The sequence below is a fragment of the Spermophilus citellus genome (genome assembly GCF_964194105.1).
Source record: "Spermophilus citellus genome assembly, chromosome: 10".
Lineage (NCBI taxonomy): Eukaryota > Metazoa > Chordata > Mammalia > Rodentia > Sciuridae > Spermophilus > Spermophilus citellus.
Genome location: NC_138197.1, coordinates 95,404,784 through 95,528,085, shown reverse-complemented (window position 1 = coordinate 95,528,085; position 123,302 = coordinate 95,404,784). Strand labels below are relative to the sequence as shown.

At 34.4% G+C, this 123,302-nt stretch overlaps 1 protein-coding gene across 2 annotated transcripts; it reads right to left on the bottom strand.

Annotated features, from left to right (window-relative positions):
• Positions 1-3,251: 3,251 nt before the first annotated feature.
• ZDHHC17 (zDHHC palmitoyltransferase 17) lies at positions 3,252-102,151 on the bottom strand. Of its 2 annotated transcripts, XM_081311518.1 has the most exons (17): positions 101,920-102,151; positions 64,934-65,037; positions 55,528-55,650; positions 50,753-50,830; positions 50,009-50,153; positions 45,134-45,198; positions 44,327-44,489; positions 37,642-37,767; positions 28,315-28,457; positions 26,406-26,506; positions 14,349-14,473; positions 13,479-13,541; positions 10,800-10,893; positions 9,886-9,969; positions 8,504-8,661; positions 7,468-7,562; positions 3,260-6,362 (listed from the first exon to the last, which is right to left on the bottom strand). In XM_081311518.1, the coding sequence occupies exons 1-17, from the start codon at positions 102,010-102,012 to the stop codon at positions 6,224-6,226; spliced, it is 1,899 nt and encodes a 632-aa protein (XP_081167644.1). In that variant the 5' UTR covers positions 102,013-102,151; the 3' UTR covers positions 3,260-6,223. The 2 variants fall into 2 exon arrangements, with proteins under 2 accessions (XP_081167645.1, XP_081167644.1); XM_081311519.1 differs by lacking the exons at positions 45,134-45,198; positions 50,009-50,153; positions 50,753-50,830; ... (1 more) ...; positions 64,934-65,037; positions 101,920-102,151 and adding an exon at positions 38,995-39,104 and having other exon boundaries at positions 3,252-6,362; positions 44,327-44,447.
• Between the last annotated feature and the right edge of the window lie 21,151 nt (positions 102,152-123,302).

Here is a 123,302-nt window from a genome sequence, read left to right as displayed (position 1 = left end):
CTGGAGAACCTGCATTAAAACTTCCTGGGAGAATTGAAAGGCAGATCTGAAAGCCCTGCTTCAGCCCCACCAAAGCAGAATCTCTAGCAGTAGGTGAGGCACAAAAAAGTCCTTCTAACAAGTTCCTCCAAAAGGCACAAACAGACCCAGAGTAGTGGGCACACTATTAAAAAAACAAAACAACAAAAAAAACCTTTTGCTATCTGTACTTAAAAGTCATTATAGCTGGAGCTGGCACTGGGTTCAATCCTTAATACTGCATAAAAATAAAATTTTTTAAAAAGTCATGATAGCTAACTAGAATCTGGGGCTTAGCTCCACTTGAACAGGATGTTAAGTAAATTTAGATGTTAACTAAATTCTAGAAACTGAGGTGCTTTTTTCACATTTCAATTCTGCATAAGTAACAAAGAATATTGCATTGTCTGAACATATTCATCTGCCTTGGGTAGAAAAGGGTATTAGACTAAACAAGGAATTTTCATTACTCACCCCCCCCAGAAGATTTCTGATTCAATTTCAGGTGTGAAGTTGGTCTGTGATGTATGTTATAAAATTGCACCAGCTTGATTTGTGAACGTATCTTTCCCAAGCCCATATTTATATCCAAAACTGCTTATTCAGAAAAGCTAATGGGGAGGATGGATGGATGGATGGATGAATGGATAGAGAGAAAACATTTTAAAAAGAAACTTTGGAGGTTGTTTGAGGGTATACTTGGCAAAACAATTCATGCTTTCTCTATATCATATCCTTGAGCAGCTTCAGGTATTTTATACAGCATACCAATATCAATGTGGGAGGGGAGGGGAGGGCCTTTTAAAGCTGGAAAATAGTTAATTGGCAATATCAGAAGTGGAATTGAATAGTTATGGATCAGACTGATTCTGTGTAAGTCCACAAATTCCTTGACATTCCCACTTGAGAGTGTTGTGGATGTGTTTATCCCTATACATTTACAGTGCCCACTAGCATACTGAAAGAGTACTGAACTGTCCACGGTACCACTATCATCTAGGGAAATATTGGGGTGAACATTCAGTTCTCAAAATGTTTGCTTTCAGAATCCCTTTACATTGGTGAGGTACTGAAGAATCCAAGGAGTTGTTTTTTTTTTTTTTTTTGACACTTGTTATCAATATTTTCCACATTAGAAATTAAATTTTTTAAACTTCAAACTTCATCTATCGCCAAGATTAAATAATGGGCAGATTTATCCTTTCACTAGCAACAAAGGCAAATTACACAAAAAACTTCAGGACACGAGACATAAGGAAACAAAGGATAGTTTCTGGGGTGGAGATTAGCCTGCAAATAACCAAAGCTTACTCCTCAGAGAATTGTTAGGATAGACTGCAAGAAGGAAAAGTGCTGGAAGCCACCTTGAGTTGAAACAGAGCTGAGAGTGCCAAAGAATCAAGATTGCTAGTTTGCAGGACTGGAGAGCTGTGCAGAGAGAACCCGAGACATGTAGACACCACCACCCCAACTTGCAAGTCTTCAGCTTAGTTCTGAAAAATGCATGTTAGATACCTGTGATGCCGGGGGTGGGAGGTGGTGGGGGGACCCACTGCTCTCAGAAAAAAGTCCGCTGCTTACATGGAGCAGCAAAGTGCTTGGTCCCACCAGCAAGATGGGGAAAGAAGATTCCCAGGACTTCAGAGAGTACACAAAAGACCTAAGCCTTAGTAATGGGAAATAATTAGCTCTAAACTGAGCACTGCTCTGGTCTTGCCTAACAAATCTGAAAAGTGAGACCTGAAAGGATCAAATTTGCCAAGAAACTGCATCCCAAAACAAAGCTTAAAAATTGGTCAAGAATATAAAAATAAGCCAGGCACAGTAGTGCACACCTGTAATTCCAGCAGCTTGGGAGGCCGAGATAGGAGAATCGTGAATTCAAAGCCAGCCTTAGCAATTTAGCAAGGCCCTAAGCAACTCCAGTAAGACCTTGCCTCTAAACAAAAGACAAAAAAGGGCTGGAGATATGGCTCAGTGTTTAAGCGTCCCTGGGTTCAAACGCAGGTACCAAAAAAAAAAAAAAAAAAAAAAAAAATGAAAAAGAAGAATATAAAAATATCCAGTACCAAATTGTTTGACATTCAACCAAAAATTACCAGGCATGCAAAGAGGCAAAGAAAAAAACATAATGAAGGTGAAAAATGCCTAAACCAACCAGAACTGGCATAGATGTAAAAATTAGCACATGAGGACATTACATATTTTCAGGAATCTGATGAAAACTAAACCAACAGATGCCAGCAGCATAAGCAACAAGCCCTTCTGATGCCAGAAACGGAAACAATCTGAGTACTAAAAATACTGCCTCCTATTAAAAATACTTGTCATGGGCTGGGATTGTAGCTCAGTGGTAAAGTGCCTGCCTAGCATGAGTAAGGCACTCTACCATGGGTTTGATTCTCAGCACCACATATAAATAAACAAAAGTAAAAGTCCACTGACAACTAAAAAAATATTTTAAAAAAATACTTGTCAATGCTTGTAAATGGTGACAGAAATTTACCTGAGCACAACATTTACATTCAATTTAAAGGCAAAAGAATTTTCAAAGAGCCACATCTGGTTTCCTTGAGCTATGACTTGCTGACCTAGTCAAGGGGCATTATGAATGTTTGACTTGGAATTGTGGATTTTCTATTTTAAATGTCACATAAATACATTAAATTAAAAAAACTCTTACATTAAGCACTTGACAAAACTGAAGATTTACTTTGTAACAAGAAGCGAAGATTTCTTGTCCTGGTTGTGTACAACTTATTCCCAAATACATCTATAAAAGAGAACCACATATCCTCATCCCAGGTTCAGTCCACCAGTCTGGCAAGGACTGCCATGCACATGGATAAGCAGATAATGAAGAGGATTAAAGAACCTGACTGGAAAGAACACTGATGGCTTGCTTTATTTTGTATACTGTTTAAAATACTGTTGCTTAAGCTCTAGAGGCATTTCTTTCAGTATCGCAAAATAATTATGAATTGAATATTATGAATTGAAAACATTTTCATTTAATACCACTGAGTTCTCAAACCATAAACAATTATGTGAACAAAAGAATAAGCTCCCTCCATAATTTTCTCCTTTTTAAATTCTCAAAGACTCCTTGCCATTAGGGTGTGATCAGTGTTTGGTACGTTTCATTCTGCAATATTTTATTTATTTATTTAAACTTGAGATTTTTTCTGAGGATCCTAATCCCATGAAACCCAAAATTCCTAGAAAAAAATGTATTATTTATATTAAAAAATGATATACACAATACACAGAGAATTAGAAATTACTAGAATACCAACTTCACCTTTTATTTAAGCAAATTCCTATAATCTTTTGCCACTTGAATCCTAGTACTAGGATAATAAATATGCAGAACAATGTTTTCATCTTGTAGGTACCACCATAGTTTCTTCAATATAAGTTAACTGAGTAAAATTAAAGACAAGCACACACTTATGAGTCAATATTTATTCTGATTAATATTTTACAAAATTTTAACATTTAATTTATGTAAGGAGAACTAATTTATTAAACACTTTACAGGTTTTTCTTTCCATGGAGTAACACAGTAAGTAACAAAATAATACTTGGCACAGTTATAAATAAAGAAAATATAAAATAAAAATACCCATGGCTTAAGTATAAGGATGTCATTTTACGTCTATTAATATTTCAAATAAATTCCTACAAAGAAAAAAAACTATGAATGAAAAAATGCCAAAGAAGTAATTCATGTTCAGAGCTGAGAATTAAGTTCCTATTTGCTAAAAGTATTCAACGAGGCTGATATGAACTATTCCCAAAAGGTTCACCTTCATACATAACTTTAGAGCTGAGTTAAACTGGTTCTACACACAGGACCTACAAAATAATTAAACAGTAAGTTCACTGCTGCATAGTTGGCTCCTGACCATCTGACCATTTCTGAATTACAGATATCACTGGTACTATGAAATAGTTTAGTACTAAAGCATTTTCATTGCAAATATTTTCTATTTAATTACACATTTAGAGATTTTTGCCTGTTCAACTGAGAAACATCTCTTTTGCATTGAAAAGAATACTGTACCACAAAGAAAGAACATGGTAACAACATTCTTATTCAAACTCAGAAAACCACCAGTCATTAAGTTGATTAAAATGTATTTGATAAAAATTGCAACTGAGTCTTCAGGTGAAGTGGCCCATAACAATAAAATTAAACAAATAATAGCATTTTATAAATAACTTTGAATTTAAAAATTTTCAGAAATTTCCCCCAATTAGTTAAAACTAGCAGACACATTTGTAAAGTTAACCATTTTTCTTTTTAACATTCTATGACAAAATGGCACAATGCTATTGCCACCACACACCCATCTCTTCCCTTTTCAAAAATAAAGGACATAGGCCAATTTTCTAATATTAAAACACCCAGATACATTAAGGATAATCTTTTTTGATGTGTGACTATGGTCAAAGAAACTACTATATAAAAATGGTAGTAGTTGGAAATACTGAACATCAACTATATACATTTTCACTGCTCCTCTTACTAAGGCAAGGGGCGGGTATACCACTAGATTGCTTTAATGCCTGTAATCTGCATTTTACAGGGAATACTAATTTTACCAAGCATCAGACATGCAGTGAACTTGCAGGGTATAATGCCTATTAACAGCAATATTGAACATCACTAGAAGCTCATTAATTATCTCCCTTTTCTTTTTGGTTGGATAAAATGAAATCAGCAGCTTTAAAAACACTAACACATATTGACATAAAGAGAAAACTATTTGATAAATTATTTATATACAGATACACATTCTTTACACTGGTCTAGGATCTGTCGTCAGTCTGACTATTCTTCCTCCCTCCTAGCCCACCCCATTCCCTCTCACAGGTTTCCCACGGGTTGCTTGAACCACAGTTTGCTACAGCATTTAAGAGGACTAAACCAAGTCTCACTCTGTAAACAATATTCATGGAAGCAGTGACTAGTAAGTAGTTCACCATGAAGGTATGGAAATGCTGCAACAAAAATTGATCAGTGCATCACATTTAACAATAAGGAAATATTTCTGAACTTGTTTCAGACAGCATTAACAAACTTTAAAACATATTCAATATTAAGAAAATTAAAATCATCTTGGAGATTAAATCCTGCTTTCTGATAGGTAATTTTTAAAAACCAGAAATAATACCATTAGCTTTTCTTTATTCCCATGTGCTATGTACAGAGATCATGCTCCATCTATAGCTTAAACTCTGTTATTTTGTCTATATTTTGCAGCTCAGAATTTTAAAAAAGTATATCCACTTACCTCTATTACTAAGAATTTTTGCATTAGCTTATTTATTTTGCCTTTTCTTGAAAATCTCACCTCAACTCTTTTAAAAATTGGACTGTTTGCACATCAAATTAAATTCTAATTTATGCTTCACTGGATAATATCTGCTAGTATACATTCTATGCAGTGTATCATGCACATAGTAGGGCTTTGAAATTTGAACAAAATAGTATGACTTACTATACTCATGCAAGTGCTTTATTATCAAACCATAAAACCTCAGAGCAAGGTTACTACAAATTATTTCACTGAACTAGAAACATACCAGCATTGCAATGGCTGATAGAAACAAAATATTAGCACATTTCTTGTGAACATTATTTTCTTGTGCCTTTGGAGACACATTACACAGTAGATCCCTAATAAAAACACATGATTTTCATCACAGTATTTACATGTACATTCTAAAATGTACATAATACTAGTCAATCAATTTTAGACAATTCTCCTGGAATTAGATGCATAATACTAGGTAGAATGCATCATAAAATGTAACCATGTAACATAAATTTAGTTTTAGTTAGAAATGAATATTTCTGATCAGTATACCAGGTCTGTCAAAAGAATAAATTCACCCTTTTTTCATGAAAAATGTAATGAGAACAAAACCAGACGTTGAGTATGTTGTGAATTCCCACATTAACAACCATTAAGATTCTTTTTATGGTCTTTATTCTTCCCAGAAGTGGCAGTGTGTTCTGTCCATGTTGACTTTTGTTAATAAAAATGTTGAAAAAAAAAGACTGTAAAATTCACTGTTAGCCCTACATATAGCATGCTATTGTTCAAGGATGTGGATTCGAGTGAGAGAGAGAGACACGGACAGACACAATTTTCAGGCACCACTCAGCAATATGCTTCATAAGATAAAGATGTTGCTACACAAGCTGGTACCCAGATCCTGATATTTGGTCATATTCTATTGTATATTGTCTGGTCCAGTCCACGATAACAGGACGAAAGAGGCCACAGCATCGAAATTCAAAGAAGTCTATAATATTCCTTACACATCCATGGCTATAAATGCCCACCCAAAAAGAAAAAAAAAATTAATTAATACAAATGATTTAATGTGAGTTCAATATAATTTTGGTGTTAAATCCATTTTTTCCTCAAACATAAAAACTCAGGTTACTTGCAAAAAAAGAACCAATTTATCATTATTTTTTTAAAAAGTGAATTATGTTTTCCACAACTCTGATACAACTGATTTTATTCTTTTGCTAATTTAAAAGGTTGCATTTATTTCATTCCTGTGCCACACACAGTTTTTTGCAGAGGGAGAGGAGTGGTAATGGGGATTGAACCCAGGGGCACTTTAAGACTGAGTTGCGTCTCCAGTCCTATTTTTTTTTTCAATGTTTTATTTGAAGACAGAATATCACTAAGTTGCTCAGGCTTGCCTCAAACTTGCAATCCTCCTGTCTCAGTCTCCAGAATAGGATGTGCCAATGCACCCAGTGGTCCAAATAATTTTTTATTTGGCAAGGAAACAATTCCTCTCCAAATTGAGAAAGGAAGCAAAAGACAAAATAATTGTATATGACATGAATTTGGCAATAGAACTACTAGTAACAATTAAAAAAGAAATGTCAAGAGTAAGTTCAGGGAATTTTAGAACTTCAATAACATCTTTGTTATTGAAAAAACAGTCAGTGGTACATCTTGTATAATTACTGTACCAATAAGAGAATCCTCTTTTTTATATAAAAGCACACTTACTTTCTTCTAGACATATGCAATAATTAATAATATTACAAATACTCAAGGGTAGGTATCAGCTTACACAAAACTCAGTTTTAAATATTTCATGTAATCAAATTAAATATATATGTATATTAAAAGAGATATCACAAACTTATACACAGTTAATGTGATGAATTCTATGTTATGTTATGGTGTGTTGATACACTAACCAATGCTACTTCTACAGAAATCATAAATTCAGTAGTAATTAAAAACTAGTTTTAATATTGCTAAGTAAAATAAATATTTCCTATTTCACATCTTCTTGCCATACCAAAAACACCTCTCTTCAACATATTCACTAGATTATTACTGTTTGCTCACTAAGGAATTTACATAACAAAGGAAAATATGCAATTTATAAAAATGTACATACTTGAATGGGCTTTCAATAGATGTTGTCGTGACTTTAAAGTGCTTATATCTTCTGGCATTCATTCTTTCATTTGTAGTAATACCTAAACATGATATCTAAAAGGAAAGAGAAAGCAACCTATTATTCTCTTGATTATTTAATATACAAAAAGAAAAAGTTAATTCTCAAGAGGACTAAGATGGAGAGGAACACGAACTGTTTTTAGTTTCCCACTAGGAGCTTATTGAGCTAGTTTACATCATATCATTTTAACTCTGAAAAGTAGCCAGTTAAATAGGAAAGATATTTAATAACAGGTCAGTTGACATTGTGCACTGGAGACACGCAGATACTACATATGCCACCCCTCCATCAGCCTCTTTCAGAATGAGCTTTCAAAAAATCTTTAATTTTAATGCTAAGCATTGTGGCGCACACCTGTAATCCCAGCATCAGCCTCAGCAACAGCAAGGCACTAAGCAACCCAGAAAAAAGGGCTGGGGATGAGGCTCAGTGTTTAAATTCCCCTGAGTTCAATCCCTGTTACCTGCTGCCACCCCCCCCCCCCGCCAAAATAAAAACCCTTGACTTTGGAAAAACTGATATTTGCATGTAATAAGAGTACTACTAAATGAACACAAAACTAATGGCATAATCAATCTAAGCTCACACATACCCAACTTATTCAGGAATAAGAGAAATAAAATTTTCTGTTGAGAATTTTCTGTTTTTTCATAGTATGAAAAAAGAAAGGAGAAAAGAAGGAGATGAAGAGGAAAAGTAAATAAACAATAAAACTTATCCTTGAAAAGTCACAGTGGTTAGGAAGAGAATACTATCTTTTAAGAAAGGAAAGAGGGGCTGGAGTTGTGGCTCAGTGGTAGCGCTCTTGCCTAGTATGTGTGAGGCACTGGATTCGATCCTCAGCACCGCATATAAATAAATAAGTAAATAAAATAAAGATCCATCAACAACTAATAAAAATATTTTTTAAAAAAAGAAAGGAGAGAATTTTTAAAACAGCACACTCAGGAACAAATAATGCACTTGTACCTACCTGGTACATCTGACACATGAGTAATACAGCCACCCACATGAAATGAAAAACACTGTTCAGAAACATCCAAAACATCCAAGGTGAACATGTGGCGATCTGAGTAATATATGTCCAAAATCCATCCTTGGTGTAAGTGGTCTCACAGTGAAGTCCCCAGTCTAAAATCAGAACATGAGGGCCTCACATTCATTCATTTATCATCCAAGCATCTTATGCAGCCATTAATGCTAAAGAGTTATGCTTTTTTACAACTTACAAAAGGTCTGATGGTCCAGATTTAATTGATGACACACAATGGCAAATGTTTTTACATTTTTAAATAAACCCATTATATTTTAGTGAAAAAAGCACACCCAAGACAGAAAGGGGAAAGCAGCAGCCAATCTTCAAATAATTACTCTATATCTTGTGGCAGACTTATTTGACTGGTACTGCATATACACAAAACTTTAAAAGAACCTTTTCTTTAAACAAAGATGAGAAGTGAAATATTGGGGAAGGGGAGGTGAATTTAATAGAATCACATCGTTAAGGTAAGCTTTTCTAACACAAATCTCTGGCTGGAGAGCTGCTGCAATCAAAAACTACTTTTGTCAGCAGGAAACTGTTCTCTCTCAGGTATGCTGGGCCAGAAAGTAGGTCAAGCTCTTTGACCAAATAGTTCCCTTAATCTCTATTTGAGGAAGTAGCTTCTTTTTGTTCATCAAGGGAACAGCACTGATCATTTTTATTATCTCCAAGGGTAGGAAGACTAATAAACCATCCTTATAGGACTTATTTTTAAACCAGAATCTAATGGTTTATGCCAAGCCTCCTTAAGCCCTGAACTTACGTTTTCATTTAAACTTTTACAGATTGGGTTCTCAATGTAATAAAAACTACCACTTCCTCTAAAGTACTAAAACCATGTAGTCAAATACATGACAACATATCTTAAAAAGGTAATTTCTGATACCCAATATTCCTTAATAGACAATAATAAGATTCCAAGTTTTGTGCAACCTTAATTCTACATATATTTTCCCAACTGTTTGGTAAGAAAGAGGAACTGGCACAAAGGCTGCATCTACAAACCACCAGAATAAAGCAAGCGTGTGATGTGAAATGTTGGTGTATTTTACCCAGAAGCTTTTCAAAGCTTGTTAAACCATGTTTTCCAGGGGACACACATATTAAAAGGTGGCTAACTGATAACTGCTTATACTATATGTTGAAGATATCTGATAGAACTGTTTTAATTTTTTCTTTATCCTTCATAAGGTGTTCCCCAAACCATATATTTTTTATGTTAAAAGACTTTTGTCATTACACAAGTAATGTTAATTATAATCTGATTATGCAACATTTATGTTTTAATAAGGCAAAAAACTAATTGTACTCACAAGAAATACAACCATAAATCATCCAGCAGATCATAAAAAGCAAGAAGAATAGGTAGCCCATAAAGTATCTATGGTTGCCTGCACCTGAAGAACAACACAGAAGCAATGTTTTTCAGCTAAGAAAAAACGACTGGTAATACACCTTTGAGGGGTGTGCTATGAAAGGTGTGATTAACTTGGACAATAATAACATACGTTATTTATAAAACAGCTTTCAAGAAAGCAAATGTTTTAATAAAAATCTTAAAATAAGAATGCTTATAGTTACACAAAGATGTGATGACTGCAATGATATTCACTCTGAAGGCAAGGGAGTCCCAATGAATGAAATAAATCACAATTCTGACCTTTGCTCTTTTCTTTGTTTTGTGAGGTTGAAAATAAACCTATTTTATAAATCTTATAATCCAGCTTTTCAAAGGTTTCTCTGTGACAGTCACAGAATCTTTGTAATGTTTCTCTTCTGTCTCTTCATAAAATCTCCAAGATCATCTCTTAGATCACTTACTTCATCTCCTCAGATAATACCATTCTTCAACACTGAGGTGTGTTCAGCTATGCATTATTCCTATCTTTGTACATAACATCATTTCAAGCATGGTTATTGTTTTATTTTTTCTAGCTTAATTTAAAAACCAGTATTATTTATCTCCTTTGCAATTTCACTGTTACCCAACAGAGAGCAGGAACAAGCAGACACACAGAAAATGGACAGAGATATGAAATCAATCTTTTCTAGACAGTGATTCTATAAGTTTTTCCCACTATCTCTTGGTTGATTTGTTAACCAAAAGATAATTAGAAGGATCAAGGATACAGGAATAAACTTTCTGCTACCTATTTTAAGACTGTACTTCATTAGTTACCTAAGTAACCTATGAACAATACATTTAGAAACTACTAATGTAACTTACCTACACAGTTACCCACCCAAGGACAATGATGATCAAATTTCGCTATACAACGGTTGCACACGCCACAATGTTTGGACCTCACTGGTTTCCGTATCTGTTAATAAGCATGTTAAAAGATTATGAAAGACAACGTACTTTATAGAGAAGAGCTGAACATTTATTTTCTCAAAATACAAATATGTAAAATCAAAACTATGTTTTTTGAACAAGATTATATCAAGGTTTCCAAATCAATAAAACCAAACAAAAAGTACTATTCTTTATTATTTAATGAATCTGCAACTACAAAGACTAAAAAGATAAATAAATAAATACATGCATGCATACACACATACTCCTACATCTATGTATGTGTGTATATGTGTGTATATATACACACACGTACATATGTATGTGTATATGTACGTATGTACGTGTGTGCATGCATGTGTGTGTATCACTCTCCAGGCTTCTAAGATTCATTTGATTAATGGTCTTAATACTAGTTACTCTAATAAATCAAATTAAATTTTTCTTTAATAATAAAAGAAAGATCAGGTTAGAAGTGAATAAAAGAAGCTTTTATAATTTGAAATCAGTAATAAAAGTGCCTTTCTGATACTAACAATTTCAGCCAAAAATATTAAGTGCACACTTCTATTTAAGTGCCTCCTGAGACTTCAAATTAAAGTTCAACATTTTCCTTGCAGGAATTTATGAACACATCTGAGAAAGCAGAACATGAATATCAAGTTTAGAGAGTCAAAAAGCAAACTCCATTATTCAACCCTTCACAGGCAATAAAAAAATTTATGTTTGTGATATCTGTTTTAAGTGTTTTAAAAATGCTTTTCACTTTATATTATACTAAATTAGCCAAAGGAATAATCTTCAAAGGGCTAGCAGTTCCAATATTAGATATATAACAAAAGCTAGAGTTATTAACTCATGACAGAAATAAAATTTACAATAGCCTACATTGATTATATTGGTGTTTCAATAAAAGCTCTGCCATTTCCCTATTACTTTGTATAAGGTTAGACACTAGTTTGATTTGAGATACCCAGGAAAAGGTATAGGTGGATGTGCAGTTCTTGTATCTACTAAAAATTATCTGTGGACCAAAGAAAAGGATAAACTGTTCTTCATCACTGATGTGAGACTAAATCTATTCAAGAGAAAAGCAGGATATATCAAAGTGCTACTACACTCAAAACCCCCAGCTATAATTCCCCTTGGCTCAACAATAGTCAAAAATTTGAACAACAGGATGAGGAGTTAAGGGGTAACTTGGTCTCAAGCTCCCTAACCATAACATATCCTTAGCTCATTACCAAGTAAATCCTTCTTTTAAAAAAACTCTTTTGTACATGTGCCTTCTTAGGGAACTATTAATCAAAGTGAAGCATACCTAGAGTGAACATTACCCCTTAGATTTGAATGATTTTATACAGAAAATGCTCTTTACAACAAGGAATTATCTATTCCAAAGTACATGGCTCTTAACATAATTAAATGTCTATGATATAATGACAAAAATAATATTGTTCTTGTCAGATTACTTAACAACAAAACTGCTGTCTGTACTGAGTCACTAAACAGTCATACAGCAAGGAGAACTACATTGCATCCCTGACTTTGTGGAACAGAATAGTATTTCCACAGAATAGCAGTACATGGAAAGATTCTAAACATTAAGAAAAGAATACCAATTTTATAAAAAGACTGTTAATGAAACACAGAAACCTTTTCAAAGAATGCCTTACTGAAAAGAATCTATGTAATACCTTAAAGTTGCTCCCCAAAGTAAAAAAGCATATAAATATTCAAAATTATAACTAGTCAAAAAATTAAGTGAAACAAAGAACTCTGTAGAATGAAAGCTGTTTCAAAAACATTCTATAATCCTAAATTAAGCCAACAATTCCATTATTAATCAAATGATAAGGCATTAGTTTACCTGCAGCATTTAATTTAAAGGTATAAAAGAGCACCTTATCTCATTGTATAATTTGCAAATATTCAAATGTAGAAAAATATGGTTTAACCACTGTAGCAAAATTTTCCAAAATACTTCTAAAGAACAAATTAAGACATTAAGATTTAATGCCTACAATAAACTAAAAACTGTATTACTATATTTGACTTCATAAGCAAATACTATTTAATTTTGCACATATCTGATTATATGACAAATCAGACAACTTTAAAAATCAATAATAATGTTCAAAGCTGTGTGAAACAACTTTGCTACAGACAAGTAATACTCCAACTGAAGATGCTACATGGCCATGTTGTCTGAAAATTTATGAATTTCCCACTGTGACTTTTAAGTTCAAAAACAAATTTTCTTAAAGCTCAGTGAAGAAATCTATTAGGTATTTACAGTAAAGTTTTAAAATATTTTACAATTATACTTTTATTGAATTACATTTTAAGATGTAAAAAGAGAAGGAGAATAAATAGCACTTCTGAGTCAGAAGTATAGTCTAGATCTACTATAGGGAAATAAGCACCAGGGAAGGTGAAATACTTTATAATCATCTTTCCTTTTGTACCATGGACTAAATGGTACTTTGTGGGGTGAGGGTTAAAAATGTGCCCAGCAAAACAAATTCTCCTTAATCCCCACCCCCAAGCCTATAATGCTATGCTGCTTTCAGAAGGAAGGAAGAAGAGGAAAGAACAAACAAATACTACCAAACAGGTACTGCAGAATATACTGAGGTCCAGGCTTCCCGTTTCTGCAAGTTCAACTATTGTCTATGAATCAAACAAACAAAAAATTACTTTTTCAGAAATGAATAATGGTCCCCAATTCTTTTGTCATTACTATGAGTCAATGAATGTGAAGCTCATCTTTAATGTCCCAAAGTTTTAAGTTCAAAATAAGAAATGAAATGTTTTGCTCACTTACTTCTATTTAACTACAATATGAATTCTGAAGAACATCATGGGAGCAATTTCTATACAGCCCAGACAAAAGGGTATTGGACCATAAGAATTTGCCACTGTCTTAATCTACTGTGGGCAGGAATAAATCATCAAGATTTGTTTTGTGAATAGAGAATGGATGAAACAGCCCGTAAAATAATATAAAATGCCTCTAGTCCAATTCTCTACATAACAACTTTTGTGAACTTACTTTCAAGTACCCAGGTTACATTATAGGAGAGATATACCCTGGATCATATATACAAATATTTTAACTGAACTATCATCAGTTTACTGGTCTTCTATTTATAGTCATTCAACAAATATTTACTGAATGCATGTTATTTGCTATGGATTTACAGAGGTATGCGAGATAATGTCTTTGCCTCTCAAAGCAATCACGTTTTATTTATTTATTGTCTTGTTAGGAAAAGAAATGTGAAATTATATAATGTCATAGAAATGTTAATGACAGACATCACAAAACTGCCATCAGTGAGCACCAAATAAAATATACATAATCCCAATTTAGTATAATATTCCTTTATATGCCAAAAGTTTTTTTCTTTGTACTCTAAATATCAGCTATAAATACTGACACACTGGACAGTTAAACATGTAAGCTGTATTTCCTACCTTTTTCTTTTGCTCTTCTGTAGCTTTAATAATCCCTGGATCTGATTTCCAAGATTTTCCAAAATTGTAGAAAAGTGCAACACTATTGGCAAGGAATGGAAGATGAATAAATAAAAAGTTGAGATGTTCCTCAAGTTAAGGAATCTAAAGCAATGTTATTATATGTAAATTTATAATCCATAAACTTTTACAATATTACCAATGAAAATATTATAAATTTTAAACAAAATAGGTATTTTCCCACTATGTTCATAATTAAATTTAAAAAATTAAAATGTGACTTCCTTATAAATTTTAAACGATGTAGAATATCTGACACTTTATTTATTTTTTGGTACTGGGGCTTGAATCCAGGGACAGAATACCACTGAGCTACATACCCAGCCTTATTTTATGTATGTGTGTAGGTAGGTATTTATTGGAGACAGAATCTTGTTAAATTGCTGAGGCTAGACTTGTGATCCTCCTGCCTCAGGTTGATGGGATTAAGTCAGTGAATATGAATATGAATAAAAATTAGGTAAACAGATTAAGCAATCAACATTTTGTCTGACAAAAATTCAGGGATTTTTTTCATGTTCAAAGTTATTACATATATACTTTATCTACATGCATTAAAATATATTTGTATTTTTACCAAACACTTCAGATATAGAACTATGTATTTTAAAGATTGCCTTTAACTAAAGGTAAGCCAAAAGAGAAAAATTCTCTCCTATGCCTTTTTTGAACACATTCAGTTGATCTTAGAAAATGTTTTTATAAAGTTGCTTAGAACACAATAATTTCTCAGTTCATATTTTTCTACCTAATGAAAACAGAAGAAATGTGCTAGATATTTAAAAATATATAAAAAATAAACTAATGTGGCTAGAGCAATGCATTTCTAGAAAACAAAACATCTGGTACACTGAAATAAACCATTTTAAGATATCATTTGGATATAAGAATTATGAAAGAATTTTATAAGACTTTTTTTTTACATTATCATGCATATACACACTGTTTATATTTCTCACATACACAGAAAACAACTTCTGGAATGAAATCATCCTACATTTGTTTGGCAAATACCAATAACCACTCAAAATGCAGGAAAAGTGAAAAATAAAGACCAATTATTATTACCTGCTATATTCAAGAGTGATTTGCCTTTCCTTTTTTCCTCCAGTCTTGTCTTTCCCCCAACTTTTATGCCCTTATTCCACAAAATATACTGGCAGAGCCAACAAAAAACAAGTAAGAAGTCAAACATTCAGCTATTCCTACATTCAGAATCTTCTTGAGAATAGCTGAGTGAATATTATGTAAAAAGAATGCTAAATACTGGCATTACTCTATACAGCACCTTTTCTGATTACAACAGTTTCAAAAAATGTTAACATCTCAATAAACAGATCAGGCTCTTACAGTCTGAATTAAATTTGCAGAGGGTCACTAGCAGCCCTATATATGACCACATATTTGACAGGATCATTCAGGAATCAAATATCAGATGAACTTAAAAAATTTCTTCACTTGCTTTCAAAGGCAAGCAAATTATCTTTATATGATCTGAACTCAGTTTTAATAATAGATTAAACAGGTTAATTTTTAAATTTTAATTTTCATTAAATTTTTAAAATTGTACATTCTGTACAAATAGAATGGTTGTTTTTAGTATTAATGTGATTCTTAAACAAAATAAGAGCACTTTTAAAAACCATAAAGCCAAAAAAAACCCACAAAACCAAAAACCACCAGTAATTCTACAATCCAAAAATAACTGCTTTATTTTTGGTAATCTCCATGTTTAGTTACAATTAATATCATAGTATATTTAAGATTAACCTAATAAATAACACTGATTAGTCACCATCAATGTGCCACTGAAGTCAAACCAAGAACCCTATGATAAATCCTGCTGCTATGCCCATTTTATAGATGAGAAATGTGGGCAGAGGCTAAATCCAAGACTGCAGAATGAGTTAGAAGGAGAGCAAGTATTAAAAGCCTGGCATTTATTACCTATGCTATTCTAGCTCTATATAGTGCTCAGAATTTCCTGGGTCAACAAATATTACAAAAAAAAATCTATGAACATTTTTGAGCCTTGTTATATATTTTCATAATGTCAAATTATTTTCCAGAAAGATATCATCAATTTATAACCCCACTAGTAATGGCTGTTTGATGACTACCTTTGCATTAGCACTAAGGGACAAATGCTGCTAATTTTAGAGGCAAAATAGTGTTATTTTATCCTTTTAACTTATGATTTTATGCAGAAATAGTCCGTCACTTAGAGATAGACGTTATCAATTTCATTTCAATGTTTATGAAATCATTACATGTAATTAATCAATTTGGATATTATTTTGATGGCTACAGCTCTCACTTGATTATTTTAAAAGAAACATATCTAACTAGATTTTCTAAGTTAATAAATTGAAATCCACGCACTAAATTTCTTTATCACTGTACCCAACAAAACAAACCCAAACAGTAAATCAAAACAACTACTCCCCAAAATACTAGTAACAACTTTGGCAAAGCGACAAACTCTACTATACCATAAATCTTAAAACTGAAGGCCAAGGAAACAGACCATTCTGGTGAGGCAAGCTGCCTAGTGGAGGCCTCGGGCCTGCCTCCACCTATACAAGTAGATTGAAAAACTAGATAAGAAGGCCAAGTCTAAGAAATGTGATCAATTTCACACTAATTCTGCAGTTTACTTGTATCTGCCTCACCTAGAACCATATGTTGAAGCCCTACCCCTCAATGTGACCACATCTACAGAGAAGGTATTTAGGAGACAATTAATGTTAAATGAAATCATAAGGGTAGGGCCCTAATCCAATAGCAGTATAATAACTAAGAAGAATGAGAGATTTCTGAAGACACCAAGAAAATTCCTAAAAACTAGGAAGAGAGCCCTAACCAGAATCCACAAAAAGGGTCATTCTAGATATAACAAAACAGACTGAGACCAAACAGAACCTATTATATAAGTGAACTAAAAAAAAAAATCTGTAAAGATAAATACATGGAGCACAAAGAAACTAAGACAAAATAATTAGAAATAAGAGCATGAACACAAATGGCAGCCAAAGATAATTCAATGTAAGGATGATTTTATGCAAAAAGAAGGAAATACAATAAAAAGAAAAGAATTCAGAGATATTACAGAAATTTTTCAGAAAAAGGAAAAACGTTCATTTTTGTATATTATATATGTGATGTACATTATGACCTCCATTTTAATATATCATACTGAAAAGCCATACTGTACTATATATTAAGGAAATGTGAAGGACAAAGATTAACATCCTCTAAAACCTACTGGTTGTTCTTCAATCATAATGATAATGTCATAGGATTCTTTTTAAAGATCTTTTTAAAACATGTTGCTGAGCAGTTATAAGAGGATCCCCTGAAGAGTAGACATGATAAACAAGTACAAATCTAGAGGCACATCGTTCTAAAATTGAAGTGTCTACTTTTTGGGTGTTTTCTTATACCTATATGCTACTGGAGACACTGTAAAAGTTTGCTAGAGACATTTACAAAATTCAAGATCATTGGTTAAGAGCAAATATTAATAAGTCATTCACTGTTAATGCTTTTTACTTTGAGTTACTACATACAGATAAAAGGTTCAACAGTTTTGAATGAAATAATTCTAAACCTGTAGGCATTTAATGATTTAACAATAAAATGTCAAGCTAAAACCAAACTCAAAGAGAAAACCTCCACATTCATAAATACAATGGAAAGATTTAACACAATATGCTCTATAAGTGATACTGAGGAAGATAAAAATTTAGTAAGGATATATATTCCCTTGAGCAACTCAATTAATAAGCTTGATTTTTAAATGCAGAATGAAACATTTTGAAATAGTACATAAAGAAGAACATTTTAACTCTAAATGCTTCTATGAAAAAATAAGGAAAAGGAAAGGATTAAGAAGTTAAAGAAAAAAATGAAAAATTTTAAAAGATGAATAAAACCCAAAGCTGTTTCTTTGCAAATAAAGAACAACAACAACAAAAAATCATGAGTACAACATCCAGTGATAATCACTTTGAAAATTCTATATATTCACTCACTTCCAGTTCTTTCCCTTGGTACCTTTTAAAATCAGAATTACTTTGTATATAAAACTTAGTATTTTTATTATATTCTTTTTTTTTTACCTTAAACATACACAAGTTTTATTTTGTCAACTATATTTCAATAAAGCTGGTAAAAATAAACTCTTACTCTCTAAGCTTGTGAGATAGAACTCCTTTTTTCTTCTTTCCTTCTCAAATCTTGATTGCATCTTATTCATTAACCCCTAACTATGGATGTTTTGCAGGAATTTTTAAGTCTTCTTTTCTCACTTTACATCCCCCGCTAAAATTTAATATTCTTATTGTTTAAAATACTAAATATATGCTTTGGACCCTCTAATTTCTTGCTTGCAATCCAGACATTTCTCCTTAGCTCAAGAATAGGTCCAAAGGTTCCTGAGTGTGGCTGGAAAAGAGGGTTTCCCCTCACAGTAAACAGGTGGAGCAAAGTTTAGGAGCTGTGAAAGTTTCACTTGTGCCTTCATTCATTATTTACAAGCACTAACACATTGGCTGCTTAAGGAGATTCATAACTAGAGTGGCGGCAGACAGGCATAATTCCATGCAATATGGTCGGTAGGAGAGCATTCATGTGAACATAAAGCGTAAAGGGCGAGTATCCCATTTAGCCCTTTAAAGAGACTTAATAAAATTTTTGGAGTATTTCTGTTTAGTTCAACCTTAAAAAGTAAATGGGAAGCGAATACCATTAAGGAAAGAAAAAAGTTGGGGGGAGAGGTTATTTGGGCAGAATACTGCAACCAGTCCTGAAGTACTGACTGGGGACTATGAAGATAATGAATAAGCTTTTTATTATATTCTAATGAGCCCATATCATTAAATCTTAGAAAAGCATTTTAATGGTATTTAATCCCACTCAATATGTAGTATAACTGATAAAATTATCCCTTTATTCAGGTTGGATATTCAGTTGTTTCCAATTCTTCCCCATTACAAAATATGCTTGAGAAACACTCTTATAAATAATTTTTGATCTTATACCTTGTATTACTTGCATGTGATTAGAGATCAGAGGGTATATTTAAATCTCTTTCTACATTGTCAAATTTTCCAGAAAAGTTTACAAATTATGTTCACAATGTAACATGAGGACATTTGAAGATACACTGAATCAAGTAAAAAAACCTGGATTCTACACCTTTCTTTATAATTAGCTGTCTATATAACTTTGAGCAAAACATACATCTTCTCTGAGTCCCAATATTTCCATCAATTAGAAAACAGCATTAAGATCTATGTGTTTTCTCTCAAAGAACTGTTATTCTGAAAACCAAGTAAAATAATATATCTGAAAGAACTATAAACCAAAAAGCACTGAATAAACATAAAGTTCATATACAGGGAGATAATTATTTAATGAAAAGAACAGTTACTTACTTTTTCCATATTTTTACTGGTGCATTATAATTAGACATAATATTGAGATTGTTATATATCTATACATGCACATAATATAACAATATAATTTGGCCAATATCACTCCCCAGTATTTTCCCTTTCCCTCCAACTGATCCCCTTCCTCCACTGTATTGGTCTCCTTTCACTTTTCATGAGATTCCCCTTCGCCTTTCTCTTCTTTCACTCTCTCTAGCTTACACACTAGAGAAAATCTCTGATCCTCGACTTTCTAAGTTTGGCTTATTTCACTTAACATAATGTTTTCAAGTTTCATCCATTACCTTGCAAATGATATGTAAATCTTCTTTATGGTTGAAAAAAACTCTATTGCGTAAATATAACAAATTTTGTCCATTCATCCACTGACAAGACAGCTAGGCTACTGTGAATCATGCTGCTATCAAAATGGGTATGCCTGTATCACTATAGTAGGATGACTAATTCTTGAGGATAAATACCAAGGAGTGGTATATCTGGGTTATATCGTGGTCCCATTCCTAGCCTTTTGAGGAATCTCTATTGATCTCTATAGTAGTTATACTATCTTACAACCCTACAAGCAATGTAAAACTATTCCTTTCCCCCCATATTTAATCCAGCATTTATTACTGTTCATATTCCTGATGGCTGTCATTCTAACAAGAGTAAGATGAAATCTGTGTAGTTTTAATTTTCATTTTCCTAATTACTGAAAATGTTGAACTTTTTTTCATAATTTATTGGCCACTTGTATTTCTTTCTTTGAGAAGTATCTGTTTAGTTCATTTGCCCATATACTTAACTAGGTTGTTTGGTGATAAGTTTTTTGAATTATTTATATATTCTGGATATTAATCTTCTCACAAGAGTAGCTAGCAAAGATTTTTCTTACATTCTGTAGGATCTCTGTTTTCTTTGCTGTGCAGAAGCTTTTGATGTCATCCTATTAATTAATTCTTGATTTTATTTTCTGAGCTTTTGGAGTCCTAATAAGAAAGTCATCGCCTGTACCTATATATATTGGAGTGTTGACCCTATATTTTATTGTAGGAGATACAAGATTTCTGGTCTAATTCCTAGGTCTTTGACCCATTTTGAGTTGACTTTTATTCAGGGTAAGAGATAGGATCTAATCTCATTCTTCTACTTGTGGATAACCAGTTTTCCCAGCACAATTATAAAGACTATCTGTTCTGCAGTGCATGCTTTTGTCAAGGATCAGATGACTATATTGGTGAGGGTTTGTCTCTGTTATCTTTTGTTTTGTTCCACTGACATGCAAATTTTTATTACCATAGCTCTGAAATATAATTTGTGATGCCTCCAATATTGCTTTTTTGGCTTAGAAGTACTTTAGCTATTCCTTTTTTCCCCCCTTCCCAATGAAATTTAGGACTGTTTTTTCTAGTTCTGTGCAGAACGTCATTAGTATTTTGGTAGGGATTGCGCTAAACTGTATGTTGCTTTTGGTAATGTGGCTATTTTAACACTATTAATTCTGCCTGTCCATGAAAATGGCAGGTCTTTCCATTTTCCTGTGTCTTCTTCAATTTTTTTCTTGTGTTCTAGTTTTCACCTAGAGGTCTTTCACCTCCTTGGTCAGATTTATTCCTAGGTTTTGTTTGCCTGTTGTTGTTGTTTTCTCTCCCTTTCAGACTATTGTAAATGGGATTGTTTTCCTATTTTCTTTCTCAGCAGATTCATTATTGGCATATAGAAAAACTACTGATTTTCGCATATTGATTTTGTAACCTGCTACTTTGCTGAATTTATTAGCTCTAGCAGTCTTCTAGTGGCAGTTTCTAGATCTTCTAAGTATAAGATCATATCATCTGCAAACAGTGATAGTCTTAACTTCTTCCTTTTCAATTTTTTTCCCTTTTATTTCCTTCTTTTGCCTAACTGCTCTAGCTAGAATTTCTAGTACTATATTAAATAGGAATGGTGACAGGACATCCTTATCTTGTTCTGAATTTTAAAGAAAATGCTTCCATCTTTCCCCCCTTTGCAATAATGCTGGCCTTTGTCATAAATACAGCCTTTATGATGTTGAGGTAAGTTTCTTCTATCCCTAGTTTCTTCAGTGCTTTTATCACAAATGGGTGTTGAATTCTGTCTAAAGCTCTCTCTACAATGATGGAGATAACGTAATTTTTGTCCTTAATTCTATTTATGTGATGAATTACATTTATTGGTTTGTCTATGTTAAACCATCCTTGCCACTCTGGAATGAAACCAACTTGGTCATGCTGGATAATCTTAAAATGTTGAATACAATTTGATAATATTAAGATTTTTTGCATTTAAGTTCATCAGGGACGTAGATTTATACTTGTCTTTCCTTGATGTGTCCTTATCTGGTTTTGGCATCAGAGAGATACCAGCTTCACAGTGTGTATTTGGAATTACAACCCCTGTTCTATTTCATGAAATAAAATTTGAGGAACATTGGCATTAGTTCCTCTAAAGGTCTGGAAGAATTCATTTGAGAATGCATCTGGTCCTAGGCTTTTCTTTGTTGCAAGGCTTTTTAATGCTGCTTTTATCTCATTGATTGTTACTGGACTGTTTAGGTTTTCTTTTATCTTACCGATTTAATTTTGGCTGGTCACATGTCTAGAAATGTATCCATTTCTTCTAGGTTTTCCAATTTACTGTCCCTAAGAAATCTTCTGGATTTCTTTGAAGTCTGTGGTGATTTTTCTCCATCTAATTTTATTAATTTGGGTCTTCTCCCCCACTTTTTTTTTTGTTGTTGTTAGTTTGGGTAAGGGTTTATCTGTTTTATTTCAAAGATCCATCTCTTCATTTCACTGATCCTTTGTATTATTTTTTTAATTCTCTATTGCACTGATTTTGACTGATTTTAATTATTTCCTTCCTTCTACTGATTTTGGAATTGGTTTGTTCTTGTTTTTAAGGGCTTTAAAATGCATCAATATTTAATTACTAAAATGGTTTATATTGATATAAATATATTTATTATCACTATAAAAGTAAAATCTATTAAGGTAGGTATTATGAGAAACCAAAATAAAGTTTATACAGTTGATCCTCATGCATACTCTAAAATTTATACGTAACCCCCAAATCAATCTTTATAGTACTTTCTCAGTCACTCAATGAATATGCACAAAATGGTAAAAAACTGGTTATTAGCCAATGTGCACATTCCTAGAAATACAAAAATGTGCATCCTTGTTCTGGCTCCTGTGTCACAAACAAGTATGCTTTCAGGGTCTATTTTTGTGCCATTTGTTTACTTTTAAGAGTGCCCAAGCAAAGTGCTAAAGTGTTACCTAAGGTTCCTAAGCACAAAGAGGCTGCCATGTGTCTTAAACACAGAAAATATATTAGGTATGGTTCATTCAGTCATGAGTTACAAAGCTCTTAGCTGTTGAGTTCAATGTTAATGAGTCACTATTACATATTGTTAGGTTTTATAAAATAGAAAAATATGTAAAATAATGTACTCATCAGTTATTGAAAAATTATGACCAGTCTCTCAGGAACCTAATCCTCATACTACAATTTTTATTTTCCTTATGCACAATGGTTCAGCATTTTCAACTTGCAATGCTTCAGTTACTATAAAACATACTGTGGATGGTGAAAATACGTTATAATTCTATTTTTCAATAATAGTCTTAACCAGTTTAAATTACACAATCATGAGCTGTAGGAATAAAATGGTAGAAGCAACAGAAAAGAGGCTGAAGTCATAGAGAAAGGTAGTTCCTGACAGCTGCTACCACATTTGTCTCTACCTTAATCAGTACCTGTATCATAAGCCTCAGGCTCTTTCTTTTCTATTTTTGAGCTTCCATTATAACTTATTCTGTGCCTTTTTCTATCCTCTTCCTACATGGTTCTTAGTCTGCCCCTCCCAGCCTCAGAAGTTAATACTGGAAATAAAGGTGCTCCAATATCATATAGGATCTAGAAATACAGTTATTTTATAATAAGAAAAACACAAGGTTTTCAGGCAAGATTATCAGAACTTAAAAAGTTTTTTTATGACTTCATTCCATATTTCATGAGTACCATACACACATATAAACTTTCAAATAAAAATCTTAAATGTACATTTAAAGCATACTTGGATATAAACTTCAGATTTTCAGTCATGCATACAACATGTACTTATTTAATACTATTTACATGTCAGGTGTGTCTCAAGGTATTCAGCTTCTCAAGAACTCTCTCAGACAATACAAATAAGCAACTATAAAACAGTGTTCTCATACTACAATTTTTATTTGAAAAATTAAGTGAACAAGTAAATTTTACTTAATGTATCTTTAAAGACAGAATTATTCAAATTGGATAATTCAAACAGACTTGATTCTTCTGGATTTCCCTTCAAACTCTACCTCTTATATTCTCAATTCCCAAGCTATGCAAACGTCTATAGTTATTTTATGATATCTCCAAATGAAAAAAGGGGGGTATTCAAACATTAAGTTCTCATTATTTAATAATTTACTATTTTTACTGCTTTTCTCCACTTTTGCTTAACAGATTAAAAGTAGACAAAGTTTAAAATTATTTTGAGATATGAATTTGAGGCATTTCCCCTGGAACATAAATTTTAATGTCCAGTTTAGGAAACACAAAGTTAGAAAATATGTCTGGAATACTAAAGATATTATAGAGGTCAGTGCATTTCTTAAATTTAAACTAGATGAGGTAACAAAAACAAGCAGATCTGTTTTACTCATATTAAATGTTCCAATGAGATAGTCCAATGTTTAATAAATCCTTAAAGAGTACTTTTTATGTTAACTTATAATACAAGGCCAGAATTAGCACAAATTGCTACATGGAAGAATTTAAACAGATACACTATGAATGTATTTTAAAAGTACAAAGTACTGTATACTCTGAAAATAATCACAAAATGCGGTAAGAATATAAGAATTATAAGTGTGGCTACAAATCTGGGACTTAGGTCTCAATAAACCTAAATAAACACTTTTTTTAAATTTAAAAATAAACACTTTTTATTTTTCAACTAAAATACAAGCCCTCTTAGTAAAAAGAATACAATATTATAACATGCAAAACTATGAGTGAAAATAGTATTTACTAAAATTATTTGGAACAAGTCACCAAAATCGCATGTCATTTAAAACATATTTTTCATAGTAAAGTTTTAAAAAAAGACTTAGTAGACATTTATGAAACATTAACTTTTTCTATGTAAAAATATAAAAAATTGACTGCGGTTTTATTTCTTTGATAAGGCACACATGTGTGTGCATACAAACACACACAAACACAATTTCAAATTATATTGCTTTTAAAAAGTGTATTACACTGATGATTTGCTGAAGTTTGAGCAAATGTTCAGGAATACAGCACTACATGCTTTTAACAAAGCAAAAGTGATGAAGGATTTTAATATAAAATTATCTACTACTCGGCTGGGGATGTGGTTCAAATGATAGTGCGCTTGCCTAGCGTCCATGAGACACGGGGTTCAATTCTCAGCACCACATAAATGTGAAATAAAGATACTGTGTCCACCTAAAACTAAAGAAATAAATATTAAAAAAGAAAATTATCTACTACCTATCACAGCAAAATAATGATATTAAGAAAATACTTAAGAGATTAATGGAGTAGAGAAGGAGTTGAGGAGAGAGAGGAGGGACTGGACAAGGGAGGAACTACAGAGTGAAATTGACTAGATTATGTTATAAACATATATGATTATACCATAGTGAATTCCACCTTTATATCAATAAAGCACCAATTAAAATTTTTTTTAAAAAACACAACAAAAACTGATAGAAAGTTAGAATTTCTCTTTGATCGTAGAACATTCTGTAATCAGTGAGTGGCTAATGAAGTAACAAAGAAATTCTGCAGAACTTATTAAAAAAGAAAATTAGAGAAAATTTGACACTAAGATATGAAAATCAGTCTTATGAAAGGTCTAGAATATATTTACAGTTAGACAAACACTTGTTTCAATGTCAAATTTATCAGAGACCTGCTATGTGGCCTTGGACTCCACTAGTCTAAATTTTATCATCTATAAAATGGAAAAACAATACTAACTTATGGGACATGAGTTAAATGTACACTTAAGAAAATGCTTTTTTAAAACTCACAAAACAAAAGCTATTGTTATTAATTATAGTTGTTAAAAGCAGTTTTCAAAAGCAACCTATTAAATATGAAACATTTAAAAACATTACATTAGTTCACACTTTCTAGGAATACTGGTTTACTGTAGTAAATCATGAGTAGTTCACTCCTCAGATCAAACTATTATTAAACATATGTTAAGCTGGGTGTGGTGGCACAGTGTGTCTGTAATTCCCACAACTCAAGAGGTTGAGGGTGGAGGATCACAAGCTTAAGGCCAGTCTCAGCAACTTACTGAGACCCTGTCTCAAAATAAAAAGTAAAAAAAGCTGGGATGTAACAAAGTTTTAAAGAGGCCCTGTGTTCAATACTAAGTACCATAAAAACAACAACAACAAAAAAACAAAGACCATGTTAACAAACAAAATTTGTGTTAGATATGCTCTTTTAAATCAAAGGATATCATTCCAAAACCAGAAGAACCACGTCACATACATCCAAAATTTGGTTGCCAAATATATTCCAAGGGGCAATGCACTATGCATTGAATGATCAAAAAAGGACCTGTAAGACATAAGTTATAGATAAGATGAATTCTATAATTCATTAAAAACAAAGAGCATTCAGATGAAAATCGCAAATTCTATGTAGAAAGAACTGATTTAAACAAAATCTAGAAGTCCAAGATGCTTAAATACTGAGACTATTTTCACAGTAAAAATAAATGAGTTCACAGAAGAGTCAGCAAGATTATGAAGTTTCTTTTAATTTATGAAGAATTAAAATTATATTCCATGTACTTTTTCTTTTGTAATTTTTTGTTTTTTAAAGTTATACATAACATTAGGATTCATTTTGCCATAATCATAAAAGTATGTAATATAATTTCCTCTAATTAGTCGCCAGTAGGATACAGAGCAACTCTATAATCCAGTACATTGTTCACTGAAGAGGTGTTGTAATTTCAACAAAGGAGTACAAAACAGTGCTCAAGTTTTTCTTTGTTTCACCAACTTTTTTCCTTACCTACACATTTCAGTTAAGGTTAGGACACATCTTTTCAAATAAAGCTAATTTTGTCAAATTGAAGGTGTGTGTTTCTAATATTAAGAATTAGGGGGGAAATAAGTATTAATAAATTTCATTTAACAAAAACAGTATTAACTATCCATGCATGTTAAGTAGGAAGCCTTGGTAACTTCCTATTTGTAATCTCTGTTGGATCGCCTAGAAATACTAAAATTAATTAACTAGAATTCAGCCTTTTCTTGACAGTTGACATCTTGGCTTATTACTAGTTATTTTTATTCCTGTGTTAATTATTTTCACAACTCCTTTCTAAAATTAAGGCAAAAATAAGATATGAGGGCTAGGGTTTGTAGCTCAGTGATAGAGCGCTTGCCTCACACACATGAGGCCCTGGGTTCGATCCTCAGTACCACATAAAAATAAAGAAATAAATAAAAATATGGTGTCCATCTACAACTAAAACAAAAATTAAAAAAAAAAAACCAAGATATAAAAAGAATGGAAATTAAACGGTAACTTTTAGATCATAGACAGCTTCCAAGGTTTGCTGAATGGGGCAACGTTTAGAACAGTGGGACCTATGGATAATAGAAAAAGAAAATGGTCATAATGTTTAAAAAAAAAAAAAAATGAAAGAATGTTTAAAAACTCAGGCTAATTCAAAATTACGCTTAAACTCTACCCTGCTTAAAAAAAAAATCAAACCTCTTGCCTATTTAATGCCTATGAACAAAGAAAATATAATACCAATGAAAAGGTGAGTTCAAGTATTATAATTACTTAGAAATAAACAGTATGTATGTTACATTTACAGTTCTTCACACTCAAATTCACTACTAAAATAATTTAAATATTGCCAAAAATGTTTAGTCTTTAAAATTGCATGTTACATTTTTTGTATTTAAAGCACCTTTTAAATCATTTTAGTAACAATTTTTTGACAATCTAAAAGATTTTTACACTATCAAAATTCTTTAAAATGAATTAAGATCAAACATACCACATACAGGTAGTATTCTAAACATAGAAAACATTAATTTTATGTAACAGGGTACAAATTTAATCAATGAGCCAGACATGGTGGCACATGCTTGTAATTCCAGCAGCTTGGGAGGCTGAGGCAGGAGGACTGTGAGTTCAAAGGCAGCCTCAGCAAATAAGCAAGGCCCTAAGTAACTCAGTGAGACTCTGTCTCTAAATACAAAATTACAAAAAAGGGCTGGGAATGTGGCTCAGTGGTTGAGCACCCTAGTTCAATCCCCAGTACCAAACAAACAAACAAACAAACAAATAAATGAAATTCATGTACAGTTAAAAACATAGTTTAAAAACAACATACTTACTTTGAAAGAAACTGTACTGTAGCCCAAACGCCACCATACATTAGTCCTTTAATGAGCCAAGAATCAATATTTAGGTCTGCTATAAACCCAACCAGCCAAATAACTAGGAAGGGAGTTCCTAACATTACTTTCTGCCGAAATTCCTGTACAGAAACAAATAATTAGAAAGTTTTTGCAAGTTTGAAGTAACCTCAATCTGAATCATTGTAATTGTTGTGAAAGTATGCAAGACAGAGTGAAATTCATTCAAAATAGCCTGCTATGTGCAGGTATTATTCAAGGTAGTGGTCTTCTGGAGACAAATACTAAACAATTCAAAAGGACTTTTTTAAGATTGTGGAAAAGGAAAATAGAAGTTATAGAAGTAGTCTCTACATGGTCAGATACAGAAGGCTGCAGAACCACAGGCTATCATGGAGACTAGAAAATAGTTCACGACAAAAACCATCCCATTTTAACAAAGACATTGATAACTAGATAGAGGACAATCAAAATGACTATGGTCTAAGTACTCCATCAGAACAAGGAAACCTAACCCAGAGAAGACATTCTAAATGACATAAAGTAACAGTATATCAAAACCTTAAAATGAGATGAGAATAAAATCAAATAATCTTCAGGCTCCCAGAACCCACAGAATGGAGACAAGTGCCTCTGAACACAAATCAAGACAGAGTGTGCCAAACTCCACAAGGAGTTCCATTTCATTTCTGTTTGGGGCTGGTTGTTAGAAGGTCCACACTTGCCAAGTATAAACCCTATATACTTCCTTATAACATCTATAACAATTTTGTCTTCAGAGAAACACAAACTGTTACCTCTTCAACGTAACAGCCCTCACAACCTTACGGGCAGCTAATCAAGTCTTTCTTGAGTTACCTTACGTGACAAAACTATATGAGATACTCAGCTGTGACCCAACAAAGCTGAAAATATAAATACTATTTTCCTCTTTGATTTATCTTTCTGAAGGCTAAGATTATGTTATTTATACCTTTTAGCACTTTTTTCATACTATGGTTTCTAGTGAAATAAAATATTTCTTTATATAAATGACCATATTTTCCCTAATTAAACCATTGTAACTCACTTTCTAATATGAATGTAATTGTAGCAGATTAATAAATATCAACATCAGTTAATATTGTAGTCCAATAATTAACCTAATTTTTAATCTAAATTTTTTCTACATTTATGTGAACTTTTATGAAGATATCAGAGTTTTTCAACTCGGAGGATTATGTGGGTACTAGCAGGAGAGAAGATAGACTAAAATTATCTTCAATTTCATTTGTTTTTAGTTAAAACACTTGTTCTCCCTCAATTACTAGTCACATTAAAATAGAGATACTTTTTTATATATAGTAAAAATTAACTTTTGAGTACAATTCTTTAAGTTTTTATTTTAATACTTTTATTTCATTTATTTATATGTGGTGCTGAGGATCAAACCCAGGGCCTCACATGTACTAGGCGAGTGCTCTACTGCTGAGCCACAACCCCATCCCTAATTTTTTGACTAACACTTAGAATGGTATAACTTGCACCAAAGCCAAGGTAACATTAACAGTTCTATCAATCCCCAAATCTACCCCCCGATCTCCAGTATCAGCTCAGTTTAACTACAAATCTGATTTCTATCCCTGCAAATTGTTCTTTGCAGGAATCATAACGAATGTAACCTTTTAAGTCAGGTTTCTTCATTTAGAGAATGTATCTAACATTTTTCCATATTGCTGTGTGGTATATCTGCAGTTTGTTCATTTTTCAATGGTTAGTAGTATTCTATTCTGTACCTCTGCTAGGTTTATCCATTCCCCATTTAACAAATCAGAATTGTTTCCAGTTTTGTCATTACAATCATTTTCATAAAGGTTTTTGTTGAACATGTTTTATTTCATTGGATATATATCTGTGTAGGATCTCTAAGACATATTTTCTTTCAAAAAAAATTTCAAACTATCGTTTAATATGTGTGAGATGACATTATAAAGATGTATTGATGATGTGCTGCTATATTGATATGACAAATCTATTTTTTCCTACCTTTATGGAAACTTTAAATTACATAAGAAATCTGAAAGAATTTTACAATGAATACCTTCATAACCACTACCTAGATTCTACTATTGGACAAACTGTTTCTAAATAAACTTTGTATCTTGAAATAATTACAGATTCAAACACAGTTGTAGTCAATAATATAGACAGATACTGGGTACCCTATGAGTAAGTTCTCCTAGTGGTAAGACATTATCACAACCAGAATTTAACCTCAACTCAGTCAAGTCACAGAATATTCCATCACTTTGCCAAGTTCCCTTCTACCTCCAACAACTCCTTACCCCTGACAACCAATAATTTATCTGTTCTTCATTTGTATAATTCCAAGAGTTTTATATAAATGGAGTCACATAGTATATAACCCATAATATTTTTTTACATAATAATTCTCTGGAGATTCATCCAAGTTATTGCATTATTATTAATTCATTCTTTTTTCTTGCTTCGATTTAATGGTATAGATGCACCACAGTTTATTTAGCCATTCACCCAATAAAGGGCAGCACAATTTTTATAGTTTGGAGCTATTATAAACAAAAGTTACTATAAACATTAGTGTATAGGTTTTGGTGTAAAAGTAGTTTTCATATACAAGGATGATATGTCTGCAAGAGAGATGACTAAGTTATATGGTAATTGCATGTCTGTTTTTTTTTTTTCCCCAAAGAAACTTCCAAGCTGTTATCCAGGTATTATTTTATTTTACATCTCCACTATTTTAGTCATTCCAATAGGTAAATCACTATGGTTTTAATTTGCATTTCCCTGCTGGCTGATAATGTTGAACATCTCTTCATGTGCTTATCTGACAACTGTATATCTTCTTTAAGGAAATATGTCTCCAGGTCTTTAAACTATTTTTAAATTGGATTCTTTGATTTTTTACTTCTGAGTTTTGAGAGTTCCTCTACATATTTTGGATACTAGTCTTTTGTTGGATATCTGTCTTGCCAATATTATCTGTCTACAGCTTATAGCTTGTCTTCCCATTCTCTTAATAGGGTCTTTATTTTTCTATCAAAAACATTTATTATTCTTGTAAAGACTGGATCAAGAAAATTCAGCAATATACTGTTTACAAATGACATACCTAAAAGGACTCAGAAAGGTGAAAATAAGAAAGATAGAAAAAGATGCATTAATTTTCATGCTGTTCAAAATAAATCTGTTGGTAAACTTTACTAGAAATTGAGAAGTTTACCTTATAGTATTAGAGTTATAATTCAGCAGGAAAATAAAGTATTTTAAATTTGGTGCATCTTAAATGAGACTTCAAAACATATTAAGTAAAAACTGACAACAATAGGAAGCAACTAACAAATCCCCTTATCACAGTAAGGCATTTTAAATATACTTAATATTTGGTAGATCAAGCAGATACATTAGTGAGGACATAGAAGACTTGAATATCACATTCATCTTGATCTAACAGATTTAAATAGAATTCTGCACTCATTAATTGGATGATATATTTTTACCTTAATGTTAACAACTTAAAGAACCATAGTACAATCATGAAAGCCTGGAAGCTAAAAAACTGGTACAATATTATTAAGTAAACTACAGACTTTCTTGGAATTTTAGTAGGGTCTTGAATAGAACAAATGTTTTAAATTTGCATGATGTCATTTTTTTCTTTCTTTTTCCCTTTTATAGATAATGCTTTTTGTATCAAATCTAGTAACATTTTACCTAGCACTATAATTGATTTTTTTTCATTTTTTTCTAACATATAATTAAAAGTGCTTTACATCATACAGTAAAATCTCAATCATTTTGAGTTAATTTTTGTATAAGGTGTAAGGTCTGAGTCAAGAAAGATTGACTGACTTACTCATCTATTTGCCTGTGAGTATCCAAATGCTTTAAAACTATTAGGTGAAAAGGTTGTTTTTGCTGAATTGATTTTGCACTTCTTTCAAAAGTCAGTGAGCATTTCTGTGTGGTTCTATTTCTAAGCTAGAGCCTGTTCCATTTATTTATGAGTTTATCCCCTCCAGCAATATCAGAGAGTAATTAAATATTGTGGGTACATAATAGATCAAAATGTAACAGGAAAATTTGTAGTGATTCCTCATTTTCAAAAGTGTTTCAGCTCTTCTAGATCCACTACCTTTTCATACTAATCTTAGAATAATCTTTGTTATATACAACAAAATCTCTTGCTGGAATCTTGATGAATTCATTAATTTGAATATCGACTTAGAGCAACTGAAATATTAACTGTTGAGTCTTTCAGTTCATAAACACAATACATCTTTCCATTTACTCAGATCATCTTTGATTTCTTTCATCAGCATCTTTGATTTTCAGCATACAGTTACATTTTCGGTTGGTTAGATTTATGTTTAAATGTTTCAATAATTTTTTGAGACATTCTAACTCTTCATTTCTTAATCGTAGTTTCTACATTCTTATGGCAAATATGAAGAAAGTAGGTTTTTTTTAAAATAACTTACATCTTGTGACCTTGCTTAGTTATAAATAGGGATATTTTTATTTGTTCCTGTTTGTTCTAATTTCCTTTTCCTGACTTAATGCACTAGCTAGACTTTCCATCACTGTGTAGAATAAGAGCAATAAGAGGGATATCCTCGCCTTGTTCTTAATCTTGAAGGGAAAGCATTCAGTTTTTCAACATTAAGTATGATGACAGACTTGAGTTGTATAAATAACAGTTCTTTATAAAACTGAAGAACTTCTCTTGAGTTTTTATCATAAATGGACATTCAACTATGAAATGTTTTTTTCTGCATTAATTAAGATGGTCATGAACTTATTCTTTGTTAATAGAGTAGACTATTGACTAATTTTTTGAATACTGCATCAGTCTTGCATCTCTGGAGGGAAAAACTCTCACTTGGTCATGGTAACTCCTTTTATATATTGCTTAATTCTATTTGCTAATATTTTGTTAAGAATTGTTAAGTCCACATTCATAAGGGATAATGATCTACATAGTTTTCTTTTCTGGACTGTCTTTATCTGACTTTGGGATCATGGTAACATTATTTTCCATTGTTACTTTCAATTGGCCTGTATCGTTATATGTCAAATGAGTTTCTGTAAAAAGCATACAGTTGGAAAACAATTTATAATCCACATTGTCAACAGTGGTCTTCTACTTGTAAACTTAGATCATTTTACACTCAGCATAATTATTGATATGTCAAAGTATGCAATTTTGCCGGGTACAGTGGCGCAAGCCTGTTATCCCAGCAGCTCAGGATGGTGAGGCAGGAGGATCCTGAGTTCAGCCTCAGCAATGGTGAAGTGCTAAGCAACTCAGTGAGACACTGTCTCTAAATTTAAAAAAATACAAAAGAGGGCTGGGGATGTGGTCAAGTGCCCCTGAGTTCAATCCCGGGTTGAATAAGTATGCAATTTTATTTTTTGTTTTGTTGTTTTCCCCATTGTTTTTTTTTTTTTCCTTTCCTGCCTACCTGGGGGTTACTATAACATATTTTAGAATTCTGTTTTAATTTATGTATAGTATTGTTGAACCACATCAAACTATTATAATTTTTGCTTCAATTCTTAAGCATAATTTAGAAGACACAAGAAGATTCTATGTACCCATAATTTTGCTTACCAGATTCTAACATTTTAAAGATTCCTTCTTTTTATTATTTCCTTCCTATTTAAAAAACTTTGTTTGCCAATCTTTTAGGGTACTTGCTGGTGTTAAGTTCTCTTTAGTTTTGAAAATGTTTTGATTTCCCCTTTATTTCTAAATGATACTTTCACCAGACACAGGATTTTGAATTAAATTTTCTTTCAACATTTGAAAACTGTACAAGCTGCTTGTGGCATTTATGGTTTCTGACTTTTAAAAAATCTGTCATTTGAATTATTTTTCCCTTATTGGTAAGAGGATTTTAAGGTTTTCTTTTTGTTTCTCTAGTTTCCAGAAGTTAGACTATGATGTATTTAGTGAGGATTTCTTGAAAGTTTGGTCAACATCTAAATCTGTAAATTTGTATGTTGACAAATTTGGGGATTTTTCGTCATTTTATCTTTATTTTTTCAGCCTCATCCTCTTTCTCCTTTTTACTAGGACTCTAATCATAACAATGTGGGATCATATTCAGGCCCCTGAGGTTTTGTTCCTCTCCGCTCCCCCTCCAATTTCCTTTCACTATTCAAAATGGGTAAATTTTATTGTTCTATTTTCAAGATCATTGAATTTCTCCTTTGTCCTCTCTATTCTATTGTTGAACCTATCCATTGAGGGTTTTTTTTTTGTTGTTGTTGTTGTTGTTATTTTGGTTCCTGTAATTTTCAATTTTCCAATGGATTCTTCTTTATATTCTACATTCTATTTCTTTGCTATTTATTTGTTTCACAATCATGTTCATAATTATTTGTTTATGTTCAAAACAATCATTATCATAATTACTTGTTGAAATCTTTATGATGGCTGCTTTAGAATCTTTTGTCAAACAATTTCAACCTCCATCATCATAGTGTTGGCAATTATTTCATGTGGTTTCAAATCTTCCTAGTTCTTGGTATGACAAGAAAATTTCAACTGAAACCTGGATATTTGGGGTACTTTGCGATTAGGGATCTTACTGAACTTTCTCTTTTTGATGGATTCTTCTGAAACAGTTTCAAAGAGATAGTAGGGAGGAATCTCTTCTCTTCAGGTGGGACAGAAGTCCAGGACCCCTACTTTAGCTTACACTGCCACCTGAGGAGAAGGTTCCTCATTAATGCTGGGCAAGGGCTAGAAGTTCCACCCTTCAGTATACCTCTACTGATATCTCTCTGGCTGGAAGAGGTAGGATTGCTGGGGGTAGAGATAGGACTTCATTAACAGCCAATGACAATAAAAGTCCCACCTTACGAGAAAAGGTGGGGCATTTCATTACAACCTGGTAAGCGTAGAAATCTAGGCTAAGCAGTGGGACTTTGATACTCTGAGGCAAGGTAGAGCCACATGTTTTTCTGTAGTGTTTGGCTATGGGACAGCAGTTATTTTTTAGAAGATTTCTGTCTCGCTGGGGTGCCTCTTTTTTGGCTCTCTGACTAGAGTGTGCTTTTGTTCTGGCTATTTTTGTCTGCATACATTTGGATAGTATTGAGTGGCCAGCTTTGCCAGCCCCTAGTCTAGGGTATATGGGTCAAAATAGAAAACCCATAGAATTCACCACCATGTCCTTCTTCAGGTCCTGAATCCCAAGACACTCAGCCTTTGTTCTCTCCATCTTCAAGAATCTTATTACACTTGTTTTGTATATAATGTTCAGGGATTTTAGTAGTATTTAACAGGAGTATGTATTCAATCTTCCAAGATTTATTTTTACATAATCAATAAACATTTCTAAAAGGATATGTGAAATTTAACTAACAATGGGATCATATATTTTTAAATGTTGAGAGTACTAATTTAAAGATTTTCCTCTAACTTGTTAAGCAGTTCACGATTACCTATAAATCTGTTTAAAATCCTAAGAGCTTTTAAAATCATTTTCTAAAATCAAGATTCTTTCCATGTCTATTTATTAGCACTGTCCTAAAATATCCACCCCTTTCACTTCTTGCTTCAAAGGATGATTTTTCTAATAATATTGAGTCCTAAGTGTCACTATTTTCTTATTTAGTTTTTCACCCCCATGGTTAGTTCTAAATATAGAACATACTTTCACAGGCTAGCAAAAAAAAATCATGTTCATGATTTAAATTTTTCTAATATGAAATGTAAAGAAAATGAAGAGTCTACTTAACTACTGATGTTTAATCTCACATATCAGAGATTTCAATATCATATATTTTTAACTAGTAACTTGGGGGTTGGGGGTAGTGCTGGGGAATCTAACCCTGGCTCCACACATGCCAGGCAAGCATTCTATCACAGAGCTATGCTCCAGCCTCAGTAATCTTTTAAACAAAACTTAGCATATTTAAAGTCCTTAATGGAAAGAAAAACAGGAAAGAAATTCAACTTCTGAACTGTTCACAATAACATACAAATGTTAAAAATTCTGCTAAATTTTTAAGAAGTTCTCTTTTTAAAAAGAAATAATTGCCAAACTCATAAACCTCATAGTTTCTTAATGCTATAATAAGTAACTTTGCAAATTGTTAAACATCTAGTATTTAAATGTTATTTTCATCTGACTGTATGTTAAAATAAGACTTCAAAATATTTAAAATCAACAACAAAAAAATGTTAAGATTACAATATTTACAGAGTAATTTAAGATATTTTTATTACTAGCAAAATTATCTGAGACATTAGCTATTTTTCCCTGTTGAGCAAAATGGCTCCAAGTTTAGAAGACAAAGCAACATCAAAATAAATAAATAAATCACTTTCTGTACCATATTTAATAATTAACTGGAAACAATAACATGATGTGGAAAATGTTCATTATTTTTAGCTATGATGTTTGAAAAGAGTTCAAAAACTATAAATCTAATTCTTCTGATGTTTATGTAATAAACTAGTGAACTTTTCAGCTCATCAAGGAGTCTGAATTCCTGTTAAGTAATTGAGACACTGCTTTCCCTTTATTCAAAACTTATCTTTCCATCTTGATAACATATCAATGTTAAATTTAAACAATTACTATCACTACTAGAATAGCCTGAGTAAGACATACATAAAGACGGTAGTCAAAACTTAATATCACTCAAGTTGTGATTATTGCTAAGTTAGAAGATACACTGTAAATTATTTAAGTATACTAAAAAAAAATTGTCAGTCAACCAATTTCCTCTTTTTGGAGGAACACACAAAAAAATTTAAATCTAGACCCCCCCTTTTGGGGGAAATTAAAGGTATATGGAAGATCTAAAAATGGACTTTCCATGGAGTAGTCAAGAACATAAGTTTTCTCTCTACAGAAGTTACAACATATCACAAAAGAATGAAAATTTCAAATTAATTAGAGCTACAGTTGTTTTTAAAAATATATATTTACGACTATGATGTTTCATTATTTATTACTATACTAACAAATGAACATAAGGCTAGTTGAATTAATAAGCTAAAAATTATGTTAGTAGCCTATGGAAATTTAAGCAATTTCATATCCTATCCTTCTTAATTATCAGGAAACCAACACTGACATAAACCAAGTAAGCAGAGCTCTAAGAAACTTTGCTATTTATCTTCACTTTATCCTAGTTAAAGCAATATTGTAAAAATTGCTCTGGGAAAGCCAAAATTAAAGTCTGAATATTCATGCTAAGTAAGTGTGGCCACGAATCTTACTTAAAAGATTATAGAATAAAACTCTTTAGTCATGAGTTTACCTTGTCAGCTTTTAGCTTTCTAAGGAAAGATGGATTGTCATATCCTTTTGCTTGCCTTGCCTCTTGCAAATGGTTGATCATCCACACGTTTTTCCTCTGTTTTGCCAGATCAAGTGCTGATTCACCCTGATAATATAAGAATTTTATATTTAAAATAAAAGAAAAAGCAGAATACTTTAGTTAATAACTAAATTTCCACAAAAATAAATCAACCATATTATTAATTCATTTACATCATTTTGCTATCAGTTAAAGTCAAAATTATGTATGTAAACCATTACATATTTGTTAACAATTTTCCAAAGTACAATAAAAAAATGTGTTATCTCATCTTATTCTATAGATTCTATTTTTGCTTGCATTTTGACATATTAGAGAGCAAATCAAAAAGTAGGTATTTTAGTACCTGCTGGATCAGAGGCTATCACTTAATTTATCAGTTATTTCATATTCTGTATGGATTAGTAATACTTATTGATATAAAACGTTCTGCTACATACAGTACCAAGTTGCCAGAAATCTCAGTAAAATGGTAAGAGTCAAAGGAAGAGAATAGGGAAGAAAAAGAAATGTCAAGTTCTATTCTGCTACTACTGTACTGGCATTCTTGACCTATCTTAAATTCATTCACCCAACCAGAAATTTCCAAAGAAAATAGAAGTGATAAAAATAGTGTAGTACAAGGTATAAACTAGCAGGTTTAATGCTAAGAAAAAGAATGCCAGGGAGTATAAGCAAGTATAACTAAAATGCACTAAACAAACTAAGAAATAAACATTCTCAATTCTATAGGTTTCTTTTGGCTTTTACTAATTTAAAATTGAATTTCTACTTTGGCAAAATCGATACCTACATTTCCACTTTATTTAATGTCCTCCTTTATTTTTCTACTATGTCAAATAGAAAACTGAAATGAAAATTGTTTGTCAAAATTTGATGAATGTATAGACAGATATTCAAATTACTTCAGAAAAACATAAAAAAAATTTTCAAAATACCATGTGAAAAAAATAAAGGAATAAGAAGCCTTAGGGTACCTTACTCATGAAAGATGATTACTTATCAAGTTTGAAATGTGATTAAAAAAAACCAAAACACTAAAATTAAAAATAAACAAAAAAATAAAATATACCACTACCACCAACAGCAACAACTATTACAAAACAACAATAACAACAAAAAGCCCAACCAATCTTTTAATATCAAAATCAATGGTATTTAATAAGGAATGGGCTAATCTAGGTGTCTCTTCCATAAATAGGGATATTTATTTTAAATATCTCCTTGCTTATTCCAGAATTCCATCACCTAAGTTGTCAGAACCAGCTAATTAATCCAAACTATAAATATTACCTGAATAATAGCAATCCCTTGGGTAACAACTCCCAGAGAATATCCTGCAGTTGCCTCGGTCCAGCTGAGCATCCCTTCCACTAGAGGGCCATGTGACACCTAAGGATTGCCTAGACAAAAAGATTGAGGGAGCTTTAAAAAAATCTTTCAACTCCTCTAGTCATCTGACTATTTTTGTATAGTTATTTTATTCAGCTGGCAAAATAAACAAGCAATTAATTTAAAGGATCATACTAAAACCAGGCAGGGTTCTGAATCAAGTCTAACTTTTGATCACTCCATGTCTCAGCCAAAATAATAAAATAATACTAACAATAGTGACCTCAGCAAGAATTCACATGGAGTATTTATAGACTATGTAACTGCTAAGAAATTCTTTAAGGGTTTTGGTCAGATAAACGTTATGTCTAAGGTGGAAGATCACTCAGTTTTGCCTTAAATGAGAATGAATTTTACTGTAAAAACTAAGGAAAAATTCATTAGAGACCATCTAGGTCAGGCGTTCAAGAGGTAATGAACAACTATTTTCTGAAAAGTTTCTTACCTCTTTTCAAGAACCAAGAAATCTTTCAAATATATTAATTAATTATGAGAGTTCAGTAATTTTACATTCCATAAAGCTAAAATTATTCTTTGATAATTTTAGAAGAGATAGTAAATGCTTGCGCAGCACTCAGTGATTAATTTTTCTCCCCAAACTCAATTCATCTAAATTAACCTACTTAACCAAAAACATACACTAGGGGATAAAATATTATCTTTAAAAATTTCACAAATGAGATACTACCATAAAAAAAGAGTTATGGCATAGGCCATAATTTTTTGTTTTGTTTTTTTATTCTTCTTACACCAAATCACGCCCACATACACATACACACACTGTTGCTACTTAAATGGAAAGGTTCAACCTTATTCTATGTAACTATTATCTATAGCTGGAGTTCTTAAATTCAAGGAGTCACATCTGATGAAAGCCAATGATTCTTTCCCCATAAAATACTGATTCACATTAACTTTTTTCTAACAATTTTAGGAAGTCCATTGGTGGACCCCAAAATGAGACCCTCTAATAGAGTATACAGCTATTCCTGATCCTTCCAAGGATCAAAAAACTGCCTGTCATTTAATATCAATTGCTTTCAAAGTTAAGTTCTATCTTATACTGATAGAAGAATCATTTTTATGTTAAAAGAAGTAAATTCCTTACTCAACTTATTTACAAGAGCAAATCTTTAGGCAGATTTCTAAGAAACTTAAACTTAATCTTACTAGGAAAATGATGATTTTAGAAGAAATAGGATCAACTAACAGTTATTACACAAAGTATACTTTTTCACTTTCTTTGAAGAATAACTTTTAGAGTTAAATCCAGATTTGTAGGCTACATCCTACTGTTGCAATTCATTTTTATCAATAAGATTCTCTTTCCTAAGACTTTTAAAATGAAAAAAAAGTACTGGTATAAACTTTGTCAAATTTCTAGACAAAGGAAAAAAACCAATTTTTAAATTTTTTCCTTTTCAAAATTTGCAGCAATCTATATTCAATTAGTTAAATACAGTCCACATCACTGCAAACTGCATATAATCCAAACAGAACTAATTCCTATTGACTTCACTGCCAAAAAAGTATTTCCTCTTCAATCTACACAACCTCAACATGTATCACAAGACAATAAAAAGAAAACCTAAGTGACTGATAATATTTTCTTTCATTCCCTTATATAATATACCTTTTCATTTCTGCTCTAAAATATTATCTCCAACTCCATTCATTTCTTTCCATCCCTACTCCTCAGATGGTATGCTAAGCTAACATCAGTTACTTTCCTGATTCACTACAATGGCTAACTGATCTCTATCCTTTCCATTCTTTTAATTCTTCAATGCATTCTTCCCCAATCAAAGTAAAATTTTAAAGATATTTAAAACAAAAAGCACATCCCACAGGCAGTCTACATAAATCATTCTAACTGCCTCCCATGACTTGAAGATTCTCATCATGGCACTGCACAATCTGACACCTGCCTCCCAAGAAACTTCAGTTCCTTGTTCACAGGCCAAACTGCCTTTATTTCTACACCTCAAACACAGCAACCTTATCCTGCATGCTTGCAGGGTCCTCTACAAGGAAGTTTTTTCTCCACATCTCTGCACAACTCTTTCTTATCATGCGATTCTCAAAGTACAGGTCATCTTCTCAGAAGTATTTTCAATTCACAACTGATGTGGCCCTCTCAGTATTATCACTCAATTACATTTGTCTTTTTAAAAATTTACTTATTGTCTATTTCCGCATTAAAACATAAGTTCTGGACTGGGGTTGTGGCTCAGAAATAGAGCACTCGCCTAGCATCTGTGGGACACTGGGTTTGATCCTCAGCACCACATAAAAATAAAATAAAGGTATTGTGTCTACCTGTAACTAAAAAATAAATATTAAAAAAAAGAAAAAAAAAACCTATAAGTTCTAAGAAAACAGGATCGGACTGGGGTTGTGGCTCAGCGGTAGTGCTTGCCTAGCACGCGTGAGGCACTAGGTTTGCTCCCCAGTATCACATCAAAAATATTAAATAGAGGTATTGTGTCCATCTACAACTAAAAGAAAAAAAAAGAAAAAGGAAAAGAGGGATCATATCTATCTTAAAAACTGTGCCTACCTATAACTGAACAAACAAATATTTGTAAATGAATGAAAAATGGTTTTATTAAAAGGTGGTAACTACACTTATGCATAACAGGAATGTCAGATCCCAGAAGAAAAGGCATTTGATACTTATTTCATCCTTTTAATTACATAAAAAGTGGAGTTTAAAACAAAAATCTACTTTTTTATCCCACATTCTTTCTTTTTTTTTTTTTTGGTACCTTATGATTGTACATAATGGAGGGTTTTGTTGATACATATTTATACATGCACACAATCTAATTAAAAGTCTACTTTTTAAGCAAAGTGGATAAAAAGACAATTTTTTTTTTTTTGCTAAAAGTATATATGTTGCTTTGAGCAAATGGAATTCCTCCCTAAACTTTATTTTTTATTCTTTTTAGAAATAATGTCACCTAGAAGCCACTAGACAATTACATTTAAAATAACCTTGTAAAATGGCCAACTTTGAACGTATGTCAAATAAAACTAAAACACTAATAAAAAAGAATTTGTGCAGGAAAAAATTACATGAATAAAATGCCCACAGGCATAATAATTAGCTCCATTATTTGTCACTAGACTCTATGAAGTATTCACATGAATTGCACTACCAGCCAAGGAAACTACATTTCATTTTATCTGATCCTGGTATCAAATAGCTAATGTGCCTGAACTTAAAGGACAATAAAAAGAAAAGGTACAAAAGTACTTAAATAATTTCTCTACTGTTACCATTACTTCTCTGTTGAAATTCATTATATAATATTTCTTTTATTAAGATTAAAGATTTATGCAATGGTTAATGGGAATCACAACTTTCCATTATTTACTTGAAGATATGTTAAATTATAAACAATTCCTCAAACACTTAAAAGATCACGACTGAAGAGGTTTCCTAAAATTTTATATAAATAGAAAAAAAATAAAGCTCAAAAATAAACTACTGGTTTCAAATTCTACAACTGTGTCATTTTACAATTATAATTCTTTAGTATCACCATAATTTCAATATACTGTTATGTATTCAACATACTATGGTTATTGGAAGAAGGTATGCAGTCTCTTACTATCTGCCATTCTGAAACAGTTCAGTTTCTTCAAGAAGATAATACTAAATACATTGAAATGTTTTTTCTAGTGCACGATCATTTTAGTAATGTCTGTCTAGTAGCAAAGACAAGTAATATTAGAAAGCAATTCAGATAGTAAAATATGAGGAAACCTCACTAAATTTTTCTTATAGGAATATTAATGAGACTTAGTTAAACTTCTTCCTTATCCTTTTGGCCTAGGGTCAGCCTAATTTACTAGTTCCAGTGCCATGAACTTTTTAAAGGATACTATTTAAAACTTTTTGGAAAAGCAAAAACCTCTCTATAATTTCTGAAGTGACAGAAAGGATCCTGGAAGAATCATTTTGAATGCCAGCTTAGGTAAAATTCAAGACTACGCATATCTTCATTTGTTCAGCCAATACTAAAAGTGCACATCATGTCTCAGGCACTATGGTATGCTAATTTTCCTCTTGCCCTGTTTAGTGGCAGATAATGAACTTTTCTGATAACTTTGGGTAGGGACAAGAAAATTTGAAAGTTTTAAAAAATAAAGAAAGAAAATATGTGATTCTATCATTTCTTATTTTTCATTATTTACTTTTAACTAAAATTAATATTTGTAACTAGACTCATTTCTGAAAATTGGTTATAATCTTAAATAAATCATAAAGAAAAACCAGTCTAAGCTATTTTATCATAGTAGTTTAACCTTCTCTTCTTAAAGTAACCAAATCTAGAAAAAAATTACACATTGGAACATAAAGAAATGCCCTGATCCAGCAAGAGATACCTACTTTTTGATTGGCCATTTCAGGTTAGTATGTGGCCTGAACTACCTTCATACTTAATTAGCACATATCCTTTAGACATTTATGAAACATGACTCAGAAAATACTATGACTTATAGCCAAAATTAAAGAACATTTGTCAAAGGGCACAGTTATTTCTGACAGTCATTTCACAAGAAGACCCTGTTCCTTAAAGACATAGTGGATCCTGAAGCTTTAGAAATGAGAAGCATCAACCAAAATTTGAGACTACCAATAGAATTCTCTTGAATATATTAATAAAATGTATACAAATCTCTAAATGTAAATGTTAACAGTGCTTGGCGCTTAACTAATTTTATTATACTTTTCCTGGGTTAGTTCACCATTTAGGGTGGGGAGGAGGTTCTCCTATAAATATCATAAAGGTATTTATCAAGTTTAGCAGTCTTGACCTTTAAAAAAAATAAGACAATTAAATGAACAATTCAAAGAATTACTAGAATTTATTATGAATAATATGGTCTAACTACATACAAACTTATCTTCTCTGTAATGATCTAAAGAATCTAGAAAACTATTCCCTTTCATCTACAAAAATACAAACAATGTAATTTCCAAAAACCAGCATAAATTCACTCACTAATGAAAAGACCACCAAACTATAAAAATTATTTCAATATCAAAAGATGATAGTAAATGATCCAAGTTTTCAAAACAAATTATTGCATGGAAGCAATGGGTTCAACTAAATAAGAAGTTTCTTCCAATTTTCACAGTCTATGAAAATTTTTTTTATTGAGGAATTCATATATTAAGAGCCACATTTTATACAGCATAATAAACAAAAGATAATTTTACCTTGATGTTCTGGGCATCAACATTAGCTCCAGCTTCCAGAAGAAGACTAATGACTGTGGTATTCCCTGCTAGTACTGCCCAGTGCAGGGCAGTGTTTTTGTGATACTTGTCACCAAGGTTAACTGAAACATTGAATGTTAAAAGCAATCTAGTTGGATCCACACTGAAAAGGAAAAAAAAAAAAAAACAACAACAACAACCCTAATTTCAATTATCGAAATCATTACAGATACTAAACTGACTGTGGTTGCATTGGCATTCCATCTTGGAACACTTCTAATCTACTCAACAACTTTATATCAATAATGAGACAATAGTCTAGTATGATGTATTACGCATGTGCAACCCATATAAAGTAATATAGTTCCAAGAGATAGCACAACATACTTGGTCCTAACATCTTCTATTTTAATGTAGGAACTGATATCATTAACTCCTATGTAATTAAAAAATTTAATTTTTTAAAAGTTCAATCTGGACTTTTCCAAAAATGATTTAAAACATCTTACAAATTAATACATAAACTTGCCAATGTAAATCATATGAAAAATTAATTACTTTTCAAAGAAGATAATCTCTCTGTCAATTCTTAGAAATTGTTAAAAGGAGGAATAGATTAAGAAAATACAATTACTGAGGTAGAGGTAAACATAGACATCAAAATATCCAAAGAGGTAATTTATGTTATATACTATGTCACATAAAACTTGTAAACATTAGTAATATAACATTTATTGCTTTTTCTCATTACTTGCTTCACAATGTATTATCCTAAAAATGATCTGAATATGTATAATGGTTACATACCTATGTGTTCTATAAGCTGCCCACATTAAAGGTGTCATTCCATTCTGATCCATCATATCTACATCCTGAAAGAGTAAAGTAAAACAGTAAAAATTTTATAAGTTTCTAACCAAAATTACCTGGAAAAAGCTAACTGACACATTGTGGAAGCCAATACATTACTACTCAATCAAGGATGGCTTATAAAACTTTCAAAATCTTTATTATCTTTAAAATAAAAATAAATATTGCTACTAATACTTTAATTGATCAGCATGTTATCCTTTCACAGTTTTCCCTTTTAAGATGCCATGTGTTGTATTTAAGAATCTTTACCTATTCTGCCTTTCAGCCACAAAGGACAGATAAAGTGATTCAAATCTCTGAAAAACTTGTTTATGCTAATGTATAATAGGAAGGAAAAACAACCCTATTTAGCCCTAAGTATTTCAAAACAGAATAAAAGATGTAACTTTTTTAATAAACTCAAATGTTTATTTTTTATTATGTTATAGATGTACATTTTTAGAGTTAAATAAATCTGCAAAGCTTGTGAGGAAAAAGTGATAAAGTAATCCTCTACCTTACTTTCCACCACTTTCAGCTTTTTTTAATTTCATATCTTCAAAATAGACTCTCTAATTACTACATCTTGATTTTTCAGCTTCAGGCATTATCTTCTGGGACTCTTCAGTATGAAAAACAAGAACTTTCCTCCTTCTGCTTCATCACAAAAACACATCTTTTCTATTGTTTTTTATCAAGATATCTACTGTGACTTATGTTATTTACGTTTTCACTACTTTTATAATAAATATGTATTATCTCCCTAGCCAAACAATGTAGTAAACTATAATTATTTTCCCTCTTCTACTTAACTTTTACTTTTTTCTGGAACTGTCTTCTTCTCCCTTTTGCTTAGTTTTTGGCAAATCTGAAATAAAACTACCACCTCCTAAATAAAAATTCTACCCTAACTCTAAATCTCCTTTGAAGACATTCTGATGTATCAGGGAGTATATCAGTTTCACTGCTCTGAAATAACCCTCTCTGATCCACCCCAATCTGGTCTGATTATCCTCTCTATACCTGAGGCATCTGTCTCTCAATCAGAATAGGAATCTCTAAGAATCAATATTTAATCTATCTTTGTGTTCTCAGTACCTAACAGAGTAAATGATCAAAATGTTAAGTGAAAAGACATATTCATTGACTCTTCTGGGCTTGAGAAAGGGATAGGCTTTAGAATAAGATAAACATGGTTTAGAATTCCTAGCTGTACCATTATTTAATCACTTTTATACTAAAGGGTGGGATGGGGAATCAAGCCTCTAAACTTCAGCTTCTTCATTTAAAAAAAAAAAAAGTGACCTCAAAAAACGATTTCATAAGACCCTTAAGTAGAATTTACTGATTAAATAGAGTAATGTGAATACTAAGTCCCATAGTCTGGAATGTAACATATTCAGTAAATATTAAGTTTTTCTGCTTCCTTTCCTCATCTCCCATTTCCAGGTTATATCAAATAAGCACTTCTAATCCAAGTTGTCTTCCTTAATTTACCAATCAGTGAGAAGAGGACAGTTAGAAAAGTATCCTATAAAACACTGCATATCTCCATGTAGCAATTCTCTGTGAGCCACTGTTACTGATGGGACCATGTCTCAAATGTTAATATTATCCAAGTGAACTGAGGAAGAAAAAATAGCTAAGAATTACTACATTAGAAGAACTAGAATACATCCTTATTGGCAATAGTTAGTCCCTCACCACATATACTATAATACAATGTTTTGCCTTATCCATCATAAGCCAAGAATCAAACCCAGGGCCTCATATATGCCAGACAATCTATCTAAACACTGAACTATATTCCCAGCCCTTAAACATGTGACATCTTATGCTTAAATTTCTTAGTAGTAACAAGTCTTTTCATATCCTTTTTAAAAAGTGATAGTATCAAAAATACAGAAAAAAAATTTTTAGAGAATATAACTATGTCACAGCTCCAAAAAAAAAAAAAAAAGAAGAAGAAGAAAAAATGAAATTCAATCTTTTCTCTCTTTGGGTTGGAATTTTTAATTTGGTACTTCTTTTTCAAGTTTAGTCTGGACACATGTGTATTCTCCATTAGGAAGAAGGAAGAAATAACAATCTCTGAACAAAAGCTTATAGAAATCCCATGATCAAAAAGGCTCCAAAAACTAGTATTTTTCCCCTCTTTCTCTTAAAAATCATCCAAAAGAACTGACAGTAAGCACTGAATATATTTAACAGATTACCAAAACAATTATGAAGAACAGAATGGCAAACTGAATGGAAATGTTATTTATCCTAACAATGTAAAGTTGGTTACAAAAAAATGGAGAAAAAATGAAAAAAAAAAAAAAAACTGAAGAGAGAGTATGCTGAAAGCCTCGTCTGTAATAGCTAAGACTTAAAAGAGTATTATCTAAATCAAAGTAATAGAAATACAGTTTTATATTTTTCACAACAAAGTTAACACTACGAAAAATAATATTATTGACCTAGAGCAGTGAAAGAGAAGGGAAAGAAGAAATAAAAATACATTAATTTTGTTGCTCATAAATGGGAACTGATAATATCTGGGCAACTACCTGACTGAACAGAGGTGGTGGGGGGAGTGACTGAGTAAGGAAAGGCCACCACACAGCAGCAGTAGGAACAGCAAGCACAAAGATCCTGAGACAACAGCAAGTCTGAGTTGCTCAAGGAATACCAAGAATGGTATAGCTGAAGCAGAACAAGAAATAAGAGATGACAGAAGAAAACTCAAAAGATGGCTCTGTAAGGCAGAGAACTTTGGACTAAATTCAAAGTATAATGCAAACATACATTGAAGGGTGTTTTCTGTAATTATTTAGCGCACATACATGGAAAAAAAATCTTTTACATATTAAACTGTTGAAGTAACCTCAGTCTAGGGTAGGCAAGGGAAGAAATGGGATTTAATTTTCTAAGCCAGACTCTTGTATTTTATTTAACTATTTTATAATAAGCATGTGTAATTTTTGTACACAGAAAATACTGCTCATAGGAAAAAACTAATCATTTGTCAGACACTTATCACAACCATCATGCATTTTTCATACAAAAAATACTATGAGGACTGGGGCTGTGTTTCAGCGGTAGAGCACTTGTCTCACATGTGTAAGGCCCTGGGTTCAATCCTCAGCACTACATAAAGATGAATAAAATAAAGGAATGTGTCCATCTACAACTAAATGAAAAAAAAAGATACTATGATAGGTAGAAAATCTACCCTTTGAGAATTTTATAGCCTACATAATTTTGATGGATTTAAAAATACAAAATCATCCAAACTCCACAATCAATTAACAACAACAACAAAAAAAGATGACTCAAAAATTTACACCTCTTTTTTTTCCTAGTTAAAAACTGCAAGGAAAAAAAGGTGAATTTGTATTGTTAATTCTTCAATCTAGGAGAAACTGGGAGAAAAAGAATTATCCCCTTCAGTGGCTGGTCTTCAAAGAAGATCCTAATAGACCTTGCCCCCTGGAATTCACATCCACATTGACCCTTCCCTGCACCGAAAAGGGGCTAGACCTAACCTCACCTTAACTGATAGAAAGGAGCAGAAATGCTGCTGTGCCATGAGACCTAAGACTTAAAACAAAAGACAGAATAGCTTTTGTCTTTCTTTTGGGAGCTCTAAGCCATCATGTAGTAACTCCAGTTGCCTGCTAGAGAAACCACATAAAGTAGTGGTGTGGAGAAGTTCTGACATGGACAAAGACAGAGACCTTGCTATCCCAGCTAAGAACAGTTTTCTAGCCATTTCTATCCAACAAGACACAAGATGTGTATAAGTGAGCTAACTCTCCAGCCCACTCAAGTCCCCAGATGACTACAGCGCCCAGCCATTTTCACAAGGAAAACAAAACTGTCACCTCAGAGAACTGTGAGATACAATAAATAGTTGTTGATCTTAGCTATCAAATTTGAGGGTGGTTTGTTAACAATAGTAGAATAAACTCCCTCTTCTAACAATTAACTTAATCAGCCCATGCCTCTTTTCGTAAGCTTCAATGTACAATATCCAACTGCTACTGCTTAATACTGTCAACAACAACAACAACAACAAAAAATCAAAGAATTTATTTAAAAATATAGTATTTAAATTCTAAATCAGTGTGAAATTTTAAATTAAATGACAATAAATATGTGTTGAAAGAAATGGATTAAATTAATTTTTCTTACTCTTATGTGATGAGATCCTTATTTTAAAACTAATGTTTTAATACAACCAGAAAAAAATGCATGGACAAAAACCAGGTTACATTACTTTTAACAAAATACATTTACTATAAAAACATAGTAGCATGAACCAGTGATATTTAATATGATTATGGTCACTGTTACATATTCAGGAAAAATCAGGAGCCACTTAAATCATGAGGAACTTTCTGACAAGCAGCAGCATTTTATAGAGCAGAAAATGAGAAACCAATCTTGAAGAAATTATCGCCCTGAGGAGGAATTAAAATAGAAGATAACCAATAAATAACTTCAAAATGTTTGGATTAATTCAGAGGATATATTAAAACACCATAATTGGGGGGGGGGGAGAATTAATATCCAAATTTTCTCCTTTATTTTCCAGTACTTATATCCATCTATCTCAGAAATAAAAGACCCAACTTAGTAAACATTATTTGGCTCATGATTATATTTCTTATTTTTATGTTAAGAGCATTAAAAATTCAATACCAAATTAACTATATATTTATTTATTTTCTTTATTCTTTAGGAACTACTACTTAAATATCACCAGGTTGTTATACATGTTAGGCATTTAAGCCATGAAGAACATCAGATTAAAATCTACACCACTGCAATTTTTTTTTTTACCTGTCCTTTTGCTATGAGATAAGCAACAATTGAGGTATGTCCAAACTGAGCAGCCAGATGAATACAGCTACATCCTTCCCCATCAATTAATGAAGGATCTGCACCATATTTCATTAGTTGCACAACCATGGATAAATGGCCTTGTCTAAAACACAAAAGAATAAACACTTAACATATACAAAGTTATTTCAAACAGTATCTTCTTGAAAGAATGTTTTAAAATAAGGCAATGGTAGAAAGATTACACATTTTATGAAGTTATTTTAAAATAGATATATGTCAAAATACATTTAGGATTTTTTGGTTCTTTAAAATCTTAACTAGAGTAATAGTACTTGATAATTTATGGAAATAGTCATAACTTCTTTAAATATAATATATAATTACTATAAGTGTATTGTTTTTATTCCAATATCTCATTCATTCCATGAACTCAGCTAGTTCATTAACTGAATATATATACAGGATGCGAAATGATAAACTTACAAATCCAAACTTTAATGTAATCTTATAACTAACTACATTATCATCAGCATGGCTAACTCCCTTAAGACACCTTGAACAACAAACTCAGCTTCTAATGCAGGTAATACTGGACAAGAATACACTGGCATATTAGTGATATTAACTATTAGCATAATAAACTCTCCCACTGATTTTGGCATATCATTAAAAAAAAGAAGTTGTATTGTTTTATATTAATGAAGGATCCAAAGGAAAAATAATATAGAAGCAAATTTAAACCTTGTGGCCCAGTGCAATGGAGTTGAATTCAGGTCTCCTCCAAGTTGATCCACAATAGCACCTTTCGAAATATAGTATCTATAAGACAAAATTTGTAGTAATTTAGAAACGTACATCTTCAATGTTAAGAAATTATGCGAAAAATAAGGAAAGAAAAGTTCTCATTTTGGATCTTATGCTGCTTGTGCCTCTGAAAATAAGCAATCTTTTTTGATAGTTTAAGAAACATAATTAGAAGTTTATTATACAAACACATCACTTTTTTGTTATAGGAAAAAAAATTAATTACAAAAAAGAATAGAAATGCCAAATTAATCATATGAAAAAAGAAGGTAGTTAGAGAATCACAAAGATTTGAGTAGCAGCATGTAAAATATTAAAATCAGAATAGTGGTACCACAGGCAAGATGTGTTCTACCTTGGATAGCTCAAATTTTTAACTTTACTTTCCTTATATTAAATCAAACAATAAACATGCAAGAATTTTATGAACTATAAACTGTAACAGAAGGTCTTTTATTATGCCTTGTTGTTTGTTATGCCTAATTTAAAGCCATGTTGTTTTTAAAAGAAAAAGCAACCTCAATGTTTAATGTATTAATGTCATACCATCTTGATATCCTGTGAAATCCATATATTTCACTGAGGCTCTCAAAGTGTTCTAAGTGATTACTGTTTTAGATCACTAATGCATTTACTTTTAATGTACACAGTTCTAAACATCGTTTAATATAATCATTCTTACATATATAATTCACACATTTTCTGCTTCATTTAAATTTCTGTTAAATTTATGATTTTAAAACATTATGTAATTAAGGGACCAACTTCACTGGCATGTAAAATATATTTCAAAGTAACTTAACAAAGTATTTCCAGAATTAATCAATTAAGAACGAACATTTAGGTATCTTTGAATTGGTTCTTAAGGTACCTATTAGACATTATACAATGTTGAAGATGTTTCTTTTTTTTTTTTTTTTTTTCAAAATAGATGTTTCTTGAGAGTGGTTAGACTAGAACTCAAAGAATTATAGCTCAAGAAATTATTTTCATAGGAAATATTTTCTTTAAAATCCCAACTGGAATTTTTTTAAAGCAATTCCATTCCCTTCTTTAGAGGGGGCGAAAAACTACCTCCGAAAAACCCCCTAATATCTAGAAAACAGATACAAACATTGGAGCAAAGGGATTTACCGAAATTATGGCAAACAAAAATCTCAAGGCAATGGCTGTATGGTAGTCCTACACAGCAAAAAGTCTGGGCTGACACAGCAAAGTGGAGAAATCTAAGAATTATATCATCTTCCCTCCTCCACCAAAACAAAACTGATAAATTAACTAAACTGTTGGCATAGGGGGATTTTTCCAGTTCTAAGTGTATGGGAAGAATTAGTGACAGTTTAAAAAAAATGAAAAACACATGAAGCAACTTGACAACTCAGACAAAATCAAAAGTTCTACAAGAACAGTTAATCACAGAATAGCTTTGGTGCTTAGCAGTGCATAGTTACATACACCTAACAATTTAAACATTGCATAATGATGTAACTAAACCATGAAAGAGTAACAGAAAAAGCATTAGTGGTAAGGCAGTCTAGAACATCTATTTAAAAAGACAAAATATAGGCTGAGGCTATGGCTCAGTGATAGAGCGCTTGCCTAGCATGTGTGAAGTACTGGGTTCGATTCTCAGCACCACATATAAGTAAATGAATAAAATAAAGGTCTACACATCTAAAAAATTTTTTTAAAATATTAAAAAAGACAAAATATAATGTTAAAAATTAATAAATCAAGAAATAATATAAAGTTATCAATATTTATTCAAATTAAAAACTGGCATTTTTCTTACTCCAATGAATTCCAGATATAAATAAATATATTCAAAACGATATGTGTATAAGATATCAATTGAAGTGTTGTTTGTGACAGCAAAGACACTAGAATCAATCCATTTATCTGTCCATCAATAAGGAAATCAGTAAATAAATACTTCATATCACCAGTTATACAGATTTTAAGAATAATGCAGCTTTATTTGTAGTGATAATAAAAAACCTGGAAGACATGGATTAAATGAAAAAACAAAATTGTTTGCTATCATTTGCATTAAAAAAATACATATATATAAAAGTAGCAACATAAACATATCAAGTTTAAGAGTAAATACTGGCCAGGTGCTGTGGCACACACCTGTAACACCAGAGGCTCTGGAGGCTGAGGCAGGAGGATCTTGAGTTCAAAGCCAGGGCTCAGCAAAAGGGAGGTGCCAAGTAATTCAGTGAGACCCTGCCTCTAAATAAAATACAAAAAAGGACTGGGGATGTGGCTCAGTTGTTGAACGCCCCTGAGTTCAATACCCATTACCCACCGCTACTGCGGGGGGGGGGGGGGTAAATATTGGATGGAACAACTTAAGTATTGAAAATGTTACTTCTTAAATATGGAACTAAAGGGTAGAGAAAGGCTGATGTTTCTCATTGTAAGTCTTTAAACAATACCTGATTTTTAAAATTGTTTATGTATTATTTTGATTAAAATAATTTTTTAATAAGAAAATAGAGATCAGGAAAGCCTATGTAACTTGAACCAACCCTAACCCTCTCATTTAAAAAGAACAAAGAAAGCTCAATGAAATATAAGAAACATTTCCAAAAAAGCAAAGCCTAATAAAATTAACAGCATTTACTTAGTCAAGATTCAGGAAAGAGTTAAAACCTGAAGAAGTTACAAGAATGCCCAGCATTTTGACTTAAAGACAATTTGCTGATGCAGAAGAGTTGGCCAGGAGGGAAGCAAAGGAGATAAAAAGCAAACTAAAGGTTGGGATCCCCCATAAAGCTGCTCTATAAAGTAAGGAAGAAACAGAAGTAAACCTAATACAGCATAATCTTCATCTACCAAAATCTGGGAAATCTAAAGTTTTGAAATTAGGTTGGGCCAGGCAAAAACAAATCTTTGCAACGTAAGTCTCAAATTAATCAACATATAATTTTTCCAACACAATGTCTAGTATGTATATATATATGTGTGTGTGTGTGTGTGTGTATCTCCAAGGACAATCAGGCATGTCAAAGAAAAACAGAATAGAAACAGACCCACAGAGAGCTACAGAAGCTATAATTTTACAGATAGATTATAAAATAATGGTATTTGCTATGTTTGAGTATATGAGACAAGATTGAAAATTTCAACAACTAATGATTTGAGTAATACAGATTTAAAACAGCAACAACAAAAATTCTAAAACAGAATGATAAGATTTTTAAAATTAGGAACCCCAAAATTAGGAACACTGGAGATAACACAGAGAGTAATGAACTACAGGTTGGAAGAAGTTTCCCAAGTGAAGCAGAGACAAAAGAAGAGAACATACAGAATGAAAAGAAAGAGGGTACAGTAAAAAAAAAAAAAAAAACCAACCACAACTAACATATTCAACTGGAGTTCCAGCAGGGAAGTTAAAGGAGAATGGAGCAGGAGCACTATTTGAAGCAACAATGGCTGAACTCTTCAAAACTGAGGAAAACATCAATTCACAGAATCAACATTCCTTATAATCTCATTCAAAATAAAAAGAAATTGACACCTAGATATATCATTGTAAAACTGAGGAAAACCAAAAAACAGAGAAAATTTTAAATGCTTAGTATAATTTCTTAACAGTAACAAAAGCCAAGAAACTGAAATGATCTTCTCAGTGTATAAAAGGCAAAATTTTTCATCCAATGTGAAAATTTCTTTCACAAAGATGAAACAAATACATTTTTTGACAAAAACAACTAGATATAAGGCGATCCATACTGAAGACACAGGGAAAATTAAAGAGATGTAACAAGAGAAAAAAGGAACAAAGAAAATGGAAATACACTCTCTAGAAGAAAGTGACTCATGGTGTTCAATGAGTTATTGTTTGTTTAATCTTTGCTTAAGACTTTTAAGGACAAATTCTTTTATCTGGCATTAATATTCTATTTGCCTCTAGACTCTGTATGCTACACTTAACTATATATCTCCAACCAGCTCATTTTACATTGTCTTTTCTAAAATGTTCAAAGTATCAAAGACTACCAAATAAGATTACTAAGAAAGACTTCCTATCAGTTCAATTCTTGCTGCACTAACTTTTTTCTTTTTCTTTTTCCAGTGCTCAGGAGCAAATACAGGGCCTTACTCATGCTAGGGTAGGGCTCTTTCTCTGAGTTGTATCCTCTGCCTCTGTGACTATTTCTTTCTAATATTAAAACAACAGATTAATGGTGAAGAATAAAAATCATTTTATACTTCATACATGAAACATCAGTTAAGCTGATATGAACAGTTAAATAAGACTATTGCCTATTACTGTTTCAAACCCTCTTTCTTTTTGCTGCTTTTCCCCATAGAATCCATACTAAGAATGTGAATGCTATGTGAGACTGCTTAAATTCAGATCCCGATTCCAACTTATTATTTGCATGCCATTAATAGCTGTGTGTAGTATATTTAAAAGCTGTGCTTCTGTTTCTCATCACTGAGATGGTAGTAACTGTTACATTTCATTTAGGGTTATTTCAAGAATTAAAATGAAAGGAAACACACATGGAAAAGCACTCGGAAAAGTGCTTCGCTCATATTGTCAATGTATGTTAAAAGTAATTTTTTTCAAGAAAAAAGATATACAGATACACACTTAAGTCATGAATTTTGGAAATTATTCATTTTATGATCATTACCCCCAATAATTTAAAAATAAAGCCAACTAATAATTAATCAAAGCAGAAAATACATACTTGACTAAATCTATTCTGTTATTGATGGCAGCCCAGTGGAGGAGGGTAACGTTTTCCTTGTCTGGTTGCCGTACATCATAACCTGCTTCCACCAATTCTCGGCAGCGTTCATATATTCCATATCTTGAAAAAAAAAAGAAAATATGGATTGTTACTACTATTTAACAACAAATTCAAAGATGAAAATAACATTTTCAAAAGACAATATTGCTCCATTTTCAGACTCAGAAATTAAAATATGGGCTGGGGTTATAGCTCAATGGTAGAATGCTTGTACAGCCTGTGAGAGGCACTGGGTTTGGTTCTCAGCACTGCATATAAATAAATAAAAGTCCAGCAACAACTAAAATGTGTGTGTATATTTTTAAAAGACATTAAAATGTATTTAAACATAAAATATCACATTTCTTTTCCTTCTCCCCATCTGACTTTTCTAAACTCATTGTGTGTGTGTGTGTGTGTGTGTGTGTGTGTGTGTGCGCGCGCGCGCGCGCGCGCGCACCTGCACACATGTTGCCAGGGATTGAACCCTGGGCCTCATTCATATAGGCAAGTGTTCAACTGCAGAGTCACATCCTGAGCCCCCCAGATTTTAAAATACCAATATTTCAACAACTTTAATCTATTTCATAGTTCTAAAATATCTCATTTATGAAACCACAGAATCTCATTAGCTGGAAGAGAAAATCAGTTTCTCATTTTTCTTTACAGCACTACTTATTCATGAAACACTGAGGCAGACTGTAAAAAAAAAATACAATCAAGCTAAAAAATATAAAATACATAAAAATAAATAGCAATGAACATGTAATAATTAGCAGAACATCAAAAGGAAAGAATGTTTAAAAGCCCCAGCATTCTTTATTTATAAATCTTTGATATTCCTGAAAGCAAATAAAAAAGGGTGTGCAAGGGTGGGAAGTAGGTGAAGAAGAGTCCTGTAATTCAATTCGATCCAAATGAGACTTAAGAGAAAGTCCACTGGAAGAGGTCTATGAAAGACATTCATATCTAATAAAAGAGAGGCACACACAGACAATATAATTTGCACTTGCATTTCCCATCACTCTGTGGCAAACAAAGAGCTTAATTATGGAAATTTTTAAATATACACAAAAGTAAAAAGAATAATACAATAAACCAGTAAGATTCCATCATCAAGCCACAACAATTATCTTCACTGGATCCCTGGAAATAAGTAACACAAAAACAAATATTTGTAATATTTGTAATATCTACAATATTTGTAATTTCTTAAAATTTCTTATCCAAAAAGGTGTACCTCAAGGTTAGGGTAGGAGAGAGGAAGCACAATAAGGAGCTGCTAGAAACAAACAATGGAACTTCTACCTATATTCATCTCTTATTTAATAAATTAGATCTACCAATATTTAGCACAGCCCTCAAACTGCTGCTGTCCCTGGTTCTGATTTGCATGTGTGCAACATAGAGAAACAGACAGACAGACCCAGAGGCATCAACCTAAGGTTAAGAAATAGCAGGAGAGGATGACAATGATACCTTCAGTTGTTTGTTTTCTTTCAGAAACACCTAACTGATAAGTAAACTAGGCATATTAAAGAGTGAAATCTATGAATGAGATGGTAAGTGAGCAAGGAAATCTTTTGAACCTTACACAGAAACACTGATTATTTTCTCACATTTAAAAGTTCCTGAGGAGGATTCTTGGAGTTTGGCAGAATAGGAAGCATTACAAATCTGTTTCTCTACCTAGATAAAAAGTGCACTGGCAGAGTATGTGTGATGTATCTATTTTGGAACTCTGGAGTCTTTTGAAAAGGCTTGCCTGGATGGTAAATTGCAGTTAATTTCAGTGCTTGGCCCACTCACAACTACCAATCCCTACCCTCCATTCCCTGGCAGGCAGGAATGCACCTGTTTCACTTGTTCCTAGAGTAATCAGCATACAGCTAATCAGGGTGGACTCTGTCATCCAAATATTAGAGACCCATGCTCTAATTGCTTGTTCAGATCACATAGGAACAGACAAAAAGAGGTGGCCATTATTGTAGCACATACCCTCAACTGTTGCAAACCTCTCCCCTTCTGGGTGAAATTACTTATTTATCCCTTTTCTTCCTCTCTTTCGTTTTTCTTTTTCCTCCTTTGAGAATAAACAATAAAAAGTAGGTTATTCAAAGGTAACTCATACATAGGGAAAATCAGAAACTATGCCCAGAGAAGGGCGCAGATTCAGAAAGTCCTTCGAGAGCCTGAAGTTTATACCCTCAAGCTGTCTTGGCACAGAGACTATGTTTAATAATCAAAAAGGAAAATAAATAAATAAATTAACCCTGGGGAAGTAGTAGTACCTGATTTACTAGTCACCACATCATTACATTCAAATGTCCAGTTTTCAACAGAACAACTAGATGGCATATTAAAAAAAAAAAAAAGTATAAACCTTTCAAGGGGAAAAAAATCCATACAAACTGTCCCTGAAAAAGACATGATGGCTTATGTATTAGAGAACTACTTTAAAACAACTGAATTAAAGATACTCTAAGAACTAGAGAAAGATGTGGACAAAGATAATGATGTGTGAACAAAATGAAAATATAAATAAAAGCAATACCTAAAAAGAAAGTCTGGAGCTCAAAACACAATGAAGAATTCACCAGATGGATTTAAAGGCAGATTTGAGAGGCAAAGAAAGAGTAGGCAAATGAACCTAGAACAGGAGAAGTTATCAAATGTAAGAAGTAGAAAGAGAAAAAAAAAAAAAGACTGAATTAAAGTGAAGGGAGGGGCTGGGGTGGTAGTTCAGTGATAGAGAACTTGTCTAGTGTGTATGAGGCACTGGGTTCAATCCTCAGCAGCACATAAAACAATAAATAAAGGTATTGTGTACAAAAAAAATTTAAAAATAAAGTGAAGGAAATCTTTTAACATATTTCTCATCAGAAATTTTGGTAGTCAGAGATCAGCAGGCCAATGTATTTAAAGTATTAAAAAGAAATCAATGTCAACCACAAATCCTGTATCCAGCAAAACTGCCTTTCAAAAGAGAAATTAAGACATTCCTCTCCCTTTAAAAAGAGTGAAATCGCTGAATGAGAGGCAGTTCATTACCACTAAACCTGCCATGCAAGAAACACTCAAGGACATCCTGTAGGGTAAAATGGAAGGACACTAGATTGTAGCTTAAAGCCATATAAAGAAATAAAGATCTCAATAAAAGTCAATACATAACTGATTACAAAAGTTAGTATTTAACAATGATTTGTAACTCTACTTTCTACATGATTTAAGAGATTAATATATCTTTAAAGAAACTACTAGTTTAAAAGCTAATGTTAATGCAATTTTGACTTTTATGTCCACATATTGTTTTTATCATTTAAGGGACTAATGCATTTAAAATAATTATTTGTTTAGGTTTTAGAGAACACAATGTATAAATAGGTAAATCTGTGAAATTAACAATTGAAAGGGATATGAAAAAATATAAATGAACACAGTTTGTGTATTATTAAAAGTAGTATTTAGGGCTGGGTTGTAGCTTCTCATGAGGAAGACACTGGGTTCAAACCTCAGCACTACATAAAAATAAAATAAAGGCATTGTAACCATCTACAACTAAAAAAAAAAAAAAAAAAATGTAAAGTAGTATATAAGCCGGGCACGGTGGCACAAGCCTGTGACCCCAGGGGCTCCAGAGGCTCAGGCAGGAGGATTGCGAGCTCAAAGCCAGGCTCAGCAAAAGCAAGTCACTAAGCAATTCAGTGAGACCCTGCCTCTAAACAAAATACAAATAAATAAATAAAGCTGGGGATGTGGCTCAGGGGTCAAGTGCCCTGAGCTCAATCCCCAGTACCAAAACAACAACAACAACAAAAAAGTGGTATATATACATTCAAAACCAAATTCTAATTTAGAGCTATAATTTTAGGATGTTAAAAGTAACACCTATAGCAATCAAAGAAAAATAGCTACAGGAATACGAATTTAAACATTTCCCTATTTTAAAAAATTGATAGAACACAAAAAAGACATAACGCACTAAATAAGGGACTAAAAAGCTATAAAGCGCACAGAAAACAAATGGTAAAATGGCAGCTGTTCCTCTTTATTAGTAATTGCTTTCAATATAGATGGATTAAATTCTCCAATACAAAGATTCATATGGATGAAACAAACAACAACAACAAAACACACGTGATGCAACTGTGTGCTGTCTACAAGACAGACTTCAGATCCAAAGAAAAGGAAAGTGAAAGGCAGAAAAGTGAAGAGTATGAAAAAAAAACATTCCATGTAAATAAATAGTAACCAGAAGACAGCAGTCCTGACTATACTAATCAGACCAAAAAAACATTTTGTTCTTCCTGGTACTGGGGACTAAACCCAGGGGCACTCTTCCACTGAGCTACATCCCTAACCCTTTTTATTTTGAGGAGAGGTCTTACTAAGTTGCTAAGGCTGGCCTCAAATTCATGATCCTCCTGCCTCAGCCTCCTCAGTAGCTGTGATTACAGGTGTGTACCACTAAGCTCCCAGCTCAATAAACTTTACATCAAGAAAGATGACAAGAGACAAAGAAAGACATTATATACTAATAAAAGGTTCAACAGAACAAGAAGATAAAACTATGTTACTAATGCACCTAATAACAGGCCACCACAATATCTCAAGCAAAAACAAAATTGAGACAGCCCTACCATAATAGCTGAAGACTTCATCATTGAACTCTCAAAAATAGCTACAACCACCAGACATTAGGAAGGAAATACAGGGCTCAACCCAATAAATCACTAGATCAAACAAATTCACAACACTCAACAACAGACAGCCACTGTGAAAAACAATATGATGGTCCCTCAAAACACTGAAAATGGAATTATATGATTCTGTGATTCTTTGGTATATACTGAAAAGAACTGAAATCATAGCCTCAAAGAGATATTTGGACACCTCTGCTTATGACACCATTTTTCACAATAAAGAATGGAAGCAATCCACGTCCATCAACAGATATATGGAAAAACTACTGCTATAAAAATTTGTTACAGACATGTAATGGAATGTTATTCAGCCTTAAAAAGGAAACTTAATGTGTGCTAAATGAATAAATCTTGACAATATTATGCTAAGTGAAATAAACCAAAAAAAAAAGAGAAATACTTGTATGATTTCATTAATATGTGGTATTTAAAGAAGTCAAAATCGTAGAAACAGGGAGGCTGAGCGAGAAATGCTATTGTTTAATGAGTATATAGTTTCAGTTTTATCAGATGAAGAAGTTACGGAGGTGCACAATATTATGAAAGAATATCACTGAACTGTACATTTCAGAATGGTTTATATGGTAAATTTAATATTTGTATCTTACCACAATAAGAAATGGAAAAAATAAATTTTAAAAATTTTTAAAAAGGATATGTATTTTTTAAAATAATTTTTTAGTTGTAGATGGACACAATATTTATTTATTTATTTTGATGTGGTGCTGAGGATCAAACCCAGTGCCTCACATGTGCAAGGCACACACTCTACCACCGAGCTACAGCCCCAGCTCTGAATATATGTATTTTTCCTTTAACAAAACAGACAAACGAAGCTGGCATGGTGGCGCTTGCCTGTAATCACAGTGGCTGGGGAGGCTGAGGCAGAAAGACAGTGAGTTCAAAGCCAGCCTCAGCAACTTAATGAAGCCCTAAGCAACTTAGCCAGACCCTATCTCAAAATAAAATATTAAAAGGGCTAGGGATGTCACTCAGTGGTAAGCACCCATGGGTTCAATCCCTATTACAAAAACAAAAACAAAAAAAGCCATAAAAGTGTTTCAAAATTTACCGACTTTTCTTTTTGGTAAGAAGGGCAGTGATGAGCCTATGTAGTATGCTACCGGTCATATTTTCTTAAAAAGGGTAATGATTTTAACCTGTTCCCCTTGGAGGTAAAGACAAGTGAGAAAGTAACTATTTTTATTTAAGAAAAACTACTGCTATAAAATTATACTTCTCAAATTCATGTTTGGAAATATTTCTATCATTATTCACATTTTCGAAAGATCTAAAAATGTCACCAATAAAAACGTTATGTGCACACACTAAAAAACCTGAAACAATTTTCTAACATTTGAAACCACTTGTTCTTGTTATGAAAATACCAAAACCTGATCAGTTCTCAAGAGTGATTATCATCAGAAAATGTATATTTACTAGTAAAGTTCAGTAAATTCTTGCTTGACTAGTGAATAATACTGAAAGTAATTACTGTGACTTAGAAAATATAACCCACATTCTAATTCTTCCATCTGGGTATTACATATCTTTGTGAGGTATCTTTTTTCAAGCAAGATAATCACTAAAATGAAAAATCCAAATAAAACACGATCAGATATCCTTATTACTGTAGCAAAACATCAAATGATTCAGCATATTTAATTATGCTACTTACTGTAAATGAGATTGATGAAAAACATTAAGAATAAGACCTACAGAAACATTTTTCCCAAACTGATCTACAAATTAAATGCATTTCTAATTAAAATCTCAAATGCGTATTTCATAAATTTCCAAGTAAAACGCTAACATTTACTTTGGAAAAGTGAAAGGTCAATAATACCCAAACTCATTTTGAAGACTAAGAAGAAAGCTTTAGTAAAACCATGTGGTGCTAACAAAAATCTCAACAAATGGAACAAAAAAAAAGTATCTAGAAATGAATGATATAAGAGGTGGCATAAAAGAGATGTATTAAAAAAATCGGTGGAGAAAGAATTAACTGTTCAATAAAAAAATGTCTAAGAGGGCTGGGGATGTGGCTCAAGCGGCAGCGCGCTCGCCTGGCATGCATGCGGCCTGGGTTCGATCCTCAGCACCACAGTTTGTCCGCCGAAAACTAAAAAAAATAAATAAATATTAAAATTCTCTCTCTCTCTCTCTCTTTCTCTCTCTCTCTCTCTCTTTAAAAAAATGTCTGAGATATAATTGGTTATCTATATTGAAAAAGATGAAGCTATAATCATGTTATCATACTAAAATATACCTAATTAAAATTCCATGTAAGCATGTAAATGTAAAGACAAAAATCATAAAATTATTTGAAGAAATAGAGATGTTTCCATTTTAAAACATGAAGTACTTTAAACATATAGAATTTTAAACAACTAAAATAAATATCTACATAATCGCTAGTCAAACCAAGTAATAAAACAATTGAAGCACTCTAAAACTGTCACTGTCACTTGCCCTTCCATATGATTATCTTTATGATCCTGAGTAGAGAAGAATTTAAGATATTTCCAAAAAGACTAAATTTTAAAAGAACTCACATTAAATAAAAACTACTCAGTGACAGAAAACAACAAACAAGTAAAGAGAATAAATCAGGTTAAAGTAGTTAAACAGAACAAAGGAGGTCCTTATCTTTCAGCAAAGGAAAAAAAAATCACAATAGCCTTACAGTTCTTAAAAAATTTAAAAAGTAACCTGCAAGGGTATTATATAATATGATTTATTTAAATTTTAAACATATATTACAGTAGCATATTTTGTTTACATAATGGATGTGAATGAGAATGATTCCTAGCAATTTCAAGGAAGGTTTCTGTCCAGGAGATTAGAGAAAGGATACACCAGTGAGGAACCTGTAGCAATGACAGCAAAATGTTAGCGTCTGCTTAATCTGACAGTTATACTTCTAATATTTTTCTATAGGACTGAAATGCTTCATAATTTACATAAATGTTTTTAAAAAAATTGCTAACAGACCCATAGATACTTTTTAAGAAACAAGATAGTTAGAATGGTATATGTGGGATAAAGAGAGGTATTTTATTTCCTAAAGTTGTATACTCATTTGTTGAAGAGGAATGATACATTAGGGTGGGACATATCAATGTCAAAGAAGAGAAAGATACCAAAAGGAGCAAAGTTCCAAAAAGAGAAATTAGACTGAGAAAAATAAAAAACACATGGTAGGTATGTGTGCAGAATTGGGGATGAAAAGGTAAGGTCTTTAGAATCTGTGATATGAAGCACTAAATGTCCACGTAAGCAAATATGTAATAAAACTGAAGGAAAAAAATGGGCTAAGCTTTCAAAAAGCAAAAACAAAACACAGACAATTAAACAGGATGAACTACATGTGAAGTCCCATAAAACTACTCGATGACAGAAAACAACAAACAACAAAATAAATTAGGTTAAAGCAGTTAAACAGAACAAAGCCAGTCCTTATCTACCAACAAAGAAAAAACATATTTATAACTAGCATGAGAAGTTAGTGAAAATATAAAGTTACTTAATGTCTAAATATCTGCTAACTAACATAAAACTGGTGTCCTGCTACCTATTAAATTACAAACAATATGAATGAAAGAAAAAGGTTTTAAATTTTTAATGTTACATATATAATTAATAAAGAATAACCACAAACTTTCATTTCTAATATTCACTGAAAAGAATGTAATTTGTTTCATAAATTAAACACAGCTGGCACAAAGGTGCTTTGATCTTTGACTATAAATAACATTCAAGAATGAAAGGCAACATCAGCAGACTAAAGCCCTAGAAAAGTTGTTCATAAAAGCAATAAAAACTTGGCAAATATGGTCAAAATCAACTCTTTCAGTACTCTGGAAATTAACCAAAGGCTTTCAGCAACCCGGAAATGAAGAAAAATATTTAAAAGTAAAATAAACCATGTCTAAAGAAATTTTCAAATATTTAAGCTTTACTTGGTCTACTTACTGATCACAGACATCACTAAATCCTTTGTAACTGAAGAAGATATGCAAATGATCAGAAAGACTAGAAAAATCATATATACCCGACGTAATTATCCAGTAAATATTAACTCTTATAGATGCAACAAACTTCAGACAACGCTAAAATGCTGAAGCACCTATGAAAAAATACATATGCTCTCTTCTATCATCAGGTGAAAATACCTGCTATATTTCAACCTCCACATGATTTGCATTATAATAATCTTAGATTTGTCATTTTCCTTGTCCTATTCTCAAAGTTTGATCTAATTTGGTATTTTGAAAATATTTTAGGTAACTATAGTATCTCTCTCAATATAAGTTAAATAAATAAATAAATAAACATGATTTTTACTACGTTTTATTTCTAATTTGTGTACCTGGCTAAGGAGGAGGGCAATATGGGATATGCACTAATGTTCTTCATTTATAATGCTTTTAACCAACTTTTTCCAATTCTCCATAATCAATCTTAATATTCTTTATGGCATAATAATAAACTTCTCTGAAGATTATCAAATCCGAAAGCAAATAGACAAATTCAATAAATTGATGGGAAATAAACTAATACAATTAAGATACTGGAATTTTTCCAGCATAAGAGTTAGTCAGATTCATATTTCACTCAAAATATGTCAAAGAAGAAAAAAACTACAACAACAAACTTACTGAGTAGCCTTGACTATGTCCCATGTGCTATAATCATCAATATGAGTTTTCCGTCCAAGAGGTTCACCATATCCATGGTTATAATGGCTTTGGGGTTTGATTTCCTGTTAAAGAGAAAATCATAGAAGCAAAAGATGAGGAAAAAAAAGGGTGTAAAAAATAATCGAAAATTTTTGCTTTGTGATGTTTGAGGAATCTTCATTGTTGAAATGATTAAGTTTTACTTTGTTCATTGTTCACATCCTCAAAATTTAAAAATTTTAAGACTAGGAATCAGTGATCAATCAGTAACTGAAATCCATTTTTAGTTCCATGGAACACTCTGACCTCTTCATGAAGTCAACCCTCATTCTTGGGAGCTTTTCTATTACTCTAACATAATCCCTAGCTCCAACATACAAATACTTGTGATTATATTACAACTACCTACTATATTTTTCTATACAAATACTTGTGATTATATTACAACTACCTACTATATTCAACTCAGTAACATGCTATTCAGATTTGTAGACTAGGAGCAATAGGCTACCTCTTGCAGCCCAGGTATGTAGTAACCTATCCATTCAGGACTGTTTAAGTACACTCTTTGAAGTCCACAGGATGATGAAATTACCTAACAACACATTTCTCAGAATGTGTCCTATTCGTTAAGAAAAGCATGATAGTATTTCTAAGCATATCCATATCCTTTAAATAACTTTTTGTATAAAAATTTAATTAAATAACAACACCAGGGTGTGACAGTATTCAAATCTTATATGTTTCATGCAATTTTTATTTAAAATACGAAATTTGCTCTAATCAGCTTCCTCAAGATAATACAGCACTAAGACACAATTGTTTTTCTATGAAAACAGAAAAATTGAGAATCTCCAGCTCTAATATAGTTTGTTCAAACTGCAACATTTGACATGTTTAAAAATAAGTAATAGGATAAATCCTAACAAAACATCTGGAAAGAACTTTTTTTTTTTGAGAGAGAGAAAATTTTTTTAATTTTTTTTTTTTTTAGTTTTTGGTGGACAAAACACCTTTTATGTGGTGCTGAGGATCGAACCCAGCGCCCACTGCATGCCAGGCGAGCGCACTACCGCTTGAGCCACATCCTCAGCCCCTGGAAATAACTTCTTGTAACAAATTATATTCTCTTGCCTCTGATCATATACCACGTACCACTGATATGTAATAATACAAAATTAAGAGAATTTTACTGGATAAAGTCTAAGTAAGCCACAAATTAGACTACTAATCTGAAATTTCTAAAAATTGATATAGAATTATAAATATAAGTATTTTCAATAAGAATAGGGATTCTAAAAGTTTCACAAAAGCAAATTTAGCTTATATACAATCTTCCAACAAGTTAATGCTTACCTAGTTCTTTATGAAAATGTTTTAGCCAATATTAAAATACCACTAATAATTATATATCCATATAGCATAAGAATGGAAACAGATCTCATAATTAAACCAAATTTCACAATATATGCACGTTTATTAAATGATTTTTAAAGAAACTATTTTCAAATTCCATTAAAATTAGAACATGAACAGGTCAAGTATTATGGGTATATTCAACATTCTTAATAAGTGATAAAATATTTAAGATTTATCCATCATCTTTTTAAAAATTTCTGCATTCACTTTCTCCACTGAATTCCACTTTTCAACTTCTCTGTGTTCTATATAATCAGGGAAAAGATACTTCTCAGGCAAGTAACACTTCCTTATTTCTGGGTTCTCTTTTCTGATTCTATTCTCCTCTACAGGAAAAAATAATTTTTAAATCTCCAATTCTGACTTTTATAGGACTGTAAACCCCTGAGACAGTAATAAACTGGTGATAGCTTTCAAGCAGAACAGAATAATATATTCAACAAAATATAAGAAACTGCTATACATAAAGCTCAACAAAATACTTGAACCCAGAACTATGACAGGGTGAGGCAAATGCAAAGTTTCAGGGTACATAAAAAGTAGGTAATCAAGATAAAAAACTGAATGTTTTAAAAATGAAAACCAATGCCAAGAAAAAAAAATCCACGATGAACTCAAACATCAACCTTTTAAATATAGACCTTCAAATCACAGATTTTTTCTTTCACATTAGACTCTATTATCTCTCAAATCAGTACTACAAATATACAAAACATTGTGTCTAGCCCTCAAGAACTTTGCAATGCAGAATGCAAGTATTATGAGCAAGAGTCTCCCAATAAGTTAAAACACAGAAATAGACAACACAATGTCAAAAAAATATATAACTTCTGAAAGCATTCCAACTTGAAAATCCGATAAGACCAGCTGCTATTCTTTGTTACTAGGAACAAATATATTGCTTGTACATGTAAATAATGAACAACCATAAAATAAATTTATTTTTGAGGATTACTATTTAAAAGCTTTCATTTTCATTCCTAGAGACCTCACTTACTCAAGGATGATTAAACTGTATTCTCAGTTTCTCTACCAGCCATTTTGTCATAATCAATATTACCAAATACGATCTTGCAAATGTTACTGGAAATCAGTCTTTTTCCTCAGTAATACTTTAAAATTAGCCAATACCAAAATCTGTTTTGCCCTATCTACTAGATTGTTTTTACTTTCCAGTAAAAGAGAACTGATTTTTTTTTTAAGGATGTCTTTCAACCTAACCCTTAAGCAGTACAAGAAAGGTGTCTAAGTAAATCTCAACCTTCTTTTTTACCAAATTTTGCAATATGGAACTTATTTTTCTCATTTCCTACAGACTCAATATTGGTTTATCTCTAATACCTCTAATGTGACAAAGGACAACACACTCCATGAAGATAACTGTAATTATTACTAGACTTAACTGTAATTTTAAAACTTTAAAATTAAATTTTTTCAGAAGAGAGGATTCTGCTATATTGCCTAGGATGGCCTTGAACTCCTAGGCTCAAGTGATCCTCCTGCCTTAGCCATCACTGCACTGCCCCACCAAGCAGCTGGAATTATAGGTTTTCACCAAAATCCCTAGCTCATAAAATTGTTTTTTAATGTGCTCACATTGTTGGCTGACCAACAAGTATAGGAGATAGAAAGTTGCACTCATTCCCTTCCTAAACAAAGTACTTTGTTATTTATGTACTCTTAGAGTCTGTTTTAAAAAAAAAAAATTAAATTAAACTTAGAAGTTTATTTGCACAAAGAACAATTCAAAAATTGGGCAGTACTAACAATCATAAGAGGTTCTGAGAGCTAAGCTTTACATCATGAGCTGAGGGCTTTTAAAAGTTTAACTCTGAAGCAAAATATATTACTTGGTTGGCTACAATTAATCATTAGTCCTATTTGGGTATAAATGTGGTGAAAAAGTTCCAAGTTAGAAGTTAGTTGGTGGTTTCTGATTGGTAAAGTCTGTTAGATGTTGACAAGCAATTTTACATTAGAGTTGAAATTTTCTTTTCTTTTCTTTTCTTTTTTGTTTTGTTAAATTAGGTTTTGGTTTGCTCATGTAGGAACCTAAGATGCTGCAGGAGCTATCTGCAGGAGCCTAATGACCTCACAATTAAATCTTTTTTAGTTTTAGGCTTTAGAAAATATTTTTTTCAATTAAAAAAAAGGTTCAGTTGTTTTTCAAAACTATTCAGACATTTCTGGATTGGAAGTCCTCCAAGTCCTTTCTAAGACTAACATATATCAACTTAATATATTGACATAAATAATAACTAATTGGAAAATTCTAAATGTATCTAGTTGTCAAAGGTTTTCGCAGCCCTGGCATTGGCAGCTATTTGAGACAATTCAGAAGAGAGATTACCTTCAGATCTGCCACTAAACAAGCAGAGAGGAACGAGAAGATTTGAGATAGGTGTAACTGCTATATATACTACTACAAGAGAAATCAACATAATATAACCTAACTCAAACTTATACAGCAAGTACAGGTAAATGCTGGCTCATGTATAAAGACAATAGATACCAGAATTCGTAATTATTCATATTCCCTCTTGGGATATAATCTCCCTTATTCCATAGGGATACAATCCAAGAAGTGGATACGTAAAATCAGAACAGTACTGAACCCTATACACACTAAGTCTTTTCCTATACATATAAATTATATATATATATATATATATATATATATATATATATATGTATAGTGATATATATTTAATATAATATTTCCTATACATACAAATTTAATGTCTTTTCCATCATAACTAAGCACTTATCACACTGTGGCTATTGCAGACTGAGGTGCAACAGCAAAACTAGCACCAATTTCTTTTTCCTTCTTCACAACTTCACACAGGAGATTTGTTTTTATTGTAGGTCTTAGCAACCTCAGCATCTTTTTTCTGTCCATATTAAGTCAAAAAATTTTATCTTTTCACTTAAAGGAAGCACATTTTTACTTCTCTTTGGCATATCCAAATTGCCAACAGTACTACTCCGTTTGTTTTGAGGCCATTATTAAGTAAAGTAGGGTTGATTTGAACACAAACACTTTGATACCTGAGACAAACAGTTGATCTGGTATAGGAGATAGCAACTAAGTAACCAAAGGTCAGGTAGGTAGTATATACAGTGTTAGTACAGTAGACAAAAAAGATGATTCAGTCCCAGGCAGGATGACAATGAATGTTGTGATTTCATCATGCTACTCAGAATGGAACACAATTTAAATATATGAATTGTTTACTTCTGGAAGACAAAAGGTAATTCAAACAGGGCAAAATATGATGGCACATAGATTCATGAATAGATGCTGAAATTATCAAATAATTAAATAAATGCATTCTCAAACCAAAAAAAAAGGGGGGGGGAACCAATCCAACACAACTCTAGGCACATAGTTAACCACAAGACATATGTAATCTGCCTTCTTTGGTGCACAGTTCACAAATGTATTAGCATATCAAAAGGGCTTAACCACAGGTTTGTGAAGTACTTTCACTGTACAAATGACTGCTGCCAGGTGTCATCAAGAAACTAAATGAGTTTAATTATTATGAAACATGTCTGACAAGTTTATACTGTCTTCTCATTTCACTTCTAAGTCCTATGTAATATCGATGAACCAAATGATGTGTCCTTAGGACAGAATGAAACAAATAGCACACAGATGGAGTTCACTGGGGGGGAGGGGACCAGAACTTTGATTCTTTATTCTTTTATTGTGAAATAAAGGCATACTGTCACAAAGAAACACACACACACACAAAATTTTGGCAAAGAAGGAAAACTTGAGGTAGTATACTGAATTCTCAATATGCCATATGAATTTTTAAAGGGAAATATTGTTTTCAATGAGAAGACAGCATAAACAAAACATAAAAACAAGAGAAAGGTGAATGGCAAAGAAACCAGTTGCCGCTACATTATAAAGAAACTTTCTTTTAAAATGTAATTAATTAACAGTGCCAGCAGATGGCACTACTCTCAAGGCAGAACCCTTTATTAAAGAACTTAATGCACCATCTTAAGGGAAGACTGAACAAAAATAATTTGGTTGAGAATATTTTAATGGAAAGATTTCAAACCAATTTATTAGTCAATAACAAGTTCTTTATATAATATGTATTTGACTGTGTTCCCACTGTTGGTTCTAATAAGTAAAATGACTCCAACTTGCAGTAACCATCTTCTTCATGTACCACCACTGTCTCAATCCAAAATATCAAATTAACCTTCTTGCTTCCAACAAGAAAGTTTGACATGATATGACCATAAAGGAATTTTTTAACTAGAAAAATGTTCATCAACCTCTAACTTCTTTAAAAACTGGTTTCAGCCTACCATGTGCAAGTCACTGAGTTCAACGCCTGTCACAAAACAAAAAACTGGTTTTCCGCTTCATTTCCTTCTAGTATTAGTCCATATGTATGCATGTTCTTGTAACAATACATGTAAATTTGGCAAGCTTGAATGTTCATCAAATGTCTGCGGGAAAAAAATTTTCACTTGCAAATTTCTTTCAACATTGCTATATAATCTTTATTTGCCCAAATGGTTCATGTAGTCTGTAATCATAGTACTCACATTTTATGTTTTTCTGCTTTACATGTCCTCATACTATTATATATAGTTTTTTAAGTACAGTATTTAGCCATTGCTTATATTGATAAACTGAAATGCAGTGATATTATTAACTACTTATAATCACTGAACATTTAGGTCATTCTTACATGTCCTAAATAAACTCAAATGTTAAAATTCTTAAGCATTCCTCTTCTACTTCTTCTAACATTCTATTCACCTTAATCTAAAGCTGTGACAGGACAGAAACTATCATAATCTCTTGTATACCCAGGGCAGAGGCTGGCATAGTATTGGTATCCTTATGAAATAAATACTTCCTTTAACTCATTAACATTTCTTCTTTCCAACTAGTGTAAACTTCCTGGAGAAGGTATGAATACTTTCAGGGCTTAGACAAACCATAAATTGTTTTGAAAAGAATATTTGTAATCCCAACAGTAATATTTAACAATATTTAGCTCACTTGCACTGAGTGTTATTCTTATATTCTCTCCCATTTAGAGTAATATTTGAAATTTCAAACTTAAATACTTTCCTATTCTATTTCATCTATTAAGAATTTTCTGTTATCCTTAGGCCATTTTATTCTACTTGAGTTCTAAAATTTGTTTAACAATTTGAATTATACCCTTATTTATAAACAAGATTAGATATTAACCATTTCCATACTGATATAGACTTCTATCCCATTTTCAGAGTAGCTGATTTATGACTTCAATGTATTTCAGAGATTATGAGTGAGTGTATGTATATGTGTGTGTGTCCCAACCAGGGAATAATCCCAGGGATGCTTAACTACTGAGCCACATCCCTGGCCCTTTTATTTTACTGAGATAGGGTCTCACTAAGTTACTGAGGCTGGCTTTGATCTTGGTATCCTCCTGCCTCAGCCTCCCTGAGCCTCTGGGATTACAGGCGTGCACCACTGCTCCCAGCAGATTATATTCCTTTATAGTCACATAAATAAATTTTTCTTCAGTTTTTTTTTTTTGGTCTTGATTTTTATACTGAAAACTACTATAATCATCAGTGTTTTTCATCAAATATTTCCAGTTTCCTCCTAAGCACATAGGACTGTAAATCTTTTGCCCCTTGAAAAATGGAGTATATGTGAGATTAGCTTTATTTTTAACCAATGACATATAAGTAAAAGCACCATGTTTCTCCCTCTCTCTTTCTGTCATGGAGACTGACAATCTTTGACAGTATGATCATTCCAGGTCCCAGAGTAGCCACTATATAACCCACAATGTATATGTAGCATGAACCACCAACATTTAAGCCATTAAAATTTTAGGGTTGCTACTGAAGCAAAAACTAGCTAGCTTATCCTAACATAATTTTTAAAATTTTTTTTTAGTTGTAGATGGACACAATACCTTTATTTTATTTACCCATTTTTATGTGGTGCTGAGAATTGAACCCATATGTGCTAGGCAAGCACTCTACCACCAAGCCACATCTCCAGCCCCTAACATAATTTTAAGAGTTACTTATTTTGTTAAGTAGAATGCAAACATATCTCTATATATCATTTTCATTGAATTTTGGAGCTGGTTATAACTTGTATAAGGTTTGACTACTACTGTTAACAGATTTCTTATATCTGGTCACAATATTAAAATACAACCTCTGATTTTAGATTATCTCTTTGAATAGTCAAAGTGTCCATAAGTGTTGTTGTTTTCCATTTCCATGGTCTATGGCACTGGCAAAAAAAGATCAAATTAAATGTTGGGGGGAAAATGAGAATATATTTCCTCCCAATTTTAATAGGTAATGTCTTTAGCATTTCTCTGTTATATACTGAAGGATACAGACAATAAGCCAAAAGAAACTTGCACTCCTATTCCCCTACCTGTCCTCCCACCCCTACCCGCCACCAAAACTCCTCCCAGGACCTAGCCCTACCCCATACCTTCAAAAGGGCCTGCCAAACTGACTAACTCCTCCAATGACCTGACTAGGCTATAAAACCCAGATCCTAGTGGTGGCACGCCACACCCCCCAGATGTGTCCCTCCTGTGCTAAATAAAATATCACTGATCCAGGAGGTTGGCCTCCATTTTCATTTTTCTCTTTGTTTTCCCTTCCATGTGCTTTCATTTGGTTCCCTGAACAGCAAACTAAATGCTTTGGGGTTCTTTTTACCCCTCCGCTTTGAAAGGAACCTCAAGTTTTCTCTCTCTCCATGAGACCTCAGGATCAGATGCCACTTTCTGCCATTTTGTTCCCGCATACCACAGGGGCCTTCTCATTCCAGGGAAAGGTCACCAGTACACCTGGTGAGGTGAGGTTTGTGTTGGGTAGAGCGCTTGTCTGCATTCAGGTCACTGTCTCTAACAGAGGTCTGCACAGGATGGTCCCACTTCCCTAGTCCCTCACCCCACCTTCCAGGAAGCCCCAGTTGTTGCTATAGCATGGGAGGGGGTGCTCCCATAGTCACCACTGGCGCCAAGCACACGGGAGGGGCCGCACCCTAGGGATGTGTGCCCAGAGGCTACCTATGGGGAGCCACAAATTCTCCACCATCTTGCATCAAAAAAGGTGGATTAGATTCCCCTTAATCCAAGTGTTGGGAATGTCTGCCCTGACTTGATTCAGTTTCTTTTCTGTGGGAGAAATTTGGTGGGTAGGACAGAGGAAGGCTTGAAATAACTGAAGCCATCTGGCCGGAGCCACCCCCCAATACTGCTTGAAGCTCTCATGTCCTGAATCTGATCCACATTCCTGATAACTCTGGCAATTGATTTTGTATTAATCTCATTCCAATACTCTTGTCATTTTGTTTCTCTCAGAGTACCCACCCCCCAGATGACTTCACAATTTTACAGTGTCCCCCCCAGGCTTTTGCCACGGACTCCTGACTGACCTGGGGTTCTTAAAGGGAAAACTGCTTCCCCATCGGCAGGTAATAAATGATTAGGGGCTAATTCAGGAGAACATGTTAATATCTTCGGACACTTCCCCCTCCTCCACCCGTTATTAAGAGAACCTGCCTCCCTAGAAGGAGCCCTTAATGAATGTATGGCCCTTGGGCAGAATGGTTCCTGCCCTTGGATCACTCCACCTTTAGCCCATTTTTTATCACTAGTTATATAAGGATGGGGGACAACAGAACATGCTGAATGCTGAACTCACATGTTTTCTCTTCCAAGAAGCAATTTACCTGCAGCCCTGCCTGGCTTCTAAGGACAACATATGTCCCTTTCTTAGCAAATTACCTGTTCACTGAAGGAAAAATACAGGCCCAAAAACATTATAATGTTGATAAGAAGAACTCAGTTTCCCTAAAGGAGGAATCTTTTTTTTTTTAGATTTTTTTTTGTAGTTGTAGATGGACAGAATGCTTTTATTTTATTTGTTTATTTTTATGTGGTTCTGAGGATCGAATCCAGTGCCTTATGCATGCTAGGCAAGCACTCTGCTGCTGAGCTACAGCCCCAGCCCACGAAGGAGGAATCTTTTATGACAAGATCCTCATCTGGCAGGAAAAAGACCAAAACTACCCCTCATCTGTCCTAGTTCAGGAATCCATATTATTTATTTTCTCTAGTGAGATATCATCCAGAGTACTAGGAATCTTGCCTCCTACTTCAAATTGAGGAGCATAATACAAAATCATGGTTTGTGAATAATATGAAAAAAAAATTTAAGGGTACAACTAGCTGGCATATATCCTCCTTTAAATTAAAACAGTTATCAAGAAGTTAGTTAGTAACCTCTATTTTGAGTGAAGTCCCCCACCCTTAGCCAGAGGTCATGGAAGGAAAGACAGAAACTGCTGACCCCTAGAGGATCCAGGATCGGGGAGCTGTCCCCTAGCCAAAGAAACAGTTTTCTCAGCACAGGCCCCCATATTTCTGCTCTTTTTGTTGTTGTTCAGAGGAAAACCTCATCCTCAAAAGTAATAAATAGAAGGTTATTTCAATTACGGCCATGTTATTTTTTCTTTCTTCTAGGACTCGTTTTTTATTTTTTTTAATTCTATATTTTTTACCTCACTTTATAGTGAATTCACATTTGATCCTGCATGCCTAAATTAATATATTTTTCTGATCAGTCCTTTATTATAGAGGTTTTCACACTTTTTGTTCAGAGGCCAAATTTTTCAAGGGTTAGCTCTCAATCCAATAGAGGCTTTAATGAATGAACATCTGTAGCATTACAGTGGAGATGTGCCTACAAACAACTGCAGGATCTCCATTTCCTGTCTTATATATGCACCCCTGTGTACTGTTTTGTTTACATATGTGCTTGTGTTCATACATAATGTACATGGTATCAAAATTGACATAGATAAATGAGTGCTCATAAATGGATCCAAATACCTTTAATTTCTGTGATTTAAAAAGTTCCATTTAAATTAGGTAAACAAATGAGAGTAAAGATGTCTTTAAAATTACTCACAAGTTTTTCAAGGTGGTCAAACTACTAATAAAATATTGATGTCTATAAAATATCTAAGTATATACCCATTGTTTCTGGGATTTTTCTTCAACAAGGAAGAGATGGTTAATGCTGTTCAATACACTCATCTGAGAAAAGGATTAATCATAAATGTATTTGTTAGAGATATCTGATTAATTTACAAAGTTACCCTACCCCAACAATCACAATAAATCGCTGATGAGACCTGGGAAGTGACCATTGAGTGTCCACCACCGCCATGGTTATCTCTGGGTGGGGGCACATCCAGAGATCACCCATGCAGCTACGGCTGAATCCCCAAATTGACAGTGTTCAACCTCCCTACAGTGAGAGACCCTTCACACCCTCTAAGTCCACTTTGGCTCCCAGCTGCCAGTACACGACCCATAACTGACCCCAACTTTGGGCTAGGTTTTCACAGCTTTATGCTATGTAGACAGTACAAGGGTTTATACCTAACCCTTTATTGGTGCTGAAGGCATCCTCTTTCAAACCCCCCTCCCCTCACTCTTGCCACCCTCTTCCCAATCCCTCCCTCCATAACACCCTGCAGACCTCTGGTTCAGAGACCTCTTTGTCATTTTGTTCCTACATCCAACACAGCCCTTCCTATTATCCAGAAAGGTAAGACTTCTATTCAGTCTCCAGTAGATAGGTACCCTGCCCTGAAATCTCACCCTTTGACACACTGGGACCCCGGGGGTCCCCCCACCATTGAGAATGGAGTGAAGACATTCTCTCATTCTCTGGTAGAACCAATCAGTCTAGTGTTGGGAAGATTTTGAAGGACGCTCTAATTTCAAACTATTTGACATTCTAGTCAAACCTCTCCAATATGAGAATTTCTCAGTCCATTCCAAGGGACTTCCCTTTGGAATTAGCAATTTTAAGGCCCTTTACTCCCAAACTGACCTCAAAGTCAAATGCCTCTTAGGCTCAGCACTCAGATTTGGCCACAATATAAATTAAACTATTTGCACCAATGACCCAGGTACAGGACCTCTGATCAAGAAATTCTCCAAATTTTTAAAAATTATCTATTACAGAATGGCAAGTGATTTGAGATGACTTATCACCAGACCTTCTTTATCCTCAGCTCAAGCCCTCCTTATGTTAGCCCTGCCCTTTTTTACAATTAATCCTCATAGATTCACAGCTCTTTTCCTCATTCACAGCTATAGAAATAGCGAATAAACCCCCTCCTTACAGATCCAGGGGGTCCTACAGCTTCCTTGTTGGGCCCCATCCCCAAAGTCCCACAGCCTCCCCATCAAAGCCCCACTAATCCTCCTTCTCAAACCCCAAACTCCCATTTCCCATCTCCTTTGCTATCCCCTCCCCAAACATGACTTTAAAACTCTCCCAGCAAAACACCCATCCCCCTTTAGGAGGTAGCAGGGACTGAAGGGACAGTGTGGGTACATGTCCCTTTCTCCATGGGAGATATGTCCCAAATAGAGGACAGATCAGGCTCATTTTCTGAAAAACGTAAGTAAAGGAAGGAGTTCACCCTCTGACTCAGGCTTACCACCTTTCTCGGGCAGATGTGTACTACAATATTAACTTCCATCCGTGACTCCTGATGAACATTTCTGTATTCAGCAAGTACCTAGAGAACATGCTGACCTCCTAACGGTCAAAAACCTCTTATCTATCCTGCAGCAGAGGCTCCTGCCATTCCTACAGCTGAACCTGATTGGACATATAAGCCTCAAGATGCTGGAGTTACTAGACTCCAGCACAGGATTACTTGTCTCCTTGAAGGCATGGCAAAAAATTCTCATACCCAGGTTAACTGGGATAAGGTAAAAGGAAATTACCCAGGGACCTGATGAAAACCCTACCTTCTTATTGGCCTGACTTACTGAGGCTGTTACCAAATATACCAACCTAGGCCTTAATAGTACTGGTGACATTCTCTCTCCATTTTAACTTTATCAATGGGTCAGCACCTGATACCTGTAAAAAACTAGACAGTTAGAAAAGGGCCCCAAGACTCCCTAGTAGCAGCTTCTAGACACTGCTTTCAAAGTTTTTAATAATAGGGAAGATGAGGCCAAAAAGGAGAGATACAAACAGCTTAAACTAAATACCACCTGGCCTCAGCAAGAGCCCTAAAAAATTCCCTACTCTTAGCCCCAATGGACCCTCTAATACACCTCCCAAACCCTGCTTCTGATGTGTGCAGACTGGACATTGGGCAAAAGTCTGCCCTAACCTGTGGCACCCTGAGGCTATTTCGTTTGTGGTTGACACTGGGGAGAGCCTTCTCAGTGGCATGGACCCACTCTTATGGCAGATACCCCAATTATGGGAGTCTCAGGGACCCCTACATATACACTAGAGACATGTCCCCTTTTTTGCACATTTGGATCCCTCTCATTATCCCATTCTTTATTAGTTGTGTCAAGCTGCCACATCACCCTACTGGGTCAGACTCTCCTCCACAAATTAAAGGCCTCCACTATCATTACCCCCTTCAAAGTCCACTACCATATTTTTAATACTTTCTGGCCCAGACCTGGTCCCTGCTTCCCCTAAGCCTCCTGATTGTCCTTTGGTGGGGTTAATCCACAATCTGGGATACTTCTCAATCTAAAATAGTTAAACACCATTTCCTTGTTCATACCAACTAAAAGATCCCACTCACTATGTTATCCTTCCCCAATATCCTTTAACTCCCTTAATCCTCAAAGGTTTAAAGCCTATCATCTCCCATGTGTTACAAGTCCATCTCCTCATATCAACCCACTCTTCTTACAAGTCCCCCATCCTCAGTGTAAAGAAATCCCTAATTCTGGCTAGTACAAGACCTCAGGAAAATCAATGAGGCAGTTGTTCCCACATATCCTATAGTAGGGGCTATCTTGGAAGTCTTGTGGGAAATCCCTACACTCTTATATTCCAGCCTCCACCACACATTTCTCAGTGTTAGACCTGGAAGATAGTTTTTTTACTATTCCCCTTCATCCTGCCTCACACCCACTTTTTTGCCTTTACTGGACTGACCCAGATACTAATTACTCACCTGGACGGTTTTCCCACAAGATTTCCAAGATAGCCCCCACTATTTTGGTCAGGCTCTCCAGCATGACCTGGTCACATCAAATCTATCCCCTACCCATCTCATACAGTTAATAGATGATCTCCTAGAACATTCCACACATCACACTACCACCCTCAACTCCTTGGCCTCCTGCGGGTATCAGGTTTCTCAATTTAAGGCCCAGCTCTGCTCACCTCAGGTACAATAATTAGGCATCCTACTAATCCCCACATCCCACACCACACCAAGAGAGACTCCAAGCCTTAAATGATATTCCCCTGCCCTCCACAAAGTGACATACTTTCCCTCCTAGGTCTTTTTAAACTATTTTCACATCTGAATACCAAAATTTTCCCTCATAGCCAAACCTTTCTACAAGGTCTCCAAGGGGAATTTTCCATCTCCTCGTTTTCCTCTACCATTTCTACTCTACAGAATTCTCTCCTCATATCCTCAACTCTTTATTTACTAAAGCCTAATAAACCTTTTTTTTCCTGTCATTTCACTCAGAACTCAGATAAGCCTTGGGAGTTCTTTACCAGAAGTCAGGGGGAAACAATTAGACTTAGGTTATCAAGGCTGGCCCCAATGCCTCAAGGTTTCAACAGCAGCAGCCCTTCTGATCCCTGAGGCCAGAAAATTTACATTATATCAACCCATCACTGTTCTTACCATACATACATTCTCTCCCAGATCTTCTCAGTCCTCATTCATTTATCTCCTTTCCCCCAACCAGAGTCCAATTACTGCTTGCACTACTCATGGATCCCGTAACTATCTTCCAGCAAGACACTCCCCCTCCCATTAAACCCTGCCACTCTTCTCCCAACAAAAAACCCCTCTGCCCCTGTGATTTCTCATTCTTGTCCTGACACCCTTGATCTCTTAATGAACCCCTTTTCACATATAATTGAAGCTGCTGACTCTCTTGCCAAAATTCCTAATGTCACTTTCTCAGATGATCATCTATCTTTTCTTAACAATACTCAGAGACAAATTAATTATCATATTTACTCTCCCTTCACCTTTCTCCTCCTCAAACACTAGATTTCATTTGGGATCTCTGGCTTCAAGAGACATTCACTGACCTGACCCCCACCCAAATTTCTTTCTTCTCCATGTTTTCTACATATCATATATAACAGCCACACCAGACCTGAAACAACAGAAGCAAGAACTGGCTGATGGGCTGGGGATGTGGCTCAAGGGTAGCGCGCTGGCCTGGCATGCATGCGGCCCAGGTTCGATCCTCAGCACCACATACAAACAAAGATGTTGTGTCCGCCGATAACTAAAAAATAAATATTAAAGTTCTCTCTCTCTATCGATCTCTCTCTCTCGCTCTCTCTTTAAAAAAAAGAAAAAAGAACTGGCTGATTCCTGGTGATCCTCCTGGTTATTCTCCCTTTTATTCCCCTTAATATTTAGCCTTTTCATAATAGCTTTTCTTCCTTGTATTCTTAACTTTATGCAGAAACAGCTTCTTAGTAAGGTGACCCAGTTAGCCCAAACCGGCTCCCAGGAACATCTCAAAGCCATTCTCCTCCTCCATTCACAATCTGAGTTCCTGAAACCACAATTAAGCATTACAATTTTTTTTTTTTTAATTTATGAGTCACCTACACATGTAACACACCACACACACATGCACACCACAACAACTGCCTATGGTTACCCTGAAGCTCCTTCCACATACACCTCTCTTCTTCTCCAACCACCAGAATCCCTTTGTCCTCTCCCAGAATTCTGAAAGGGGGTTCCCCTACTTTGCCCCTTTACAGCAGGAAGCATCCAGAAAAGATATTGATGCCCCAATTCAATATTCCCCTTTCACAGTCTGGAATGAAGGATATGAACAATAAACCCAAAAGGAATTTATATTCCTGTTTCCCTTCCTGCCTTCCCACCCTGCCCTAAATGATCCCACCACCAAAACTTTTCCCATGTCCTGGCCCTGCCCGCTGCCAATGCCATTTTGCCCCTGAAGATGTGCCCCTCTGGACTGAATAAAACATTGCTGGTCCATAGGTCTGCCTCCATTTTTATTTTTATTTTTGTATTACCTTCCATGTGCTTTCATGTACAAAGCTATTAAACAATCCTTATCCAAACATATTTCAGAGAATGAATAACATTGTATTTGGACAGAAATGTCCTTTGGAGCACCACACCCTTGCATTTTGGAATATATTCAATTTTTTACTTCAGTTGACAGTTATTCTCAATTTTATCCTCCAATTCTAGGATTCTGAATAGAATCTTTCTAGTGCATAATCTAGTTAGACTGATAATCTTGTGGAAATCACCTTCTCTCCCTCTTGTTCGCTTCTTCTACCACAGGCCAACTGCTCTTACCAGCAGCCCAAACTTAAGTCATGAACTCATTTCCAATTAGACTCTAAAAATCTGGCAAGACACAGATTCTCAAAAATTTGGAGGAAATATCTTTTAAGCACTATAAAATATTTTTGTTTAAGTTTATGAGTCACCTACACATGTAAATTATTTAATTACCAAAATGTAATTTGAATGGTAAGGAAACTGAAAATCCTGAAGTCTGTTTTGAACAATTTCTTAGATGAAATGCAAAACTTTCATCTTCAATGAGAATAAACAAAGGCATTTAGGTATCCAGTTGAGTAAGCAACAGAGATCAATAAAGGAGTTTTGAAGTCAGAAAATCCTCAGGAAATCACAGAAGGGAAGAGTAAACAGAGCAGGATTTACTTAAGCAAGAAGAGACACAACTCCCACCATGTGGGAGGGGGCCTGATAGCAGAAAAACCCATTTAGGGGTGCCAGCTTAGGAGTTTAAGTGTGGTTCTAGGTAGAGCAAGGAGCAAAATATATGTTTAAAAAGCATTAAAAAGTATCAAGGCTATTGTCTTCCTTTACCTCTGGGTTCACCTTTCTTCCTAAAACTTCCATCTGGGTTCAACCACCCCCTTCCTTTTTCTACCTCTGGGTCAAAGGAGTTGACTGGAGGTGTTCCCACAGGTAAGCCTCAAGGCCTTTTACACTTGAAATAGGCCTTGATGGTGCTCATTAATATGTCTACAGGTTAGCCTCCAGGTGTGGTTTCTGTGTCTGAATAAAACTGATCATTGACATTCAAAACCAGGACCTCCAGCAAGCTACATAAGAACTCTACCACTAAGCTAAATCCAGAAACCATTGTCCGTTTTATTTGTTTCTTTTTTGGTACCTGGGATTGAACCCAGGGAGCTCAACAATTTAGCCACACACATCACCAGAACTTTAAAAAAAAAAAAAAATGTTATTTAGAGACAAACTCTAAATTGCTTGCAGCCCCACTACCTTGCTATGGCTGGCTTTGAACTCATGTATCTTCTGCCTCAATCCAGACTGATGAGGCATGCACCACTGGGCCTGGTCCTTGTAACCATTTATTAAAAGGCATGTCTATGTGAGATGGGGTAAAGGAGAGATAGTCAGCATGTGATGGAGGAACCAGACCTGATTTTAAAATGAAATTATAAGAACACTATGATGAAGAATCAATGCCTAGGGAAGGGGTTAAACCACCACCCTCAGGCTTCTCTTCAGGGAACCTAATTAACCATGGGTACCTATCTACTGGATTGTAAATGGCTTTCTCTAGGAGTCTCCCTCTCTTAAAATGTAAACATGCAAGGCCAGAAATTCAACAGGTATGGCTGAAGAAATTTTACTTATACTTTGAAATTTTCTGAATTCTGTAGGAAAGTAGCTACATCACTTAATTGCTATGCTAATTAAATGCTATCTAAATTATAACCTCCTAGGCTTAGTTCTTAAAAATATAGTTCTTAGGGAAATAAACTCAAGTCATCTAGAGTCTCTGCTGCCTGTGGTGAAGGCCACTTAGTGATAACACTAGCAAGTGTTTTACTGACTTTGTTCTACACCTGTGAATTACTTATGGTAAATTCTCTGTACAGGGCCAAGAATTCAAACCCACCAATGTTGTAATGGTTAAGAAATGATGTCAAATTTACTTAAAAGCTCATGCAACCTCAGCTTGGAGCCCAGAACTTTTAGAGCACTAGGTCATCTGGGTCCAAAGGCCTAAACAAACCTGAGCACACCCAACTGGAGGAGTGGTTTTCCATAACAAGCCTAGATAATAAATGATTGTGTGGAAGGAGCCATTCTAGTTCAAAGAAAGGAAATAAAATGCTAACACCTCCAGAGCACTTCCCCTATCTCAAGGTTATTGACACCTTCAGGGAATAGCTCCTCCCAACATGAGGTGCAGTAAATAAGTGTCCCATGCAGCTCTTTTCCTGCCTATTGGTCACACAGGCAAGAAGGAGGGGGGAGACAGTGAGAGGAAAGGAAACCTAAGATCTATCAAGGGGCAAGAAACCCCCACTCCCATGGATCCCAGTTCTAGGTCCCCTTCTCTCCAGGAGTCTACTATTTCTGTTCTATCCCTTAAAGAAAACTTACTTTCCACGTTTGCCTTAGCACTTCTTGGGTGTTTAACCTTCAACACAGTGTGTGTGTGTGGGGGGGGGGGGGGCTGTACACAAGGATGGGGAGGAGGACCCAATCCTGATTTTCAAGCCTGGTATTAGATAGGAACTCCGTGGGGATGGGGGTCATCACCAAGGTTAAGCTTCTCTGTACCTCACATCTTTCTGACTCTTTCATTCTGGAGAACAACAACCGGCACCTGTGTCAGCTAATTAAATGCAGTTAGTGCAAGCTGCCATTCTACAAGACTTGGATGTGGGTTTTCACTGATTCACTGGTTAGTGATTGCTCTTTAATTCCATTCTTGTACTTTCCTTGTAAACTTTATAACTCTTCTGTTAGTGCCTTACAGAAGTACAACATCCACTATAACAACCTGAATTAATTTGAGATAATAGGCCATCACCCATAGTACAGAAGATAACACTAACTTCTAGTAGTAATACTGACCCCAATTAAATGGAAGAGATAAATAAATGTTATAGACATTAAGTTAAAACCCAATACTCCAACTTTTAAGACTGGTAAAACTGACTTGCTAAATGTTTAAAATTAAAACTTGGAGACTAAAGTAAGTAAAAGGTACAAGAAGAAAATAGCCAATATTTGGTTATTGTCCTCTGAGATCAGCTCAAATCAGGAAATGAGGAGACTTTTCTAACAGCTTTGCAACTCTAGGCCACATGACCTCCAGATAAGGGGGAATCAATGAGATACTGGAGAGCAAAATATCAACCAGTGCACATGCTACAGAGGAGGGTTACTAGAGAGGAAACATCCCTGATGCTTTCAAAGAAAGCCCCAAGCGGTCAGTAAGACCCTGACCTATACTGGAAGATGGCACTAGAGAAGCTAAGTTCCTAAAAGTGATCCCCTAAGGAAACTCAGCTGTCTCCTAATAATAGAAACAAGGTCAATTTGACTACCATGGTCTTAAATACCTGGCAAGAAAGTTATAACCAAAGCAGAGCCATACCTGGGCATTTAAAAGGAAAAACAATAATTCTTTTAATGTAACTTAAGATGTACACTGTGTCAGCCCCACCAAAAGTAAGACTGGAGGCTATGAAAGGATTCTTAGACAGCAGTGCCTAATAACTATCAAAAGAGACTGTCAAGAGTTAAAAGCTTTTTTTTTTTTTTTTGAGAGAGAGAGAGAGAATTTTTTTAATATTTCTTTTTTAGTTTCCGGTTGACACAACATCTTTATTTTATTTTTATGTAGTGCTGAGGATCGAACCCAGCGCTCCGCGCATGCCAGGCGAGCACACTACCGCTTGAGCCACATCCCCAGCCCCAAAAAGTTTTTAAAATCAATTTAATACTTACAAATCTTCCTAACCTCCTACATAGGCAGACTTGATCTGTATTTGCTAGTATAATTATCTAGCCCTAAGAGACTGAAATAAAGGGATGACTGTGATATTATAAAAACTAAGTGTTGTGTTTACATTCCTGATAACTCTGGCAATGTAACTAATATCCTTAAAAATTTACATTCCCAAATAGAGGCCATGTCATGGGAACAACTTCTTAGCTCTTGCACCTTATGATGAGGTCTGGTCTCTACCATCATCATGATATTCACTGACAATTTCCAGATGCTACAGCATTTATTTTGTATTAATATCATTCTAGTACTCATGACTTGTTTCTCTCAGAGAAGCACTCATCTCCCAGATAATTTTACAAGCTGTTTTTTCCAAACCAAACTTTTACCACAGACCCCTCAACCAACCAAAAACATCCCTAAAAGGGAGACCCAAACTGCTTGCCCTACATCGCCCCCTCTCAGCCTGAAGCAGCCAGAGTTAAGGCCCATTTCCCCTTACAGCAGTAAGGGTTCCCTTAATTAGAGAGGGGGAATGAGACAGGAGCAAAGGACAGATAGTCAGCATAGATAATAAATTATTGGGTTGGAAAGATGGGGCTAATTAAATGGAGTTAGTTACAACAATACCTTTGTATGTATGTATGTATGTATTTTAATGTGGTGCTAAGGATCAAACCCAGGGCCTCAAACATGCCAGGTCCTCAAACATGTTAGGTGATTGCTCTACAGCTGAGCCACAAACCCAGCCCCTTGGGCAAACTTTTATAAACCCTTCAACTTACAATTCAAACGTCACCATATTTTCCTTGTTTACCTCAAGCAGTTAACTGCCCTATTATCTATTCTCCCTCTGCTATGCAAGCAAATCATTATAATTAATTTATCACTGCCATGAAATAAACTGTCACAAACTTAGTGACTTAAAGCAACACAATTTATTATCTTATTGTTCTGAAGGTCAGAAATCCAAAATCATTATCACTGAGCTAAAGTCAGGATAATCTTCCCATCTTGAGATCTTTAACCATCTATTTCTTGAGATTCCTTAACTTCTCTGTATTCTTTTTCCTTACAAGGTAACATTTATATGTTCCAGGTACAAGAACCTACCATGGGGGGGGGGGAGGGTACGGTGGATGGATGGAATTATTCTGCCTACCAAAGGATAAGAATATGTGTAGGGAAGTAACAAGAAACAAAGTCCAAGTTACAACCTTCAGAATATCATGGGACAAGTACAACTACTGGCTGTTTAGTGGGACATTTTGAGAGTTCTGAAATTCACCCTGTGGGTACTAACAAAAGACCCTCTTCTTAACCAAGTTCCTGTGTGCCCTCATCTTAACTAGAACTCCATCTCAACGTTTGTTAGGTCTTCACAGCTCAATTTTAGCAAGAATCATGCTAAGCATCCTGTTTAGGAAGAATCCCCTACCCTGGTTAACTCTTCAAAGAATTGCCCTCACATTAAATTCTCTTTCTCTTTAACAGGCCGGAGGTGATGGAGTTCTAGGCCAGTCATGACCACTTTCCAGCAAGTTTGACACCTCTGTTTACAATGCAAGGAACCTTTGTCAACTAGTGTTCCTAGCTTTGGGCTCCAGGAAAAAAGTTGAAACGACAGGGTATTCATTTAATAACCTCATATACACAAATGTGGTGGCTAATGCTTTCTCATCTAGTATTTTTCTTTTAACATTGTTTTTGAGATTTATCTATGCTGATACACATTGCTCTAATTTATTAAATGCATTGACTAAATAGTATTTCACTACATGAATAAACCACATACATTCTCTTACCGAGACAATTAGATAGCTATACTTTATACTACTGTTAAGTCATAATACAATGAACAATCTTACACAAATTTCATCTATTAACAGTTTCTCTAAGCTGGGTGCGCTGGCACACACCTGTAATCCTGGCAACTTGGGAAGCGGAGACAGAAGGACTCCAAGTTTGAGGCCAGCCTCAGCAACTTAGGGAGGCCCTAAGCAACTTAGCAAGGTCTTTAAATAAAAAGGGCTGAAGATGTAGCTACCTGGAAAGCACCCCTGGATTAAATTCCCAGTATAAAAAAGAAAAAAAAAGGTTTCTCTAAGAGGGCACCTATTAGAATTTATGAATAAATTTTATGACTAAAAAGACTGAGTATCTCCAGCTTTACTATCATTAAACTGCTTTCCAATGTAGTAGAATTAATTTAGACTCTTTACCAGCAATACAAGTTTTCCTTGGGCTGGGGCTGGGGCTCGGGCTCAGTGGTACAGCGCTTGCTCACATGGGTGAGGCACTGGGTTTCATCCTCAGCACCACATAAAAACAAATAAATAAATAAATATATTGTGTCCATCTACAACTAAAAAAATATTTTTTTTAAATATGAGTTTTTCTTTCACTATATTTAGATTTATCTGACTTCTTAACTTGGGGAGATATCATATTTATCTTGTTTTGATCTGTATTCCTCTGCAGCAAAGTGAAGAAAGTTGACCAAGGAGAGACCAACTATATCAATGCTGCTGAAAGTCAGAAAAGAATGAGGACTGCAAGATGACCACTAGATTAAGCAATAAAGAAGTCACGATACTTTGAGAAGGCAGGGGTATATGTCAGATTGGAGATCATTTAGGAAGGGTGGGTGGAAAGAAGTAAAGATAATTCTGACAACTCTTTGGGGGAATTCTGTTACAAATAAGAGCAGAGATATGAGGCAGCAGCTAGAAGGGAAATGGGATCAAAGAGAAAATATGGTATTAGTTTTGTTTGAAGGACAAGAGAAATGCTGAACAAAAACAGATATAAGAGAAGAGAAATGCCAGAGGGAACATGAAGGGACAGAAATTAGTGCAACCAAACATCTACAGTGCCTTTGTGCTTAAAAACTATAAAAATACTGAGGAAAGAATTTCAAGATCTAAGTAAACAGATATATCATATTTATGAACTGGAAGACTAAACATGGCAAAGATGTCAATTCTCACCCAAACAAGGATAATGTAATTTCTTTCAAAATTCTAACAAGACTTTTTTTTTTTTTTTTTGTAGATACAGACAAGGACATTCTAAAATTTATATAGGAAAACAAAAAGATAAACAGCTAAAATAATCTTGAAAAAGATGAATAAAGGAGGAAGAAATAGTCTACTCAATTTTAACACCTACTATGTAGCTACAGTAATCAATACTGTGTAGTACTGACTGAAGGACAGACATATATCAATGAAACAGAACACAAAACCCAGAAATAAAAACACACAAATATGCTCAACTGAGTTTTTACCACAATGTAAAAGCAATTCAATGGAGGAAATGGTGCTGAAGCACTGGACATTCATTGGCCAAAAACAAAAATCAAAAAAGAAAGAAATTTAACCCCACTCTAATTTTTACACTTCATACAAGTTAACTCAAAATTAATTATAAACTTAAATGTTAAAAACAAAATCCTCCCAGGAGCTGGAGTGCTTGCCTCGCATGCACAAGGCCCTGGGTTCAATCCCCAGCACCACCACCAAAAACAAAAATAATAATAAAATAAAGATAAAATTATACCAGGAGTGGTGGCTCATGCCTGTAATCCCAGTGGCTTGGGAGGCTGAGGCAGGAGAATCAGGAGTTCAAAGCCAGCCTCAGCAATAGTGATGTGCTAAGCAACTCAGTGAGACCCTGTCTCTAAATAAAATACAAAATAGGGCTGTGGATGTGGCTCAGTGGTCAAGTGCCCCTGAGTTCAATCCCCAGCCCCCCAAAACTAAATAAATAAAATTATAAGGCTGAATATGGTGATGCATGTCTGTAACCCCAGCACCTCAGGAGGCTGAGGAAGGAGTATCAGGAGTTCACAGCCTCAGCGATTTAGCAAGGCCTTAAGCAACTTAGTGAGACCTGGTCTCAAAATAAAATATAAAAAGGGGGATGTGGCTCAGTGATTAAGTGTCCCTGGGTTCAATCCCTAATACCGAAAAATAAAATTATAAACTTAAAGAAAAAAAAGAAAAAAAAAAACACAGAAGAAAACCTCTCTAATCTAAGGCCAGCCCAGGAGATCTCAGATTTGACAAAAAAAAAAAAAAAAAAAAAAAAAAAGCACAGTCCATAAACAGAAAAAAATGTATAAGCTACATCAACAATTTTGCTCTGATTCCAGGCATGGTAGCACACACCTATAATTCCAGTGGCGCAGGAGGCTGAGGCAGGAGGATCACAAGTTCAAAGCCAGCCTCAGCAACTTAGCGAGACCCTAAGCAACTCAGCGAGCCCCTGCTTCTCAATTTTAAAAAAAGGCTGGGAATAGGGCTCAGTGGTTAAGAGTCCCTCAATTCAATCTTTAGTACCAAAAAACAATTTTTCTTTTGCTCTAAGACACTGTTAGTTATAAAGACCAAAAAAATTAAAATAATGCAAATTACACAGAAATAATTGCAAACCACAACAAAATAATAGTACCTAAAGGTAAAGCCTTAAAAGAGGCAAATAAATTAAAATGAGGTCATTAGAGTAGCCCTAATCCAACCTATTGTCCTTTTAAGAAGAAACATGTATATACAAAAGTGACTATGTGAGGATATTTTGAGAAGGTAGCCACCTGCAAGCCAAGCAGCAAGACTTAAGAAAACCTGACAACACCTTGGGTGTCTAGTTTCCAAAAGTGTAGGGAAAAAACTATTCCCTATTCCTATAGTTTTGGCTATTCAGTCTATGGTATTTTGTAATAGTGGCCCTAGTAAACCAATAATACAAGAATAGACTTCACCAAAGAGGATACATAAATGCAAATAAGTACACTAAAAGAAAATTAACTTCATTAGCCACTACAGAAATTCAAATATGGCAATGGCTTATCATCACATACCTATTGAAATGGGCTAAAATTAAAAAGTACAAATTTGCTTAATATAGTTGTTACTTTGCCATCCATTTTTAGGCCCAACTTTATCTGAAATACGGTAGAACCCTGTCACCACTGGCCTAGTTAAAACTCTCCTTCTTGTATGACTGTTTGCAACAAAGTCCATTTGTTCTTTACCTCAATGACCCAAAACCAATCACACCACACAGCATCTGACCATGATAAAAAAACCTAACGGGCAACACCATTATACTGTAAGTAAGCTCCCTGATTTTCTCCGTTTAATTAGCCAATATGGTTTACACTAGCTAATCCAAAACCCCCCACAGGAAAGTCAACAAACAGTATACTGCCATTGACCCAAAGATATCCCCTCTCCATCTTTCACCCTCTTCCCACTTTCTATTGGCACCCTTTACCTCTGGGATATGTAATAAATTTGTTGCATAAATTCTGGTTTCACTATCTCATGTCTAACCTGACACACATACCTGACCTTAATCCCCCTCCCTATCACCGCCCCCTACCAGGACTCTCCCAGAGATTAGTTACAAGGAAAACCAAATTAGAAAGAAGCCATAATGACAGAAATAATAAAGCGACAACACCAAATGCCAGTGAGGATGCAGAGAAATAGGATCAATCACTACACACTACTGGTTGCAATATAAATGTATAGCCACTCTGGAAAACAGCTTTTCAATTTCTTAAAAACATTAATATACAACTATCATGGGAGAGATGGGGATATAGCTCTGCCACAGAGTACTTGTTTAGAACGTTCTAGGCCCTGAGTTCCATCCTCAGCACCAAAAAAGAAAGAGAGGGAGGGAGAAATAAAGTAAACAACTACCGTATGATTTGTACTCCTGGGTGTTTATCCCACAGAAATAAAAACTTATGTCTACATCAACATCTGTACATAAATGTTTAATAACCAACCTGTAAACAACTCAGATAACTTACCTTGGATAAGTAGTTAAAACTGTTATACATCCATATCATGATATCATTCAGTAATGAAAAGGAATGATCTACTGATACACATACAACCTGATAAATCGTGAGAGAACTAGGTTGAATGGCGTTGGGGGGGGGGGAGCCAATCCCATATGGTTACATATAATTCCAATTATGTAACATTCATAAAATTACAAAACTATAGAAATGAGAGTAGATTAGTGGTTGCCAAGGGTTAATGAGAGGTTGAGAGCTGGAGGGAAAGACCATATGATCATAAAAGGACAATAGAAAGCATCCTTATAGTTACAGAAATGTTCTGGACCTTAACTATATCAGTATCAGCCTCCTGGTTGTAATATACTATAATTTTGCATACAGTTACAACTCAGGGAACCTGAGTAACAGGTCCAGGGGTCCTGGTTTGTTGTTGTTTTTTACACAAATGCACATGAATCTGTAATTATCTTAAAATGTTTAAAGTTATCAACCTAAACATTTAAAACTTGTTCCATTTATAACTTAAATACACTTCAATAAAAATAATTGTGCAGTAAAAAACATTTTTTAAAAGATACACAATTTTTTAAAACACTGTGCAGACATATGTTATCAAACAGAACTTTCTGCAATTATGGAGACATGTTTTATAACCCTGTGTGGTCAATAACATTAGCTAGTAGCCACACACAGCCAAATGTACCATGACCGAAAACTAAATTTTTATGTTACTCATTTTAATTTGAATTTAAACAGCCATGTGTCCTTTGTTATCATATTGGATAATGAAAGTCTTAACAGTAAAAAAGAATAGAAAAGATTATTATGTGCTAACATCGAATGTGTCCAAACATATTTAGAAAAACTTTATAATGTACTATTTATATAATAGAAACAAAACAAATTATATAAAATATTTACACTTGCACCAAAAATTAGTTGTTACCTCTAAGGAATAAGAGAAGTATGTATTTACTGGAGGCAAGGACCTCTGGGACTATTTAAATGTATGAAAATAATCATGTGTCATTGATTCTTAAGACAAAAAAAATAGTGTGAGGGCTTAAACTTTTGGTACCTTGAAAATTCAAAACATTATTCAATGATATGAAATAAATTAAGTATTTAGTAGTAAAGAAAGTAAGTTTACATGGATATGTATGTAATAATGCTAGATTCTAGTGTATCAAAATTTTTTTCTAAGAATGTCCATTTTTTGGATGTGATTACATTCAATTACAAGAAAATGGACACAAATAAAAAAAATAAGTTTAAATAATAGGAGCTTTTGGAATCAAGTTAATTAACTTCTTACATAAATAACTGGAAAATCCTTAATATTATGAGTGCTCAAAAAGAAAACAAAATTTCCTTTGAAATCAATGTCTACAATTTATTAATGATTAGACTTATCAAATATGAACAAAGACTAATGAATAAATTACAATTTCAGTGAAGGTACAGTACAAATAAAATCTTCAAGATACAAATAAGATTAACAATAGTGTTCATCTTCTCTCAGAATCTTGAACTACAGGAAAAAGTAGTGATTTTAAGATCAATAATACATAATTCTATTTCCCAGGTACTGTTCTAAACTTCAAATATTTAGACCAAGAATTTCATAGAACTAAAGATGCTGTTGACTAAGATGTACCATTACTGTAGGTATTACAAAGAGAAAAAAAAAAAAAAAAAACACTGCCAACTGGACTACAATACTATGCTGTATCACTTAGAATTTTTATTTACTAACTGGAAGATTTTTTACACTAATTAACAGATCTTTTATAAACTTGTTTAGAACGATTTTAAGCATTTATCACTGTTTGGGACCTATCAAAAGGAGAAAAATAAAATTACTATATTGGTAAAACTTCAAGATTGGCCTTTTTTGAATCACTGTTCATGCTAGAGTTACCAATCCCCAAGTTATTCATTACAATACTGATTATGAGCTACCAGGAACACTAGAATACAGTATTTCCTAAAATAATATTGCTATTATCTCTGGGATTTTTTTTCTAAGCTAATATACATTCTACAAGCTTTGATGATAGCATTTCCTTGATTTACCAGCATATCATCAGGAAATCATATTTTGTCAAATGTTTCTCAAACAGACTGCTGACTGAAATGGAAGCTGCAGGTATGCAATTATGCCATCAGGAATAACCACAATTCCCTTCACAGGCAATGATAACTAATCACTAGTGCTACTTAACCAAAGTAAGAAGAGTATTAACTGTAAAACACAAATATTTTTCAGAGATTGAGAAATATATACATGTTAAAATCTATAACATACAGTGCATTAACTCAATCTCACAAGAACTCTAAGGTAGATGCTGCTATCTCTATTTTTCAGGCAGGAAGACTAAGGTACCAAAGGTGAATTAATTTACCCAAGATGATGCAGTTACTAACTGTCGGATGTTATACATCATTCTCCCAGGAATATACCCAAAACACCAGAATGCAGACCACCAACAAATCTTTAGACTGATTTACAAATAATACAAATGATGGCAGGACTCTTCAAAAAGGATTAAACCTGAGACACCTATAAATAAATCAGCACCACCTGTTCTCTCTTCAACTTTTGTCACAGAATTAACACTGAGAATATCTATTTCCAATCCCATTAACATTTAGGGTTATTCCAAAGAAAATCACCTTCTTTCAAAGTTAATGAAATATATTTTACCTTATTATTAATTTCCACTAAGCAGGAGAAATAATAGGCTGAAAAAAGAAAATTTTGATGTTAGTGATGTTGAGAAATTTTCATGTTGAGAAAGGAATACTTATACACTGTTGGTGGGATTCTAAATTAGTATAACCACTACGAAAATCAGTATAAAAGTTCCTCAAAAGACTATGAATGGAGCCATAACACTACTCTTAGTATTTATCCGAAAGAATTAAAGTCAGCATACTATAGTGATACATGCACACCCATGTTTATAGCAGTGCAATTCACATAGCCACAAAATGGAACCAGACTACATGTCTGTCAACAGATGAATGAATGAAGAAAATATAGTAACATAGTATATTTACACAAGAGTTTTATTCAGCCATAAAGAAGGATGAAATTATGTCATTTGCAGGAAAATGGGCAGAATTGAAGAACAACATGTTAAGTGAAATAAGCCATACTCAGAAAGTCAAGGGTTCTATCTTTTCTCTCGAATATGGAAGCTAGAGAAAAATGGGGGGCGGGGAGAGAATCACACAAAAATGGAAGGAAACCAGTAGAGTAGAAGGAGATCAGGGGAGGAAAAGGAGAGGTAATGGGAAAGGAAATTGATTTAATTATGTTATATGCATGTACAAACATATTGCAATGAATCCCATTATTAGAGATATAACTATAATGCCCCAATTTAAAGAAGGGAATTTTAGCGGGGAATGATGTTTAAAGAAATGTAATTTTATTATTTCAAGTCAAAGGGTTGCTGAATGTGCCTTAGAACAAGTGCCAAAAAAATGAATCTTCCCTAACCTTCAACATCAAGGAAGAACTGGCTGGGGATATAGCTTAGTTGGTAGAATGCTTGCCTTGCAAACACAAGGCCCTTGGGTTCGATCCCCAGCACCACAAAAAAAACAAAAAACTGCTTTTATACTATATTATTATCAATAACAATAATAGGGTTTTGAACAGTTCATCATGTACTTTGCAGAACTACAGCAAAAATATTTGAGCAAAGCTTGGAAGAACCCAAGATATCCTTGTATAGACCCAAACAATGAAATATTACTCAGTGCTAAAAAAGAAATAAGCTCTCAAGTCTGATAAGGACATGGAAAAACCTGAAATAAATATTATTAAGTCAAAGAAGCAAATCTGAAAAGCAACATACTCTATGATTCCAATTATATGACATTTTGGAAAAGAGAAAACTATGAAGACATTAAAAATATCAATGGTTACCTCAAAGAAGAGGGACAAGTGAATAAGCAGAGCACAGGATTTTTAGGCCAATTAAATTATTTTGTACGACAATGTACACTTGTTCCTCAATTTACAAAGGGATTAGGCCCCAATGAATTCACCATAAGCTAAAAAAGCTTTAAATAAACCTAACCTACAGTATCATGAGAGTATTCCTATACTGTTGTCCAAGAAAAAGATCAAAACTCAGTATCTGAAGTATGGTTTCTATTGAATGCATATGGCTCTGACGCCATGTTAAAAATTTTAAGTAGAGGACCTTCTGTAATGATACACACACATATATTTGTTAGAACCCATAAAATGTAAAACACCAGGAGTGAGCCCTAATGTAAAGGATGGACCTTGAATGATGATGTGTCAATGTAGACTGACCTATTACAATAAATGCACCACTCTATTGGTATATGTCGGTAGTGGGTAAGATTATGTAGTTTTACAGGCAGGAAACTTATGGGAACTTCCTGTACTTTCTACTAATTTTTGCTATGAATTTAACATGGCTCTAAAAATTAAGTCTATAAAATTAAGTATAAAATATTCTAAAACAAAACATAAATGAATACTTTTGCTATCATAGATAACTAATCCTATCAAACAATAATCAATTCTACAACTGTATCATCTCTATCACATTGTACTGTGCTATAAAAACAAAAGCAACCTGAATTTAAATGCAATTCTGCCACTGATCAGCAAGATACTTGACTTTCCTCTGCCCGAATTTCCTCAGTGGTGAAATAGATACACAAACCTGGGAGAATTAAATGAATATATATACAAATATGTTTAGGATAATGCCTAGTTCATAGCTATAATTTGGTGTTACCAATTATTACCATTATTTTTGTCTAGAACAGTAAGGAGATAACATTAGAAGTTCTCAATACAAAGTCTCATATATTAAATGTCGAAAGATCTTCCTTCCCCCTCCTATAATAAATGTTTCCCACATATCAAAGTGATATTGGAGATAAAAATAAAATGTTTATCAAAATCATCTGGGAACTTTTTTCAAAATACACATCACAAACCCACATAATGAATTAGAAATTTTGAGGGGTTATATATGGAAACGTATATTCTGACAAAGCTCCCCATGAGATTCTAATGTACACACACATACTCTTACTTCATCCAACCATCTCCCCCACATATATCCATTTATAATGAAGTTATTACATATCAGAGATCAATAGAATTCTGTGTTAAAATATATTTTAACATAAATATCTTAAGAGTGTCTATGCATTGTGTACACCAAAGTTAGTAAACAGTGGCCCATGGCCCAAATCTGGCCGATCACCTAATTTTTATATGGTTTTATAGGAACACAGCATGCTTATTCATTTCCACATTGCTCACTGCTGCTTTCATACATCCACACTGTTGAGTGATTGCTACAGAACTCATGTGGCCCACAAACTTGAAAATATTTACTATATGGCCTTGTACAAAAAACATTTAGCAATTCCTAGTCTAGATTTAATTCATAAAGAATGCTATTCAGTAGCTCAACTAGAACATTTACTGTGATGAATAAGTTCAATGTAATTACAACATCTCTTAAAGTATTTTAAAAACTAGAAGGCTGGAAACAAACCAAATATAGAGTTCTCATAAGAGTATAAAAGACAGAAATAGTTTTAGACTACCCAGCTGTTTTTCCCCCAACTCCAACCAAGTGATCTTGGCCAATTACAGTGCCACAGTCATAGAGTATACATATAAACTACATCAGAACCAAAAATGTCACTTTTCAGTGTGGAAAAAGGGAGAATATGCAGCTAGATTTGAGATATATGGTCAAAAAAAAAATAAAAATAAATAAAGCTGGCATCCATATCCACACTACATATAGGAAAGAAGCTGCTTTCCATTTGAAGAAAATAAAGCTGAAAGGAAGACAGAGATAAGATACAGAGTTTTAGGGAATTCTCATCTCAGGTTCCAAAGTTCTTTGAGTCCAACTGCACTCTTGCCACCTGAGTTTTGGAGTTGAGACAGTAAATTCTTTTTTTTTTTTTTTTTTTAACCCATGTTAAGTTTCAACAGGGTTGCTGACATTTGCAACCAGAGGATTCTCATTAACAAAATGAGGAACTTCTGTATTCAGCTCAAAGGACATTTTTTTTTTCCCTCATGAAAATAGGGGTAGTCACTAGTTTTATTCATCATTCATTAAATTCTTAATAAAGTAAGCGTTCATAATAGAAAATTATTCTTCAAAGCTAAACAAGGGTATAGAATAGTAACATCTCAATAAGAATTTCTTTCTTCTTTTTTTTTTTTTTTTTTTTTGGTATTAGGGATTAAACCTAGTGCTTAACCACTGAGCCACATCCCCAGCCCTTTTTATATTTTATATAGAGACAGGGTCTGGCTCAGTTGCTTAGGCCTCACTAAGTTACTAAGGGCTGGCTTTGAACTCGCAATCCTCCTGCCTCAGCCTTCCTAGCTGCTGGGATTACAGGCAAGCACTACCATACCTGGCTGAAAAAAACACATGATAAAAATTACAAGCCATCTGACATATACAAAAATTGTTTCAGGTACATTTGGCCCTATCATCTCCATATCCTCAACAACAGCACTGAAAATCAAAAAAGATAACCCTTAGACAGTGTCATATTTTGATTTATCAAAGAAAGATTCTATTATATTTAGTATATATTAATTCTCAAAAATAGTGAATTGAGCCGAGCGCAGTGGTTACACACCTATACTCCCAGCAGCTAGGAAGGCTGAGACATGAGGATCCAGACTTCAAAGCCAGCCTGAGTAACAGCAAGGCACTAAGCAACTTAGTGAGACCCTGTTTCTAAATAAAATACAAAATAGGGCTGGGGATGTGGCTCAGTGGTGGCCCAGTGCCCCTGAGTTCAATCACTACTACCAAAAAAAAAAAAAACCAACAGTGATTTGTCTGATACATTTTCAACATGAAAAAAAAATATTGTTTAAGCCTTTACAACAGAATATTACGTTCTTCAGAGTATCTACTACACAGAAGGTTGAAGTTTTATACAATTCTTGAATTAGTGGCTTATAATTCTTTAAAAAAATTTAAATAAAGTTATTATTCTAGGATTGAATAAATATTCCATGGGATTAATTTTTATTTGTGTATTTTATAAATAAAATATTGTCCTGAATCATTATTTTTCAAACTCTAAAGTTAAAATATTTGACATTTTGCTTTTATTCAAGAATTGTCTGTCTGTAATAAAATTGAACAGTAAAATACTACAATGAGATGATGCTTTAAGAGGATTTGCCACAATCCTTGAGGTCACCAGTTAGTACATTTTAATTTTACATGTATTGACTCAGTAGTTACTGAGTATTTTAAAATCTAAATTACAACTATATGACTTACAGCATTTTTTGCTGGGAAAAAAGAAGCATTAGATCCTAAAGATTGCAGGAAGATTTGTTTGAACAAGAACAGATGCCATAACCACCAGAAGAAAATCAACTTCCAAATACATTTTCTGCTTTCTGAAAGTAAATGAGTTAACTTACATACGTATGCAAATATATTTCTCTAAATACATAGTAAGGCTAGAAATAGAAACAAAAATCAGTATCACTGAAGATAAGCCTCAAAAAGTAAATTTTATTAAATCAATGAAGAGTAGATGTTGTGATACTTCAGTTTAATACTCAAACAATAAAAATGATGAGACAAGAAAAGGGATAAATGAATGTAAAATAAAAAGTGTTACCACTTAAAACAGGAGAACTAGGAAAAATGATAGTAGCAAGTTTTGAAATTGAGAGAAAAAAAGAAAGAAAGCAAGAATGGAAGTCACAGGTGATCTAAGCAATCCAGTTGTATACAAAATATATACTCAACCCTCTCCCCCAATGCCCATCTCCTCCAGCCATTCCCTACCTGCCTTCAGTTACCACTCAAGTCGATCACTATTAGGGGATAATTCACTGATTGGGTTAAGGCTCTCATAACCCAATTATTTCTCCTCTAAACCTTCTTCCACTGTTTCACATACGAGTCAGAGCTTTCTGAAATAGAGAGCTCTTAAGACACTCTGGCAGGAGAGGATATTTTGGTGTATGAAAGAGATGAGGTAATTTACAAAAGATGTATTAGTAGGTAAAACAGAAGACTAGTGATAGCAAGTCTGCTAGTCTGCAGGCCAGCATATGGTTATCTGTCCCTCTACCAAAGTCTTTCTTCTAACCATTCTAGAGACAGAAACCTGACACTACTTAGGCTACAATACTCAATTCCAGACTTACTTGGATTCTGTCAAGTGTTTTAAGTGCATATATGTTCCTAACTAGAGCAACACCCTCCGGAAAAATATACACTATTCTTTTTATTATAACTATCTTAATCAGCCTTTTCACTGTTATAACTAAAAGATCTGACCAGAACAACTGCAGAGGAGGAAAAGTTTTTTGGGGGGCTTATAGTTTCAGAAGGCTCAGTCTACTAACAGCCAGTTCCATTCCTCAAGGCTCAAGGTGAAGCTGAACATTAGGGTGGAAAAATATGGCAGAGGGAAGTGATTCACATGATGATCAGGAAACAGAAAGAGACTTCACTCACCAGATACAAAATATATACTCAAACCCTTACCCCCAATGCCCACCTCCTCCAGCCATTCCCTACCTGCCATCAGTTACCACTCAGTTGATCACTATTAGGGGATAATTCACTGATTGGGTTAAGGCTTTCATAACCCAATTATTTCTCCTCTAACCCTTCTTCCACCATTTCACACATAAGCTTCTGGGGTATATATCACATCCAAACCATAACGGTAACCTATAAAACCAAATACAGTGCTATGTACCTAATAGTTAGATGTTCCAAGTTGATTCTCTTAGAAAATCACAATTTACAATCAGAACATCAGAGTTCAAACAAATCTTAGGGATCATCTAGTCTGGCCCCTTTACCTTAAAAGCAAAGAAACTATTTGCAGTTAAATGCTTACTAGCTCAATAGCTCAAGGTCACAGAGCTAGGACTTTCACCCTAATCCCCTGATAAATCAGTTCATCTTTTGCAAAAAGCCTTTAATTCTTCCATTATGATAAACTAATAATCATCTATTTCAACAGAAAACAAAGTAATAGCAACTTCCCTTTCAGGATTCACAATATGCCATGGCTTTTAGAAGGTTCCATTGCCTTGGCAGCCTAGGTCTTTGAAGGCTGTTTTACAAACATTACCCTACCTAATATGATAACTCTAAAAGAAAGGTAATATTAAGTCAATTTTATAAATGAGGAAAATGCAACTTACCATCATGGTAATAAGTGGCAAAACCCAGATTTTCGATTTGACAACAGAAAAACTTAGCTCTTTACCAATATTCTATACTGCCTCTCACTGAATTTACCACAAAAATGCTGAAGTCTCACACAGTCCAGAACAATGCCTGACTCAAACAGGATAAACTAAATTGATTATTTAATTCATTAAAAAAGTAAGGTTCTCATACCCCCAAATGCCTCAAAAAAGAGACTTTCATTGCTCATCTAATTGCATAATCCTCTACGGAAGGTTTCAACAGTGGACAGTTTGCATATTAACTGGAGATTTAAGAAATGGCTGATTTCTTTATTCCACAAAAATTCACTTGTTCAAGATATTTAGTGAAAAACTTTTTGTGATAACGCTAAATCTGAAGATAAAAAGTAAAATAAAAACATTACTGCAAGATCCTATTCCACTAAATTAAAACCCACATAAGCTTCAAAATCACTCACCAAAACCAAAATAAATGTGGTAACACTTCCCTCCTTCTGAGAGAGGAAAAAGAAGTAACGTTAACTGAGTACCTACAATGTGACAGTTCTTAAATCTCAACAGTCTCACTTAATCCCTTAACAGCAAGCAAATTAGGAAACATCTCTATTTTCTAATAAACAAAGTGATGTTTAAAGAAATTATGTGCTTGATTCAGACCACTTAGCTACTTAGGGAAGATTCATAATTAGAATCCAAGTCTGTCTGACCCAATGCTGTGTTCTCTAAAACGTAGTTAAAAGAACTACCACTGATCACCAAGACAAAGAATGGCTTTCTTTCCAAGGGAGACGGAAAGCATTTTTTAACAAAAATACATTATCTCATTTAATCTTCTCAGTGGCCCATTAGTTAAATATTACTATCACCCCATTATTATAAATGATAAAATTATAAATGTAATAGTATGACCAAGAACACACTACTAGGAAGCAGTAGAATACCAGGTCTGTACCAGATATAAGACACTAACCACAGAAAAAAAATACAGAAAGACCCCAGTGCACCATTATGAGCTTAAGGTCCAAATGAATTAAACAAATTATATCTTGTGCTTGTTAGGTAAGAGGGAACAATATATGTGTACACACACACACACACACACACACATCATTTACACCAATTCTCACTTCCAATGATTATCCTATTAAATGGCAACCTGAACACTTTCTCTAAACTTTAAGCCTCCCAATTCAGAGCAATCTCTGAATTTGTTACCAGTTAACATTATTCTTAAAGTGACAAACAACATACTGTTTTACAACACAAAGGTTTATGAAGAATGTATATGAAAATAAACATTTAAGTATATGAAATACATCCACAGAAACAGACAAGTGTTTAGCAACATTTTCAAGGTATCATCTGAAAACTACTATTTTTAGGGCCTAAGTATATAAACCAAAAGAAATATCTCCAATGCCAGTTCTGAAATATTTCCACTATAGTTAAAAAAAAATGTTTAGTTCTGTCAGAAATCCAAAGTAGCCTTTTCTATTGCGTTAGTACCACATTAAAAAATATAACCCAGGGATATATTCCTAAGGAATTGACCCAACTATTTCTGGTAAGCCAAAAGGATGAATGTGCGGGTGGCTGAATATTAATATAAGAGAAGGTGATTGTTATTTACATTTTATTTTAAAAAGAGGAGCTGGCTACAAACCCAGAAATAGAATCATTCTAATGCAAAGTAACCAGATTAGAAGATTTCCATGTTTGTTCACCCCATAACACTGATTTGTTTTCATTCCTGAACCTCAAAAAAACTACCTGACTTCTTCAGGAAGCCACGGCCCTCCATCAGCCCCAGGTCAATGTAGATCATTAAAACCCAGAATGCATCAAGAATTGCTTCCAGGCCTTAACTAGCCCTAGCTCAGCTACAAACTAAGAAGTAAACAAGTACAGAATGTGACTGATCCTAGAGCAGAGAACTGTTTACTTACACGGGAAGATACTCAGATTGTGATGGGAAACGTGTTGCACTCTTCTCCCCTAGCTCCTAAAAAAAAAAGCGGTACTTTGACAAGCTAATGTGAGCGTGGGTCTATTCCCCAAAGTTCTGACCTCTCTTTTTCATCGCTTAAGGACAAATGCTCAAATAAGGGCACCTGGCACAAGGTGCCCGAGATACTATTACGGCATAACGTGGAAGGACATCATTATGGACAAGAAACAGTGAGCTAAACGGAAGGAACAGAGCCACTCGGCCGGCCCGCGAAGGACAAGAACATATCCAAAACAGACGCGCTTCCTCCTCGCCCCCTCGCCCTCCTAGGCTTGGAGGAACACCCGGGGCTCAAGCCGCGGTTCCGGGCCCGGGTCACCTGTGCACCCGCAAGGAGTGCGATGGCAGAGCAGAACCATGCACAGCCCCACCTCGGTCCTCTAGACACAGCCAGGGACTGCGTCCCAGAGCCCGCCCCGGTCGGGCCCGCCCCGCTATCTCCTCCCCCGTTATCCGCTCGCAGCCGCGCTCGGGCCTGGATTTGCCTCCCCACCCTCTCCAAGTTCGGCACGTCCCACTACCCAACACACGTCGGCCACCGCCCTCGGCGAGTCTCGGCAAGAAAGGTCGGGGAGGCAGGGGAGGAATATTCTCGGCGTGGTCCCTCACCTCTGGATGGAGAAGGGGCACGCAGCCCGCTTCGGTATCGTACTCATCGGGGCCGTCCGCCATCTTGGTGTTAAATCCCTCCTCCCGCTGCATGCCGGGAGAAAGCGTTTCACCCTCGCGGGGCTCGGGCAAAGCGGAGGGCGAGCGCCAAGGCAAGCGCGAGCCCCGCCGGAGGCGACGCGGCCGCCTCCTCCTCCCTCCCCAGCCCCCGTGACGCCCCCTCTGCCCCCTCCCCGCTCGGAGGGTGCGGGTCCCTGCGCGCGTGCGCGCAAGCACGGCCGGCCCGGGCGGGAACGCGCTCTGCTGCACTGCGCTGGGGCCAGAGGACCGCTCAGGGCGTGGGCGCCGCGGCCGGGAGGCGGGTCCCCGGCCGCAGGCAGAAGTGTGCCTCCGGCCACCCCGCGGAGGCGGCGCGGCCACGGATAGGTTCGCTTGGGGGAACTAGCGGCGACACGGGAGCCAAAACGGAGCTCCCGAGCTCCAGGCGGCCCACGCCTTGCTCCCCGCTCTCCCATCCCGGGCCCCCTCCTCAGACCCGGGCGGAGCCAGCACCCGGACCCAGGGAGAGGCTCTGGGGCGCTGAGGCTCGAGTCCAGGCGCGCATCGTTCCTGAAGACGAAAGAAGCATCCCTTTCCTCCACAGTCAAAAAGGTCACCTCCCAACCTATCCTGCGGGAGTGGGGCGGGGGGTGTGGAAGAACTCGTGGGACTTCCTTCTGGATAAACCTTTTTTAAATGATCCCAGCTTGCCCTCCTTGGCCTTGCGTTAGTACCACATTAAAAAATACTTAGGAGCTTAAAGCCTGCATTTTAGTAAAACCCAGGAATTCCGAATCGAAGTCTTTTAAACTGAATTCACTGAAGCGCGACCCGGATAAAATGACTAAAGCCATTTTTAAAAGGATATTAGGACTATAAAGGATATTGGAACGTGAAGGGGAGATTGCTTCCTAGAAATGGGCTGGTGGCAGTTTTAGAAAGCATTTGTCTTTGTTTTTAGCTATTAAAGATTGTACATCAAAATAGCTCAGAGGAAGATTTAGCTGAGATCGGGAAATGTTCGTGCTACCAGCCTAATATTAAAGTCAAATCAGCCAAAGACCACCAGAAAGAAGCCTGCGGTCCTACAAAATTAGGTTTATTTGTAAATCAGGAGAAAAGGCACACCAGAGGAACCGAAGAATATGACAGGATTTAGGTTCCCGCCAAAGGATCCTGAGGAGGGTCTGGGGAGACTGGGGATCAGTTCAGGATTGGACATTGTTTCTAAGGCGGGGTGTAGAAAAGCAGGAAATAACAAGGGATTGGATGTTGTCTTGAGCTAGGGCAACTTAGTAACTGGGTATCTGCAGTAGTAAATGAAAATAGCTCCTTGGTAAAGAGGATGTGGCATTCTATAGCTGCTTGTTGGCTATGAGAAAAAGAAGGTTCTCTTAACTTTGCAGCTGGCTTTATACATGTATGCCCTCCCAGCACAGGTGATTTTTATTCTTTTAGTCCTGCCCTAAACCAAGAATCTTCATGCAAAGCTAGATGGAATGAGGGGTCTGTCTTTCCAGCATCAAATTGCTTTAAGAACCTATTAATGTATTCAGAAATCATTTTTACTTCAATATTTCAGTCTTCTTGCTCTTCCATACCCTTCCTTATGCCATGCATTTACTTGGAATAGAAGATGGGAGTAAGGAAAAGAAATTGAAGAGATTGAGAGGTGTCATTAATAAAGTATTGAATGAATTGAAGGAGTGAAGAAACTAGGCATGGAGAACAGAAGAGAATATTTCACTAATGCTACTGTAGACGTTTTTATTTGTGACTTCTGAGAATTATATAACTTTAACAGAGAAAATACGAAAGACTGAAAAGTTGAAACAATTTAGCTTAGGTCTGTGACTGCCTTGCTCACTGTAAGACAAATAGTTTTTAAATAAACAACTGAACTAAAAAAAAAAAGCAGATATTCTTCAGAAACATGTTGAATTGGGCTGTGTTCAGTATGGATCAAATGAATTCATTAGATATAATCAGAGTCCATTTGGTAATTATAGAGCTCTTAACAGCATACCCAAAATTTGAGACAATATATTCACTGGAGTGTAAGCACAGCCAAAAAGTATACTGATTGGATAGGCTGACAAAAGAATGGCATAAAATTATGGAGGAATACAGAATAGTAGCTAAAAATATATAAAAATTCCAAGAAAAGACTAGACCTTGTTAGAGAAGAATTGTGAAATGGATTTAAAGACAGGAAATGGGGTATTATAGAAATAAGGTTTCATATGTAACATAAGAGACTACTGGAGTTGAAGATGGCATTAGCAATCATTCAGGTCTAGTACAATTCTATCATTTCACAAATGAGTAAATGATGGTTGAGAAATGTAGAAACCCTCTTAACGTCACAGAATCCCTGGTTCTAGTAGCAGGATCACATCTAGAAGCCTTTTGAATCCCCCCCCCCAATCTACTACTCTTGCCACTACCACATATTTCTTCTCAATTATCTTCAATTATTTACTTGCTTTATTTAATACTTTTTTAAAATTGTGGTAAGAACTACCCTCTCAAATCTTTAAGTGTGTGGTAAGCATTGTTAACCATAGGCACAATGTTGTACACATATTTTGAACATGCCCATCTTATATAACTAAAACTTCATATCCATTGAACAGAAACTCCCTGTTTTTCCCCCACTTCAACCCCTGCAAACCACCATTCTAGTCTTTGTTTCTATCAGTTTGACTATTTTAGATACCTTACATAAATGGAATCATGCAGAATTCATCCTTCTCTGACTGGCTTATTTCACTTATCATAATGCCCCCAGGTTTATCCATGTTGTTGCATATAACAGGATTTCCTTCTTTTTAAAGGTTAAATAATATTCCATTGCATTTATACAACACATTTGCTTTATCCATTCACCCACCAATGGGCATTCAGGTTGGCTCCATATCTTAGCTGTTGTGAGTAATGCTGCAAGGAACACGGGAGTTCATATGAATCCCTTTTGAAATCCTGATTTCAATTTTATATACTCAGAAGTGGGATTGCTGAAAGCTATGGTAGTTTAACATTTTTATTTATTTTTTTTTTGAGACACTATCATGCTATTTTCTATTGTGACTGCACCACATTGCATTCCTATCAACATTGTACAATGATTCCAGTTTCACCATATCCTTGCCAAAATTTGTTATCTTTTGGTTTTTTGTTTGTTTTTCTAGTAGCCATACTAACAGGTGTGATATCTCATTGTGGTATAGATTAGAATTTCCCTAATAATTAGTAATGTTGAGCATCTTTTCACATACCTTTTGTCCATTTGTCCTTAAATCCTTTACCCACTTTTAATTGGGTTATCTGGATTTTTTTTTTTTTACTATTAAGTTGTAAGAGTTTGTTGCATATTTTGGATATTAATCCCTTATTGGATATGTGATGTGCAAATATTTTCTCCCATTCTATAGGTTGAATTTACTTTGTTGGTTGGTTCCTTTGTGCTACAAAAACATTTTAGCTCAATGTAATCCTGCTTCTCTAATTTTGCCTTTATAGCTTGTGCTTTTTATGTCATATTCAAGAAATCTTTGCCAAGCCCAATGTCATAAAGCTTTTTGCATATGTTTTCTTTCTAGGAATTTTTACAGTTCCAGGTCTTACATTTCATTCTTTAACCCATTTAATTTGATTTTTATGTGTGCTACAAGATAAGGGTCCAATTTCCCTTTTTGCATATGGATATCCACTTCCTCCAGCACCATATGTTGAAGAGAATGTCCTTTCCACATTGCGTATTCTAAGTACCATTGTCAAAGATCAGTTGACCACGTATGTGTAGTTTATTACTGAGCTCTCTCTTTATCTATTTTTATGCTAGTCCCGTACTTTTTAAATTACTGTAGCACTCTAATATATTTAAAAATCAGGATATGTCATGCCTCTTTGTTCTTTCTCCAGATCATTTTTGGCTATTCAATCTTCTGTGGTTCTGTATGAATTTTAGGATTTTTTTCAACTATTATAAAAAAAATGCCATGGGGATTTTGAAAGGGATTGCATAGAATCTATAGATCATTTTCAGTACTATGAACATTATAAACAATATTAATTGAATTTATAAATATTAATCAAATCTATTAACATGAGAAGTTTTCCCATTTATTTGTATTATTTTCACTTCTCTCATCAATAAATTTTGGTTTCCAGTGTACAAGTATCTTAATTCTTTGATTAAGTTTATTTTTATTTTGTTCTTTTTGATGCTGTTGTAATGGTACTGTTTTCTTTTTAAGTAGTGTATAGAAAAACAATTGATTTTTATATGTTGATTTTGCTGACTGCAACTTTACTATGTTCGTTCATTCTAACATTTGGCAATTACTTATTAAACATTTATTCTGCATGAATATTGGAAACAATAACCACAATGTAGTCAGAGATATTTTTAAGATGCCAGATTATTTAGCCCAGCTAAATACTATTATGTAATCATATGAATTCATTAAGTATATTAATGATAAAATGTTCTTATAAGCCATTTCACAGATTTCTATGTCTCATTGGAATTGTGGACTCTAGAACTAAATAGAATACTGACTACTTAGAACTGGGATAAAACAGGAGTTGCTTTTTTAACCAAAGAAAGCAAGTACATATATCAGTACTCCTATTTTAAGCAAAGTGGAGACAGTTTTTTTTTTTACAGTCCTATTCAGTGTGAATCATTGATGTAGAAGAAATCAAACTGGAACATTAAAGGAAATGTGTGAAATTTGGCATGGGTAATGGCCAGCTCCCAAGGAGGCTACCATTGATTCTTGCTTCCTGGCATTCTCACCTTTGCCCTCACTGACACTGAGTAGGGTTGACCTGTATAACCAATAAGATATTGTACGAAAAAGAAGTATGACTTTGGAGGCCAGGTAATACAATGCATCATGGCTTCTGCCTTGTTCATTCTTATATCCCTAACTTGGGGGAGCCAGTTGCCATGTCATGAAGATACCCAAGGAGTCCTGTGGTGCTGTCCATCTGGCACAGAGCTATTGCCTGCTGCTAACAACCCCTGCTGACTTACCAGGCCTGTGAGTAAGTAATCTTAAAAGTGGATCCGCCAGTTCCAGTCAAGCCTTCAGATGGTTACTAGCCCTACTGATAACCTCAACCACAAGCTCTTCAGAGATCCTGAGCCAGAACCCCATACTTAAGCTTCCCCTGGATTTCTGATCCACAAATTTGTGTAAAATGCAATTATTAATTTTCTTAAACTGCTAAATTTGGGCATATTTGTTATGCAACAGTAGATAATACAGTGTGAAAAGCCGAAACTCCCAAAATGGTCTACAAATTGTGTAGTTATAAGAATCCAGCAGGATGAAAACATTCAATCACTTAACAGAACTGGTTATTTTTCCCCTAAACTTGCTTCCTTAGAAGGAATATATACATGTTTTATTATTACTCATTGCTTTTATTAGGGGAAGGGTAGGTGTGTGTCTTAATTTGTTTTGTGTTGCTATAACAAAATACCTGAGGCTGGGTACTTTATAGATGATGAATATTTTTTATATGTGGGCTAGGTACTTTATATAAAAAGATTTATTTAGGTCACAGTTTTGGAGTTGCAAGAGCATAACACTAGCATCAGCATCTGGTGAAGGCCTCATTCTCAAAGGAACTAACCCATTCCTGCAAGACCTAACACACCCCTTGAGATCAATGTTAATCCCTTCATGAGTGCAGTTCTGACCCAATCACGTCCCTTAGGCCCCACTTCTTAAAGGCCCACCACTTTTAATACCTGTATATTGGGGACCAAGCTTCTAGCACATGAAACTTTGGGAAACAAAGCATAACAGTGTGATATGCACATCTCTCCTTTCCAGAAAATGTTTAAAGACAAAGCTGTTCACATCCCGTAAGAGAGTGGAATTAGTGGGAGTCAGCCTTCAAGGGTTATCAATATCTTGCAAAAAAGAGGATAGAAACTTTGTGTTGAGAAAAAGAGGATTTGAAGCAATGTATGTATTGAAGGGATAGACAGAGAAGATGAATTGTTAAATCTGAACTTGTCTACAAATATCCTGCTTCCAGACCTGTATGTTGATTTCACTCAGGAAAGAAGGAATCCCAAGAAAGGGCAAGATTCCTTACAGACTTTTCAAACCTCTCAACACTTTCTTCATTCTATATGTCAGGGCAGATTTCTCTTGTTATACACCAATGATCCATCATTTTACTACTCTTTAGGAATAACTCAAGTTGTGGCCATGGTAGGAAGTGCCACTAAGTTTTATTCTTTGCCTTTTGACCATTTCTGTGCAATGTTCCAGGGCACCAGTAAGTCTAAACAAAACCCCTGAGGACCCGCACATGAAGAGAGAGGAGGAGTATCTAAGAAAGGCTTCACTGAGTAAGCTTAAGACCCTGCCCTGCTCCCTCCAGAGATAGTACCAATGAAAGCCCTTCTGCACATTTTTTTTCTAGAGATCAATAGCTTTCATCAGATTTTAAAATGGGCATACGATCCCAAAAAGATTGCTCAAATGTAGGAATATTTAAAATGTGAAATACACATTTTAACAAGTACTGTTTCCTTTTATAAATGAAAATTTCATACTGAGAGTTTTTATAATATGATATTTTAATGCATATTAGTTGATATGAGTGGTTCATAAATGATAGTCTTCATTAGGACAAGAATAACAATACTATACTTGATACCAACATATTTCTCAAAGTAGCTATTCTAAAAGGGAAGCAGGAAAAAGTAGCTATTCCATAATCATTTATTAAATGAATGAATTACAAATGAAAAAGTTAAGAAAAAAAGGAAGGCATGTATGAGTCTATATATGAACAAAATTCCATATAATTTATTTCCATGGCAGGAGGAAAAACAATATTCTATCCACTTTGTTAAGATTGAGATAGTATATTTTGGTTTAAAATGAGCCGCAGGCTGAGTGTGGTGGTACATACCTATAATCCCAGCCTGTAATCCTAGACACTCGGGAGGCTGAGGCAGGAGGATCAAAAGTTCAAACCCAGCCTGAGCAACTTAGCGAGGCCCTGAGCAACTCAGTGAGACCTTGTCTCTAATTAAATATATTTTTTAAAAGGGCTGGGGATGTGTCTTGGTGATTAAGCACCCCTGGGCTTAATCCCTGGTACCAATCAATAAATAAAATGAATCAAAGTATATTGGTTAACTAGCATTCTTCCTTCTTTTCTCCATCTCAAATCTATTCTTTTCTCTTGTCTGCCTCTGACTCTAACAAAACTAGAGTCTAGCAGTTGGACATTGTTTGGGTTTAGCCAGTGGGAGTCTATAGCTCTAGAAGGAGGCAGGAAGGCAGGAGGAAGGTCAGAATACTTCCTCCCAGTCACACCCTGCTGTAACAAAGTATTCTCTTTTTTTTTAGCACAATATCTTTATTTTATTTATTTATTTTTATATGGTGCCGAGGATCAAACCTGGTGCCTCACACACGCCAGGCAGGCACTCTACCAATGAGCCACAACCCCAGCTCCCAACAAAGCGTCTTTGTTGACAGCCTCATCCCTTAGTCTACAGTGCTTACCTGATGGTGCTTTTTCTAAGCTTCTAGCTCTCATTCAACTTCTGTAAGACTTTCTTTCCCATGCTATGCCCCTTCAGCCTGAAGGGTACTTCTAGTTATGGATGCCTACCACCCCTCATTTATCCCCTTAGTCCTCCCATATCACTCTAAGTAGTACTTTCACTAACTCTTCTTCATCTGGACCAAGTGAAAGGAATTCTGTTTCCTGTAGGGGTCCTGACTCACACACATTTTGTGTGCTACTCAAGTTCTTCATGTGCATTATTTAATCTTCATATGAAACCTAAGAATTAACATGATGGCTACATAGAATTGCACCAGGAAGTCTTTAGACATCTGCACATTAGGTGGTTTGCAACTGACTAATAATGCATTAACAATTACTGAAATCATATATGTAGACAAAAGCTAATAGGCCATGAATTTGGTACATGCTATATGGTTTTGACATAAAGGGTCCCCCAAAAGCTCACGTGCAAAATAATGCAAAAAGGTTTAGAGGTGAAATTATTGGGTTATGACAGCCTTAACCTAATCAGTGCATTAATCCCCTTGCATGGATTAATTGGGTGGTAACTATAGGCAGGTAGGATGTAGCTGAAGGAAGTAGGTCATAAGGGTGTTCCTTTGGGGAACATTTTGTTCCTAGTTAGCAAAGCCCCCTCTTTCTCTGCTTCCTGATTGCCATGTCCTAAACTGCTTTCCTCTGCCATAATGTTCTACCTCACGTTAGCCCAGAGTAGTGTAGTGGACTTGGCTGTCTGTGGACTGATACCTCAGAAACTGATTGCTAAATAATTTTTTTTTCCTCAAAAATTGTTCTTGTCAGGTATTTTGGTTACAGCAGAAAAAAAATAAAACCCTAACTAAAACAATTATGTATCATGAGTAGACAGAAAGAAGACGTACTGTTGTTGATCTATGATTACATTTCTGGGGCTAGGGATGTGGCTCAGTGTAGAGGGCTTGCATAGCACACACAGCCCTAGGTCTGACACCCAACACCACACACACACACACACACACACACACACACACCAAGATTAGATCTCTGATCCAATGTCGAATATAGTACTTAAAAGCTTTTTTGTGACAATTTAATCCCAGAAAACTGTTGGCTACCTGTATAGTACTTACAATTAATGTACAACTTTAAGAGGAAATAAAATTAAATCTAATTAAAAATAAACCTTTTAAACTGTTACCATTAGGCAATGAAAGCAGTTGAGAGAAACTTTATGACATAGCCCTTTGTATGAATTAGTGTAAAATGTGGAAAAGTCAAGACATGTTCCCAGTGACTTCCCACATCCTTTTCACACCTCTGCCCAGTCCTGGTTTATTAAGCAGTTAAAATCATTTATGTTTTTCAGCATGACTGTAGGACTAACTTGCATACATCTTTACTGACCCAAACCAAGGCTAGAAACAAACTGGGTGATTTTGGTACTTTAAAAAAAAAAGTTTTTAAATATGTTTGCATAGTTTCCATGCTGTTTCTTTCCATGTTGCTCAGATTTGACAGTCCTGATGGACATTCTGTGATACAGCATGGTGTGGGAGGCCAACCTTACGGCTGACTGAGTTACACTCCCCAACTGGGTGCTGAGGCGCTCAGTCACAGAAATGGGTGTGTCTTGCTACAGCCCCATGGGTGAAGCTATGCTCACCTGTTCCTTTGTAATATAACCCCTTGCCCTGTTTAGGAGAAATCTTCCATGGAAGTGCCTTGTGTGTGTCCCCTCCTCTTACTGTGCCCTTGGGTGTGGCCTACCCAGGTGTCAGTCAACCTGCTGACAGTGGACATCATGAAGATAGACTGAGCCCTCTGAAATCTCACCCCTTGCCTCATTTGAATAGCTTCTCCTCAATAAAAGGGGTCATCGCGCGCGTGTTTATGTGTGTGTGTGTGCGTTCTCTCTCTCTCTCTCTCTCTCTCTCTCTCTCTCTCTCTCTCTCTCTTTCTGCGGACCCTTAAGGTCAGAGGAGCCGTCACAGCAACCCCAAAGAAAAAGGTATTTGTGTCTCTTGTGTGGTTATTTCATGCAGCCCAGTTAGCCCAGTTTAACTAGAGTGACCCCTGAGCCTTTTAGTCGCGAGAACAGAAACCCAACAGCATGGGTGATCTTTTTATGTTCTATCCTTCATATCTGAGATCTATTTGGTTTCCACTCTGAGTTTCTGCTTGAGGACTAAATATTTAATCTTCTGTTTACTTTTCTGTACCTCTGGGAAACTGTGGGAGAGAGAAGCTTGGTCAAGGACACCAAGATATAGGCTGTATTAGAAAACCTGAATCCTAAGTTTTGTCCATCCATCTAGGTGGGAATTATATCGCATCCCATAGGGAGACATCCTCAGGCATTAAGTAGTTTTCCTGTCTCAGTTGTATCCTTAAAAGCCTTTGCTTCTACCAGAAAGTCAAACCCATAGTTTATAGTCCCCGTTTCACCAGCGTTTCTTATAGTAATTTCTAGAAATGTATAGTGAGAAAATAAAAAATGTAAGGAGAATGAGGTTGACTTCTCCACAAATTTGGGAATATTCATATGACTTTCAGAATTTAGAATATTTATCCATGTAGCTTGAGATAGGTTGGGTGGATAAGATGGCAAAATTAGGGAGTATGCCCATTCATTCTTCTCTGCTATTTCAGGTTACATCTTTGTATATATGCCAATTTTTTTATTCTTTCTTTCTAATTTTAGGATACAATACCTTCTTTTCTTGTTTGATGAATTGGTAAATTTTCTAGGCCTTTAAAAAAAAACAGATATTAAGTAGAGAAAGTCTGTGCTATAGATGAACATCTTGTGAATCTCCCAAACATGCATTTTCCTCCACACCAAATCAGCTTTGGATTTGAATGCTCTTACCTAATTTTATTCCCCAAGGGTGGTAATAAATTTCACTTTGGGGATATTTGCTGTTAGTGGGAACGTACTGGGAACTTACAGATTTCCAAATATATATACACACAAATTTGCATAAATATCAAAGAGGTTCAGCAACTGAGTGTTATCCATGGACCCCAATGAAAACAATCTCTGATTATGATAAATTATAGTTATAGTTCTTGACTAATGTTCTTAATTTGTTTAGGACTTTAAGAAGCCATGTAGTTTATACTGTTGTCTTTAGATAAAATAATTCTTAACAAATGTGGTGTCAAAGAAAAAATATTAAAAGAAACTAAATATTTTTTATGGATTTACAGCTAATTAATGGTATAATTTTTGTCATTTCACCTAATTTCTCAGCCTTAGTTTTGTCATCTGTAAAATAAAGAGTTTGGAATAGGTGCTCTTCAAAATGTCTTTCATCTCTTTAATAATAATAATAATAATACCATCTTATATAATAATTTTCTTTTAAACTATCATAATTGAAAGTCCACAGTCTCTGCAGTCAACCTCTGCTCTGTTTTGTCTATGAAGTTTTTACTATCAGAAAATTTTCCTGATTTCTGTCCTAAATCCTTCATTTTTAGGTCTACTTTTTTCCAGTCCTCTTAATATTTCTTTATCTTTCTTACCTAAATAATTCCCAGACTGGTTAAGTCTTATTAGTAAAAACTAAGAAGAACTGCCAACAGTAAAAGCACTTCTTCCCACTTCTAAATCATTACTATACATGGTAAATGAGACAAGAGACCATACCAACACCCAAAGACAGTCCATTGGATATTTCTGGGAAGTAAGAGGAGCCAAATGGTTGTAGCTACAGTATATGGTATTCCCTACTCTTCTAGATTATAATACCCTTCTAAACTTCACTAGGAAGAAGGTGACATGGCCAGAGGTACTGCATTAAAAGAATAAAATAAAAGTGAAATAATTTATCTTTTAAAAAGTCAGGGGTGTTTGTTTGCTTGTTTGTTTGTTTGTTTTGTACCACGGATTGAACCCAGGAACACTTAATCATTGAACTATAGCCCCAACCTTTTTTATTTTTTATTTTGAGGAAGGGTTTTGCTGAGGGCCTTACTAAGTTACTGAGGCTGGCTTTGAACTTGTAATCCCCCTGCCTAAGCCTCCCTAGTTGTTGGTATTATAAGTGTGCACCACTACACTCAGCTACTAAAAATATTTTTAGAAGTATAGCATATATAATTTTGTATGGTACTTAATATACAATGATGATAATAACTGTGACACAGTGTTTAGAATTTGCCACACTCTTTTTATTGTTATTTTAGAGTGTTCTAGTACTTATTGAAAAAAGGGTTACTGTGAAGATGAGTGAGGTAGCACATACCTGTAATCCTGTCTATCAGGGAAGATGATACACCAGCCTCAACAATTTAGCAAGACTCCTCAAAAAAAAAAAAAAAAAAAAAAAAGACTGGGGATGTATCCCTGGGTTCAATCCCCAGTACTGAAGAAACAACAAATGTCACTGTGAAACAGTATGCCAAGTTTCACCAGCAGCAGCCTCATGCATCTCATGTTTACTGCATTTCTTGATTGCATACTTTTTTCTTGTGCATTTTTAATCTCATGTTGTTTTGTTCATTGTACTCTTTGGAACAATAAACTATACCATATAGCTTAGATTTTTTAATAGGCCAAACCATTTAGGTTTGTCTAAGTCTATGATGTTCACACAATGACAAAACTGCTCTACAACACATTTCTCGGTCTGAGAAATATGTATCTATTTGTACATATATCCTTAAAACATGCCATCTTAACTTTACAAAATGCTCCACATCTTGCTTTTTTTCACTTTATCTTAAAATAACTTAGATATCTTTCTAAGGCAGCATTTATAATAACATATTATTATTCTGAGTATTTTATTTAGAATATTTTTGGCTTTCAATTTAACAGAAAAACTTGACTAAAGTGACTTACATATAAGGACCTTTATTATTTCTTGCAACAAGAAGTCTAGAGTCACTTTAATTCAACAGTTCAGTAATATGAAGATCCAAGTATTATGCAGGTTAATTGAACCACCCAGTTAATGTCATGAAGATTCTCTCAGATTCCTTTCTTGGCTTTGTTATTCTCAGAAAAAGATGAGAAACTTCATGTTCTCCATGTGACTGCAGCAGCTATAGGCATTATTCATCACACAAGCAGCCTCCACAGGCAGTTAAAGGACTATTCCTCCTCATGTTCTTATTTGATTCAAGGAAAACTTGCAGGTCTCATTGGTCAGGATTTAAATACCTGTGCGTAGTAAACCAATCTTTGACCAAGGAAATAAGATCACCCTAAATAGCATATAATATAGATTGCCAGACTATGGCTTATGGACTAAATCTGACCAATTGTCTGCTTTTTCATGGTCCATGAGCTATGGGTTTTACATTCTTAAGTGTTTGAAAAAAATCCTGAGTGTAGTCAATCCTCCGTATCTACAGGTCCTGGATCTGTGGGTTCACTTAACCTCAAATTGAAAAGATTTGAAAAAGAACAATTGGTTCTGTACTGAGGACATGCAGGCTTTTTTCTTGTCATTTTCCCCTAAATGATACAGCATAATAACTATCTACAAAGCATTTATACAATTTTGGGTATTATAAGTAACCTAGAGATAATGTAAAGTATATGGGATGATATATACAGTTAATTGCTATGCCATTTTATAAGGGACTTCCATGGATTTTGGTATCTGTGGGAGTTCTGGTACTGAGGTACCCTTGTAATATTTTGTGACAGAAAATTTTCATAAAATTCAAAGTTCAATGTTCATAGATAAAAATTATATGTATTCTTTTTCTTTTTTGTACCGGGGATTAAACCCAGGGGTACTTAACCACTGAGCCACATCCCCATCCTGTCTTTGTGTTTTATTTAGAAAGAGGGTCTCACTGAGTTGCTTAGGGCCTCACTAAGTTGCTGAGGCTGGTTTTGAACTTTCAATCCTCCTGCCTCAGCCTCCCAAGCCACTGGGATTATAGGTGTGCACTACCCCAGAGATGTCTGATTTATTCACAGTGTATATTACCCAGATCTGCTAATAGTATCCATTATATGTAGTCTATCACAGGGCCTTCCCCAGTGCCTACAAAAGAATCAATACAGGAATGTTAGAGGAGCAAATAGTCTGATATTGTAACGGGAGGAGGCTATTTTCTTCAGACAAAGCAGAGGAAGCTGTCCTTGCCATCAAAGTTTAGAAGGATATTGGAGTGGAAATTTCTTGGTCTTGTCCACCTAAATGATACCTTGACAGGTCTCAGGATTCCATTCATTCCCTCCCAACAGAAGACTTGTCAAGGCACTGCATTCAGTCTCCTTTGTATCTCTGTTACCTCACAGTTCAACCTTGAGTCTGATTACTAGTGGTTTGCTGTATGTATATAGAAGACAAAACCTCTTTAAATACTGCCTTGGAGACTGTTTTAGTCAGCTTTTCATCACTGTGGCCAAAATACCTGACAATAACCACAGAGAGGAGGAAGTTTATTTTGGCTCACAGTTTCAGAGATTCAGTCCATGGTTGGCTGACTCCATAGCTCTGAGTCCAAGATGAGGCAAAACATCATGGGCATGGAAGAAGAAAGCAGCTCAGGTTATTAAGCCAGGAAGCAGAGTGCAAGAGAGCTTGGCACATCAAGGACAAAATATAAACCCCAAAGGTACATCCCCAGTGACCTACTTCCTTCAGCTACACCCTGTGGTTGCCTCCCAGTTAATTTATATCCATAGATTTAATTCACTGACTATGTTATACCTACCATAATCTATTTTACCCCTGAAAATTCTTGCATTATCTTACACAGGTTTTGGGGGGACACTTCATATCAAACCATAAAATAAATTTTCTGTTTTTCATAGGCTGCCTTGAATTGTAAGTTGATTATTTGAGCCTTTTTTTTTTTTTAAGTCTGACGCACCCTTAACAAAAGTGAACCAGTCCATAGGTCTTATAATTACCATTGTCCTTGAACTGTTCACAGGTCATCCCTATTCCAAGAAAATGCTTGACTTACTGAAGTGATGAACTGGGAATAAGATATTCCTGCCAAAAGCCATATCCTGAATGTAGTTGTGAGAAAACATCTGACAAACCCAAATTAAGGAGCATTCTATAAAATGTATAGCCTATAATCTGAAAAAAAAAGTCATGAAAGACAAAGATCAAGTAATTGTTCCAGCAGCACCTGAGCCAGAATTTTGTTTTGTTGAAATAGATATTATTGGGACAATTGATAAAGTCTAAATATGATCGTAAGTTAAATAATATTGTTTGTGTTGATATTAATTGCCTGGTTTTGGTCATTTGCTGTGTTTCAGTTAGAAAATACATGCTGGAATATATTAAGGATAATGGAACATCATGTCTGAAATTCTGAAAGAGAAAATAATAATAAAATTTGAATATTTGAGGAAAACTGAAGGAATATGAAGATGTGAAGAATATATAGCAGTTCTTAAGTTATGCAACAGAGATCTGAAACTGTCAAAATGAATATTTTTAATTTTAAATGAAAGGAATATATATATTTATTCATATACATATATATATATGCATGTATGGATTTATCTATCTCAAGCACTTAGCACAATGCCTGTTGTCATACAGTATATTTTCAGTAAATATTCTAAGAAGACAGGAGAGAAGAGCTCTAAAACAAACAAAGGGCAGGTTTCTAGGAAATCTAGCACTTTCTTTTCCTTTGATGATAATCCAGGACACCCTGCTTATAATTTGAATTCACCCTGATCCATTATAAATTTTCCAAATGAAAACTGTGCTTTAGTGGGTGGGGTTGTGGCTCAGTGGTAGAGGACTTGCCTAGCACATGTGAGACACTGGATTCCATCCTCAGCACCACATAAAAACAAATAAAGGCATTTGTCCATCTACAACTAAAAAAAAATTTAACTATGCTTTGAAAATGTACATTGATCAATAGACAATTAGGCAACCATTAATAAAAATATAAAGATTACACTCTTGGGTGAGTGCAAATGGCAAGTAAAAGGCACAAAGCTGTAAACTTCCGGAATTTACTACAATATTCACATGTGAAAAAAGAACGAAAATAGGCCAAGAAAAGATAAAAGTTGTTTAGGTAAAGGTAATACAGAATTCTCTGGAAATGGACTTGAAAATAAATTTTTATTAAATGAAGAAAAGAATACAAATGAAGTATTATTTATATAGGTATTCCCAGCACATGGGAGGTCACCTAGCATCTATTTGTTGCTCTGTAGTAAAACCTAAATGTTGCAGGTGGCCATCTCTTCTCCATATAGGAAAAACCCATTGAGGAGGAAGCTCATGATCAGGGAAAAACAGGTGGGAACTGGTGTATAAGACAGAACCCAAAGAGTCAGCCCTATACTCATTGATACTTGAAAATTGTTGATCCCTATACTTCTTTTTATATAAACCAGTGAATTCTTTCTTAGCCTGAACTAGTTTGAGTCAGGCTCCTGTACTTGAAACAAAAAAAAAAAAAAAAAAAAAAAAACACCAACAACACAAACTAAAACTATTAACAGTTGGTTTGTCATGCTCAGTAGCTTCTGTATGTTGAAGTGTTTATTTTGGATATCATCAGAAATTACATAGGACCTGTGCTTAATCTTTGTGTGGCATTCTAGTATTTATACTCTTCCTACTACTAGCGATTTTCTCTTTGCATTTGACTATTGCCTTTTGTTCCTTTCACAGCTGCACTTTCCATCTGGGCCAATCCCAGCTTTTCAGTTTTACATGTGGCATAATCATTTTTGTCTTACTCTTTCTTATATAACCTCTCATAAGCTGCTTTCTGTATTGTTGGCGTTGAGCCAGCACATCCTCTATGATTTTTATATTTTTGAGCCTTTAAGCTACAATAAACCATACTGTTGTGCAGTTTTGAGAGGATGTGAATTTTAAAAAGGTGAGAATCTCTGAGACTGTAGTTCCCATGTATTAAGAATGACAGTGCAGATGCAAGTAGACTGCAGCTTTGCATTGTGGGAAAAGGGAGTCTCCACTGGGACCCATGCAAACTATTATCTTTTCTTATATCAAAAATCCATTATATATAACCATAGTGCCAATCTAATTCTAAGTTCAACTGTATGCTTTTAAAATTTCAGGAGTTTAATGTGAAATTCAAAAACATGTATTTCTTAGAAATTATCTGTACTATAAAAAAGAATCCATCTCCCCCCACAGACTACAGTTCAGAGAACAAGAAATATAAGTGATTAATAAATTTATGATAAAGTGCTAGATCTCATTCATGATAAAAGAAATGCATATTAAAATAACAATGCTGTACCATTTTTTACTATCAGGCTGGGGATTAAAAACAGATCCTCTCAAACACATGCTGCTGGTAGGAGCACAGCTTGGCACAAGCTGTTCACATGGTATTTATCTAAATTTCAAGTACACCTACTCTTTGACCCAGCATTCCATTTCTAGAAATTCACCCAACAGATTTATCATATAAGCATGCAAGAACATATATTACAGAGTTATGTATTATAGCAGTGTTTGTCATAGTGAAAATCTAAAATCATTCTAATTGTGTTTAAATAGAGAAACAAACATGTTATAGTAAAAGCATACTATGACATATCTGTGTGGCATGGACGGATTGTTAAATGGAGAAAGCTGGTTACAAAGTTATGTATATGTGTATGTGTAGCATAAGCTTGTTTATGGGGAAAATGCACTGTATATACTTAAACATCTGGAATGGCACATATGAAATGGTAATATCTGGGAAGTAGAATTTAAATGAGAAGAAAGATGAAGATAATGTCTTATTTCTCAACTATTTATACTTAAACATATACTACTTTTATAATAAAGTATATTTTTATTTCAGTCATACTTTGCATTGCTGTACAACCTATAAACAACAAAATGCAATAAAACTTTGCGATAAAATTAGTAATTAAAGCTTATAAGCTACTCTCATAGTGGGTGGTATTTTAAGATGTTAATAAATTGAAGTATAAGATCAACACAAAGTATATAAAAGTGAAATTTAGAAGTTAGTCATTTTTTATCTATGTAGATATTATGAGTGCTAGTGTAAATGAACTGCTATATTTTATTTTGTATTATGAGATCAAGTTTAGGGTTCGGGATATAGCTCAGTAGGTATAGTGCTTGCCTTGCATGCACAAGGCCCTGGGTTCAATCCCCAGCACCAGGAAAAAAAAAAGATCGAGTTTATTGTATGGAATTATACTTTTTATATTTTAGTGAAGCTCCTTCTGTATCTTGTCTTGAAGTCCATCTTTTTCCTCTTATAGTCCTTTCTTTGCCATCTTGGTAAGGCAGTAGGAGCTATTTTGCAGGATCAGGAATATAGAATTTAATATAGAATTTTCTCCACTTCCTATCCCTTTTCTATAGGAAGCTTATAGGGTCATTTGGGGTAATGGACAGAGACCTTGATAATATGTGTGCTGAACCTTCAGAGGAAAACATCATGTGTTAAAGTGGTGGGCAAATGAATTTCCCCTCTTGGTAAATAGGAAAATAAGGAGGATATGAGATGCTAGATTTTCCTTATGATTAGAAAGTTGAGCTAAGTGTCACCTGCTATATCTATAGAAGGGGATTACATATGTAATATAGGAAATTGGGGGCAGAAAATACTGGGAAATGGAGAAAAGATCAATAAGCCAAATGTACCATGGCTCTGCTAAGTGGGGCTGGGTTTTGCAAATTTTTTTTCCGTGTCTATCTTCCTACTGGGCTTGGGGCATAACTACTATATAGTAGGTGTATTAGTTAGATTTTTCACTGCTGTGGTCAAATGACCTGACAAGAACAATATGGAGGAAAAGTTTATTTTGGCTCATGGTTTCAGAGGTCCCATCCATGGTCAGCTGACTCCATTGTTCTCCACTCCAAGTGAGGCAGAACATCAGGGCAGAAGGGCATGACAGAAGAAAGACATTTATCATGTGACAGCCAGGAAACAGAGAGCAACACTCACCAGGGACAAAATATAAACACCAAAGGCACACCCCCAGTAACCTACTTCCTTCAGCCACACCCTACCTTCCTTCAGTTATCACCCAGTTAACCCACATCAGTGGATTCATCCACTTATTAGTTTAAAGTTCCCTCTAATTATTTCATTTTTGCATTGTATAACATGAGCTTTTGGAATACACCTCGTATCTAAATCATGGAAGTAGGCATTCATTAAATATAGATTTGGATGAATGGGTGGACAAATAATGAGAGAAAATTAGAGATTTGCACAAGCTCCCTAAATGAGGGGGCAACCATATCCAGATAACATGAATGAATGGGAATTACAGAAAAATGTACTTTAAGTACTAGAGTTTTCTCAATGACACGGTACATTTAGGAGGTCTTATTTTATCATTAGGTAACCTAGGATAATCCAGAGAAATACACAATGGGTATGGTTTGATTTTCCCTAAACAAGAAGGAATCCAATTATTTCTAGTAATGGAGAACTTTGGAGGGTCTTTTGAGTTTGCATAAAATAACCAGTGAATTTATCTTCTGAGAATTATTATTGCATACCAGTTATGACTTCCACATTATCATTTTCCTGAGCCACTGAGTCCCACTTCAATTCCAGAGCATGTAATATCCCAAGAAGTTTTCATCTAATAAGGCTAGGGATGTAGCTCAATGGCAGAGTGCTTGTCTAGCATGCACAAGGCTCTGAGTTTAATCCCCAGCACTTCAAACAAAAAAAACAAAACAAAACAAAAAACTTTCCTCTAAGCACCATCTGGCACACCCAGGAGCAGAGAGCTTGTCACCATTAGTATCACCACCACAACCGTGATCATCATTACCCTAAAACATGTCTTGGATTCTGGCTAATCAAGTTGACCTCTTTCCTTCCCGCTTTGGATTATTAGGAGAAGATGGGCAAAAGGGAGACAGAATTATCCCTTTAATTATATCCATTTCTTTCTATTATTTCTATATTATTAGAAGTGTATTAGAAAAATGTACAGAATTGAGAGAAGATTTGGGGAAACAGAAAGATTCTTGGTTTTTAGAAATTCAGTCTTGGACTAAACACCACCAGGGTTTTAGCTCTCACTCATTTCACCTCTTATGAATTCTTACTTCTGCTAGGTTTCACTTTCTCCGAAAACAGATGGGCTTTTCCCACTGACAAAAAAAAAAAAAAAAAAACCTATAGGCCAGCAGGCTTAGGGTTATGTCATCCCAGTTACCTTTTCTAGAAGAGGAGGTATTTCTCAACTTCATTTCAAAAATTTCCAGGGAATTTTGAGTCACTTGTTACTTACTTATCCCTCAACCAATGAATATGGCCAAGAGGATGGTTTACTTTGTTTCACCCCATATGTGTTGCATGTCCATCCTTGGATCAGGGATTGGGGTCCTGGGATTGGCAGCTCCACAAAACCCATGTGGGATGCAGAAGTGGGAGTGATGCCCTTTTCCTGGAGGAAAGAAGAGATGTTACTGAGGCAGGGGGAATGCTCTGGTGATCACAAAAGAGAGGTTGAAGATGACAGATAAATAGATAAGGTACATAGATAAATGGCCAGTTAAATAACTACAAATGGGATAGAGAGACGTGTTGTTATAGTTGTTCTTATTCTTATTTTTCCTAAAGATTTATTTTTGCTTTTCTCTCCTGTTCATTAGTTCAAATATAAAATTGTTGTCATATACCAAAGGAATAGAAAAACCTATTGGCATCTTAATTAGAACTTTTAATACCCCAGAGTAATTTACAAAACTAGACATTTTTACAATATTAGACTTCCCATCCAAGTAAATAGCATAGCTTTTCCACTTACTCAATTTTTAAATCTTGTGAAAAAGTTTTTGTAGGTCTTTTATGTAATATAGACGAGAAATTTTTAACATAATAGCTAGCACCCAAACAGTCTTTGATTAGGAAAATAACATAATAAATACAGGAAGAACCTCCACATACTGCTGTTCAGTCTGTGCACTGCACGACTCCAAGGAGCATCATTTACAGGGATTATAAGTAAATCCCCTGGAGATAGGTAAGTTATTTGGAGAAGAAAGTGAGACTGTTCACAGGAGCCAAAGCAATGAGAGCAGGTGACTAAGCTGCTCTGCAGAAGAACAGAGCAGAAGAAAAAAAGGTATTACATTGGTAGCAGGGCAAAGAGAAAATCTTATGTGGTGGTGTAAGGATAAATGTACATGGGGAAAATGGCCAGTGAGAAAACCTTGCTGGAATGGACCAGGGACTTTTTAGAACAGGAATGTTCTACAAACAATTTTCAGTTATTTGGAAACAGATATGCAGTCTCCTATCTTCAGTAAAATTTCTGCTACTAAAATTTCTCTTTATTCAAGGTTAATTTGGGTTGAGAAAGGGAATAGAAAGCATGGGCTATGACCCAGCTTGTGTCAAAGTCGCAGCAAAAATGAAAAGACACAAACATGCAGAGAAAATTCAGGACGTGGAAGTGGAGTTTGAGCCAATCATATCTGGAACTCAGAATTCTAGAAGGAAGAGACTCCTGAAGGCACATAAACTGAATTTATAAACAGCCTTGGGAGCACTCTGTAAATTACATGGTAGATTTTTCTTGCCCTCATAAATCGCACTCTATTTTCAATAATATTTTCCTACTAGTTTTTGCAAATTACAAATCTCTCATGTTACACACATATGCACACCCAGCTAGACCATACACATATATGAGATATGTATGTACATATGTCTATATTATATATAATATTTATATTATATGATATAAACATATGAAATATATATGTGTGTTTACATGAAATGACTATGAAATGGATATCTTAGGCCTTTTGGTTCTTTATCTTTTGTCAGGGAGTTACTGGGGATTGAACCCA

Bases quoted from the DNA above. Each gene is read 5' to 3' on its own strand.
- ZDHHC17 (XM_081311518.1), bottom strand. From the start codon at position 102,012: ATGCAGCGGGAGGAGGGATTTAACACCAAGATGGCGGACGGCCCCGAT. The intron at 50,831-55,527 runs GTATGTATTTTC...TTTGTCTTATAG, and splicing joins AACAGAATAGATTTAGTCAA to ATACTATATTTCGAAAGGTG. The intron at 10,894-13,478 runs GTAGTATTTGTT...GCTTATTAACAG, and splicing joins TATTCTGCAGTACCTGTTTG to ATACGGAAACCAGTGAGGTC.